Source organism: Atractosteus spatula, chromosome 9 (genome assembly GCF_055471065.1).
Source record: "Atractosteus spatula isolate fAtrSpa1 chromosome 9, fAtrSpa1.hap1, whole genome shotgun sequence".
In the NCBI taxonomy this organism is placed as follows: Eukaryota; Metazoa; Chordata; class Actinopteri; order Semionotiformes; family Lepisosteidae; genus Atractosteus; species Atractosteus spatula.
In genome coordinates, this window is record NC_142714.1 from 47,699,585 (window position 1) to 47,839,598 (window position 140,014).

The 140,014-nt window shown below is 47.1% G+C and overlaps 8 protein-coding genes across 34 annotated transcripts; 3 read left to right on the forward strand and 5 right to left on the reverse strand.

Annotated features, from left to right (window-relative positions):
- Positions 1–4,946: 4,946 nt before the first annotated feature.
- Positions 4,947–14,046, forward strand: plp1a (proteolipid protein 1a). Of its 2 annotated transcripts, none has more exons than XM_088924433.1 (7): positions 4,947–5,227; positions 9,154–9,343; positions 9,813–9,969; positions 10,102–10,270; positions 10,569–10,642; positions 11,015–11,080; positions 12,836–14,046. In XM_088924433.1, exons 1-7 carry the CDS (start codon positions 5,224–5,226, stop codon positions 12,914–12,916), a joined length of 741 nt encoding a protein of 246 aa, XP_088780559.1. In that variant the 5' UTR covers positions 4,947–5,223; the 3' UTR covers positions 12,917–14,046. The 2 variants fall into 2 exon arrangements, with proteins under 2 accessions (XP_088780559.1, XP_088780560.1); XM_088924434.1 differs by having other exon boundaries at positions 5,083–5,227; positions 9,157–9,343.
- Positions 14,047–17,329: 3,283 nt separating this feature from the next.
- Positions 17,330–24,980, reverse strand: rab9b (RAB9B, member RAS oncogene family). The gene is made up of 2 exons (XM_088924435.1): positions 24,878–24,980; positions 17,330–22,319 (listed from the first exon to the last, which is right to left on the reverse strand). The coding sequence occupies exon 2, from the start codon at positions 22,261–22,263 to the stop codon at positions 21,655–21,657; it is 609 nt and encodes a 202-aa protein (XP_088780561.1). The 5' UTR covers positions 22,264–22,319; positions 24,878–24,980; the 3' UTR covers positions 17,330–21,654.
- A 334-nt stretch (positions 24,981–25,314) lies between these two features.
- Positions 25,315–30,966, forward strand: pofut4 (protein O-fucosyltransferase 4). 2 transcript variants are annotated; one of them, XM_088924454.1, is made up of 4 exons: positions 25,315–25,386; positions 27,296–27,986; positions 28,565–29,187; positions 29,995–30,966. In XM_088924454.1, exons 2-4 carry the CDS (start codon positions 27,309–27,311, stop codon positions 30,140–30,142), a joined length of 1,449 nt encoding a protein of 482 aa, XP_088780580.1. In that variant the 5' UTR covers positions 25,315–25,386; positions 27,296–27,308; the 3' UTR covers positions 30,143–30,966. The 2 variants fall into 2 exon arrangements, with proteins under 2 accessions (XP_088780580.1, XP_088780581.1); XM_088924455.1 differs by lacking the exon at positions 25,315–25,386 and adding an exon at positions 26,651–26,661.
- Positions 30,967–30,971: 5 nt separating this feature from the next.
- On the reverse strand, positions 30,972–62,130 carry znf185 (zinc finger protein 185 with LIM domain). 16 transcript variants are annotated; one of them, XM_088924438.1, is made up of 59 exons: positions 61,986–62,130; positions 58,553–58,610; positions 57,264–57,396; positions 57,002–57,076; positions 56,793–56,825; positions 56,115–56,183; positions 55,665–55,739; positions 55,390–55,470; positions 55,035–55,115; positions 54,650–54,709; positions 54,009–54,122; positions 53,033–53,074; positions 52,607–52,681; positions 51,777–51,857; positions 51,484–51,561; positions 50,127–50,222; positions 49,522–49,587; positions 49,284–49,349; positions 48,794–48,841; positions 48,645–48,710; positions 48,242–48,307; positions 47,954–48,019; positions 47,632–47,697; positions 47,344–47,409; positions 47,063–47,128; positions 46,752–46,817; positions 46,602–46,667; positions 46,281–46,346; positions 45,974–46,039; positions 45,826–45,891; positions 45,595–45,660; positions 45,364–45,429; positions 45,057–45,122; positions 44,827–44,892; positions 44,520–44,585; positions 44,372–44,437; positions 44,141–44,206; positions 43,848–43,913; positions 43,563–43,628; positions 43,042–43,101; positions 42,424–42,516; positions 41,981–42,034; positions 41,726–41,797; positions 41,564–41,635; positions 41,123–41,203; positions 40,621–40,695; positions 39,447–39,527; positions 38,963–39,037; positions 38,664–38,735; positions 38,522–38,575; positions 38,071–38,148; positions 37,808–37,852; positions 36,757–36,816; positions 35,380–35,454; positions 35,106–35,183; positions 34,714–34,785; positions 33,782–33,884; positions 32,762–32,860; positions 30,972–32,459 (listed from the first exon to the last, which is right to left on the reverse strand). In XM_088924438.1, exons 2-58 carry the CDS (start codon positions 58,560–58,562, stop codon positions 32,762–32,764), a joined length of 4,002 nt encoding a protein of 1,333 aa, XP_088780564.1. In that variant the 5' UTR covers positions 58,563–58,610; positions 61,986–62,130; the 3' UTR covers positions 30,972–32,459. The 16 variants fall into 16 exon arrangements, with proteins under 16 accessions (XP_088780564.1, XP_088780562.1, XP_088780563.1 ...); XM_088924436.1 differs by having other exon boundaries at positions 57,264–57,399; positions 61,986–62,127; XM_088924437.1 differs by having other exon boundaries at positions 57,264–57,399; positions 62,065–62,092.
- Positions 62,131–64,010: 1,880 nt separating this feature from the next.
- Positions 64,011–71,157, reverse strand: nsdhl (NAD(P) dependent 3-beta-hydroxysteroid dehydrogenase NSDHL). Its single transcript, XM_088925379.1, has 8 exons — positions 71,092–71,157; positions 70,624–70,672; positions 68,988–69,149; positions 68,514–68,660; positions 67,724–67,852; positions 67,141–67,283; positions 65,404–65,506; positions 64,011–64,790 (listed from the first exon to the last, which is right to left on the reverse strand). The coding sequence occupies exons 1-8, from the start codon at positions 71,115–71,117 to the stop codon at positions 64,458–64,460; spliced, it is 1,092 nt and encodes a 363-aa protein (XP_088781505.1). The 5' UTR covers positions 71,118–71,157; the 3' UTR covers positions 64,011–64,457.
- A 1,452-nt stretch (positions 71,158–72,609) lies between these two features.
- On the forward strand, positions 72,610–76,436 carry cetn2 (centrin 2). The gene is made up of 5 exons (XM_088924456.1): positions 72,610–72,731; positions 73,393–73,551; positions 74,640–74,768; positions 75,214–75,351; positions 75,670–76,436. Exons 1-5 carry the CDS (start codon positions 72,729–72,731, stop codon positions 75,757–75,759), a joined length of 519 nt encoding a protein of 172 aa, XP_088780582.1. The 5' UTR covers positions 72,610–72,728; the 3' UTR covers positions 75,760–76,436.
- A 2,526-nt stretch (positions 76,437–78,962) lies between these two features.
- On the reverse strand, positions 78,963–88,839 carry gcna (germ cell nuclear acidic peptidase). The gene is made up of 17 exons (XM_088925749.1): positions 88,750–88,839; positions 87,679–87,895; positions 86,810–86,876; positions 86,396–86,439; positions 85,924–85,990; positions 85,554–85,662; positions 85,033–85,249; positions 84,360–84,426; positions 83,946–83,995; positions 82,923–82,989; positions 82,358–82,437; positions 81,737–82,099; positions 81,373–81,523; positions 80,846–80,990; positions 80,311–80,437; positions 79,630–79,834; positions 78,963–79,396 (listed from the first exon to the last, which is right to left on the reverse strand). Exons 1-17 carry the CDS (start codon positions 88,837–88,839, stop codon positions 79,168–79,170), a joined length of 2,295 nt encoding a protein of 764 aa, XP_088781875.1. The 3' UTR covers positions 78,963–79,167.
- A 4,972-nt stretch (positions 88,840–93,811) lies between these two features.
- On the reverse strand, positions 93,812–114,068 carry LOC148828686 (UDP-N-acetylglucosamine--peptide N-acetylglucosaminyltransferase 110 kDa subunit). Of its 10 annotated transcripts, none has more exons than XM_088924458.1 (23): positions 113,671–114,068; positions 111,065–111,245; positions 109,622–109,865; positions 108,572–108,640; positions 104,746–104,862; positions 104,155–104,234; positions 103,420–103,615; positions 102,892–103,032; positions 102,476–102,576; positions 101,925–102,078; positions 101,708–101,809; positions 101,396–101,575; positions 100,939–101,097; positions 100,744–100,833; positions 100,518–100,643; positions 99,670–99,840; positions 99,309–99,425; positions 98,749–98,913; positions 97,956–98,003; positions 97,469–97,621; positions 96,974–97,226; positions 96,347–96,470; positions 93,812–95,890 (listed from the first exon to the last, which is right to left on the reverse strand). In XM_088924458.1, exons 1-23 carry the CDS (start codon positions 113,705–113,707, stop codon positions 95,710–95,712), a joined length of 3,189 nt encoding a protein of 1,062 aa, XP_088780584.1. In that variant the 5' UTR covers positions 113,708–114,068; the 3' UTR covers positions 93,812–95,709. The 10 variants fall into 10 exon arrangements, with proteins under 10 accessions (XP_088780584.1, XP_088780583.1, XP_088780588.1 ...); XM_088924457.1 differs by having other exon boundaries at positions 103,399–103,615; XM_088924462.1 differs by having other exon boundaries at positions 111,065–111,215; positions 113,671–114,064.
- Between the last annotated feature and the right edge of the window lie 25,946 nt (positions 114,069–140,014).

Sequence of the window (140,014 nt, forward strand, 5' to 3'; positions counted from 1 at the left end):
GGCAAGGATTGGAGTCCTAAAGGTAACACTCATCCTGTCGAGGGTGTTGGGGAACCATGCCAAAATCAGACCATAAACCCCATAATCCCTCAAATCAGTTAGTATCCGCTGCCCGGCACAACCACCTCTGTCAGCACTGAAAGCTTGATTGCAGATTCATGATTCCACGCACAGGTCCTTTGCTGTATTATACCACAGACAGGTCTAGACTGCACTTCAGTGAGTTACTCTGAAGGCATTTGCACAGCGCCAGTACGTTATTATCTTTGTTACAAATGTAATTCCATTATTGTTAGTGTTCATCCTTGCCACCCTCAATATCTTCACCCTACCCTTTCTGTTCTCTTGCACGTATTGCAAACTAGGATAGTCCAGAGTGAGCATGGTTTTTTAGTTTTATATATATTTTTATATTATGAAAACACCAGTTATTGTACAGTATATGTATGAAGCTCTAACACAATTTTTAAACCAAGCTCTTGTGTAGCAGGTTTTAGGAACACTTGCAGATGCGAATTCTGATGGCTCTCTAGAGGACCTGGGAATGCAAAGGCTGCCACCTTGTGGTAAAAAACAGCACTGCAAAGCAAGACTGGCTCTACAGGCAAAATGAACTCTGTACAGAAAGTCGGCAGCAAATTGAGTCCTGGCTTGATCCTACACGTAAAATTCCAACCGCAGCACCACAAGCCGACCTGTGTCAGAGACAGCACTGGAAAAGAAGGCAAACAACTCATTCCTTATTACATAGCGCTTTTCTGGAAACTCCACTCAAAGCACTTTACAGCCCCCACCTGGATGATGCATCTGTATGCTCGCCACACATCAGCTACAAGTGGGGAGGAGAACAGAGTGATGAAGCCAGTTCAGAGATAGGGATAATTAGGAGGCCATGATTGGTAAAGGCCAGAGGGAAATTTGGCCAGGACACTGGAATAACACCCCAAGTCTTTTTGAGAAACTTTCTAGGATTTTTAAAGTCCCCAGAGAGTCAGGACCTCGGTTTTTACGTCTCATCCCAAAGAACGGCACCTTTTTGTTTTACTAAATATTATTATATATGACCTTTTTTACTTATCATCACTATACTGGGACATTAGGACTCACACAGACCACAGGGTGAGCACCCCCCTACTGGTCCCACTAACACCTCTTCCAACAGCAACCTTAGCTTTCCCAGGAGGTCTCCCATCCAGGTACTGGCCAGGCTCCCACCTGCTGAACTTCAGTGGGCTACCACTTGTGAGTTACAGGGTGATACAGCTGCTGGCTATAACAATATACTGTTTACAAGGTTCTAAACATTGCTATGCTGGCAGCCATGTTCAGAACAAACTTGGTCAGGTGTTTTGCATTTGCAAGCAATGTGTACAAGGCCAAAGACCATTTTACCCAATTAGCTTGCTAAGTTTAGAGTAACCAGTCTCATAAAGCCATGCTGTGAAAAAATCCTTAGCCATATTGAATTCAGAACTGCTGGACGTTCCTGTAGCTGGACAGAGCAACCCATTCAAGGAGTTTCTAAACTCTCCAGTCTGGTTAGCCTGCAGCAGGAGAGACAGTGGGGTAACCTACGTTTTTCAAATTTACGAGCTTTATTTGCATGACCAATAAATCACAATGTTGCCACAGCCATAACAATGAGCAGAACATTTACAAACATCTGCAACAACATATTATTATTAGATTCACATTCAAAGAGCTTGTTATTGACATGACAGATGAATTGAAGTGTTGCCAAAGCAAAAACAATTAACCGAACACTTCCAGACTCTTAAAGCAAATGACAATTTACAAATGACATTTACAGACATTCTATTATTATATGAAAGGTAGTGTACACTCTGTGTTCCTGAGGCTGTAACAGGAGATCACATACTGGGCCACAGCTCTGTTAAATTTACAACCCCCTAACAGGGTAAGATTGATAGCTGTTATTATTCTGGCAGATGTGATGATATACTGGAATTTGATCTTATTTTATTCTACTGGATGAGATTATCTGCTTCTCCCTGCTGGCAGTGGGAACACAGCCTGTATGAGTAGCCAATCCTGCCTGTATTGCCCAGTTTCTATGGCCAGGCTGTGGTCACTGAGCCTGCATTTAATTAGGGTCTGCATCTCCGTGTTGTCTCTCACCCTGGTCAGATACTGGACCATTATATACTTTTTAGGACCCAGTAGAATCCCAGCACTGGGTTTGATCTCTCCCAAAACCATTTCTCTTGTTTTGTTTCCCCCACTCAGTTTGAATTATAGTTTAGAGGGGTCAGTTGCTCATGAAGGAATCTTATCTTTGAGTGGCCACTCCATCTCCACACAATAGGTGTATCAAATAAAAAAAGCCACTTGAAAATGCACACAAATTCAGCAGCTCCCCAAATAAAGCCCTGCTGTTTCACAGTCTCTCTGCTGGACAATGAGACATGAGTCTGGTGCTTATCGATGCTTTTGTGCACAAATTACTTTTCCAGCAGCTGTTGCCTTCGGTCCAAACTGCAGCTGAGGTTAGTTCAATTGATTTCACTTATCTGACACTCTAATACCACATTTGTATGTTACACCTGTACTGTTGTAACCCCACTGCGTGAGGGGTTTGGGGATGAGGTGCTTCTCGCTCTTAAGATGTACAATAAAATGCAGAAATGGAACAATCAGATGACCGAGTGATGAATCGGCTGGCATGATTCCTGCAGGATCAGAAGAAATGGCTACAGAGATTAGCCGCCCAGGGCCAGAAGTTACTGTGCCGCTCCTGAAGTACAGTAGGGCATCAGTTGTCAGTGGTCCAGCTTTTGCACATCTCAGTGAAGACAAGGGCTGTTCTTCCTCACACAGAGGGGCCATTGTGGGGCTGGTCCTCAGCACCAGTTCTGTCTGTGGAGAGAGAAAACAGCTCCACACGCAGGGCCCTCACAGTGCGGCCATTGTCCCTCTGTTGTCATAATTCGGCAATGCCAGGAGCATCTGTGTCGCTTCAGAACTCTCTTGTTTGCTCGTTATTTTATCTTTTTATGACGGCCAATTTGTCCAAAACGTTGAATCGCGCTGCCGGTTGCGCTGGTGCGTCGCTGTGACCTGTGGTCAGGTGGGACATGGACACCAGCAGTCTAGGTGATGGACAGCTGCTGTCAGAGTCCAGTGGAGGCCTGACCAAAGCCAAGAGGGGGCTGTTGAGATGGAGGAGCTTTTTTCTCAAGGATGCTTTGAAGGGCTTCTCTTCAAATGCAAGCCGAACAATAAACAAAGATTCCTGGGCTTGGGGGACTCCGGAGACACTGAGAGAGAGCCAGTGTGGGGTGCTTGAGCACTGACAGTATGCTGGTGTCAGACACTGGTGAGCTTTCTCAGCCTTCATCAGGGGCCAGAATATGTCTCTCAATGCAGGAGTTGTCACCTGCAGAGCCCACTCCACACAATACAAGCTAACTACTAACTACCAAATGGTCTCCTCTCAGTTGTAACCCTTGTAATATTCTTAGAGCTGGTTTATGTACAAGGACCCCTCAGCTTGTAAGATCTGTAATGTCTGACAGCTCTTGTGAGATAGGAGTCTAACATTCTTCCCTGTTATAAAATGCATTCTATAAAAATACTTGATTCCAAAAACTGGATTTCAGGAGGCGGTGATTAAGATTGTCTTGCTAAGATTGCTGAGGTTTTACTTGTTTGTTATTTTAGTTACTTGATTTTTGGTGTGTTTTCCCTTATTATCAATATTTTTGTGAATAAGTTGTGTATCTCGTTGACAGATATCAGAAGCCAGTTTGACAGAGCAGTGTCTTTTTTGATTGGTTTTGTCCTGGGGTGCTGATAACTCTTCAGGATGCAGGAACACATAAAATCTTCAGCTTTATTAGCTGCAGCTGTTGCAGAGGCATCTTAACTGCTTTTCACCCCCAGCTTTGCTTGGAGAGAGAACTATCCAGCAAACTGCCTCTGGACAGCTTTACGATGTGTTTGAGTTAAACAGAAATGTGTGTTATTAACTTCATTGACACATTAAAATAGCATATGCGTTTCTTGTTTACCTCAATTCCTGCTAAAGCTGGATTTCCTAAGGTGAGGATGGGGGTTGTTTGGGAATCTTCCATCTCCTCTGACCTGACCTCTGACCTTCCCTGGCCTATGTTTTGACATCCAGACATGCTAGTTTCTGCTGTCTATCTGGGTCTCTCAGTCCTCCTTCATTCTTTCTCTCAGGCAAGGCATGTGTTTGTACCCTGTAATTCAGGTTTAACCCTCTGACTACCATACCTCCTCACAGTTCATTCGGTGAAAAGCCAGACTCAACCACAACTACCCATCCTTTGACCCTGCCAGTCCACAGCAGTTTTTCTCCAACAGCTCTAATTGAATTGATAGTCAGGAGGATAAATATAACAACTAAGATGCTGAATGAAACAAAACTGTGCAATGAAGGGTAGGGTTAGAGTCTGGACATCAGCCTGTGATTTTTTAACCCAGTGTGTGGGGGAAACACAGAGCTCCTTCCACTACAACACCACAGCACAATAATGGGAAACGATTCATTAAACTCTCTGAATGGTGTCTGTGGATTTTTAAACTTCTTTTCCATCTCAGAACAGTGTTTTGGCTCTCCACAAAAAAAAATACAAGGAGAGGTACAGAAAAACAAGCTACCGCACATCTGTGTGATGTGCTATCGGTTTTTCAAACGACATGTTCAGTCAATTAGTTTGTATGATCACGTAAACTGAGACATAAAAGAAACATTAGGCAGGAGACAATCAGAAATTGGTTTTGCAAAACGGTCTATTTTAATTCAGAAACCACCCAGACAAAACACAGAGATGCGTGGGCTGCATTTGAAATTCCGACACAGGAATGTTTTCATCGCGCGTGAGTAGACTACCGTATCAGTTTAAAGCTGTCAGGTGGAAAGGGGATAGACGATGTTCCTCCATACTCCTGAAGAATTGGTCAAACTGGACGGGCCCGGCGGGAGACCTTGACCTCTGCATTGTGCTAGCGTCTCAATTGTCGGACAGCGGCCCGTTAGACCCAGGCAGCCTTGGGGAAAAAGGGACATTGTGTCTTTAAAGTTCGGGCTCACAGTGTGCAGCGGGTTTGTTCATTGTTGGGAAGTCAGAGGAGCGAAGTGAGATTGATAAAGGGGAGCGGGAGGACGGTCTGTGCACATCACAGAGCAACACGCTTACAGAGAGCAGCTGTGCACAAAAACCTCCACATCTCTCAGACATGGGTAAGTGAACGGTAGCGGATCGACTGGCATGCTCTTCAGATGCATTTAGATTTCTTTGACTTTTGGCCTTTCACGCATAGTTCTGTTAAGACAATATTTCGTTGGATCTGTTTTAAAATGCTGCACAGCAGTCATTCCCGGTTTGAGCTCCAGTTCAAGTCTGCGTTGGTGTAACAGGTGGCCGGACATGTTGTGATTGTTACCGGGACTTGATTGTTACCGAGTCTAAAAGTTTGAGACAAACAGAAATGTTTGTCATTAACCCCCGCAGTGTTGGCCACATTAAAATGGACTCTGGGGATCTTAAATCTCGATTTTGATTTTTCGTCCCCTTCCAGGAATATTTTAGAAACACGTTTCATTTGCAAAAAGTTGTGGTGGGACCCGACAGTTTTTTTTTTAAATTGTGCGAAGTTCTCACACTAGCTAGGCGGCGCACCTCGGCGGTCTGTAAGTGCTCAGTGCCAGGTTCAATCCGGCACTTCAAGTATAATTTGTCAAATGAAGCCATTAAAAGCATAAATTGGTAGTTTCTTCCCTCGAAAAAGACAGGACAACCATACGCAGAAAGAATATTCCGCATTTTTCCTGGTGATGTAGGAATTTGAAAAGCAGCGGTATTTAAACAGCACCCAGGAAGTCTGTCTAGGACACAAAATATCTGACCGTGAATACTGTAAATATTCCTAAATGTTAATTAAAGACTATTGCTCTGTGTTATATTTTTCTACAGATTTCAATAGTGTATTTTAGGGTCTTACCTTAGGCAGGGCACTGACCTTACTTTTTTACTTTTCATTTTAATTTAGTTGTGTACACTGTATTGTTTGATTTGGTTTAATACGTCTGTCAACCTAATATTTCAAAGCTCTTCGAGATATTACGTTGCGCTGAAAAAGAAAAATGCCGTGTAAACGGAAAATGTCATCTTTACACTCCATTCAAAAACGACTGAAGCTGCGTTGTATGGACTATGAATTAGCTTAGGATGTTGACACAGGTTGTGCCTCAAACAAATTCAACTCGGTGATACTGAAGTGATAACGGGTTTTCTCCGGCCCTCGTACTGATGTTTTGTTCTGGAAAATTTTGCAAAATACAAAATGTTAACAGATGGTGAAAACGAGCAAAGTAGCTCCCAGAAAATATTAACTTTTAACATGCTAAAGAAAACGATACCGACCCTGCAGTAAGTGACTAAATGGCTGCTCGGATCTAGGCCGTTACTGCTTTCTGGAACCGAAGCTGAGGAACAGTTGCTTATCGATTGCTGTGATGTGTTGTTTTGTAGACCGAAAGAAAAAGGAAATTTAACGTGATGTCTCGTGATTTATGGTTTATACAGGGGTAGCCTGTGTGCAGACAAATCTGTAAAATGTACTTTTGTGTGAGCTGTTGATCATCACCAGCCTGGACAAGCTGATTCGTTGAGACAGTTTGGTGCTGAGGTCTGTGTGCCCTAACTCTAGGAGTCGGGTAAAGTGCCTGTGCAAAAGAGTTTGATCGGTTTCAAGCAGGTTACAGTACAAATGACTGAACAGATTCCAGTATAAGTCAACAGGTGAAAGGTGCTGGCTATTCTAAGGTCAGTATCTCATTTTGAATAAATAAACACAAGCAAATGTTTGATGCTTTTTTGCTCTACTGTATCAGGACAATATGCACAAAAGCTAGTAAACTCTGAACCGGATCAAATGGCTGCACAGGTGGTATCTAATGTGAACGTCCTGTGGCCTGTCCTGTGTCTTGTGTCTCTGGTAGTTGTGAAAAGGGTTTGGGCACAGTGTGTGTTGAACGGGCTCATTTCTAGGCCCAAAATTCTGTGAGAGAGGCTGCTTGCAGGAGCAATAGGTTTCAAACCAGGTTAGGAAATCCAACGACTTCCTAGACCTTCCTATAAATCCTATAGGATTTCCTATAAATCCAATAACCGTCTATTATAATGACATGTAACTTTGGAGTTTGGAAGCCGCTGGGTTGATTTGGGGAAAGTGTCAATATTCTGGTGCTTTTTTTTCTCTCCCACGAAAATAAGGACTGAAACTGTAATGACCTCAGTGAGAACCCCCCCCCCCCCAGCCTCACTGTAGATGCGCTTAGCCTTCAGAATACAATTGACTGTGTCTCCTACTGACATGGCTGGTGCCAACTGTAGTGGTACCAGTCTCAGCCTGTCAGTACCCCCAGGCGGTGCTGCCAATGATGTGGCCAGTCCGGCAGCCCGGGTCGCAGTGCGAGAGGGAGTCGATCCCCCCCCCCCCCCCCTCCTCGAACTCTGAAAGGGCTGTTTGTTGGATTATTTCGGGCAGGGAGGGGTGACAGCTCTTTTCAGCCCCTGCTCTTTGTTTACTTGACATCACCGGCCTTTGTTCACCCACACTGGGTTCAGACAAGGGCCATTGTCTCCCACACCACAAAGGGGGCCTCTTTCGCAGGCCCGAGTAGCCTCCTCCTCCTCCCCCCCTTTTTTTCTCACCCCTTCTTGTCTCAACATGTGTTTACACCGTCAGCTCTGAGATGGATTGGTAGTCTGGCCTCCAGGTCAGTAGGTCTACCTGGCTCCAGGTGCAGAACACCTGGCTTTAGTGATTTAGTCATGAGCCCGGTGAGCAGCAGATTTCTGGTGATCCCAGACCTGAGCATTCAGACACAGACTCAAGTGAACTACGGTCTCCTGGCCAGATCCCAGCACTGCAATATTCATGCTGGAGAACGCTGAAACACTAATTGAATTAATGAGCTCACTGCTCGGTTGTGCCACATGAATAGAATCAATGACAACATTTTTTGAGTTTCTCTGCATGCAATAACTCTGAATGTGAATATGCAAATGTAGCACCCCGTCCTGCTGAGGTTTCCCAGAGCCATTTCCGATCTTGTGAGCAGGGTGCACTGCAGATAAAATCAGCTGTGTGTTAGTTTTCTAAGAGATTTGCACTTTAATTTGATTTAAAGGAGTTTTGGGTTTAAGCATCCCTGCTGTTGACTAGAAGGGTGTTTTGTAGGGCAGGAACACATTGGCTGAAGACTGTAGCTCCAGACATGACCTTAAACAACCACCCAAACAAACCTACCAGATGTTATTTTTGGACAAAAGACGACATAAGTAACTGGTTGCCATTCTTGCATATTTTGTACCTGCCCTAGTATAGTGTATTATAATCACATGATCCATGAGAACCTAGTGAGGTTCGTATGTATGGCACTCTCTCTCGTATTTCATGGGGGTGATCTGTGAAGATTTCAAGATGCACCCCCTGCCTCTCGCGTCTCGTCCTCTGGAGTACGGTGTGTTCTTGTCCGAGCCATCAGCAGCTGCCACCCAGAGCATGCTGGCGCCCTGCGCCAATCGAAAACATTTGGACTGCCTCCAACTGTCCTGACCACATTTTCCAGGTGCGCTATTGAGAGTGTGCGCACATGTGGCATTACAGTGTGGTTTGGCAGCAGCTCACTGTCTGGGCGAAGAGCATTACAGGGGGTGATCAGGTCAGCCCAGACCATCATCTGAGTACAGCTCTGCTCATTTTCAGACATTTTTACAACTCGCTGCCTCAGGAAGGCTGGAAGTATCGTTAAGGACACCAGTCCTCCTCGTTCCTCACTTCTCTCCCCCCTTCCCTCTGGTCAGGATTGTAGGAGTATAAAGGCACGAACAACCAGACTCCGAGACAACTTCTTCCCACAAGCTGTCAGATTACTGAACTCTACCCCTACCACTGGCTCACACTGATGGGGTTTTTTTTCTCTGGTTATTTAACTTGTTGTTGTTGCTGCCGCTGTTCTGTGTTTTTGTGTTTGGTGTTTCCTTGATGTCTTTGCGGAGGAGCACACAGGCAAATAAGCATTGCATTGCACTCGTGCATCTGACCGTAAGCTCTGCTCTGCTGTCGGATTCTCAGTGCCCTGTGCTGTGCTGTTGTTAGCAGGCTGCTACGAGTGCTGCGTGCGCTGCCTGGGCGGAATCCCCTACACCTCGCTCCTGGCCACCCTGCTGTGTTTCTCGGGCATCGCCCTGTTCTGTGGCTGCGGGCACCAGGCGCTGACGGAGACGGAGAGGATCATCGAGACGTACTTCGCGCGGAACATGCAAGACTACGCCACACTGGCCTATATGTGAGCCCCTTCCACACTCGCCTAGCTGCACCAGCCTTGCAAAGCAAAGGCAAATTGTGCATGCTGTACTGGGTGTTGGCATGCAAGACTGTATACTTTATTTTGTAGGCCTAACTCACTAATACAGCTGGTATTTGTATCCAGAGCAACTTAGATTTAGTTATTTATGCAGCTGGGTATTTAGTTGAAAAGGTCTGAGTGATGTATTTGCATCAAGGGTAGTTCCCAGTAGTGCATCTCCTGGGAACTGAATCTATAACCTGTCTCTCCCAGTTACAAGTCCACAGCCCTAACCACTACATTGCACTGCACTGTTGCATTGTTTATGGACATGCAAGAAAGCAGTGTCCAGACATCCCACTAGAACGCTATGACATTACACATCCCATACCAAAGATCTGCTCATGCTGACGCTCATGCTTCTGTTATTGTCTCCTGTTGGGCTTGATCTTGTCACTCTCTCCTTCAGTATCCAGTATTTCCAGTACATCATCTATGGTCTGGCCTCCTTCTTCTTCCTGTACTGCATTGTGCTCCTGGCTGAGGGCTTCTACACCACCAGTGCTGTGAAGCAGACCTTTGGAGAGTTCAGGAGCACTGCCTGCGGCCGCTGTCTCAGCACCACGGTCAGTAGGGGAGAGGAAGGAACTGGGGAGGGGATGGAGGAGGAGGTTAGAGCAGGATTGGTCAGGGGTGGCCAGTGCGTCTGCGGTCAGTTTCGAGCGCTTAACCCTGCGCTGTGCTCCTGTCCTGTGCAGTTCATCGTGGTCACCTACATCCTGGCCGTCATCTGGCTGGTGGTGTTTGCCTTTTCTGCTCTGCCCGTCTACTTCTTCTACAACATGGCCACGACTTGCCACACCATCAACATCCTGACGGAGACCTCCTCCAGCATCAACCAGCTCTGCATGGATGCCAGGCAGTACGGTAAGGCCACACAACCAGCTCTCTGATCTACAGGGGACATCAGCAGCTCCTGGAACGTGGAAGAAGATGCCAGTTGATAAGCTAAGAGACATGCAGGCTCTTAAAATCGGCTGTCAGTTGCTCTTAGTTGTAAAAGGTGGAATGGCTGAAACTGCTGTGCAATGGGGGCTCTATGAGTGCAGTATGTCAGCCAACAGCAGTGCTGGATTCACCGGACACAGGTGGGCACGCTGCCACCCATCCTCTGGTGGTGAACCCGTCAGGTCCGGGACTGATTTAAGGCTTCTGTTTTCTCCAGGACTGCTGCCCTGGAACGCCACGCCAGGGCGGGTGTGTGGCATGACTCTGGTGGCTGTGTGCAAAACCAAGGAGGTGAGAAAGACTTGCATCTTGCACTGACTTTACTGTTTCGGCTACGGCAGGCTCAGCCAAAGATCCGTTAGGAGAATAAAAGGCTGTTTGAGTATCGCGCCACTGGTAAGCAGGAGGTTTTTAGCTAATGGGTCTTTCCACATTTTGACCTGTCCAGGAAATGAACACCTGCTTTTTATGGCTTCTGATGATCCTGGCTTCCATAGTCCGTAAAAAAAAATTGACAAAGGAGTGACCCCAAAGCTATACTGACCAAAGGGGCTGTGGGATGCAGTATCCCAGCTTGTGTTCACAGCAGCCCAGGGCAGAGCATGTTCCTGTGCTGACAGCACTGTGTTTGCAGTGACGGTGCTCTCTTATTGTATTTTTCAGTTCTTCCTGACCTATGACCTGTACGTCGCAGCCTTCACTGGAGCTGGGGCCACCCTCCTGGCGCTGGTGAGTTGGCAGTGTCACCAGGACGGGGCACACAGAACCAGGGTGCACACCTGACTGGACCGCTGATAGGATGATTAAAGAGCTCGCGCTCCAGTGTGAAACCCCTACAGCAGAGAGCTCAGGCTCCCATGGGGTAATGTATTCACTGCCTGCTGCAGGGCTCCAGGTAGGCCTACTGCAGTTTAATATTCCAGGTCAGCTTTAGCTGATTTCTAGGAAGAAAGACCTGGCAGTCTTACTCTCTCAGATCCACACAGCTGCAGCATGGCATGGAGGTGTCCCTTAAAAACCTTGGTGACATGGGAAAAGGGAGTTTCCTTGTCTATGAATGACACATTCTTTTAATGTGATAAAAAAAGCATTAAGCCAAAATAAGAAACAATACTGAACAGAATAAGCTAGGCTCCTGACCCTACAGGGAGAGCTCATCCTGCCAACTGGGGAAATCATCAGGTGACTTTATTGATGAATCGTGTGAGATGGACACTTTTGGCAGCAGGCAGGGTCTTTAACATTTAAAATACTCGTTCAGTAGCTTTAAATTAGTATTGGTCTGCCTTGGTTCTCCAACTGAAATGGGGTTTTCTGGTCCTCCCCAGACAGCCAATTATGTGGTTAGGTATTGCTTTGAATGATGCATTAGGTTTTACATTGATAGAATATGACTGGAATTCAGTCTGTATGAAATATTTATATTCTGAGTAATTCAGAAATCTATTTGGTCTTGAACTAGAGAAATAGGCTTGTGGTTTGTGAATCAGAGGGATGGCGTTGCAAACTAAGCCACCAGAAATCAGCTTGTCCATTTCAGGCCTCATAAAGATGATGTCACTGAGGCTGAGCATGACCTGTACCAGCACTTATTCACAATCTGCATACAGTATTTTTATCGTCAAATGGCTATTCCTTAAAATGCATTTTGTGATGAGCGCTGTGTCAGAACAGGTTGTCTCGGAAAATGTTTTCACATTAGTCCTGTAATAGTAATAAAATAATATTGAAAAGGCAGAAGTTTTAAATCGCTTAATTGATCTTTGGTGAGCCTTCTGGCTGGGCTCAGTGTAGGTAATTTGGTATTCCTATCATAGTGCATCATTGGATTTTTGTCAATTTAATTCAGTCTCCTAATCCTGGTCCTGGTGTCCCCCCCCCCCCCCCACACACACACACACACACACACACACCTGTTGGTTTCTGTTCAAGCCGAGCCCTCGGTGACACAATCAAGCCCTTCATTGACTTAATAATCAGATCCATTTGAACTGCTTGCTCCCTGCTCTTCAGCAGCTGGGTTAGAGCTTTCACCGCTGTGTCTCATAAGGGCAATGCAATCCCAAACCTGTGACTGGAAGCAAAATGCAAATATTTCATTGAAGCCACTACTTAGATCAATGAAGGCTGCGATTATCTAATGAAGGCGGGATGGAATGAAAACCAGCAGGTGTGGGGGGGTCACAGGGGAACCACTGATTATATCTGCTCAGGGGGCGAAACCACCGTCAAGTCAGCACAAGTGCTTAAAGGAGCGCAGGTGCGAATCTCACCCCCTTTTAATTGAACTGAATTGCTCAGTTCCACATGGGAACAATCTAGATCCTGGCTCAAAGGGACTGTGCAGGAGGCTACAGGAGACACAAAGGGACTAGGAACTGTGCACGTCTGCAGCGCTTGAAGATCAGGATTGCCCACCACTGAGCGGCTGTTTCTCTTCTCCCTCTCTCTCTCTCTCTCTCTCTCACTGTCTTTCCTGTCTAGCTGACCTACATGGTCTCCACCACCTATAACTATGCCGTGCTGAAGTTTCTGGGCCGAAAGGGGATAGGCACGCGGTGTTAGCCTGCACCCCCCCCACCCCCGAACCTCTTCCCCGTGCTCAGCTCCGCTTCTTTGTGTCCCCCCCCCCCAGTCAGGGCCTGCCGGAGCACCGCGGCCGGAGCGTGATGAAACTCTTCCGCCGCCCAGTCCTTGTGCCAGAGCAAAAAAAAAAACAAACGAACAAAGGTGAATGGATGCAAGGCTCACGGATTTTCCCGGTGGGGAAAATGAAAAGGGGGTGTGAAAAGCACAGGCGAGCGTGGCCCCCAGTTTTCCATCAGTGTAGAGTTGAATACAGCTCCTCCCCCCCCGACACTCAAGCGCTTCACTCTCTTGAATCCCAGAGAAAGGGGTGTGGTAGTGGGAGATTCAGACAGGCCGCTGGCTTCCTCTTTTGTTTTCAGACGAAGTCCATTCCTTTTTTTTTTTTAAAAAAAAAGAAAGCTGCTTATTTTGGTTTTAATAAAAAAAAAACTTCAAACAGTGTAACCTTGAAGCTTTTTGGTCATTACGTTGGTTTCTAAAACGGTGAGCTGGGGAGGGTAGCGGCAGGCAGCTGGGGTGTGGGGTGTGGGGTGTTGTGTATTTCTGCTCACTCTCTTTCTCCAGCTGGCCGCTGTCTGTCGGGTCACTGCTTTGAGGGGCGTTGCCAGGCACTAGAGACCGGACCGCTGTTGATGCATTGCATGGCTAACCTAGAGACGGTGGTTACTGTAGCATCACGGTTGCTATGGTGCTAGACCGCCCTGTGCATACTTGCATTTAGGTCAGGGACCCCTTCTGCAGAAGAGTTCCCTTCTCTCATAATCCCTGGGAGCTCTTTTAAAATCCAGTGCAAAATCAAACACCACAGGTTTCCAATTTAACCCATGTGGAAGTGAAGGCCTTTCTGACTAGGTGTCAAGACCTGATTCTTAAATCCCACTTCCTGTCATTCTGAATTCTGAATGTACTCATCTTTGAATGTTTGAATGTTCCTGACCGGTCTCATTTCCAGTTCAGCATGTTTCAGATCTGCATCAGCACCTGTCTGTCTCTATAAAACACTGACTCCCCTCTGCTCCTGGCTTCTTCTGTTCTGTCTGCTGTGTTTTCCTTAATGGCTCAGTGTTTTGTGCTGTTTATCACAATGAATTCAATTTGTAAAGCAACTCGGTTCTGTATCTTTTGTAAGGTGCTGTCTAAGGGGGTAACGTTAAGCAATAGTCTTACTTACCCCACGTAAGAAACAAACAATGGATTTCTATACTAAGCAAAAACAATTTAGGTATAAAACGAGAGCATCCTATATATGATCTAATGTGTTGCAATTAAGCTGTGCCTTTTATGCGATTGGAGGGTTTCTTCTCATCAGAGAGGGCTGAGGGTGACTCTTGTCAGCTGGTGGGTCATTTTGTGGTTTTGTCAAGGGGAAATGAGGCAATAAAAGGAGGTCAAAGCTTTTAAACCTCATAAGGAGCTCTCATGCTGCTTCTGTGTCTTAGTTGCAAGTTGCAAGGAGTCCATCAAGAGTGCTCCCATAGTGTCGTTTGAGTGAGCTGTTTGGAATCTGGGCCTTGTTGATGGGCAGCAGGGTGGTGTGGGTGATAGAAGGACTAGCGCACTCTGACCACTGACCAGCACCATCACCCGGCCATCCGATTTGCCTTCCAGCGATGTGCTGGGTGTCCCAGCGACTGTCTCACAGAAAGGGGATGTTTAATGCCGCGGGTGTGCAGAGGGAGAACGGGATAGCTCTTGCTTGCTCTAGCAAGCCCGAGGACACAAGTGGGAACCAGGCAGACGGTCCATTTCAAACCCAGAACAGGAGACCAGAAGTTTGTCGGAGCCTGGCACAAGCCATCAACTGTATGGTTGAAGCCTGTGTCCTAGCTTTTCACGAAACAACTGGATGCGATCCTGGGTTCGATTAACTGCTGAGTACTAAGCAGTCTCAAGGGGCCCAATTTTCTCCTCTCATCTGTAACCGTTATGTTCTTCTGATTGTTTGCACAACACTTCTGTGCCAGGAGTTATATCGCCCCGCAGTTCAGAGCTGGCAGCCCACTGGAGCTCAGCTGGTGTGACCCTGGTCAGTACCTGGATGGGAGACCTCCTGGGAAAGCTAAGGCTGCTGCTGGAAGAGGTGTTAGTGGGACCAGTAGGGGTGCTCACCCTGCAGTCTGTGTGGGTCCTTATGCCCCATTAGTGACGAAACAAAGTGCCGACCTTTGAATGAAACTTAAAGCTGAGGTCCTGCCTCTCAGTGGTCAATAAAAAAGCCAGAGCATTTGTCAAAAAGAGTGTACCCCCGTCATTGGTGGTGGTATTGGGATTCCCAATTGCCTGTAGAGAGCCTTGAATGGAGTGTGAAGAATGATTAGGATTGTACTGTGCTACCCTGCCGTTCTCTCCCCAGATCAACTGTCTCATGAGTCTCTCGGCGAACCAGGCACATGTGAAGGACCAGCACAAGCTGCGACTGAGCACCTTGCTGACCACGGATAAACTGCAGCTAAAGGGTGTCCCAGAGGGCGATGTGGGCAGCCTCCACAGCCCCTACCTCCCACCCGAAGACGCCCTGTAATTCAGAAAGGGGTGCAGAGGTGCCTTTCTGGTACACTGCAGGGGCCTGCCTGCCCCTTGTCTTCTCAGGGGGAGGAGGAACAGTGCCATGATGCACTTGTACATTCTAGAGGAAGACATCTCTATCTCCCTTATAGGGGATTTAAGCAGGAGGTAAAAGCCCACATATGCTGCTTTTCCAAACGTTAACACTAGGTAGCAACAGAGGACACATTCTTTTCATTTCTGTAGTACCTTTTTTTAAAAAAAAAACGTTATATATCGTTTCCTTATTGTTTTGTTCAAGGCCTATGCAGACTGAAGTTTTTTTATTGTCGAGTTTGGCCAATGCAGTTAGACAAAAATTTTCAGTTGAAATGGGAAAAACATTTAATTTTCACCGTGCTGAAAAAAAATACAGAAGAATGTGCCGATTTTTATTTCAAATTTCAGTCTCCTGCGTGTGCCGTTACTGGTGGCATTTACGTCCCAGGTTCACATGTAGTAGACGTCTCATAGGCGTGTTAGCACCTTGTGGTCTCGCCTGCTCAGCTCTCAGAAGCTATGCGAGACTGGGCTTGGCTAATACTGATGTGGGAGACCTCCTGTTCTCGGTTTAAAATGCAAATACTCTCGTGTCCTCTGGCTCATGTTTTGCTGGATCTAATACAATGGAGAAACTATCCAACTTCCCCATGCCCTGTACACCCACAGCATAAACCTCCACATTCTGCACAACACACGCGGTGCGATGCCCCAAACCTCAGGAAAGACAAAGTGGTTCAACAAGTGTAACAATTTCTCATCTCCAGCTATGCTGGGGGGGGACTGCTGGTGCAGACTGGCTCCTGCCCATTACCCTCATCTGGGCTGCACTGCAGTGATGGATGAAACGGATCCCCTTCTATAGCTAAAGGCCTCCCAGTGCCTTTGAGATGAAGGGCACTGGGAACCTCAGTTCTAGTCTGCTTGGGTGAATAGGTTTATTTTTCCAAATGACAAAAACGTCAAGTTAAATGCTCTGATAAATGCCCCATGGCTTGCTCCATATTACTGATTCACAGGCCTTTTCCTGTTCTGTGTCCTGGTCCATTTCAAGATCAAGATGACAAAGTACTTGAATTCTATCTTAATTCGAAGAATTACCTAATTAAGAAAAGTCTGGATGATGTACAGGCACTCGATTATATTGGAAAGTCTAGGAATCACTGACACCCTTGTTCTCGGAGAGCCAATACAGGATCCTGTGCAGTTTAGTTTCAACGTGAAAAATGCATGTATAGTCAGATTCCCAACTCTGATAGTGGTAATCTCAATATTTAATCTACCAGAGTTTAAATCTTTCGTTAATCGATTTCATTACCATCATGGTCTTCAGCTCCGCCTTTCAATGGTAAGGTAACTTAAAATGTGGTGTTTGGTAATCAAAAGAAAATGACTAGGTATTTTTAGTTGAGGAAGGGATTAAACTATGCAACAAGTAGAAGAACTTGCTTGGAATGAATACCAGTAAGCAGGAGAGGGAAGTCCTCTTTTCCACTATCTTAATTATTTCACAGCACGGCGTATGTCCCATCCTGAGCAGTGGAAACATCTGCTGGCTTCCAAACCATCCCTGTTCTTAGCTCTTTAATTAGTGTAATTGCCCATCTTACACCTCCCTCTATGTTCAGAACGTTAAGCATACACACTCGTTTCATCATCTTTTAAGCCTTTAGCTGTAACATTGTACAAATTAAACAAGAAGCCCGAGTGAAGATGCAGGATTTTTGCAAGTGCACAGCTGTGTCCAGCCGCCCTACAGGAAGATGGGACAGTAGCTTCAGTTCACTGCTAACAAGTTGGGGAGGAGAGACGAGAAACAGGGAAGAGAAACGCCAGGTGCGGTTTGGATTCTGTATTTTATTATTTCCATTTTCAACAGCATTCATTCAGTTTGTAAACAGAGTCTCGTCTTCCTTAGTGCAATAAACCGTAAACTTCCTCTGTACCAGGTTCAGCTCTGGGCCCTGGGCCCAGGAAACAGCAATTTCTCTGCAGGAAAGGTGAGGGTTCACAACGCAGCCACAGAAACCCTGTACCCTCAGCCCCGTTCACTAGATTTAGCTAGATGCAGCTTTCTGGGTCAGGTTTGATATAGCGGTGGTTACACACTCATTATAAAAGCATCGTACGTTTGAAATAAAGTCTGATACAACCAAGATACCAGCCACAAAGGAGGGCCGGCTGACGATTTTTCCTGTAATATTAAGTGTATCCTCACACAGCCACTAAGCCATGCCCCCCACCCACGCCACTATGCACAAGGGCCCAAGCACTGTGCCCAATACCGTTTGTGTTTGTGCCTGCTCCTTTTTGTGCTTGTTTTCCCATACTGTACATCCTTGCTGTACCTTAAGGCAGCTCCCGCTACCTCACTGCCCTGCGGCCTCTGAATTAGTTGTACAATTAGAGATCATAGTCTGGCTGTGGAAGGCTGCAGGATGTAAGGACACACTTGGCAGTACTGAATTATACACTGAGTTCAGCAGTGGGCTACAGGATAACCATGTACTGTCATTAACTCTACAATATGCAATTGGTTAATTTTCCTCTATCCTGCAAGAGCCACACATTGTAACATACTTCAGAGAACTCAAAGTTCGCAATACCATCGTAATGACGTACCATTAAATCCCATTGGCTAGGATTACATACATGTAACATACAAAATGTACCGGAAATCGCAATCTAAAAATAAATATATAAAAAGATTTGGAATGTGAGCTCTTCAGTGTTTATTTCAACTAGGTCAATCACTTGATACCCCTTATACAGCAATATAATAAGTAAAACACAACAGGTCATGTCCCTCACTGTACTGAAAGCTTCTTAGCACAGGCCAGTCCACCACGTGGACAGAGCTGGTGTCCTTCCATGATTCAGATGATTTCTGAAAGGAACAGAAGTATCCCTTCCATTTGACAATGGACACCAGCTTCACGCAGTGTTGGTACAATACTGCTATTGTCCATTGTGCACATTAGTGCCACCTTGTGGCAGCTCTTGAAGAGTTCTGCTCCAGGTGGCAAAGAGACATTCAAACTGCTTGTTTTCTCATCACACACTGGGCATCACTTCTGCAAAAATGACCTACTTACACGATTCACAGTCTGTAACAGATTTAGAGAACAAAACAAAGTCTTAGGTTGTAAATCCAGAGTTTTAAACTTAATGCAAACTGTAACAAGTACCTTTTAGTTAGCCATTGTGTGCTTTCAGTGCACAGCAAGTAGATTATTTCACACAATTACCACTGCTCTCTAATTACTGTAGTATTATAACACTGTTACTACACTATTAATACACTGTGCGCTTGCTAGCTTCAGCCATGCTTAGACTGTGAGGTCACATGCTACATTGGCCAAATATCCTCTTTCTTATTATCTAACTTTGTACTTTGACATCAAGCCCAGACAGATGTGAACCCACCAAACATTTGATGGAAATATTGACACAGCAGCTGAGTTAAAAACAGTGCAGTGTGTATGGTTTCAGTACCAATGCTGAGCAGCAGGGGGCAGTCTGCATAGCCGTGACCACAGATTTAAATATAACACATGGTTTATGGCCAGAGAGCCAAGTAACACTGTTTCTGCAGTGACATCCAGGCTTCACAGCCGCACTGACAAGAATGAGTTTCACAGACCCCGATTCATTCTGTTCTTGAGTTACCTACCTATTCTACATACTACACAGAACTTATTCTCACCTAACATTTTTAAGGGGAGTCAGAACTGGCGTTAATCAAGGATGGGGACTGTGAAACTAGTCCAGAGAGTCTTATTCAGATTTAAACTTGACACAGTTTTACAGCTATCCCATTTGGTGAAAGCCCTCACTACTTATGGGTGCCCATTAGTACACTAACAGCACACTGCTGAAACAGCTGGCACCCTAGAGAATATCAGTATCAGGCTGGCATGTGAAGCAAAGACTGCTCTCAGCTCTTCAAAACCAGGGGAGGATAAATCCCTTCTTGCAGGAGGATTGCTGACCAGTACTCGAAATAAGATTGTAACTCTTAAAAAAAAAAAGGTACCGTATTGTAGAATGGAATTCAGGGTTCCCTGCCGAGTTCCATAGGTACAATCCTGCCACGTTCACACCCGTCAAAAAGTTCCACCATTTTTAGCTTTTCTGTAGGCCCCATCTTATAACGGAAATACCAGTCCTCCCCCGTCTCTCCACAAAACTCCTCAGAAAATAATTAATATGAGCCAATTGTGCCAAAAGCAATTCGAGAAACCGAAGAGAACTCGAAACAATGAGTGCAGTTAACACTCGTTCTAGAACTTTTCCTTTTCATGCTCTTGAAACTGGATTCACCCAGGGTGCTTTTTTTTTATTATGGTAATCGTCTCATTTTACCAACCACGCTGTGAAGACTGTGCACTGCCAGGCAAAGGAACGTACACAGGCCAGTGGGCACACAAGGAAGACACTCTCACGGGCCTGTGGGCCACCCATACGCGCTCCAAACCATTAAGGGTCATCGGCGCACAACTGTCTGAAGAGGCCAGATGACTATATACTGTGACCACCCCCACTTTGAAAGCCTCTGTCTTTCCTTACTTAAAGCATTTTAAATCAGGCCCCAGCAAGTTGGTTTCTTTTCAGAAAAGAACAAGGGTATGATACACCTAGTGCAGCAGAAAACGCAAATCCTGAAGCCCTGAAAAGCTGCTCAGACTTTGTGCACAGCCTGCGGCGATGCCAGTGCCAGGCGGCTGTGTTCTGCACCCCTGCAGCTGGTGGCACGGGAGAAAGTCAGAGATGGCATCACCCTAGGTGGTCTTAGAGCAGAATCGGCATACAGGAAGCAGATCCACCGGTTTCACTTTTGGGTCGACAGGGATAATTGTGCACGGGGGGGGGGTATGAACAGCATTTTGCTCCAAAACCACAGTTGCTCACCGTTTTCTAACAGGAAGAGCAAAAGTTTACAAGGATAGGTCTAGACTGGAAACTGACGCAGGTCTGAAGGAGAGGAGAAACTGGTTTGTTTGTTTTCCACTGAATGCCAGTAAGAAAGGAAGAGTAAAGGGACGAAATTGTGCATAGGAACGGCCATGAGTGAGGACAAAGACAGGCAGGGAATATCTGCCAAGTTAATGGCAGTGGTGGAGACTGTCCCCCCACCAGACGAGAGCCCTGTGTGTTTGTGAAGGCCGATGAAAGTTCTGGCTTGTTCTATACAGCACGGCCTGTCCCTGACAGAAGCTCTGACCATCCAGAAGAGCACTTACTCCGGTTTACAAAGTCTAGTTAGCAGAGTATAAAAGCACAGCAGCAAGTTTTAAAAATAATTTGTTCTTAAAATAACAAAAACACAAAACAACTGGGGCTGTTCGTAACCCATCCTCACAATAAATTAAACACAGAAAAGTAACGTACCGTACAAAGGCAAAACTCCGTATCCCTTTTTAAAAATGGAAAAAAAAAACTTCCCTTCTTTTAGAAAGTTTTCACCAGCCCTGAACGTTTTTCAAAACTATCCCAAATCCCAGCGGCATTTTGTAAGCTCCGCACTTTAGTGCATCTGGAAATGAGCTGAAGCAACACGAAACAAAAGAGATATAAAGATCAAGCAGTAGTACAAAAACACAGCTCAATTCTCCCCAGCCCCGTTTGTCTCGATGGCAGGATTCACACACGCACACACAGGCTCGGATCTATCCCCACTCTGGGGTGGGCACGTTACGTCTCGGCTTCAACAGGACACAACACAGAGATAGCAGGGCACTGGTGTTTTGGCAGGGGCCTGCTTTCTAAAGGGAGACCCCTGAACGGCGACTGCGAGCGAAGCTTTCTCAGGACCCCTCCAAAGGGAACGGGGCCTGGGCTGCCTCTCCAACGCCAGCTCCCACTCCCACTCCAACGGAGACAAACAACAAGTGATCCAGAAACTGAAAGCCCCAGGCTTTGTGGAGCTACTGGCCCTGGGTCCAAACAGCACGGACGAGAAGGAGCCCTCTGAGGAAGGGATGAAGGACGGAGCAAATGGAGCAGCTCCCATTTTTTGTGGTTCCCCTCCTATGACAGCTGACATACGGGTGTCTCTCCTTGGCATTTTTCATGTGACTGCTAGGGGCATGAAGGGCTTTTTGAGAGGGAGGGAAATGGGGCCTAAGAACTGGGGCCGGGTGTGGTGGGTGTGGGAGAGGTTGGGGGGCTTAACAGCAGGAGGTGCGGGTGGGCTTGCGGTTGCCATGGAGATCGATGGCGCTGCCCAGCAGAGAGTGGTCCAGCTGCTCCTCGGCGGCCAGCACCTGCCGCACGGCCGCCTCGAAGGCCTCGCCTACGTTGGTGTCGTCCTTGGCGCTGGTCTCGAAGTATGGGCAGCCGCCGTTCTCCTGACACCAGGCCCGCGCCTCCTCCTCGCTCACCTGCCGGTCCTCCTTGTCCACCTTGTTGCCCAGCACCACGAAGGGGAAGCGCTCGGTGTCGCGCACGTCGGAGTAGAAGATGAACTCCTTCTTCCAGCAGCCCAGGTTGCGGAAGCTCTGCGCGTCGTCCAGGGCGAAGGTGAGGAGGCAGCAGTCGGCGCCGCGGTAGAAGGGCGTGCGCAGGCTCTTGAAGCGCTCCTGGCCCGCAGTGTCCCAGATCTGCAGCGTGACGAAGCGCCCGTCCACCTCCAGGTCGCGGTTCAGGAACTCCACGCCAATGGTGTGGAAGGACTGCGAGTCGAAGCGGTCCGTCACGTAGCGGTTCATCAGGGAGCTCTTGCCCACACCGCCGTCGCCCAGCAGGATGACCTTCAGCAGGAGACTCTTCCCACTCATGGCGGCAGAAGAGGGCGTTCTGGGGTTCTGGGGTTCTGGGGCTCGCTCACACCCACCTGCAGAAACACACCCCACACAACCTACCAGTCATCCTGGTTTCTCATTTTTCTCCCCCTTCCCCACTGGTAAGCGTTATAGGAGCATAAAGGCACGCAACTCCAGATTCAGAGATGGTTTCTTCCCACAATGCTGTCAGATTATTGAACTCTACCCCTACCACTGGCTCACACTGATATGCTTTTTTTTCTCTAGCTATTTAACTTGTTGTTGCTGCCACTGTTCTGTGTTTATGTTTTTGGTGTTTCCTTAATGTCCCTGTATTGAAGCATGCATGCAAATAAGCATTCATTTCATTGCACTTGTGCATCTGACAATAAACTGAACCGACTGAGAAGAGCGCTCAGGACGGGCCCCCCGGTGATGCCCACCCAGAACAGCCAGCCGCTACAGTCCGAGCCCCTCCTCCACAGTAAGTCAGTGGCGTCAAACGCAGTGCCTGCAGGGCCTGGTCACTTCCATTTTGTTTTTTTGGTCCTATCCAGATAGTTGAAGTGTTTGACTAATTAGACAAAGATTTTTCTTAAGGGCATTTACATTTCATTACTGAAAGAAGGCACTTCATTAAAAGTACAAATACAGATCAAACACCTTCAAGCCTGGCTAGAAGTATCAATAATTCTGCTGTTAATTAATTACACAAGCTGTTCTCAGTCATACAAGAATCAGAAGACCCCGGGTACTCAGTTTGACACCCCAGCATAAATTCAGCACTGTGATCACTGACATAAGAGTTGGGTTTTTGGAAAATAAAATCACTCTTTTGAAGATATCGTCATTAGGGGGCTGGCCAGTAACCTCCTTGGTGCCAGGAGTGTGAAGGAACTGGGAGCTTGTAGTGAAAACAATGTGCTGTCTTTGTGCACAGCTTTAAACTCTGGCTTTTTCAATAGATTCACAAACCATGTGTTCTAAACAGAAAACATAGCTGGTTTAATACAGCTTTGTACCACAGTCTCATTCAGGGCCACCAAGTGCTGCAGGTCCTGGGACTGACTGCACTTGAACGCTGAAGTCCTGATTATATTCAAGCACTGCGACCCAGGGGCCTCCAATCCTGGTTCTGAAGGCCCCCCACCCCTGCTTGTTCCATGCCAGCTGAGCTCAGTTTCCTAACTGAGGCCTTAATTGAGTCAACAAGCTGTTTGAATCTGAATGCCTTGCAGGTTCTACTCCAAGTCTGAGATCTTACTATATTTATCAAATACAATAGTCAAAAGACAACTTCTAACATATGTAAGACTTGAAAGCAGTCCCGTTATGAATTCAGCTAAGGGTTTAATCTGTATCAGAGAGCAGGGCTGGAACGAAAGCCGACAAGACCAGGATTAGGAACCCCTGCAGCATTCAAGAAAATGAAAAATGGACTCAAAAGTCACTCAGTGCTGGTATCTATATCAGTGGTTCCAAGCCCTGATCCTGGGGGGTTCCTGCAGGTTTTCATTACAGCTGAGCTCTACAGCTCCAGTGCTAATTGATTACTTCATGGACCTGCTTGCTTGTTTAGACTTTTAAGCAACTCATTTCTTTGGTCAGCCCTCAGGGTCAGAATACCCTGCTGTAGGAGGTCTGCTTCCACTGACTAGATGATGAACAGAAAGGCACACTGTATCAGACACACCCAGAATTAGCGTTTTTTTTCTTCTTCAGCAGGGACTCAGTGTGATTGATTAGACCCGAGGCGACACGCCTGAACGAGGGCAGTTCTGAAATTCAGACATCTCGAACGGGATTGTGCCCCATCTCACCTCCCGTTTGACCTTTTAAGAGCTGAAAGCAAAATTACAAATAATCCCCCAAACAGATAAAAACCGATATCGAATCGATGAGCTAGCCTGGGATTAAGAACCGAAAAAAAAGACAACCACCCATGAGACACAGAGCTGCTCCCGGGCTAGGCTCTGTGCGGACAGAACCACGTTGTGTTTAAAGAGGAACCCGCGGGCACAGACGCATGAATGTCAGACGTGCAGAATAGGGATGTGAAACGAGAGACGAGTTCCGAAACCCGCATCGACAACACAAGTAAATAACCGGATGAGTTCCGAGTATTGGGGGCGGCTGAATCAAGCAAGTTTGCAAGCAGTTTTTTTTTTATTATTATCATTAATTCACACTGTCGGACAAGCAGAAGTTCCCACCTCGGCGCCTGCACACACAGCCCCGCTTGCGGAGCACTATTTGGCAGGAAGGAGCCGGCTTCACATTGCGCAAGCTCCTCCTGTCATGAGTTTACTTACGCTCACTATTTTACCGGCACGCTAAACATTAATAATGACAGCAGCGACACAGGCAGCTGCCGCACTTTGGGCGAGCTCACCCCAGCCCCGAAACACAAACGCATTGTGTTCTGCCTGCAGGCAAACGCAACTCTGGTGCATTTCTGCAAATCTCTTGACATTTTCTTTTGCACCAGACTGCATTGTGCATTCGTACAATAGCTTTAAAATCTATCAATCTGGGACGCCACATACACGGGAGAACCGGTCCGATATCCGACAGTAAACGCTCATTTTCGGTCACTATAGCTAGGACCCGTGGCGGTAGGGTGATTTACCTCATTCTGATCAGCCCTGGCGCGACCCACGTATCTCTCTCTGTTGTCTCCGCACTTCTCGCCGAGATTTAAACGTGCACTCGCAGGTGCCGCGCGTCTCCGTCCTCACCTCCGTGACCGTGCGCGCTCCCGAGCCCCACTGGGGGCGGGCACGTCGAGTGAGGGGTTGTTGGGTTTTTCGCCTGGTGGCCGAAAGGAGGCTGGGTTGAGGTGAAACTGGGTCGCGAAATGTATCCGTGCGCGACATAAACATAATTCTCTGGGATTTACGGAACGGCGATGTGGGTTTCTAAACATTTATGGTCGACCGAGAGGTTCATTTTAAATATTCAAATGTTTCCTCCAGCTAAGCGTAAAAACAAATCCTATTTCAGTGGTTAATCCCCCCTCTTCCCAGTCACTTCCTGCACCACGCTAGCGGGTGGGCACACGTACAGTATACACTACACACTACACACAGTCGCCTCCAGAGGCGGTCCAAGCAATTTTTATGCTTCCTTCTGGAAACGGTAGGATGCATATTTTTGGTATCTTTATGAGTTTACTCGTTTCAAATGTATCTGTCACTTTGTGTGTGTGTTTTTTTTATTGAACTCTGTGCTGGTCAGTCTGCGGGAGGGATAGCGTCTCGCCCAGTGATGCGATGTGAGATGTGTACGTGGACATTAAAAACGGAAACGGGGGAAGTTTCCTAGCCCTTTTACATCCACGATTCCCGCAGTTTGGAAAATGTTTTTTCTCTTGTTAGCTAAGTACAATACGGGGACTCGGTTTTCTGTGCGGTAATATGGGTTGTGTTTTAAGTATCTGGGCTTCGTCCTGTCCACACGCTTAGCTAAACGGGATATTCGAGGCATGAGCTTTGTTTTCGTGCAACGAGAAATGTGTATTCGCTTTACCACAACAGAGAAAGTGCAAACATCATCTTAACATTTTTATCACTCAAAGAATTTCCCGGAATAATAATTCATCCAGGCTCCTGTCGTGCAGACGTCTCTTACAAAAGTTTGCCATTCTTTTATTATGCGTTGTTTTCTGTTTAATTTTAGTTTTTGTGAGTCTGATTTTTTAAGTATAAAGAGCTTTGACTTGTTTTGGTATGATACTCGTTTTCTCCCTGTGATTTTGAGATAAGACTTTATTGATCCCGAAAGGAAATTCTCCTGCAGATAAACCAGGACTACTCCACTGGTCGTGCCCAGTGCCTATTCTCTTCCTCGCTTTCCTCATGCTTCCTTACTGCTGTCGCTCCATTCTAGCTCTGTCCCAGCTCCATTTCAGCCCACCTCAGCAGTGTGCTTCTGCCAATCTTCGGTCCCTTATCTCTTCCTTAACCCCCTCCAGCCTTCCGTTTCTCCTCTTCTGACACACTTTCTGTGCCCACAGTTTCTCCGCCCTCTCTGCTTCATGGGGGAACGAACTACCCACAGAAATCAGGCCCTGACCACCCTTCAGTCTGTTTAGACAGCAGCTGAGATCTTCAGACTGGCAGTGTGGTTAGCTTACAACTCTTATTCCCTGTAAACACGGAGGCCATACCATCAGGCTGTGTTTATTGCTGCTTGGTATTGTCAGGGTCATGGTTCCTTTAAAAAAAAAAAACCTCAGCACTCAGGATACAGCAGTACAAAGCAAATTTGTTAGTTTGTTCCACATGAGAAAGGCATATGGCGATTCAAAATTCTTCACACTTGATGCCTTTCTGCACATCATGTCTTGAAGTATTTCCTAAACTGATCAAGATCTACAGTAAGTGAAGTTTTCTTGTGGACAGCAGTTTCAAGGTCAGATAACAAATATTCTTCTTGATTTTTTTAAGTTGCAAAAGGCGAGAGGATTGAACTAACAGGCATATACAGGCAACATGGAAGAGGACTTGTTTAAATCTTGCGATTTAACCTAGTGCAGCATTTGCATCACAGTTCCACTTGAGTTAAGCCTTATTTTTCATTTTTATTACGTTGGGTGTACATGATGGTACACCTTCCCTGATATAAATTTCATATATTTCTTGTAAATCACTCTGAATTAAGTGTGATTAATTCAGACCCAGTCACATATTAATCACATATAATAATCAGAATCGTATATTTCCGACTGCTCATCAGTAATATATAAAGTAATACAGACTAGGACTGTTCTTTGTACTGAGAAAAAGCAGACCTGCTGTTGACTCCAATTTCAGGAGTTTTAGAGGGTAAACGTTTTTTCGACACATGGGTTCACTAGGGCATGCAAGTTCACGTGGGTTCACTGGGACACACATGTTCACGTGGGTTCACTAGGACACGACAGCGATAGACCAAATAGAGTCAGAAGGCCGCCCGTAAGTAGAGTGCTAGTCCATCTCTGTTGACGTCCTGAAATCTAGGAGAGAGTGAGAAGGACATTGGCGGTATCATTGTGTTTGCTTTGCAGAGGGCCAGGAGAGATGAGGAGGGGGTGGGACAGGGCGCCAGGGGTCCTGTGCTTGGCTCTGTCCTGGGCGGCGCTGTGTCGGAGCTGGGAGCCGGCGGATGCAGAGGCGTTCGGGCCGCAGAGCGCGCTGTCGGACGTGGAGTTTGCCGTCGCCGCCTCCTACCGCGGGCCTGGGAACAACGACACCCGGGGCAACAGGGAGCTGCCCATCCTGCTGTGGTGGAGCGCAGGGCTGTTCCCGCACTTCCCCGGCGACACCGAGCGCGTCGACTGCGCCCGCTCCTCCTGCCTCGTGACGCGCCAGCGCAAGGTGCAGCTGCAGCGGCGCACCACCGCCATCATCTTCTACGGCACCGACTTCCGGGCCTACGAGGCGCCCCTGCCTCGGCTGCCCCACCAGACGTGGGCGCTGTTCCACGAGGAGTCGCCCATGAACAACTACGTCCTGTCCCACACGCCCGCCATCCGCCTCTTCAACTACACTGCCACCTTCAGGCGGGAGTCGGATTACCCCCTGACCCTGCAGTGGCTGCCCTCTCTGGAGTACCTGCTCCAGCCGCCCGCCGTCTCCCTGCAGGAGAAGAACCGCTGGCGCCGGGCCGGCTTGGCGCCGGTCCTGTACATGCAGTCCCACTGCGATGTGCCCTCTGACCGGGATCGCTATGTCCGGGAGCTCATGAAGTACATTGAGGTACCGCCCTCCGGGACCCCTCACTCTCACACGCATTCCACGGCACCGCGACAGAGACCGCAGCGTCACACTTACAGGCCCATTCTCTTCGCTCCACGCTCCATAAACACGCGCCTTCTGCAGTCGTGCCGAATTAACGGACCCTTTGCACGAGCGTGCACACACACTCGGATCCAAACTAAATATACGCAGGCCCAAATGTGCCGCTTGCCCTAGAGAGAATACAACTGCAGGAAAGCACAAAACGGAGCAGACAACAGCACATCTGTATCTGGGAGATTGGGCGGGTTGCAGGGTCTGAAGCAGAGGGTCTCGCAGACAGAAATGATATTTGTAAGACGTGGAAGCACCGCAGGAAGGTGCTTTTTCGGGAGTGCTTATTTTGAAGAGTTAGGATTCTTCATAAGATTAATACCCTGTATTACACATGTGCTGTAGAATATATACCTTCTCCCTCCTTGCTTCCCTGGTCCCAGAAACAATCCCTTTTACACTGTGTCCCCACTCAGTTTCGTGTTGCTCCAATGCGAACACAGCCCCGGATGGGTGAGTGTAGCATCTGCCTCATCTGTTCCCAGGTCGATTCCTATGGGAAGTGCTTGAACAACAGGCAGCTGCCGGAGCGCTTGGAGAACACGGAAACAGCGACGGGCGAGGACAGCGAGTTCATGAGCTTCGTGTCGCGGTACAAGTTCCACCTGGCCCTGGAGAACGGGATCTGCCCCGACTACATGACAGAGAAGCTCTGGCGGCCCCTGCACTTGGGTTGCGTGCCGGTGTACCGTGGCTCGCCCTCGGCGTCCGACTGGCTGCCCAGCCCGCGCTCCGCCGTGCTCGTGGACGATTTCCCCTCGCCCCGCGCCCTGGCGGACTTCCTGCGGCAGCTGGACGCCGACGACGCCGCGTACGCCCGCTTCCTGGAGTTCAAGCGTCCCGGTGGGGTCGCCAACGCGCCGCTGCTGGAGGCCCTGCGCGCCCGCGAGTGGGGGGTCAACGACATGACCAAGCCCAACTACCTCAACGGCTTCGAGTGCTTCGTGTGCGACCGGGAGAACGAGCGGCTGGCCGCCCAGCGCGCCCACCGCCGCGCCCCCACCCGTGTGCCGCCCCCCCCACCCCACATCGCCAGAAACTCCCACATGGGCTGCCCCCTGCCCACCCCCGGCTATGGCCAACCGGAGGACATCGCCCAGAATGACAGGTGAGCCAGGCTGGGCTGCCCGCAGATCATTGTGTCCGCGAACTCCCTACAGTCCCAACCCTGGGAGCATCTGGGCCTCCTGATCACGGGTTCAAATCCCAGGTGAGGATGCCACCACTGCCCCTTGGAACAATCTGGCACCCAGGGTGCTCTAGGGCTCCCAGCTATCCAAATTGGTCCCAAAACTGTATGTATAAAAATTACATAGTTGTAACCACTGAAAAGTCATTTTGATAAGAGATTTCATCAATGTAAAACAAAAATCCATTTTTAGAACCTAAGTAGTCCAGTCCAGGATTACAGTGAGCCAGAGCCTAACCCAGCTAACAACAGGCCCAAGGCAGGGTAAAGCCTAGACCGGGACTTCAGGGCATCTCAGGGCACATACGCACATGAATGGTTCAGAGATGACAATTAACGTAGACAGCAAGTCTTCAGCTGTGACAGGAAACCAGGACACCCAGCAAAAACCTATGTAAAAGCAGGGAAAACATTCAAACTCCTCGGAGAAGGCAGAATTAACCTGATTAACCTGTAGTATTAATCAGAATAATATGTTTTGTTACAGGGACAGGTCAGTAACAGGTATGAAAACTGAACAGTTTACTATGTAATAAATTATACGCTCACAGGTGAATTCCAGAAGATCAGTGTGTTTGCTTTGATGATGAGAGCTGGCAGTAAATTCTGTTTGGTGCATTTCTGATATATGTCTTATCCATGGCTCTGTGCCCTGCTTGGGGTTGTAGGTGCAGATTTCCAGAACATGCTTGTGAATAATCAGGGTGGCGTGTGTGTGTTTTGCAGCTGGGCACAGATGTGGCTACAGGACTACTGGCAAAGCCTGGACCAGGCAGAGGGCCTGGAGTCTCTGATCCTCCACAATGAGTCAGACCCCTCGCTCCTGTGGCACCACATCCACCAGCTGGCGGTGAGGAGGGCGGGGCACCACTGAGGGTCCACTCGTCCCTGCAGAACACCCACACTGGATTGCCAACCGGAGCGAGAAGGGAGGACACAATGAGGTCTTTTCAGAACTTGACCAACTTCGTTACCAGCCTGATTATGCTGTACAAACTGTCCTGCTTCCAGCCAGAGATCTGTTTAATCACACAGCACAGTGCTGCTTGGGCCTCTGCCTGAGCCAATCTAGAGCTCTTTCTGTGAGCTTGTTTTATACCAGTGGTGCCCAAGCTTCTGAAGAACGAAGAGGAGCTGCGAGTGTCCCCTCTAGCTGGGAACAGCAGAGCCGATCTGTGTGTCCAGAAACAGCAGGGGTCATTGCACCTAGCTGGGCTCTGCTGCAGAGTGCCTGCCCAGGGATGTCTCAAAGCAGGCGAAGTTAAGTATCAACACCGTACAGCAACAGTGCTGTGATGGAACTGAGACAAACCCTTCCAGCTGCTCCCACTATTTATTTGTTTTTATATGAAATGACTTTTTTTTACTCATTTTTGCAAGAGTGGCAGTAGTGCAGTCGGACCTTCAGTGCAAACAGCCCTTGAGAAACTGTTAGCAAGCCAAAGAAATCCTATGGACCTAATCCAGTAATAAGATGCCACAGAACATTTCAGCTGCACAGTTTTAGCAGCACAGTTTTTTTTAATAACATTATGCTGTAATGTCAATTTTGTAATCCATATTAACTAACTACTTAGTCCAATATGGGGTCACGGAGACATATAGCCCATGTATAGTTGAAAAAGATGTATTGTTTTTACACACATGCAAATAAGCGTATTATTTTTTGTAATGTGAAAATTAAAGGACTCCCTTGTCAGATGGTTTGTTGAACACAGTTTATTAATACACACCCCCAATCCTTATTAATGACACACACAGTGGATACAACTGAATAAGAGGGGGTCGGGCAGCTGCAGAGCTGCTACACTGCAGCACTGCAGTACTAGAACCCTCCTCTCCCTAGAGTGCAGCACTCAGCTCCTGTATAGCTCACCACTAAAGTCCCCTGTTTATTTTCTAACAGCATGCCTCCCTTTAAGATGCAATTAGTACTCATTGTGCCTTCCCTAGACCCCAGTATAACTTATTCATGAATAGAGGATCAGCTCTTGAATATATATGTTTTGTAGCATTATTAAACACAATTACTTAAAATATCACGATTACTACACACGACTTACTTCTCTGTTCTGTTGAAAAGAATACTGTTCAGTAACTTAATAACAAAAACCCTAGGCACTTATATCCATAAACTGCAGGACTGAAATGCAAGTTACTTGGGCTCAGAGGTTAGTGATCACATTCTCCTGGAAACTCTGCCTGAGGAACTGAGCAAGCTGATGTGAGGTGACAAGCAGCTTGCTTCGTTTCAGAATTAGCAGCGTCTTAACAGTTTTAGGCGGGAAAACAAAAGCACGTTTAAAGGGTCGTTCATGAGGTAAACCATCTAAAAAGCAGCACGTTACTCATGTCATGGCAGACTTCTACCCATTAGTATTTCACAGGCTACATTGCACTGATCAGGTATTGCTTGTACAACTCTGCCATGCTCATATGAGTGCTTTTCACAAGTGGATATTAGTGCAGCAAAGATGAAAAAGAGAAGAAAACTAACAAACCTGTATCTGCTAGCTATGCCTTGTGCGTCATGCAAGGTCTGGTGCAGATGGTTTTTGCAGGCAGAAAGATTTATTTTTTTGTAGAAAAGACATGGAAATAATGCAAGAAAAATGTACCAAGTCTGGTGTTCTGGGGGTGCTTATTTCCTGTACTACACATGTGCTGTGGGATATACACCCCAGTCCCCCAAAGTCCTGGGAGCCCCAGTGAGATATCTGTGCTAATGTTAGTTTTAGGTACGAATGAGCTGGTCACAGGGGAACTAAAGCCAAGGTCCATACAGTTAGTGGACATTAACAATTGTTTAGCATAGAAAGGCATCGTGCATAATAAAGACTATATTGACAAGAAATCCAAAACATTGTAAAAAATGACTCTTATCCAAAGAGCTCCTGGTTAGAGCTTTAAGGACAATGGGGCACAGAGCCTAAGATCACCAGTCAGACCCTGAGTTGTTCTTGGGATAAGGCAGCAAGCAGCAGCTCAAGATTCTCGCATCGCTTACACAAGAAGTAAACCGTTTTGAGTGCCTTCTGTTCCTAAATATGTTTTAAAAGTACACACTTGCGATATTCCCATATGAACTAAAACAGTCCTAGTCAAAGTAGAAAGATCATAAAAAACAAAACAAAACAAACAAACAAAAAAGATGCAAATTGTCCGTCCTGATGCAATTCGGGCTTTCACATCTGTAAAAATGCACAGAAAAAGAGACCATCAGTGTGTTTCAGAAATGTGGCATTTTGTACACGTGAGATTCCCAAAACAGGGCTCCTGTCCCGGTGGCAGGAGGGAGGGTGGCAGTCACCAGTCTGGATTGGTTCTGAAGAGCTGGGGCAGAGGACTGAGGGCCCGTGTCTGTGTGAAGCTCAGGTTTGTGTGTACTCTTATTCGTAGTGCTTCCATCTCCTCCAGGAGTTTACGAAACCGTGGCCGGAGCTGGCAAACATCTCACCTCCCACCTTACCCCTCCCACCCTCAAGTCTCATACCTAGATCACATTTTCGTAGCAGCTGCTGCAGTGCACCACCTCCCCGTGCAGAAACATGCTCCCCAGCAGGTCTCCCATCGGCTTGCTGCAGACTCCACACTGCAACGACACAACGCAGGTCAGGGCTAGAGACACCTGTCAATGCAACAAGCATCAGTGGCACAGCCAGGATATATTATAGTTGGGATGGCAGGAACAGCTATGAGGATGGCATTTTTAAATGATATTATTTGCCCTCTAAAATAGGGCAAATAAAATAGGATGTATTACTAAAAGGTGTATTACTATTCACTGCCTCTTCTGCCTCTTCTGCTTTTTGCTCCATTTTAGATTTCTTTTAGGGACATATTTGCAAAATAAATTGTCAGATAAGATTTGGTATTAGTATCAACTCTGCACCAGTTTCTGAATTTCAGAACTGCCATCTTTCGGATGTGTCATCTGAAGTATAACTAACTGGGCCTCTACATAAGGAAGAAATTGTCACTGTGGGCTGGTCCAATGGTGCCCCTCCCACTGTGGGTGTGTCCAGTACATAGCCACTCCCACTGTGGGTGTATCCAGAACAGTGCCACTCCCACTTCAGATGGGTCCAGTAGTGTCACTCCCACTGTGGGTGTAACTGAAAGTGTCATTCTCTTGTCTCTGTTCAGTCAGGAACAGCGAGCTGAATGAGAAGAGGCTGCAAGAGGTTTTGGTGGCTGAAGTTATCAGAAACATTCCCTTTAAAGCAGGGCATTTTTGACACTCAGGACTGACCAAAAAAACAATTAAAATTAAAGTCTAAAAAAGCAAGTAGATCAATTAAGTAATTTAGCACTATGGATGCAGAGCAAAGTTGGGATGTAAGCCAGCAGACACACTGTGTCTCCAGGACCAGAGTCGAGAATCACTGCTCTTGGGGTTCTGCTTAGCCTGAAGGTCAGGCGTAGGTTTAAGGATCAGTTTTGAATGTACTGATAGGCTGGGAGCTGTGTCCAGAGGCAGCCAGCTGGGACCGTGTGGCAGACGGAGTGGTACCTTGAAGCAGCGGGGGTGGCAGGAGATATTGAGGTGCTCAACGGTGATCTTGGCATCGTCTCCCACCAGCTCTCCACAGTACGTGCACGGGGTCATCGTGACGCTGCGGGAGACATGCAGAGGTCACAATAGACGCTAGGTGGCATAGCCTTACAGACAGCGTGCTGCAATCTCATTTTTATTGCCTTGGCAGGGAACCTGCCTTCACACCTGCAATCAGTAGAAATCTGACAAACCTAGACAAGCATTATTAAACCAAAAGAAGCATACTAAAAGATGGTATTTTTGCTTAAACAACGTTTTACCCTTTGCTCAGCATCTTCTGGTACAACAGAACATCTAATTGTAACAATGAAGATGAATTCAAGAGGGTTTTGGGGAGGAAGGGGGTCGTGGCAGGTTTCTGAAGCAGAAATCATTTGAGTCTCAGGCCATCAGCCACACTGACATTAAGCAAAATCCCTCACAGACGGCTCTTATCAGAAACTAACCCTGAACAATTTCCACATTCCTGGTCACCACCATTCCAGCGCCAGCAGATCTTATCACCGGTTAAACGTGTATAACTGAGCTTTTACAAAAGATCCTACTGACTCATTTAAAACATTTGGCAGTTATGTAACTCGTAACCAGAGGTACATCGATTTCTTTTTTTTATTATTTTGCTTTTGATGTGTATTGTTTTAGACGTGAAGAGTGCTGAAGAACTTTTCGGCTCCAAAGCGGACAGTGGGGCTATAGCAGTTACACAGCGGCCAGAATGTATAGACTTTACTCAGAAGAAGATGCTACTGCAGAAATCAAAAGTACAGACAGAATAACATGTGGAGACAACAATTCAAACTCCCTGGAGCCCCAGGCAACCAGTGTTATCGCCAGAGGTCTGGCCTCCTAAGTGAGCAGAGCTACAGGACAGGAGCCAGGAGCCTCACCTGCGGTAGGTGGATGTCGGGCTGCTGTAGGCGTAGCTGACTGAGCTGGGCGTGATATCATCAGTGAAGCTTCTGGAAGAAAAGGAGAGGGCATGAGGGATTTGCTGAAGGAGGGGCACCCCATTCATAACAAGTTGCATTCAGTACTCATGACTTCACAATAGTGTGAAATAGCCAGGGCGGGATTCTCAGTATTCTTGAAAGAACTTTCCAGTCACCATGTTCACAATGCAGATACAGTTACAACCCAGATTGTGGTGACACAGAATCCCAAGGTAATTTAGGTGAACTTGTGTTATGGACAAAGGGGTCAGAATCTAAAGACATCGTCAAACCTACCCACACAGATCAGGCAGGCAGTTCCTTATGGTATAAAAGCACAACACAGGTACCTTCTATAGTCACCGATTCCAGAGTTGAGTTTGGACATCTCTGTGGTGTTGACATACTCCTTCACATACACGTAACCCCTGACCAGGACAGAGAGAGAGGCCGTGAGAGAGGGCTACACACGGACAAGACAAGACCAACCTCGTTTTCTTCTTTATTGACATGGAATTATCCACCACCACCATCACCACGACAAGAGCTATGCTGAGACTGAAAAGCAGGGCTCCTGAGGACAGACAGAAGAGATGCGCACTACGCCTCTCTCCTAACACTCACTTCTTGGATTCTGTACTCTCTGGGGAGTCGGAACGGGTGTAGGCAGTCTCCACTGTCCTGGAATACGGGTCAAAACTGAGAGAGGAGAGGAGCAAAGTTACATTCACATGAAGAGTAGTGCAGGCAGCCATCCTTGCACAGCAGGTGATACTGCTGGGTCTTTTTAAATGACCTCCTGAAGATCAGCTTCAGCCTGCAATCTCAAACTAATCGTCAAGCTGCTCTATTGAGATGTATTTGATATCTGAGTCAAGGCTGTCCAGTGATGGTTCTGGAAGCTTTTAATTTCTCTGCAGCTCTTAATGCGCTACATCAGCTCCCTCCGGTCTTCACTGGACAAATTGAACTATTTCTCCCAGTTCTTCAGGTGCTGCTGTTTTGAAGAGACAAGGACTGGACAGCCCTAAATTAAAGAATCAACATAGCTTATGTCTAACTATTGAGCATCTCCCCAATAATCAGAGACAAATATTGTCAGAATACAATCAATTAATTAAATGACAGCATTTTTCTATAATATATTAACATGGAAGAAGTGGTAGCAATACTTATTTTAAAAGCCTCTCAGAACAGATCAGCACTGAATTTCATAGAGCCCTGCAGACTGGGACTGAGCAGACTGAGCAGCGATCTGGGCCCTTCCACCAACACATACACACACAGGAGCAGCATGGGGTCAGGCTCCTCAGTCAGACTCCACCTGCCTGGCAGGTTGGACCAGTCTGGCTGACCCAGAAGGAAGGAACGCTGTTCCACAGGGAGTGGTTCTCTGTCCCACACCCAGCACAGAGAATAGTTTGGATGTTAGTGTCCTGCGGTGCTGACGGTAATGAGAAAGGTATTCACCAGAGCGCTGTCCCCTTTAATTCATTCGCTAGCGTCAACCATGTTAGCTACCACACACTGTACTGAATACTCTATATGAGCAAGGGTTTAGAATGGTATGCAGCAGGCAGAATGCTTTTTTTAAAGTGCCACACATACTGTTCTTCAGTTTGGACTGGAGCAAAAAATTAAAACAGCCCCAGTTTACAGTGGGGGGTCATGTCTCCTGGCACTGCTAGCCGTAAATTAATCTCTCGCCTGGTGTTGTGCTTCTGGCTGGAAGGAGAGTACGGCTCTGTGCCTGCATGTGCTTCCTCCTGCCATTTTTCAACCATTTTTACCCAAACCGCTCAGTATAAGACAACAAACACATTCCCAACACACAACCAACTGATTCTACTTTAATTCAATTTCCCCACTATGTCTGTGACTCCAACCTGCAAGCTGTATGTCTCTTTAAATCTCGTGCCTGCCCTACACCGGTGCAGGGAGTGTGTGTGTGTGTCCGAGTGGGTCAGTGAGGAGGAGACATGCTTTGAATTCCAGGCTCACCTGCTCTGGGGCACAGTGCTCTCCATGAGGCTCTGCGTGGAGCTGCGAGGGCCTGTCTCTCTGTGCAGAGGGGGAGAGAAGACACAGGCTCAGTTCGGAGGTGGAAACACAGCAGCGCTCGGCGGAGTGTCAGCAGCTGTCCCGGGAGAGGTCTGTCCCAGCTTCACGGGCTGCCCTGGGCTGTCAATGGGCTGGCGTCTTTCAGGCTCTGGCTACCCAAACCGGTTGTCTTCTCCCACTGCTGCTGCTGCTGGAGTTGTGTTAAGGCAATGCTCCGAGTGTCGTGAGAAAGTCCTGTCCAGGTGAAGGTTTTGCTGCTCTCTGATCGTGTAATGCCAGAAAGTTGAAGAATGCTTCCCTAGAGACTCGTTCCAGATTCTAAGTCTCTCCTACTCCGTCAATAAGAGGTGTTGTCTATGCGGTGGCCCCACCTCTCCTCAGTGCTCTGACACACAGATACTGTTAACGCTGATATCTCCTAATGTCACCTGTCTATCTGCCTCTGTGTGACTGACAGTGACAGTGTGACTGTCGGTCTCTGACCTGTCTGTCTGTGAAACTGGGTGATACTGTCCATCTGTCTCTGACCTGTCTGCGAAACTGTGATACTGTCCATCCATCTGTGATCTGTCTGTGAAAACTGGGTGATACTGTCCATCTGTCTCTGACCTGTCTGTGAAACTGTGATACTATCCATCCATCTGTGATCTGTCTGTGAAAACTGGGTGATACTGTCTATCTGCCTCTGGTCTGTCTCTCTGTGAAACTGGGTGAGTATCTGTCTCTGACCTGTCTGTCCGTGAAACTATGTGATACTCTCCATCTGTCTCTGATCTGTCTGTCCGTGAAACTGCGTGATACTGTCCATCTGTCTCTGACCTGTCTGTCTCTATGACGCACTGTGTCTGGGGCTCTGTCCACCTCTGTGTGATACCTGTCTGTGACCTGTCTGAAACTGTGTGACACTGTGTGATACTTTCTGTCTCTGTCCTGTCTGTCTCTATGTCGCTCTGTGTCTGGGGCCCTGTCTGAGCCCCAGTATCTGTCTCACCTGATCTCAGTGACAGTGGTGAGAGTCTTGGTCTCAGTGTCCTGGCTGGGGGGGGCAGACAGAAAGAGAATGAGATGAATTTCAGCAAACCTGTTTAACACATAGCAATACAAGTAAGAAAGTACACCTCAAATATATTTCAGTATTTTAAATATACCCTCCAAGGCATGGCAATATTTCAAAGTCATTTTACAATAGAAGTGTCATGTAAAATACATCCTCAGTAGATCTGCTACAGGCCCCGTCCCCTGGTGTGGTTGTACCTTCTGTTAGTGGTCGTTCTGCTGTCAGAAATGACAGGAGACATCCACCTGTCCCAGGGAGAGTCATCCTCTGAGGAGCTGAGACACAGGGAGAGACAGTGTCATCCACCAGGATTCTCATCTCCACTGCATCGTGTGTTAATGCATCCCCCAGGTGATCTGTACTCTGAATTATGGCATTGTAATGCCCTGTATTACATTACACTGTAACACTGTTGTGCTACATTCTGCTTCCCTGGGTGTTCCCCCATTGTACAGTGTTCAGTGGCTTTCTGCTACATTAGACAGTGGTGTCCTGTAGAACATTGCACTTTGTGCTCTACTCACCCACAGAGACAGACAGATTAGATAGAAAACAGATTAGAAAGAGATTATAATATACTGGACAGACAACTAGACAGATTAGATTAGATTAGTTTGGACAGACGGAGAACCAGACGGAGAGAATTACGTTTTCTTGAAGATGACAATGTCTGGCTGGGATTCCTGAGAGGGGTCCTCAGTTCTGAAAGACAGGAGCCACAAAGTCAGATGGGTATGAGACCCTCACCTCTGAAACGAGCCCCTCCATGTGGTCCTGTGGGTGTCTTTACCTGCTGTGGGTGCTCAGAGGCTCCTTCTTGTGGGTCTCATCTGCAAAGCTGTAGGATCGGTACGTACTGAGGCTAAGACAGACAGTCACAGAGAAAGGGAGAGAGAGGGGGGTCTTAAAGAGATAAATCAGAGTGTCCTCCCTCTGTATATCTCAGGATACAATAGTTTTACATCTTTTAAATCTTAAAATAATATAAAACATTTCAGGGATTTTTTTTAAAGAGATCCGTTGTGCAATGGCCTCCTCTTGTTTGTAACTGTGACTATGCTTTCATGTCCTTCCCAGTATCTCCTGTACCTCCGTGTAGTGGTATCGATGGGAATCACATCATCTGCCAGCTCATCCAGGGCCTCATCCGCCTCGCTGTCTTCACTGTGTGCACAAACACAAGAAACAAGTGTCTATATGGCCAATCTTGTATAAATGCCACTCACAGCATTTTTCTATCTCTGTTCCTTGCACACGGCTCATTGCATGATTCTGCTTTTATTCAGCATTGTGGAGTTTCTGCTGCGTTAAGTGGAACTGAGATCACATGACTCCCAAAATCAATAAGTCACGTGATCCTTTGCACCACCCCCTAAGCAAATTCAACTGCTGCCCACAAGTGATTGAAGTAAATGGGGGACCCCCCTTTATCAGCGAAAGACTGCACAAGATTTTCAGAATCATAAGCTACTAGAAGCCAAACATCTAAACCTGCCTCAGCTTCCCTTGTTTTTAATACCTGTTTGTGAAGCACTGGGCAGGGTGTATGTGTGTGTGCTCATGTGTGTCTCACCTGTTCTCAGTGACAATGGTGACAGTCTGGGTCCCTTCTGGTGTCTCCCACATGTCCCAGGGGGACTGGGTGTCTCCAGAGCTGAGAGAGAGAGAACTCAAGTTGATACAGAAACACCACAGAGGTCACACAGCTGTAATTGAACCTGATAACACAAAACAAGCCAGGATGTTGACTTCAACAGGCATGTCGGGGCAGCTTGTTCCACACTCCCACAACCATTTGTGTAAAGACATGCCTTCTGTTCTTGAGTTTAAATGCCCTTCCACATAGTTTCCAGTTGTGCCCTTTGGCTCCTGGTTGATTGCTGATTCTGAAGACATTAGCTCTGTTGACTTTATCAATACTCATGTGATTTGAATACTTGGATCAGGTCCTCTCGTTGTCTTCTCTATTCATAACTAAAAAGGTTCAGTTTCTTCAGCCTGTCAGTGTAAGACATTCTTTAAGGACTGTGGATTGACTCCAGAACAGTGTTATCTTCTCTTTTTTACTAAAAAATTAAACGTTGTTTTCTCAGGTTGACAGGTTGGGGGTCCACACTGATGAGATGAGACAGTGTTAGAGAGGAAGAGGAACAGGGTCTGGATGGATGGAGGAAGGGGGAACATGGAGAAGAGTTAAAGGGAGAGATGGAGGGAACACCCTCTCAGTTCATGACATTCTGTACAAAACTCTCATGAATAACGGGTGTGCTCCTCTCCCTGCTGGGCTGTGCCCCTCCCCTCTCTTCCAGGAACACGCCCCATTCTAAAACAAGCTACAATTACAGCTGCTGCTGCACCCACAGTACATCTAGTGGCATTTTCCTGAAGCAATTCAGGTGTAGTACTTTGCTCAAGGCAACAGCAGTAGTGCCCCAACTGGGATTTGAACCTGTAACCTCCTAGTTACAAGTCCAGAACCCTGACCACTGCTCCACACTGGTCCACTGGTTTTACTACTGTGTAGAGTATTTGGATTAGAGATTAAAAAATGGGGGTCACAATATGTCTCTCAAAGGTTTTTATCAGAGAGCTGGACACCTCTGCCCTGTGGAGAGCTATTCTCAGGTTCCAGACCTGACAGCGCTAGATCTGGGCTGGGAGTCAGTGAGGAAGCAGACTGGAGAGGCCCCGAGTCTCAGTGTCTAAAGGTGTGCACAGTGAAGTGACGTACAGTATGTGTGACACACCTGGTCTTGGTGTCGGAAGAGGAAAAGAAATCCACATCAAAAGGACGGTCAGCCTCTGTCTTCAGGTCAGTGGATCTGGAGGGGAGAAGAGTCTGGTCAGAGGCTGGCTATCATCCCTGAAAGACGTTAACAATACTACAGCACCAGGAAGGCCATTCAACTCATTCTTCCATGAGTTGAGGATTGTATCCAGCTGCTCCTTCAAAGCTCCCAAGGAAGCAGTCAACTGCATGGCAGGATTGATTGCTCCAGACATCCACATCTCTTTGTGCAAAGAAGTGCCTCCTATATTCTCTTGATCTTTGTTTAATTGCTGAGCAAGGCATGTGAGTTCATTTTATCCACAAATCAGCTCAGGTACAGTGATTAATTTAACAGTGGACTCAGACAATCACCCAAACCCACAAAAGTATAAGGGGCATGTGTAAGTTAACCATCATACATTTGGATAACCAGCTTTGTAATTCTATCACCGCTGTGCGTGTGTGTAAGGAAGTCTCACCTGCTGATGGCGCTCTTGACGACATCCTGTGTCTTTTCTGGGGACTCCCAGTTGTCCCAGAGGGACCGGGGCTCTTCAGAGCTGACAGAATGAGAGAGAGTGAGGGAACAATCCAGAAGCTCCACACATTGGCCAGAGAAGGCAATCAAGTTCAATTCAGTTCCCTGAATGAATTACATTTCCGCCAATTTAATAACAATCAGGAAACAGTGGCTTTTTCAGACACACGGAAGACAACAGGCACAGTATGAGTTTGGGGGCAGAAAATGAAAAGAAAAGAAATACTATGTAAATCAGAATAATATACAGCCGTATAGCATACATGGAAAATACTTAATATACATTCACATATGTATACATACAGTATAAATTGTTCGGTACTGATGTTAACAGTGCACCGCCACCCTGTGGCAGTCTGAAGTACTGCAGAGGTCGCTGTACCTGTTTTTGCCGATGGCGGGGGTCACGGTCTGGGTGCTGAAGGGGTCCAGCTCTGCCAGGGAGTCAGAGGAGCTGAGAGCAACAGTGAGAGAAGCGTGTTAGTGTTTGTGATCCTGTTCCTGTGGCCCGTTCGGATTCCCATGACTTCGCCTGGGGCAGTACCTCTTCCTGGCCGAGGGGCCGGACGCAGGCCGCACTGGGAAGGGATCGAAGGGGTCGAGGGCTTCCGAGGGGCTGAGAGGGAGAGAGCGAGAGAAAGAGAGAGTTCAGAGCTCAGGTGCCAGAGTCCGGGGAGGGAGGCGGTACAGATCAGCCTCCGCTGTCATGGTGTCTGTGAAAGTGAGCGAGCAGGTTTATATTAGTGAGAGATGAATCTGAATGAAGTACAATAGGCATTTTACTCCAGGGCCTCTCTACCTGGTCTTGGCTGTGCTGAAGGAGCTGAAGGGGTCAGTCTTGGTGTCTGAGGAGCTGAGAGACAGAGAGATGAGGAGAGAGGTGAACGAAGATGAGTACATCAGGCAGTTCAGCGCCTATGTCAGCTTCTCTTTTGTAAGGATGAAAAACGTGCTGACATCTGTGTCTAGTACTACTACAACTAAGACAATTCTATTATTGCAAATGTTTGAAAATGTCTTGCTTTATGTTATCACATTGGCAGGACTTTAATTCACCAGTCATGTCAATAAAACTCTCATAAGTTGAGACAGATGCAGGTAAGGAGAGAGAGAAGGACAGTTCGGTGTACTCAAGCTGTGGAGGTACACTGGGGTGAGTTTATATTATACTGGGGTGAGTCCTGACATGCACTCTCTCACTCTCTCACTCCTTCACTCTCCCTCCTTTCCTCTCTGCAATACCTGTCAGATTTGGAGTTTATTGGGATTACGCTATCGGCCAGTTTATCCAGAGGATCCTCTGTCTTGTCCATAACCAGAGTCTGTATCTTTGTGCTAGAGGAGATAAACACAGGACCATGGGTGAGGCGCTCAACATAACCCATCAGACCAAAAATCTCCTGTCTGTGAGGCTGCCCTGCAGAGGTAAAAATCCCATCTAGAATTTTGGCCGAATATGCTATAAGACTAAATGACCAGCAGGGGGCTCTATCACAAGAACAGAAATGTTCACTCGGTCGACTTATCAAGCTCAACACATCAATTGTGTGTCAGCCCTCACGAGCACCTGTCTACCCCTGGGATTCAGGTCACAGAGTAAATGCCAGGCCTCTGCTGTGATAGACTTCTGTATCAGTGCCATTAAGTACAAGTTAAAGTTTATTACTATGGGCAACATCTATTAAATACAGATTACCATATCAGACGTGAACTATCTTTCTGGGACAGAGGTGGATCTGGACTGTTTATATATATATATTCTCTCTAGAGAGAAAGAGGGGGGCCTGCCCTGAAGTGGCTGGGCCCAGCAGCCACAGGAACATCTCTGGTTGTGCCCCCTGGTCTGAGTGCAGGGGTTACCTTTTCTCTGTGGCTTTTGGAGGAGAGACGTCTACCCAGGGTGTGCCAGGGTCTGCGGAGCTACAAGAGAGAGACAGGAGGGGCAGAAGGAGAGGAAGAGTTCAGAATGCAGTCAGTCAACATATGGTAAGAGAGAGACCCACAATGACCAGGCGCCTGGATGTGCTGACCGCAGTGGTGACAGTTAGTAGGTTGAAAGGACTGCCCTTTGGATGAAGTGAGTCAGAAAACAGGAGGTAGTTTTGTTTGGTCGTTTGTATGTTATAGCCTACAGTTTCTGCCATGTTCTAACAGCACCAGAGATATACCCACAGCTGTCTTCAAAAACATGGAAATCCATTTGTAAAAAGAAAAGGTTTCTTTAGATTCTATCCATATTGTGTAAACCCACTGTAAAAAACTTATCACATGATTTAATTATATTAATGCCAGCACAACGTGGCTTTAGCAATAATTAAACATTGGAGATGCCAGTAAACTAAATGAAAAGAAACAGAAACATGCATGTAGTAAGTCTGTACCTGGTCTTAGTGACCGTGCTTGGTGTCGTGGTTGTGCTGAAGGGATTTGTCTTGGTGTCTGAGGAGCTGACAGAGAAAAATAACATAGTTAATATATACAGCTATTGTTATAATTGAAACACCACAGCTGAGACCACAGATACCTGATATTAGTGACAATGGAGTGACTGAGCTTGTCTAGTCCCAAAAGGTTATTTAGTACAGTATTTTGAACCTATGCCGTGATTTTGAGAGTTTCACAGTGTAATCTCAAAGTACTCAGAAGCTTTAGCAGAAAGTCTGTACCTGGTCTTAGTGACAGAGGGGGTAACTGTATTGGTGCTGAAAGGATTTGTCTTGGTGTCTGAGGAGCTGAGAGAGAGATAGTTCATAACACATTTAATAAATACAACTATTGTTATCATTCAAAACAACACAACTGAGACCCCAGTACTTATCAGCAGTAGCGGTGACTGTGTCTGTCTTGTCTTGACAGGTTTTAAACATAGTGACAATACAGTGTTTTGAATTTATTCCTTTGTGAGAGTTTCACAGAGTAATCTCAAAGTCTTAGAGAAGCTTTAACAGAAAGTCTGTACCTGGTCTTGGTGACAGTGGGGGTGACTGTGCTTGTGCTGGAGGAGACAGTCTTGATGTCTGAAGAGCTGTGAGACAGAGTTCATGACACATTTAATACAGGTACTTTTTTGCTTATTTTTAACAAGGTGACAGTACAGTACACTGTTCTGAATGAAAAGCCTTGCCTATGAGAGAGTTTCACAGTGTAAACCCAAAGTGATCAGAGAGAAGCTTTAACAGAAAGTCTGTACCTGGCCGTGGTGACAGTGGGGGTGACAGTGTTTGTGCCAGAGAGGTCTGTCTTGGTGTCTGAGGAGCTGAGAGAGATAGTTCATGCCACAGTTAATATATACTGTTATTGTTAACATTGAAAACATCATAAATGAGAAACCCACACACCTGGTCTTAGTGACAATGGGGGGGACACTGTTTGTGCCAGAGAGGTCAGTCTTGGTGTCTGAGGAGCTGAGAGAGAGAGTTCATGCCACAGTTAATACTGTTTATACAGCTATTGTTAACATTGAAAACAACACAGCTAAGAGAGACCTCAGGTAACTGGTCTTAGTGACAGTAGTGGTGACTGTGTCTGTCTTGTCTTGACAGGTTTTTAGCATAGAGACAATACAGTGTTTTGAATGTATTCCTTTGTGAGAGTTTCACAGAGTAATCTCAAAGTCTTAGAGAAGCTTTAACAGAAAGTCTGTACCTGGTCTTGGTGACAGTGGGGGTGACTGTGCTTGTGCTGGAGGAGACAGTCTTGGTGTCTGAAGAGCTGTGAGACAGAGTTCATGACACATTTAATACAGGTACTTTTTTGCTTATTTTTAACAAGGTGACAGTCCATACACTGTTCTGAATGAAAAGCCTTGCCTGTGAGAGAGTTTCACAGTGTAAACTCAAAGTAATGAGAGAGAAGCTTTAACAGAAAGTCTGTACCTGGCCGTGGTGACAGTGGGGGTGACAGTGTTTGTGCCAGAGAGGTCAGTCTTGGTGTCTGAGGAGCTGAGAGAGAGAGTTCATGCCACAGTTAATACTGTTTATACAGCTATTGTTAACATTGAAAACAACACAGCTAAGAGAGACCTCAGGTAACTGGTCTTAGTGACAGTAGTGGTGACTGTGTCTGTCTTGTCTTGTCAGGTTTTTAGCATAGAGACAATACAGTGTTTTGAATTTATTCCTTTGTGAGAGTTTCACAGAGTAATCTCAAAGTCTTAGAGAAGCTTTAACAGAAAGTCTGTACCTGGTCTTGGTGACAGTGGGGGTGACTGTGCTTGTGCTGGAGGAGACAGTCTTGGTGTCTGAGGAGCTGTGAGACAGAGTTCATGACACATTTAATACAGGTACTTTTTTGCTTATTTTTAACAAGGTGACAGTACAGTACAGTGTTCTGACTGAAAAGCCTTGCCTATGAGAGAGTTTCTCAGAGTAATATCAAAGTAATCAGAGAGAAGCTTTAACAGAAAGTCTGTACCTGGTCTTGGTGACAGTGGGGGTGACTGTGCTTGTGCTGGAGGAGACAGTCTTGGTGTCTGAAGAGCTGTGAGACAGAGTTCATGACACATTTAATACAGGTACTTTTTTGCTTATTTTTAACAAGGTGACAGTACAGTACAGTGTTCTGACTGAAAGGCCTTGCCTATGAGAGAGTTTCACAGTGTAAACTCAAAGTTATCAGAGAGAAGCTTTAACAGAAAGTCTGTACCTGGTCTTGGTGACAGTGGGGGGGACAGTGTTTGTGCCAGAGAGGTCTGTCTTGGTGTCTGAGGAGCTGAGAGAGATAGTTCATGCCACAGTTAATATATACTGTTATTGTTAACATTGAAAACATCATAAATGAGAAACCCACACACCTGGTCTTAGTGACAATGGGGGGGACACTGTTTGTGCCAGAGAGGTCAGTCTTGGTGTCTGAGGAGCTGAGAGAGAGAGTTCATGCCACAGTTAATACTGTTTATACAGCTATTGTTAACATTGAAAACAACACAGCTAAGAGAGACCTCAGGTAACTGGTCTTAGTGACAGTAGTGGTGACTGTGTCTGTCTTGTCTTGACAGGTTTTTAGCATAGAGACAATACAGTGTTTTGAATGTATTCCTTTGTGAGAGTTTCACAGAGTAATCTCAAAGTCTTAGAGAAGCTTTAACAGAAAGTCTGTACCTGGTCTTGGTGACAGTGGGGGTGACTGTGCTTGTGCTGGAGGAGACAGTCTTGGTGTCTGAGGAGCTGTGAGACAGAGTTCATGACACATTTAATACAGGTACTGTTATCATTGAAAACACTATATATGAGAACTCAGGTATCTAGTATTAATGATAGTTAACAAATACACATTTTAGTGAAAACATCACAGTTATTTTGCTTATTTTTAACAAGGTGACAGTACAGTACAGTGTTCTGAATGAAAAGCCTTGCCTGTGAGAGAGTTTCACAGTGTAATCTCAAAGTAATCAGAGAGAAGCTTTAACAGAAAGTCTGTACCTGGTCTTGGTGACAGTGGGGGGGACACTGTTTGTGCCAGAGAGGTCTGTCTTGGTGTCTGAGGAGCTGAGAGAGAGATAGTTCATGCCACAGTTAATATGTACAGTTATTTTTATCATTGAAAACATCATATAGGAGAAACGCACATACCTGGTCTTGGTGACAGTGGGGGGGACTGTCTTTGTGCCAGAAAGGTCAGTCTTGGTGTCTGAGGAACTGAGAGAGAGAGTTCATTCCATAGTTAATATGCACAGCTATTGTTATGATTGAAAACAACACAGCTGAGACCTCAGGTACCTGGTCATAGCGACAGTGGTGATGACTGTGTGTAGTTTCCTGATCTGACAGGTTATTTAGGATAGTGACAGTTTAGTGCTTTGAATATAAAAGCATAACTGTGAGAACACTTCACAGCATAATCTCAAAGTATTCAGAGAGGAACTTTAACAGAAAGTTTGTACCTGGTCTTGGTGACAGCAGGGGTGACTGTGTTTGTGCTGGAGGAGACAGTCTTGGTGTCTGAGGAGCTGAGAGAGACAGTTCATAACAGTTAATAAACACAGCTGCTGTTATCATTGAAGACATTACAATTAGGTACTCAGTCAGTGACAGTGGAGTGACTAAGTTTGTCTTGTTTTGAAAGATTATTTAGTACAGTATTTTGAACCTATGCCATGACTTTGAGAGTTTCACAGTGTAAACTCAAGGTAATCAAAGAGAAGTTTTAACAGAAAGTCTGTACCTGGTCTTGGTGACAGTGGGGGTGACAGTGTTTGTGCCAGAGAGGTCAGTCTTGGTGTCTGAGGATCTGAGAGAGAGTTCATAATATAGTTTATAAATACAGCTTTGTTATCATTGAAAACAACACAGCTGAGACCTCAGTACTTATTAGAAGTAGTGGTGACTGTGTCTGTCTTGTCTTGACAGGTTTTTAGCCTAGTGACAATACAGTGTTTTGAATTTATGCCTTTGTGAGAGTTTCACAGAGTAATCTCAAAGTCTTAGAGAAGCTTTAACAGAAAGTCTGTACCTGGTCTTGGTGACAGTGGGGGTGACTGTGCTTGTGCTGGAGGAGACAGTCTTGGTGTCTGAGGAGCTGTGAGACAGAGTTCATGACACATTTAATACAGGTACTGCTATCATTGAAATCACTATATATGAGAACTCAGGTATCTAGTGTTAGTGATAGTTAATAAAAACATTTTTTCAGTGAAACCATCAGAGATGTTTTGCTTATTTTTAACAAGGTGACAGTACAGTACACTGTTCTGAATGAAAAACATTGCCTGTGAGAGAGTTTCACAGTGTAAACTCAAAGTAATGAGAGAGAAGCTTTAACAGAAAGTCTGTACCTGGCCATGGTGACAGTGGGGGTGACAGTGTTTGTGCCAGAGAGGTCTGTCTTGGTGTCTGAGGAGCTGAGAGAGAGTTCATAATATAGTTTATAAATACAGCTTTGTTATTATTGAAAACAACACAGCTGAGACCTCAGTACTTATTAGAAGTAGTGGTGACTGTGTCTGTCTTGTCTTGACAGGTTTTTAGCCTAGTGACAATACAGTGTTTTGAATTTATGCCTTTGTGAGAGTTTCACAGAGTAATCTCAAAGTCTTAGAGAAGCTTTAACAGAAAGTTTGTACCTGGTCTTGGTGACAGTGGGGGTGACTGTGCTTGTGCTGGAGGAGACAGTCTTGGTGTCTGAAGAGCTGTGAGAGTTCATCACACATTTAATATATACAGTTATTGTTATCATTGAAAACAGTGGGGGTGACAGTGTTTGTGCCAGAGAGGTCTGTCTTGGTGTCTGAGGAGCTGAGAGAGATAGTTCATCCCACAGTTAATATATACAGTTATTGTTATCATTGAAAACATCATATAGGAGAAATCCTCTGGTGACAGTGGGGATCACTGTGTGTTGCTTCCTGATCTGACAGGTTATTTACAGTACAGTACAGTGTTTTGAATAGAAAAGCATAACTTTGAGAACATGTCACAGCATAATCTCCAAGTAATCAGAGAGGAACTTTAACAGAGAGCTTGTACCTGCTCTTAGTGACAGCAGGGGTGACTGTGTTTGTGCTGGAGGAGACAGCCTTGGTGTCCGAGGGGCTGAGAGAGAGAGACAGTTCATAACAGTTAATAAACATAGCTAATGTTATCATTGAAAACATCATATATGTGAACCTACACACCTGGTCTTAGTGACAGTGGGGGTGGAGATAGTCTTGGTGTCTGAAGTGCTAAAAGAGAGATACCGTAGTTCATATCACATTAATAAATACAGCTATTGTTATCATAGAAACCACCATAGCTGAGACGTCAGGTCTTAGTGACAGTGGGATGTCTGTGATTGTCTTGTCTTGTCAGGTTATTTACAAGAGTGACAATACAATGTTTTAAATATTAAAAGCATAACTCTATGAATGTTTCACAGGACATACTGTGAGGAGCTGTGAGAGAGATAGTTCATGCCACAGTTAATAAATGCAGTTACTGCTATCATTGAAAACAACACAGCTGAGATCTCAGGTACTTAAGAGCAGTAGTGGTGACTGTGTCTGTCTTGTCTTGACAGGTTATTTAGCATAGTGGCAGTAGAGTTTTTGGAATTAATGGCTTTGAGAGAGTTTCACAGCGTAATCTGAAAGCATTTAGAGAGGGGCTTTAACAGAAAGTCTGTACCTGGTCTTAGTGACAGCTGGGGTGACTACGTTTGTGCTGAAAGGATTTGTCTTGGTGTCTGAGGAGCTGAGAGAGAAAGTGCCACAGTAAATACAACTGTTGTTATCATTGAAAATAACAAAGCTCAGATCTCAGGTACTTATGTCTTGGTGTCTGAGAAGCTGAGAGAAAGAGTTCATGACACATTTAATTCAGGTATTACTATCACTGAAAGCACCAAATATGAGAATTTAGGTACCTGGTGTTCGTAACAGTGCTGGTGACTGTGCTTGTGCCAGAGGGGTCAGTCTTGGAGTCCAACGAGCTACGATAGAGAGAAGAAATTTAGAAGGACAAATCTCAGCCACTTTCAGTCAATGAAGCATGTGAAAGGCCCCGACTCAACCTGGGCTAGCTTAAACCAGGTCTGGAACAGAGGTTGGACACACTGCCTCAAACACACCACTACAAATCCTTATTACAATTAATTCTCTATTACTGAAGTGACCTGTAACACTTTCAGGTAATGAGCTACCAATTATACAGTATAGTCAATATACTGCCACCCTCTGGTACAACGTGGTAACTGCTACAAAAAGCGAATTTGAGGGTCAAATGTAAAAACAGCTTGATAGCCCTCTTGCTCAACAATGAAGACCAGTAAAACTTAAAAAACAACAGTCACCAGAGAATCAAAAACCTAGGAGAATTAGAAAGGAGATTACAAAATAAAAAATCAAAACACTGTATGTCTTCTACCATCTATTGTACCTCATTGCAAATTCATTCTCAGAGCCTACTGTAGTTGAACAGTGACACTGTACCCCAGTCTGTCACAGTGTCCCTCCCTCTCCTCTCCAGTACCTCTTGGTGCTGGTGTCAATGGGGATCACATCTGCTGCCAGTTGTTCTAGGGTGACTGCAGTCTTGCTGTCCTTGGCCGGCTTCTGTGTCTGCGTGCTGAGGACACAGAAGGAACAAAAGCTCAGGGAGGAAGCTCTTATTCTTGTAGACAGAGTGAATTGTTATCGTAGAGGAAAACTCTCTGATAGCAAGACACGATCTCACTTGCTATAGGGCTTGCTGGCCTGCAGGGATCTCTGTTATATAAGGCACAAACCATTTCCAGTCTGGTCTGTAATGTTCAGTGTCTCCAATCTAACCCTGGACAGCCCCAATCCAGAATGTTTTACAGTTCAAATTTCCTTTTATTTTTTTGAGTTTCTGAACATCTGTAAGTTATTGATCAATTAAGAAAGCAAGTAATTTGCTCAACAACAGAAATGAAGACTATTTCTGAACTACTTAATTCAGCAGATGAAAAACGTTACTGATCACAATTCAGTTTTCTCAAGGCTTGGAACACTGGTAATCATGTAATTACAGGGTTCTGAAATGGATGAACTCAAATAGTGTTCTGTAAACCATGCTACTGTGCCACTGGGCTTTCTCAGCTCTAAAGACACCCACACTGTTATTCCTAGGCAGTGCCTGAAGCAGAATAGAGAAATGCTAGTACCTACTTCCCCTAAAGTCTAACATAACTTAATGTTGAAAGCATGCCTATCTATTATCTATTAGTTTATCTTGAGGTAAAAATAACAGAACTGAGAATCTCTGAGTCTGGCGAGGGACTAAATTAAAAATTGTTTCACTTCATCCTGGATTTATCTTTCAACATAGGGGAAAAACTGAATCCCATACTTAAGTCAGTAAAAACTGGTTTCGGGCAAAATTACTGGATGGGAAACAATCCTGGCTTCTCACTTTTCTCTCCCCTTCCTTCTGGTAAGCGTTATAGGAGCATAAAGACAGGTACCTCCATTTTTATTGAATTCTACTACTGACTCACACTGATGGTACTGTATATTTTTTTGCACCCTACTTGTGCTGACTTGCATTTAAGATGTATGTTACTTAACTTGTTGTTGTTGCCTCTGCTGTTCCGTGTTTGTTTGGTGTTTCCTTATTATCTTTGTATTGGAGCACACATGCAAATAAGCATTAAATTGCACTTGTGCAAATGACAAATAACCTGGACTGAACTGAAGCTCGAGAATTTTTCATTAGCTCAGCTCAAGGTAATAACGTACAGGATTAAAAAGCACAGCCATATCAAAGTGCTGTTACTCTGTCCATATATAATCCTAATATAACACACATATTCACAATGTGTTTTTTGCACACTTCTTAGATGTTCCCTACATTTCCAGTGGCCCACCTGCCAGCCACAGGAGAAGGGTCCTGTTTGCATGTGTCTCTTTTAGGGGTAACAGGCTTCACCAGAGCCCCATCCGTCCTACAGGGGAGAAAGACAGAGATTAAACAGAATTGCAGGAAAGCATAGATGCCAGCCTGTGGCAAAGATCTTCATTAATGTGCAAGCTGTCATTAACCGTCCTAGCTCTAACTATCCACATGGGCAGCAGGCAGGCAGCAGGACTCTGACGCCCCCTGCTGTTCACCACACACCTGCCCCACAAAGCAAGGAGCAAGGAGCACACAAGCACGTACTTGTCTGAGATGAGAGAGGCCAGATCCTCATTGTCAAAGTCGTCCCTGGGAGCTGGGGCCTTGTCACTGACCACCTGAGAGCTGCACAGGGACAGAGGCACAAAGAGGATGAAAATGCCCTCACTAAACGACAAGAAATGACAACTCCTGCCCCTAGCCACACATACTGTGTATATACAGTTATATACAAATGCACAGTACAATCAATCAGCGCTCAGCTTCCTAATAGCTCTGATCCATTTCTCCATTTGTCTTGTCCTGTGTATCTTAAATACAGCACTGGACTAAATTTGCTTTGATATAGGAACTTGACATTAAGCTCAGTAAAGTGAATTTTGCCCTAAAACAGCTTCTATCCTGTGTAAATTGCTATGAGGATTAAAATCCCTTATGATGCTGGTTTCTAGGACAGAATTTAATTTCGCGTTTTTTAATTTCTTCATGCCTTCTTATAGCACTGATCTCTTTTCTCGCTCTAGTTGTGTGAGACTCCAGGGGGGCAGTTATAAAACCACACACACTCTCAAAGTCAGTAGTGAACTCCTCTTGGTATTATTGTCCTTATTCGATTTGCCTGCACTGTTTTAGAATCCATTTCTCAAGAGCCCTGTTTTTTTTAAATATTGTAATATATTGTAATATTTTTGTCCATTTCCAACATATAATGGTCAGAGAGAGCCTGAGCAAGGGCATCCAGGCTATGCACTCCATGTTTGTCTACACTGATTGAGAAGAAATATAACTCTTCATGGGAACCCAGCGTCAGAAGGGTTTTAATCCTCCCAAGACTGTTTAAGGCCCATGACTTCAGGACCCCAGCTAGATTGTACCTCTTCTGGTTTACTGCTGGAGATACCCCCTCTGTCTTCAGTGGACTGTCCAGCCCTGTTTTGGTGGCTGTGGAACTAATAAAGAGAGAAGAAAGGCCAATGTCCAATGTACAAGCACAGAAAGAAGTAGGCAGAGGAGCTAGAAAGTCTTAAAAGCATCTATTCGAATGGTCCGAATAGGTTGGTAAGGAATGAGCACATTTTTTTAAATTCTTCTTATCAGAAAAGGCACTCCTCTTTTATAAAAACACCCTCTGTGACTCTCATCGTAACCCACCCATGTCCTGGAAACAAGGTTTCAATTCTTCAATCTATCCCTACTCCTACTGGATCTGCTGAGCCAGGACCTTTCCCACCCTAACCCACCTAACCCATGTTTCTACCATGTTAATCAACCCCAACCCCAACAAATACATTTCAGCGTACCTGGTCTTGCTAAGCGGGCCGGGAGCAGGCTGCTTCTGCATGCTACAGAGAGATTTACAGAGATTTATATTAATATCTTGATGATCTATGACTGATAGCAACCTGGTAAAGGCAACTTACATTTTACTGGAACAATTTGGATGAGGTACCTTGCTCAAGGCTACAACAGCAGCGTTCACCTGGGATCTGGGCTCATAACCTTCTAGTTACAAGTCCAGAACCCTGACCACTGCTCCACCCTGCTGTCCAGATGTGAGGATGCACAATGAGGATCAGCCTGCCACAGACTCACAGTGGGTGGGTGTTTAAACTAGTGTGATACAGGATATACAGGTCAGGCATATGGAATAATAATAAATAACAATTCCTTACACTTATATAGCATTTTTCTGGACACTCCACTCACTACTACTACAACTACAACAACTACTACTACTACTACTACTACTACTACTACTACTTACAGGTAATGGAGACTCCCCTCCACTACCACCAATGTGTGGCTTCACCTGGATGACGCAACAGCAGCCAGAGTGCACCAGTACACTCCCCATACACCAGCTCTCAGTGGGGAGGAGAACAGAGTGATGAAGCCAGTTCATAGATGGGGGTTATTAGGAGGCCACAATTGGCAGGGGCCAATGGGAAATTCAGCCAGGACACCGGGGTTACACCCCTACTCTTTTCAAGAAACACCTTGGGATTTCTAATGACCACAGCGAGTCAGGACCTCGGTTGTATGTCTCATCTGAAGGACAGTGTCTTCTCTACAATATAGTGTCCCCATCACTGAACTGGGGCAAAGTGAGTGGACTGCCAGCTGTGAGTTGCAGGGTGATATGGCTGCTGGCAATAAACCCGCCAAAGACACACAGGTTAGCTGGACGTGATTCTAGAAGGAGGAAGTGAGGGAGTAAGCAAAGAGAAGGAGGAAGGAGAAAGAGAGCAGAGAGAGGTGTGGTTCTTGGAGACTCACTTTGGCTGGGGAACAGGGGATGTCTTTTGGGGCTCAGGGACAGGGGCGATCGGCGGGGTGCTGCTTTCGGGGCTCTTGGAGGGGGATCGCTCATCCTCATCGTTAAACTCCACCCTGGTTACACACACATGATACATACGTGACATGAATCTGCGCCATTTAACCTAGCAGTTGATCACTCAACATTAACGATGTCCCTGAACCCAATGAGCCAGCAAAAGCATTGTTACCATAATTGGTTTAGTTTAGAGCATGACAATAATTTTCATGCAGTTGTTAAACCTGCCCGTCACATTTTACTTTGCACTGCACTCAAACCTTTCTGTGAATCCTCATTAAGAAAAAATAAACAGGGATCAGGTATCAGACTCTAATAAAACAGGTGCACTAGCCACCTGCAGAACAGGTTCTTTAATGAGAGCAACAATATGTGGAACGTAAAACATAGCAGAAACACGTTTAACACTCCTCCATTTAGCAATATTCTGTTTTGCCAATAAATGACAGGACAAACAGCTACAAAGAGTAGCCAGTGATTAGCTGACCTAGCCTGGTAAAAAGAAAATGTTACACTAAACACCATTGCTACCGAATATTCTGTACATTTTCAGAAGATGACCTTCAGCACAATAAAACCTCACCTTTTAGCCTTGAAAGAAAGAGCTGGCTGTACATCCGAGCTTTGTGTTTTTTCAATACTCCTGAAAGGGAATAAGCACATAAGGACCAGACAGACCAAGATGAGTGAGAGATGAAGTTTATAACAATCTGTCAAGACAACACACTTTTAGGGTTGTTTGTTTTTTTTAAAGCTTACTGAGATTGCATCTGATTGATGAAATACCAATTCTGCTGCCCATTCATACAGCTGGGTACAAATTTGAGGGCTATACAATGCTCAAGGGACAACAGTAGCATCCCCAGCTGGGATGTGAACCCCTGTCCACCCAGCCAAGAGTCCAGAGCTTTAACCACTACACCCCCACTGTGTGCACCCAGTACGGACAGGCAGGCACACGGACTCACTCGTATTTCTTGGCGGCTGACAGGACGTAAGAGCGCTGCTTGGTGCCCGAGCTGCGCAGGACGCTGCTGGCAGCCTCTGTCCTGCGGAGACAGACGGATGGTGGGGGGTGAGAAAGACAGCAGGGAGCAGAAGAAGAAAGGAGGATGGGGTGTGTAGGAAGAGGGTTATTCAGGGGGTAAATAAACTACAATAATAATGCCAGATCATTGTTCATCAGCTGCTAAAGTCATCCCCGACCTTTGACCTTACTATTTCGCAATGACCTCAAGCCAGTAGAGCTCTTTGACCTTTGACCTCTCGACAAGCTGCATCATAGACAAAGACGAGTTGGCTAACCCCACAGGCTTGCCTAACCTTTTGCTGTGCTCCTCAGGGGACACTGTGGGCTCGTCCTGGGCGGCGCCAGACAACTGATGTCGCACACCGTGAGGAGCTCTGAAACAAGGCACACAACTGTCACACCTGTGCCCTCCGCATACACATCCAAAATCACACAGTCACCCCCGACACACAGTGCGCTGCCATGTTGTAAAATACAGCCTGACACCAGTCTTTATAGGAGGAGGCTGTGTGAGTGAGAGGAACGAAAAGAGGAAGGGGGAGGGAGTGAGGTCTGGGACCGCACTCACATTTTCTTGTATTCGTCTGTGGACTTCTTGGTGACAGGCACATATTTGCTGGTTGTGCTCTTGGGGATATCGGCGCTGTTGAGACAGAGAGACATGATGAGTGGGCTCAATCCTTCCACATGCTCCATACCTCTCAGTGGCGGGACTGTTGTCTGTGATGTGATGACCTTTGACCCTGATGACACCAGTTCTCTGGGTGGCTTCAGGAAGGCTTGATGTGGTTCGTAGCCACCAACAGAAGGATACATTAAACCACAAAAGGCTAAAGAGCCTTGGAAATAGTAGAAAAATGGATGATGTGAACAGCATACTCATAGGGTAACTACAGAAATGCCGGGCAAGTGCTCCATGGCCAACTCTCAGGAAGGAAGTAGGATGTCCCTCAGTCTGGCCCTGCCTGACCCTCCCACCCCCAGACCCCAGTACCCTGGCGCAGTGTGGTCAGCTGACCTGGAGCCGTGGTTGTTAGCGCTGGAGGAGGATGGGTCCTTCTGGGAATCCGTTTTTGTGAAAACCCCTCTTAAAAAAACGATACAGGACAGGAACAAAACAATAAGGAAGGTTTTCCACTTGGCCTATCCAGCGTGTTTGGCCTAGGTTTCTCATCCAGGTGTTTCTTGACCGAGGTCATGGCACCAGCTGGGTAGGTCCTCCACCCTTTGTGTAAAGTGCCACCTGTTCTCAGCCTTAAATTCCCTTCCCCTTAGCTTCTACCTGTCCATGCATGTGTACAGCATTGCCACAACAGAATCATTTCACTCTGAAGCTCCTGAATGCTAAACCTTGTGGTACAGCACTGCGGACTGCAGATATGTACAGTCTAGCAGCAATTATATACCCAAAACAAGCGATGTGACTGGTTGAGCAGGTATCTGGTTTTGTGCAGACTGAGCATTAAGGGACAGCTGGAACTTAACTGCTCATGAGAAATAAGTGAGCTGCCTCTCGAGTTTCAATTAGCCTTCTTGTTTCCAGCCTCAGTTAGAGTTCAATGCTCTGATTATGCTTTTCTAGTAGTGTGAGAATATTTTTTAATGACTACTAATTTTTTTTTAAATATGCTGTCGCACAGTGGGTCCGTCAGCCTTATTACAAACAAGACAATGCAAGACCAGGAGAAACACTGACCTGATCAGATATCCAGGAGAGACTGGCCTCGGGCTGTTGGGAGAACAAGGAACAAAAGTCACCTTCCTCTTCCTCTCTGCTTCTAAAAATCTTGTTCAGTTACTATCTAGTTAACAAGTTCCACTAGCCTGGCTTTCATTCATTCATTCAGACCATTGCTGCTCAACTGTATCTACAGTTCTAGGTACAGTAAATGCCAGTCTGGATACCTTTCAGAGGGGGTTGAAGCGACAGTGGGCTCAGCTAAGGCTCCATTATTCCGACGTTCCCTCACTTCTGTTATCCTGCAGAGAGGAGGATGCCATCAGAGCAACACACAGAGGCAAAGTGACTCTTACGACGACTCAAGATAGCAGACCCTCAGCTGAGATGCCAAAAACCACTGTTTCACAGTTCAAATGTGGAGCGTATGCAGATACACTGACTTTCACCCACATGCCTAAATTCACTCTCCCTGTCTTCCCAGGTTACCATGGTTTCTCCTCTTCCTGCTCCTGGGAGGTGCTGCGGTGCTGTATCCAGCTCTGGTCGCCCTTCAGTGTGGCACGGACCTTCGTCGTCCTTAACACCGCCTGTCTGTCTGCCGCTGGCAGTCCACTGCGTTCTGCTAACACACAAACACGCATGGGCCTACTGACAGACAGACTCGAGACACAAAACACAGAGGCACTCTAAACACAGCGACGTGCTCAAGACACAGGCAAACTCAGGAGGTTAAGGCACACCGGCACACCGAAGACACACAAACATAAGACACACAAAAATTCAAAAGACACAGGCACACACAGAGGTTAAGAGAGAGAAACTCAAGAGACTCAGGCAACTGAAGACACAGACGTAAGAGATAGACAAACTCAAGAGACACAGACACACAAGCATCTCAGCAACCTTAATTCTCCAGATCTTCTAATGTGATGGAATGTATTTTTATGATGCCCATGCAAGTAAATGTTTGACATAATGAAAGTTGAAGATGATAATATAATAGCTGAGAATGATCTTAACAGAACGATCAATATATGCAATTGATCAACGATACAAATATGCAAATAATCTGTGCCTGTGTAAAAGCACTCAGAAGCTGGGGTGGCAGTCTGACTTTGTGACAAAATGCAACCTAAATAAAAAACACAAACTCAGTTCTCTTAGTTATAATCCTTTACCAGTTCCACTAAGCTACAATAAATGTATTATTTTACATATCCTATATTGCATAATATATATTCCTTAGTAAAATGTAAGATATGACTAACAGGCTCTATTTTTAAGGGTAGTGTCATCTAATACCTAAGCTAAGCACTTGTATTAGTAAGAAACTATTGTATCACTGTAAACATTCCCAGTTGTAAAGAACTCTTTGAAATATGATAGTGGCCAATGACATTAACCGTCTCATCTCCCAGCAACCAGTTGTTAATCAGGTTTGTGGTATTTTCTTTGAACTACTTGGGGTGACACCTGCTTCATTTATTATCTCTTTGAGTGTTGTGCAGATTGATTAGTTGCAAAATGGAATCTTTCTTGAATCAGTTAACAGGAGCATCCAGCCAATAACCAAACATACACTGGGAGAACATGTGAACTCCACACCAACAGGTGCTGAAAGTCCCAATCAAACCCAGAACCCTGGTTCTGTGAGGAAACAGAGCTAGCTACTGCAGTACCACTCCACCACAAGACTGAGTCTTGGGTCGTAATTTAGGACAGGAGAAAGCTGTGTTTTGTGCTGGCAGGTGGTATGCGATGGACATGAAACTCACCTTTCTGCATTGTACCAGCCAGTCCCTGTGGATCAGCGAAGAGCCTTCAGTTGAACCGCTGCAACACAGAGTGGGAGGGGGCCATGAGGAAGTGTCGCTTGGAAAACTGGGAAAACCCCCATAAACTGATATTGGTACTATTAGTACCAATATGTACTACACATGGGCAGATCAGAATGATCTTGTGGAAACAAGACAGGAGGCAGCGCGATCACAGCAAAGACTGGACTGGCCCAGAAGAGCTCCAGAGCAGTTCCCACATAGAGAAACACCGGAGAGGATATACTGTAGGGAGAACAGGCACCAGGGCATCAGAAAGGCCACACCTCAGCCTATCATGATCATCTGGTTCTGTTATATCAAGAGCAAGTACTGGTTATACTGGCAACAACCCCGAAGCCAGGATCCTGGAGTAAGTCATAGTAATAGCTTTGTATGGTTAAACAGCTGACCATGGTTGTCCCATGCTTGTGCTACACATCTATCAGCCCCTTGTTTTGGCACAATTCCCCACAGGGTCTCTGCGCTTTATCATTCAGCTCTGTGCTGGACTTTCACATCAGGAAAGGGGCAAGAATCCAGGGTGAGATTTTGAAAAGGAGAGCAGTAAGAGGTCCTCTGTACAGAGCAGGAGGGCTGGAAAGCCATCAGGTACACACCCCGATCTTCCGACTGATAGTGTCGCCACTGGAGAAATATGTTCTGCATTCCCCAGAATCACAGTATTCCAGATATGCTGCCCAGCCAGTCTGGCCACATTCTGTGGGAAGGAACTCACAACACCCCTGCACACCCTCACACACATACATCTGTAGCATATTGCAATAAATAAATCCCTCCCTTCCTGTTCCTCTATCCACTTGTACCCGTCCACCTCTTTCCCCTCTCTTCCTCTGTCATCAAGCAGATCCTATCTTCGGCTGCAGCATCTGAATTCACAGAGATGCCCTTGCCAACACCCACAGAAAATGTGGACAGCGCTATGCCCCATGGGAAAAAGATGAGGACAAAGCACCAAGCACAAAGCGGAGCATGCACAAACACAGCGGCATGCATCAACTTTGAGTTTGTGTACTGTGCAGGGCCTGATGTAGATGCTTATACAGCGGGTAAAACATGGAGTGAGCTGGGGAGTATTTTAATCTGGATCTTTAGGATAACCACCCCCTCACCCAAGGCTTGGCCCTACTCTGGGCACTTCCTTACAAGCTACAAGGGTGGACAATCCATTTTAAAGGACTCCATACATTTCAGGTGCAGTGAGCCAGAGGCAGGTGATTTGAATGGAGGATGTACAGGGATCTTGGCATGGGTGACTTATCGGGAGGTTTTGCATAGGCAGAGTCTGCTGTCAGGTTTGCACAGGGACATAGACTGCGCCATGCCACACCTTTAACAGTGAGGAAATACACAGCCTCTGACCTGGTGACATTGCCCTTAGGCACTGAAGGGGTAAGTGGCAACTATGTGGAAGTGCAATTCAAACAGAATACAAGGCACTTCTATACCCAAAGGGTTGTGAGAATATAGAAAGAGCTATGTAGCTCTATACACCCAGAAACTGATACCCTGGTGTCTTTCAAGATGAAGTCCTTGTATCATTGAATTAGCAACTAAAAAGATGGACTAGATGATCCAAATGGCCTCCTCTTGTTTGTACTTTTCTGGTCTTAAAAACCTCAGAGGACCAAATCCCTTAACCAGCCCATAATTTCCTGCAAGGCTTTGCAGACATACACTCCGGTAGATCTTGCTGGTATCACTGTAGAGAGGAATCAAACTTGGTAATAATGAAGAGGTAATAACAATGCAGGATGAGGAATATATTCTGAAAGCCCAGTTCAAGTTTAGTGAAAGACTGAATTGCTGTGAGAACTCACAACAACACACTTCCCCAGGCTTACACTTCCAACAGGCTCGGTTCCCAATAAACAAGTCGGCGCCCGTTGGGAGTGAGAGAAGCCTGATTCGGCTGTGCTGTTTGAGCACTGTCCCTTGCACATTAAACTGTCTGTCAGCAGGCAGTGTCTTTGGTTTCCACGAGGGAGTGTCCAAGTGCTTGTCGCCAGAGTTTGAGACGAAGAGACACCGACAGCGATTTACATGCAATGTCCAGGCAAACTGCCTGGGCCGTGGCGCAAGGCAACCAAATCAGCAGCCACACAACAGCTTCTGTAAAAAGGGAAGCAGCCCAGCTATTGTGCAATGCCAGCCAGACTGGCGCGAACAGGTTACGGTGCCCTGCTTCTACCAGGGAAGACTGAGACTGAGATGTGAAGAGTCAGTTCCTGTCTCCCACACACCCCCTGAACAGCTGTGGGGTATTCCAACAGCCTGCCCCCAGGGGCATTGCCCCAGCCTGCTCTTTTCTGCCAGTATCGCGAAATAAAACTCCAACACGCATTGATGGGATTTTCCTTCTCTTTCAGGTGGGTCTTGTCTTCATCCTTCATCCTCTGGGGATTTATTTAAGTAATACTTAAATAAAAGTACTTTAAGTAATTAAAGTAATGGGAAAGAATGGAATCTGACAGCAGCCCTCCCTCCTGTGCCCTAACCCGTCTCGCTGCCTTCCCAGCAGCGGGTCCCATCTCTCCGCTGCTGCGCCACCTCTCTCCCACAAAGCCGATGAGCAAAACCGCGGCCCCCTGCTGGGGTGCGGACGCTGAGGGACGGGGCCATACCCCCAGTTTCCTGCGGGCGCCGACACGAACAGCCTGCAGAGGGGCGTCACACAGCGCCCCAGCTGGCACAGAGAGGACTCCTCGCAGGACAGCTGCAGTCTGTCCTGGGGGTGAACCAGAGACCCTGACAACTCCTCAGGACCCGATCCCTTAGTCCTACTGAATCATAACGCATTGCCCCCCTCATCAATCCCCAACTAGTGTTTCAATCTTTATCTTTCGCGGAGCCACCATCCACAGACAGCTGGAGCACGAGCACATTCAAACTCGTTCAGGCAGAGAAGAACCATCCATTGACAGGACCCCCAGTGGCCTGTTTCCACCCCGAATCCTGGGGACCCATCCATGGACTCTAAGCACTGGGCTGGCAGACAGACAGCAGGAGCAGCTAGAGAAGACTCTGAAAGGCAGACTCTCCACTCTCCATATTCAAAATCCAAACCCAGAGAACACTCCTGCGACCGCACACAAGGAGCAGGGAGGGGATCGCTGGGAAACTTCTCCAACCCGCCCTTGAACACCCGCGCAGACAGACCTGTTCGGCTGCCTCTCTCTCACTCCTCTGCTCAGTCCTCCAACCTGACTCACCTCAGCCCTGCTGCACCTGTCTCTCAGGGCACGCACCAACAACTACCAAATATCTCGGCTTTGAGGAACGCTGCAGCCCACTCAAGCTCTCCGAACACCAGCTCTTGCCTGCCCCTGAGCAGCTGGCACAGTGGAAGAAAGCAAAGAAGCACAGAGCTAACCTGTCTGAGTGCAGTCCTTGGGAACACGCGCTCCTTTCTTATTTCAGTGTAGCCCAGTGTGTGACTCTCTGAAACGAACCCTCTCAGCTGGGGCAGGTGCCTCCCGCAGTCTGCAGGTGTGTCCGCAGGTACAGGTGTCAACACTGACAGGCTCAGCTTGGCAGGTACTCCAGCACTGCCGTGAGTCTCCTCCCCCTTCTCCCTCCCAGAGCTGGTGGTGGGCGGGGCCGGGTGCCATAAGGGTGGGGTCACGAGCCAAAGGGGTGTGGCCATGTTGACCAGCCTGACCGACTGCTTGTTTGTGATTCCCTTCAACTCTTCAGAAAGGGGTGGGGGACATTCCTGTAATTCCATTGGGAAGCTGACAGGGCCAGGACATACAGAGATTGAGAAAACTAATAAAGGAAGCAGTAGACTGTGGTTTTGGTGCCTTGATCAGGTATTACCGATGTCCTGCACACAGATTCTTTCTGAGGGTGTTACTCCTGGCTTTAGCATTTTGGCTGAAGCAATTGGCATTGTTGTTATGAAAAATAGCAATGCCATGAATTCAAAATATTCCACATGCATACTGTTAATGATTATGATGATAAAACACCAGTCCTTTCCTTCTCCAAGACAGTGACTCTTCATTTCTAGTCTCCTCTGGCTCTGAGAGGAGACATTCAAGGTTTGTGGCTTTCAGATACCAGACCACTATATTCTGTACCTCACTGACTCTATATTCCCCCTGAAAGTCCCTCACTCCCCAGGTGAACAACAGACAGTGATGTGTGAAGTTGGCATTAGTACTGGTCTTCAAAACATGGACCTCAGAACCTTTTAATAAAGAAACAATGCTCCAGAAAAAAAAAGTTTGCAAAAGCGATTTGATATAACAACACAGGAAGTGAAACAAATTCAGTGAATTTTCATTTTAGTGTACTATAAGGTCTTTAACACAAAGGGTGGAGGGAGTATGGAGTAAATTCCCCAGCCATGTTGTTGAAGCTGGAAAAGTGTCTTCGCCGAGTTCGGTCACCTGAAATAAACACGCACACATTGTGGAAATGAAACACAAAAAATACTCATTCCAGTTCTTTGCGTGCAATGAAGGTGACTCGGGCACACCTCAACAGTCTCAGCTGCGTGTCCCTCAAAATAGGGCAGGGCCTTTACTCACATTCTGAGTCTTAGTGGTGAAACCCACATGACGTTTGCCAAAAAAAAAAGAGTATTTCTTTTTTTTTTGCCTTCGTCATTACGAAGTCGAATTCGCTCGCGCAGAGGCACAGACTATGAAGGCAGTTCAGAGCGGCGACGTGAATTAAGTCATACGGCCACCCCTCCACACACTCTCGGCACCGTGGGAGCTGCCTCCAGGGCCAGGAATGTCGGCAAACAGCCCCATCGGCCCTGCGGTCTCCACTCCACAGCAAACCCCTCCTCCCGTGCCCCTCCAGGTGTTGACTCGCAGTTCAGAGTAACGGCGGACTTGGCTCGGAATTTGTTTTTTTTAAATTCGGAATCCTGTTCCTCCACATTGTCACTTTTTTTAAACGAGAGATTTCTTTACACACACACACACAAGTCCAACCACGGCGATGTAAAATCCCTCTCCCCGACTCTAGGAAAACAACTAGGAATCTCTCACTTCCGATTACTCTCAGATCCCCCGCCCCTGTCAGTTCTCCGTTTCTCTCCATCTCTCCCTCTCCCTGCGGCACACAGCGCCAGACCTGTCCGACAAGCTCGCCGGCTGGTCCTGGCCACTGCAGCGAGCCGAAGGGCAGGGGCTGTGCTCCGAATGACGCTTTTCCAGCGTGGAGGCAATTAGCGATGTGAGCCCCATGACGAGCTCATCAACCTCCCACTCCCCCTAACACCTACTGCTCCTCTGCTAAGAGCGACACTAGATCTCCCTCTTTCCGTGCACTCGCGGGGCTGATCAAGAGTTTTCTAATATTTTCATCACAAAACTACTCCCCATGAGGACCAGCCCACTACTCATGCTTAGGGGCACATAATGAATGATGGTGGTCATTATGGTTTTCAGTGTTTATTCGGTAATTAATACAAAGACAGAGCCTTTGTAAATACACAGGCATACGGAGATAATCCTGCAGTCACAATGTGGGTGACGCTGCTTAGAAAAGTTAGAAATTATAATAGAAAAGGGTCATTCTTAATTAAGAGGAAAATAAATTATTTTTTCCACCTCCTGATGTGCTGTCTTATTGTTAGAAATGCTTTAGTGGAGCTGCGAGGAGAGCTGAGTGGCACTGAGCTCTTGTATCTTCTGCGCACAGAGCAAAGTAGCCAAGGACATCGGCCAACTCAGGAATTCTAACTGCTGCTGCTCATCGCCCCGACTGTGTTGTTTTAGGTGTACTCAGGATTGTGCTCACGGTGATCCAATGCTTGCTCACTTCTCGGCCCCCTGATCCCCACTGTCCAGCCTGGGCGGAGAGCGCAGCCCGGTCAGCAGGAGGCTCAGGCCCCCTGCCGCAGGTGAGGGTAGCTCCGTACGGTCTGCGTGATGGCCTCGTCCAGGCTGACCAGCGGCCGGTAGCCCAGCTCCTGCTTGGCGCGGGCGCAGCTGTAGTAGTGGTGCGTGCCGGCCAGCGCCACCCGCATGGGGGTGAAGGTGGGCCGGAAGGTCAGCAGGGGGCGCAAGAGCACGGCGAGCAGCCACAGCAGCAGGGCCAGGCCGTACACCAGGCGGTAAGGCAGGTGGTAGCGCGGAGCCTCGTAGCCCAGCCCCACCAAGACCCGTGACAGGAACTCCCAGAACCGCACCGGCTCGTCATTGGTGATGTGGTAAGCCTGGCGGGGACAGGAAGGGGTTATTTCCCTTGGACGCGCCCATCTGCTCTCCAGCTCAGCAGGACACGAGTAAATATTTAACATCCATCCATGTTCTAATGGCATCGTCCAATTCAAGAGCCTATCCCAGCAAACAATGGGCGCAAGACAGGGTACACCCTGGCCAGGACGCCAAAACATTGCAGGACAGACAGACACACACACACACCAGGGCCAAATTGTTTTTTTTCCCCAGAAGCCAATTAACCCACCAGTATGTCTTTGGACAGTGGGAGGAAACTGGAGCACCAGCAGGAAACTCACATGATCATGGGGAGAACATACAGACTCCACACAGATGGCACCCCAGGACCGGAATGGAACCCAGGGCCCCAGCACTGCCAACCCCTGCACCACCGTGCTGCCCTCGTTTAATATCCATTTCAAGAAAAAATTAACTCGGAAAGTATTGTGTACATTCACGTTTTGTAGGGGGTGTCAAGAAACTTCCATTTCCTTTCCTTCCAATACTCCTGGGATTTGGATTAGTTTCTGTTCTCGGACAGGCCTTCCTGTGAAAGGTGCCTGGCAGAAGTAAGCTGGTCCCACCTGCGCGTGTTCAGTCAGCACTTACCCGACCACACAGCGGGGAGTCTGGACACAGGCGCTCCGCAGCCAGGATGTGGCCATGGACAACGTTCTCCACAAAGGTGAAGTCCACCAGGTTAGTCCCGTCCCTGCAGACATGCAGAGTGGGGTCAAAGGGCAGCCTGCTACACAATAGAGCGAGAACCTCAGTGGTCAGCATGTTTCACCCATTCCAGGACGCACAACTCCAGTTCCTGCTGGAGAGCCACAGGGTTCCTGGTTCCCTGTCCACCAGGCTCTTCATTACCAACGTGACCAGGCTTCCTTGGTTTTTAGAAGCTGCAGATTTAAAGAGAAGCAAGAAACCTGCTGGGCAGGAGGACCCTTGAGAACTGGACTTGGGCAGCCCTGGTCTGTAGTGGCAGCAAGCAAAGACACACGCTGTCCAGCGTTTATAAACAACATGCATCTGCCTGAAACTTAACTCTCAACAGCCTGGAAAACAAATTTGAGGAATGCTTCCTTTGATATAAAAATTACTCAAACCTTGTGCTGAAACAATGTTTCTAGGCAGCATGCCTTAGAAATCCCAACAGGTCTCTCTGCAACTCTGTTGAATGTACCCATGGTGAAGACACCTGAAGAAGGCTTCACAGCCGAAACGTTGCGTTTTCTCTCTACTCTTCTCAGCATGGAATAAACCTATTACTTGTTCCCATGGTGAATACGCTAATGTTATTATTTACAATGTAAAACCATCAATTTTGTACATTTTTCCCCAAGGTTGATGATTGACGTACTGTTCATTCATAGAATAATGATTCAGCTACAAACAATGACTCACGAGTTCAATGAACCAAAATTGTGTGGTGAAACTCACAAATAAAACGGTATTCACACAAAGGACAGTTTTTCGGAGTGTATAACTTGAATGGTAGTCAAGATGAGTTTTTTTAAGTGGCACACAGGTCATACTTGGCCCTCTGTGGAAGACAGACTCTAGGCAGTGGCCTCCTGGATTCTGCAGGCTTGTGTCTTTTGACAGCACTTTGCAGTACAGCCAGGATAGTAGCTCAGACCTTTTCTACTGGCAGAAGCTTTATATCCCAACAGGCCGTGATGAAGCAATTCCACCCTTCCAAACGATCTGCTTCACTCTGCAAAAACATTCCCTATCCCGTCACTTCCTTATAATAATAATGATAATAATAATAATAATAAAAATAATAATAGCTCACACTTATTTAATGCTTTTCTGGACACTCCACTCAAAGCGCTTTACAGGTAATGGGGATCCCCTCCACCACCCCAATGTGCAGCTCCTCCTGGATGATGCAACAGCAGCCAGAGCGCACCAGTACACTCCACACACACCAGCCCTCAGTGGGGAGGAGAGCAGAGTGATGAAGCCAGTCCAGAGATGGGGATTATTAGGAGGCCATGGTTGGTAAAGACCAGGGGGAAATTTGGCCAGGACTCAGGGGTACCCACGCTACTCTTTTAGAGAAACACCCTGGTATTTTTAATGACCACAGAGAGTCAGGACCTCGGTTTTATGTCTCATCTGAAGGTCGACGCCCTTTTTACAGTATAGCGTTCCCCTCATTATAATGGGGCATTAGGACCCATGTGGGCCACAGAGAGAGTGCCCCCTGCTGGCCCCACTAACACCTCTTCCAGCAGCAACCTTAGTTTTTCCCAGGTGAACTTCAATGGGTTGCAGGGTGATAAGGCAGCTGGCTACATACACTGGTCAGTCCACCTGGACCTGCGGGGCACTCACCCAATAATGAACTTCATCTTCCCCCTCCGAGCCGAGTCCACCAGAATCGGGACCAGCTGGGGGTCCCGGGGTCCGAAGATCCCATGAGGGCGGATTGCTACTGTCAGGAACCCCCGCGCCGGGTCACAGGCCTCCAGAACCAGCTGAGAGAGAGAGATACAGAAACGGGTTTGAAGCTCAGCGGGCGATCAGAAGAGAAGGAGGGGTGAGAGGATTAAGCTGCAGGACTGTCCAGTGTTCCCCAACACTCCCATAATGCTTCCCTTGACGTGCCACCTCTCTGGCAATACTCATTCGGCCTGTCACCCCAACAGGCAAGGGGACTTGCAGGGAGAGAGATTTCAAGGATCTAGTTAAGTCAGTGCAGCTCCTTAATCTGAATGGGAGAACTTGTTAGGAAGGACAACATGATGGAGAATTTCTGAACTGCTAAAACGCTTTCCGTTTTTCTCCTTAAAGGTTAGTCCTCTGTGTGCAACTTGTCATGTCACTCCAGTACCTCAGGTTGACCTGGAAAGAGAAAGAGGTCCCTTCAGGCCCCTTGAGCTCTGGGTTTCTGGGTGACCAGACTGCGCCCCAGTACCTTCTCCTGCTGGATCTTGGTCTCAGTGTAGTAGTCGATGGGGCGGCGGGCATAGGGCAGGTCCTCGCTGGCGTTTTTGATATCGGTGCCCTCAAAAACCACGCTGGCGCTGCTGGTCAGAACGAGTCTCTGAAACACAGCCCCGTTCAGTTAGGCAGGAAAACTATGCCACACCGTCACTCGGATCCTTACTACACTGGTAACGACCTCCAGTCTGCGCACCCGACACCCCACGCACACAGACGACATTTGTAAACAGTGCCTTTATAAAATGAAACGATGCAAATTTTTAAACTTTTAAACAATGATGATTCACATATAGGCTTAAATTAAAAGCCACATGATTATTTAACACCTAAACTCTGGACTGCGATGTCAGAAATCAGAAGAACGCCATCCCCACGTAGCAGAATTTGTGTTAGATTAAACAAAAATCATTTCCACAAAAGACTATTTTCTTTTTAGGAATAGTTCCAAACGAGAGGAGGTCTCTAAGCCAATCTACCCTCTCTCTTAAACACCTCACTCAGTCTCCGTGAGGTGGGCTGGGATCTTGCATAGCCCTTATGCGGGGATAAAATATCTGTGCGCCTCCCATCCTCACACAGTCCATTCTGCCCCCACAGAGAACGGTCATGACCCTGGTCCCAAAATTAACCCGAATCCAAAAAGCCAAAATCAGTCCCGGGCTATTCCGGATCCGAAAAGCAACAGGGTTACAGCGACGTTCTGGTGATCTATCGGTTACCCGCTGTGACTGCTGGACATCCAGACAATGCTAAACCTTTACCTGCACCCCGGCCTCCCTGCAGGCCTGCAGCACCGTGCGCGTGCCCTCCACATTAACACGATGGAACAGCGCCCGGTCATCGCTGGCGGGAGACGGGGAGGCGCAGTGGAACACCACACTCGCGCCCTGCAGGGCTGGCAGCAGCGCCTGTGGCGGCAGAGAGACTCACAGTAACACAACACAGGGCAAAAAACACGGCGCCACCACCCAACAACCACAACCGCTCACGCCTTCTCACTGGGACTGTGATCGGCTCACGACTCCCATTGCACCGCAGTAAAATCCTGCTCAGGTTTTACCAGGGGTGAGCTCTGGGACCCGAGCCGGTGCCTGAGTAATTGGTGCTTCTGGACAAAACGGGACCACCTGTCTACCGGCAGGCAGTAAAACCAGAAACGGACTGCACCACTGTACCGCGGGAGTCTCACCCCGCCCACCCCCAGGCAAGTCGGCGCAGGCCGTGCGGAGCCTAACCTGGCGGTCACAGAGGTCGCCCACATGGAAGGTGACCCCAGGGAGCTCGTAGCCCTGCAGGATGTCGAAGACGCTGACGATGTAACCCCGCTCCAGCAGCTTCTCCACTAGGTGGCGCCCCAGAAACCCAGAGCCCCCGATCACTGTGCAGCGCTTACTGCTCTGGAATAAAGCACAGGCACATCAACAAGGGGCAGACTGCAGATTCGTAACCTAAACCCAGTTCCTCAACCTTTTCCACCTGTTACTTTGTCTTAGGAACATGCAAGTAGATGCACATGTAAAATGTACATAGAAAACAACACTTAAGAGGGCATTTTGTTTCTCCAGGACTTAAGGTCCTTACATGGGGATCCTTCTGTATGGAGTTTGCATTTTTCCTTGCATCTTTATTGGCTCTGGTTATCTTCCAAAGACATGCTGGCTAGGTTATTGAGGTCTCTAAATTGTGTCCATCCATGTGTGTGTGTATGAGCTTTGTGATGGACTGACGCCCCATCCAGGGTAAATTCCATCTTCCCAGGCCACTTTTAGAATAGACTACAAGACCAGGAACAAGCATATTTCTAATAACAGCCTTTAAATAGCCAGCAGCTATATCACCCTGCAGCTCACCTCTGGCAGCCCACTGAAGCTCAGCAGGTGGTAGCTGATCAGTACCTGGATGGGAGACTCCTGGGAAAACTAAGGTTGCTGCTGGAAGAGGTACTAGTGGACCAGTATGGGGAGCTCACCCTGCAGTCTGTGTGGGTCTTAATGCCCCAGTACAATGATGTAGACAGTATACTGTAAAAAAAGGCATCATCCTTCGGGTGAGACATACAACTGAGGTCCTAACTCTCTGTGGTCTTTAAAACTCTCAGGGTGTTTCTCAAAAAGATTAGGGGTGTTAACCTGGCATCCTGGCCAAATCACCCCTCTGATCTTTCTCAATCATGGCCTCCTAATAATCCCCATCTCTGGACTGGCTTCATTACTCTGCTCTCCTCCCCACTGATAGCTGATGTGTGGTGAGTGTTCTGGCGCACTATGGCTGCCGTTGCATCATCCAGGTGGGGCTGCACATTGGTGGTGGTGGAGGGGAGTCCCCTTTACCTGTAAAGCACTTTGACTGTAGTGCCCAGAAAAGTATTATGTAAAGTTGTTAATAATTATACTTTTCCATTCATAGCGACACCCGTTTTCTAGTCATGTGGTCGACTGCAGACTGTACTGCGACTTGGTGTTCAGGGAGAAATTTGCAGCCATTAAGCACTGTAAATTGGAAATTGAGCTGTTTTTCAGACTATTTGTATTGACTATTCAAGTGCACTGACATATTAAAATGTACACAGGCGAGACGCCTGGACTGTGAACAGATAAAGACACGCTGATTTCAATATGGGACGTGTACAGTCCGGCTGATAGTTACAATATGGCCATGGAAGAGATGTATTTATAAGTGGACAACTGATGTTCAGTTTCTTACTGCGATCGAGGGAAGTTTGATTTAGTGTGAGGGTGATGATTAGAGATGGTATTGAGTGTTAGGTCTATCGTACAGTGAGGCCTGGAGACAGGACTTAGTGTTGCTACTCCAGCTAGACGTTTTGAGTAGACAAACCGTATCAGGTGTGAAGCGAATTCGGACACTCACCGGTCTGCTTCGGGTCGCCATATCAGTGTCAGGTGTCACGAAACCTCGGCTGTGATCAAACAGCAAAATGTAAAAAACACCATCCGCAAGACATTTGTTTCTGTCGGACAAAACTGAGATCATGTACAATCTTTATCAAGACTGTTGGCAACTCAAACAATTCAATTAAAAAGATCTTATTTACTAAAACTAAAAATATTGTGTTTAATTTTTTAAAACGCCGAACTCCTTCGCCGCCGTCACACGAATAAAGATCTCCTTTTAAAAAAAACATTAACGTGGACGAAGCTGATCAGAAACCGAGCAGGTACAAATAACCAGTTTCTGAACATCAGACGGGACTGCATACGAATATAATATATACTGCATATTACGAATAACGTAACATAACAATATTATAACCTGCTTGAAGTGAGAATCCTGTTTCCGCTTGTTAACAAAAGTCATAACAAAATCAATATTCCTTACTGTAATAGTATCAGCTTCAATAGCATGCAGCATACAAACCAAACAACTCACCGCGAGTCAATGAATGAACAGCGATCATAGAACCACCATCAGCTGAGCCGCAGTAGCGCTTCTATTGGACAAAACCCTTATTCCAGAGCCCCTGTAGAACAGTGACTAACCAATAGGGAAGAAGTTGCTCCGGAAACATCACACTGGGAACCAATTGGAATAGGTCTCTGCTATGCGGTCAACCAATGGGGAAACGAGGACTAAACTGTTCACGATACTTTTTTTCGCGGCTAGATTGCACGCCTGTGCGGCCCCAATCAATCAATCAATCAATCAATCAATCAATCAATCAATCAATCAAAGTTTATTTATCAAATGCACAACAATACAGCGTGCAGCAGTAGTTGCTGTCACTGAAATGTCTTTTCTGCGAGCTCACCGGGGGGTAAAAATCACAAAATTAAAGGTTACATAATAATACATCATAGTGCAATAGAAATTGAATCAAATAAACTCAGACAGAGCTCAATATAAATAGAGCTGCGATGTGTCCAGGGTATATGCAATACTTTATGTCCAAGTACTGCAGTATGCCGAATACAATGAAAACTGTATGTCCATGTAGCCATTACGGGTGATTTGCTGAAGGATCTGCAGCTTGGCTATTTAGCAGTCTTATTGCCTGGAGGTAGAAGCTGTTCCGTAATCTGTTAGTCTTTGACCGAATGCTTTGGTACCGTTTACCGGACGGTAGGAGAGAAAACAGTTTGTGACTGGGATGACTGGGGTCCTTGAGAATGGACCTGGACTGCGTAAGACATCTAGCTGAGTGGATATCCTGGATGTTTGGTAGCTCAAGCTCATGTTTGTGTTTCTCAAATTCAAGTCCTCCTATATCTGTATCTGACTGGATTGCGCTAGCAGGTGCGGAGAGGGCTATATCCAATAACATACCTCGCATACACCACTATTCATGCTTTCACGATTCATGCTTTAATGCTTTATTTATAACTATTAACAAATAACATATAACAATAAGTAACATCAAACGAAATAATTTAACATTCATTCTAAGAATAGTCAGGGATACTCAGTTATTTTCTAGAAACATTATAATATAAATTAAGATTTCAACGGTTCGTTTAGCTATCTTATTTGTAATGTTTTGAATGGTTTTAATGTAAAATTCCATTTCTATTTTATGGATATGGTGTCTTCCTATAATTAGCTGTGCAGCCTTTTTTTTACTTTTTTGTGCAGACTTTTTAGCTCTTGGACACGCGACCTGGTGACGTCTTTTTTTTACGGCTAAATTCGCGCAGACAGGAATAGATTTACTGCGAAATCGGTGCAGTGTTGTCCCCTGTATTTTTTTTCTGACAGAATGACAGAAAGGCCTTAGCCAATGACAATCCAATAGAATTACCCCCTTTAGCAATGTATTGGACGTTATGTCCAATCAGAGGCGGAAAGCGTAGGGAGGCGGGGCTTCAGCCGCCAATCAGAGAGCCCAGTCTGACGTTCACTGCCTGGCTGGATCACCGCCTATAAACAGTAGTTAACCATGAGCAGGGAATTCATCGCGGCGCAGAAATATTGAAACTGGGCCTTGTTGATAGGTATCCCCTCCTCGCTGTGCAGCTCTCATGGTAAGCTTTGTGACTGCATTCATGAGACGTTTGTTTTTGGCGTTTCGCATATAGGAGGCCTTACACTGCTTGCTGCTTGAAGTTCAGTACAGGTTTTCCACGGGCCTGCAGCTTCTGTTCATCTTATTCATCTTTTTCCATGATGTGTTTGTATGTAATTTTCCCACCTTCACGACCGCAGTGTGGCCTACAGTCGAGCTAATTCTCAAAACCGCAGATACATGGCAATCTAGTTCTAACTGAAAGAAATTTAGTAGCGGTTACGTTTATACAGAGCGTGGGACTGTTCTTATTTTTTTTTAGCGCTAGACGAAACGTTACGAATTCACGACGAAGTGCATAAACACGGTTTGAGGATTTGCAACCTTTTTTCATTTCTGTCCCCGGAAAACTACACGATTCACCCCCCTCAGCTCCCTCTTCAGCAGGTGTGATCATTAAGAGAAGGACCGTACGCTTAAAGTGCGGTTACTCCGGGTAACAAAAGCATGGGATTATGGGATTGTTTCAACATGGTATTCAGACAATATGTCAACAGCAAGGTGCCAGGATGTACCTGACTGCTGACCCTGGTACCTCTTTACCAGCCTCAGGCCTCAAACTAGCCCTGTTTCCCTGCTGCTCACACCTGCTCCTCTTCGCCCTCCCCATCCCTCCTCAGGCCTCCAGCTACAAGAAGCCGTCCCTGGGGGCTGTGGCCCCCCGGAAGAAAACGGGCCCCAAGCCGGAGCTGACGGAGGAGCTGCGGCAGGAGATCCGCGAGGCGTTCGAGCTGTTCGACACCGACGGCTCCGGGCACATCGACGTCAAGGAGCTGAAGGTACCTGCCGAGGGCCAGCCGAATCCACCCTGTCCGCCGGGGCGGTCCGGGAGAGACCCAGGCCGGGTGTCCGCCGGGGCCGGTCCGGGAGAGGCCCAGGCCCGGTGTCCGCCGGGGCCGGTCCGGGAGAGACCCAGGCTGGTGTCCGCCGGGCCGGTCCGGGATAGGCCCAGGCTGGTGTCCGCCGGGCCGGTCCGGGAGAGGCCCAGGCTGGTGTCCGCCGGGCCGGTCCGGGAGAGGCCCAGGCTGGGTGTCCGCCGGGCCGGTCCGGGAGAGGCCCAGGCTGGGTGTCCGCCGGGCCGGTCCGGGAGAGGCCCAGGCTGGGTGTCCGCCGGGGGCGGTCCGGGAGAGACCCAGGCTGGTGTCCGCCGGGGGCGGTCCGGGAGAGACCCAGGCTGGTGTCCGCCGGGCCGGTCCGGGAGAGGCCCAGGCTGGGTGTCCGCCGGGCCGGTCCGGGAGAGGCCCAGGCTGGTGTCCGCCGGGCCGGTCCGGGAGAGGCCCAGGCTGGGTGTCCGCCGGGGGCGGTCCGGGAGAGACCCAGGCTGGTGTCCGCCGGGCCGGTCCGGGAGAGGCCCAGGCTCAGTGTCTGTTGGGGCGGTCCGGGAGAGACCCAGGCTGGGTGTCCGCCGGGCCGGGAGAGACCCAGGCTCGGTGTCTGCCGGGCCGGGAGAGACCCAGGCTGGGTGTCCGCTGGGGGCGGTCCGGGAGAGACCCAGGCTGGGTGTCCGCTGGGGGCGGTCCGGTAGAGACCCAGGCTGGGTGTCCGCCAGGGTGGTCCGGGAGAGACCCAGGCTCGGTGTCCGCTGGGGCGGTCCGGTAGAGACTGGGTCAAGACTGGATACTTGTTGTTGGGTTGTTAGTGTAACGGGTGGCAGTGGGCTCTGGAGAGAGAGAGCTGTGTCACTTGCCAGTAGGTTTTCGTAAACCTCAGACAGACTGTTCTTAATGGAGTTTGTAACTCCATTTATTCCAGGTGGAATAAAGGCAACCAAATGTCCCTTTATCTCTTGTAAACCAGAGCCTTAAGGACCCATGCGAGTTTTGCAGTATAATTTGCGCTCATGTGAACGTGCCTTTTTGTGGTTCAGGTGGCGATGAGGGCACTGGGATTTGAGCCAAAGAAGGAGGAGATAAAGAGGATGATCACCGAGATCGACAAGGAAGGAACTGGCAAGATCGACTTCAATGAGTTCTTGGCAGTCATGACACAGAAGATGGTAATTTTCCCCAAACCCTCTGCATGCAAACCCCAGGGCCAGTTGTTCACAGGCTACAACATTTGGGTGAGCTAAACTAGCACTAGTATTGCCTTAGCATGTTTGAAACTGCCCTAAGCCACTATTTATTAACGGACACATTTAACATGTGAGCTTTCAGCCAAGCTTTAAAAACAGCGTGGCATGCCCTGAGTCAGCTGAGAGTTCTCTTATCCCTCTGGGTACACAGTGAGCTCTAAGGGTAACACCAAGATCCAGCATTTCAAAACCAGGGGAATACCCCAAACTCTGGTGATGTAAATAAGATGGAGTAGGGCTCTTTGTACAACCCAGGATGTTCCAGCAAAGGTGCCCTTGCTGTCCTACTTCAGTTGTGGTGTGTAGGTCAGCATGAGGAGTTTTGGGGACTGCTGGTCTGAGGCGGCTGTCCTGTGCACTCTCCCAGGCGGAAAAGGATTCCAAGGAGGAGATCCTGAAGGCTTTCCGGCTGTTCGACGATGACGAGACTGGAAAGATCTCCTTCCGCAACCTGAAGAGAGTAGCGAAGGAGCTGGGAGAGAACCTGACTGATGAGGAGCTGCAGGTCAGAGACGCACTTTTCTTGGTTGTGTGCGCAGGCAGTCGGGGGATGAAAATAAGAGCGCTTTGTCTTTTTCTTGTTTCAAGTAAAATCTGTAAACCTTAAGATGAACTCCAATATGAAACAGCACATTAACATACCAGTATGTTTTTGGATTGGGGGAAAAAAAACAACAGAGCACCCAGAGGAAATCTACATGAACATGCAAACTCCACACAGACAGTACCCAAAGGTCCAGAGCTGAATGCGGGGGCCCAGCGCTGCAAGGCTGTGTAGTGTATGCACGCCGCCAGGGTCTCGCTGATGCCTGTCTCTCTGCAGGAGATGATTGACGAGGCGGACCGAGACGGAGATGGGGAGGTGAACGAGCAGGAGTTCCTGCGCATCATGAAGAAGACCAGCTTGTACTGAGAGTACGGTGGCCTGGAGAGCATCACTAATAACCCCTTGACAGGGTTATTTCTCATTCTCCAGTAGGATGTATTGCTCTCCTGACATAAGATGGCACAGCATATGTGAGCCTGCTTAAGAGCACATCTTGAAATTCTCAGTGTTTTGTTTTCATCCCCCAGTTTGGTTAACTGACTAAATCCCTCAGAATTTAATTATGAAACAAGGTTAATTGCTGATAAGGTGATGCTTTAATTTGCTGATCACCTTACTTAGAATTAGATCACCGCAGATAGGCAAGTTCCTGTATATCAGTCTCTGGTCTTAAGGGTTAAAGATTCATGTTTTTTTTGGAAAAACCCAAATCAATTATTGATCATTTGTACTTAAATCAGATTCTGTATTATTCATAGAGACCAAAAATCTAATCAGGTTTCTTCCAGCTAAATTATGAGAATGGCAATATGGATTGGCAAAAAAGCAGAAACCCTTGCCTTTGGATCATCCAACACTTATCTGCAGTTCCCACCTCCCCAGCTGAGAGAGTGGTGTCTGATTTGTCATGTGCCATTGTGTTCTGTTTCTCTTGTTTGTGTACCTTGTTCCTCACTGTATATAATGTGTTTCCTACAACTGTGCGTTCTGTCATGTATTTAAATATAAAACAAATAAACAAGTGTTTTAATTTCAAGCAAACAGCACGATCAGCAAGATGTTAAAGGGCTCCACCAGGTCGCAGTGCAAGGAGGAGTGCTCCAGCAACTGAGACAGCCCAATACTCGTTTTGCCTTAAGCTAAACAAACGGAAAAGATGTAAATGAAAAGATTAATGGCTCTGTAAGACGAGCACAGTGGAAAATGTCTACAGTTCCTTATTCTCCCCACTGCACTGTGTGCAAAAAATAAAAACCTGGCAATTGTGAAAGGCTGCATATAACAAACTGTTGATTCCAGATCAGATCAAAACAAATGCAGGAAGATTTAGCAACCTCTTAAAACAACTCGTCCTTTTGATTGTATGCTTTCCCCAAAGGTGACTCTTAAAGCACCTTGTATTGTAAAAACCCTGTACGATACCAAGTACAGATCAGGATATTTTAACATGAGACAGTGTGTGATACACCTTGACAGACAAGTAATCAAATCCAAGTGCAGAATACAGATCGGAAAGCCTGCCAAAGACTGGAATCCAAGGAGCACAAACGCAACAGGCAGGTGTACAGGGAGTGAACACATCACTGACAAAGTCATTCAAGCCCTTAAAGATGAGCAGCATTATTTTGAATTTTATTCTAAAACGCAGTGAGTGCAGCCAGTCTAAAACCAGCAACACATGCTTATTAACTGTGGTTAAAATATGAGCAGCTGGGGTCCGAACATGTTGCAACCTCAGAACTTGTTTGGATATACCAGCAAATACTACATTATAAAAATTGAGCTTAGAAAAAACTAAAAGGTATAGGCTTTTCTGGATCAGAGTGGGGGAGAGGTGTGGCTACGATAGTGATACAAAGATGAAAAAAATCCCTCATAACTGCAAACATGAGTTAAAAGCTGAAATAAAATGCATACTTGTGAAAGTGGGTTCACTGTTAAGTATATGATATCCTCCCTACACAAACCCAACATCTACATCTTTCCTCAAATCATTAATGAGACATCATCAGTTAGCATCTCAAAGCAGCTCAAGATGAAAAAAAATTTAAGTAAGAGAAAATGGAGATTTAAGAAATTACAGTCAAAGCTTTGAACAGCCCCTCCCCATCCCAAACAAATAATCAGTAACACAGCTCTGAATTTCTAAATTTAAAAAATTGAGATCTTTATTGGAGTTCAACACTACTAAAATGTACAGAGACACATCTAAGAGTTATCTGTTCCCAATAGGAACAGGCCAACAATAAGAACACTCATAAGAACAGACATCACATGTGATAGAACCTATAGTTTACATTCAAAACAATATTATTGACCTACATGAAATCAAAACCTCTTTCCCTTTGAGTGCTTCAGGACAATGGTTCAGTTTCGCTCCTGGATCAGTTGTTACAGACAGCAAGAATGCATCATGGTGGCTTTGCACTTTTTGAAAGCAGTGTTTCACTGGAAAACTCAAACTGTTTGCAACTACTGCTGTAGTTTAACTCCCAGTTTTGACCGGATGTTCATTGAAGCTGCTGAAGTATTATCTGGGATTTCTTGGCGGTCACTAGAGGCAGAATATCAAAAAAAAGTAACCTGCACTTAATTCTTGATGCAAGTCACAGACTTGTTAGCAATAATGACCAAAGTGCAAACTAACTCATAGGTTTCAGAATTCATGCGGGGGTGGACATATTGTTATATGGAGCAGAATTGCTGCATTGCTACAAGACAGGATACTAAACATTTTCAACCCACTCCATGCTGCACTCTGTACAGAGCTGAATTTGTAAACTGTGTTCTCCTTAGGAGCTACTGAAGTGCATTAGGACCAGCTGACTGGCAGAGGTATGGTGTGTGTGTATCCAGCTACCGTGAACACTGGGCTCTAGAGCAGGGGAAGGCATCTACAAGACCTTGAGTGCTGGGTTTTCTGCAGGGTCTAGAACAAGGATGTCACAAACTTCCTGGACAGCTAAGGGTCTTCTGGTTTTTCGTCAAACCTGAGCAGTCAGTCAATTAAACACTTATTTTCTTAATTGGACATAAAAAGGATTTTTCTTCAAGTCTTTTACAGGTGATTACTGAAAATAATGCACTCCAATAAATGTACAGTTACCTATAAGACTTCTGTTCAGGGTGGAAGGTTTAACAGTTATGTGTCTGATAGATTGAATAGACCAGACTAGGATGGAATAAAATCCAGAAGACACTGGCTCCTCCAGGAACTGAGTTTGATGCCCCTTTCTAGACGTACATTTCAATTAGCACCACATTAAAACCTGTAAACCAGTTCATCTGACTTTTTAATTAGCTCAATCAAACCATTACGCTCCGAGATGGACTGTAAACCAGAGGTAAATGGAGCACTGAAGGACTGAAACTGATTACCCCTGCCCTGGAGCAAAGATGTGCTGCCCCCTGTACTGTGTGATGAGTCACTTTCAGCACAGAATGGGAGCAGTTGGGTTAGTTAAGACATGAATTCCCCAGTTTGCCAATTCTTCTTTGGACTAACAGAATTAAAAAGGCAGGACTGTTAACCCGCTAGTGGCACCTCCTGTCCTGCAGTCCTGAGAACGTTAACTTCCGTCCAAGCAGCATAATCGGTCTACTGCAGACTCCTAGAGTTAACTCTATATTTCACAGTTTAAAAACGAGGCTGGATTTCAAAAGCACTGACTAATGCCGACATTGTTTGCGGCCGGTATATGTTAGTGCTTGCGCGTCTTTGCACATTACTGCGCTGGTCTGTATGTGCGCGTGTTGTCTCACGTGATAGGGGCCTCAGGGGTCAGCAAGCCGCGTCTTGGCAAAGTCGGCGCTGAGTTTTCGCATGACCTCCGCGTGACCCTGCCCCTGCAGCTCCTGCCGCACTGTCCCATAATGCTCCTTCACGAAGGTGGCAAACGGGGTGGCGCCTCTGGACTTGGCGGGAGTCAGCAGCACCAGCTGACCGGTACAGAGCGCGCACACAAACTTCTGCGTGTCCAGCGACTTGGAGTGCCGGCCAACCCTTTGGAAAGGGGGGGCAAAAAAAGATGGCAGATGGAGACAGAGGAAGAGAGAAGACAAGGAAAGAGAGAGAGAAAGGACAAGGAACAAGAGAGAAAGGTAAAAAATGTTAGGAATCCTAACCGTGTCCATGTGAAATACTGCTCAAAGTTGGACACACAGTGAGCATAGAGATAAATGTTCCGCTAGTGGAGTCGTGGAAACACAGACGTCACGACGGGCAGACGGACTCACGTGTTCTTGCACCGGCTGCACTGGTACTGGTACTTGTAGTTTATGTCGTAACTGTGGCAGCGGGTGACCATGGGCAGCTCAGGGTGTACCACAGTGGCCTTGCGGGCATACATCTTCCAGAACTGGCCGTGACCGTCGCGCACGCCGTTGATCATCCAGGTGGCCGCGTGGCACATCTCGTGGACCAGGGTGTCCCTCAGGCGCTCTGGGGGGACAAGCAGGCAGTCAGAGGGGCTTCCCTTCCCTACTGCCCAGGAGCATCCATGAACCTTGGACATCTCGCACCTCTGCGCGCAAACCTGGCCTTAATTAGCTGAGTTTATTTGTCATCTGCACAGGTCCAATGACATGCTGACATGAGGACTGGAACCCGGACCCTTACCGACCATGACCAGCGCACTACACGACGAGCCCCAGTGCTGTGCTCAGACCAGCCGCCCCCACCCCCAGCCCTCAGTCCTAACTTCACCCCATCCCCACACCTCCAGCCTTACAAACCGCAGGGGTCACGGGAGCGCTGGGAATTATCCCGAAGAGCTCTGGACTGGACTGACAGGAAGCCTGCTTTCTCTCGGCACGCTGCAGGCACCAGCATGCGGGGAGACCCGAATGTTACAGGGCTCGGGAAACCCGGAGCAGATAAGAGCATGTTGACAGAAGCCCTCCGGCAGCCTGCAGTACCCGCAGAGTCGCAGACTTTCTCGGAGAGCTCGATGCGGGCGTAGCGCTGGCCCTGCTGCTGTCCCGTTACGCAGTAGCCCGCCGTCTTCCGCATCTTCTTATTCCAGATGACCGACATGGCGGGGAGCTGGGGGAACAGAGAGGATTCACGGTACTGACTGGAGCCGCAGTCCCTAACCGACAGGAGTCGTGCATGTGTTGATTCCCCCATTTAAATTGACCGGGACCAACAAAACCTTTCGCTATTTTTAAAGAAAGCATTTCCTTCCCCCACCATGGAGAACAGAACAATTTAAGAATTATTAAGCAGCTGTTCTGTGAAGTTCTAAGAACAGCAAAACTATAACTCCCCACTGCTACAAGACTCTGGTAAAGAAAGGAAATGGGTCCATTTTAATTTTTTTTAGAAAGTTAAGTAAAGTAACATATTGCATTTTAAATGTTATTAAAATTTCTGTGTATTGAAGTAGTATTACAGGTAACTGCCCCCAGCACTGGCGGGAGTGTACAGTATGCTCCGTCTCTGCAGGGTCACCTTGCTGTCGAACACAGTGCTGTTGTAGAGCTGATACAGTTTTTGGCTCAGCTCCTGCCGGGTCTGCTTGAAGCCCCTGGCATAGGAGGAACGGGGGTCGGACAGGGACTCCAGGAAACAGCCAGGGGTCTTGCACAGCACTATTCTGAAACACACAAATACAGCCCTGCCACCTGATTCCAGAAACACACACATACACCACGCTTCCACTGAGCTCCAAGACAGCAGGACCTCACAGCTGGAGAGAGTAAACAGGGCCCCTCCCAAAAAATAACCCAATTTCCAAGAATCCCACAGGACTTTTGCACAAGTGATAAATGTCTGTCTACTGCAGGATCATGTTTCAGATGCTGCACAAGGCCAAGCACACTCCGATTTATGAATTTGTCAATCTTGCCCCAGTTTTGAGCTAAGTGTCCTGCTGCATTAGTCACCTCTACGTTAAGGTTGCCCTACGGCACCACAATCCGTTTTGGGAGTTTTGTGGCTTAAATAAGAGACGCGATGCCTGCCCCTTCATTCGGTACCTTTTGCTGTTAGCTGCCCGGGGCTCGGTCTGGCTCACTACAGGGCGCTTGACCGTCGGGTGCACTGGGGTCACCTCAAGCTGTGCCGCCCTCTCCGCTGGCCGACTCCCCTGGCCTCCTGCGGGTGGCAAGGAGAGACAGGGCTTGGGCTCTGAAGAGAGAAGGTGGGGGGAGGGGAGAGATGATCAGGAGACATACAGCAAAATGCCTCGTCATCATGCTAAAAGATAAGCGTGGTTACAGAAAGGTAAAGACAGAGGAAGCAAGACAGACCCATTGGACACTTGTGGACACTAGCACTGCTGCAAGCGCCACAGGCAGTGATGGAGACGTGGGGACGCAGAGCAGTGGTGCAGGAACCCACCTTTGCTGGCTGCAGGTGGGGTGTGTGTGCTGCTGACTCCTACGCTGCGGTTCTTCCTGATCCTCTCCAGCAGAGATTCAAACTCCTCGTTGGAGCTGTCCGAGCTGTCGAGGCGGGGCGGCTGGGCCTTCTCGCTCTGCGCCCTCCTGGAGGGCATGGACTTGGGCTTCACCGCCTGCTGCTGCTGCTGCTCCTCCTCTAGCCCCGCGGAGTTGAGGCGCTGGGGCACCCCGCCTTTCTGAGAGCCCCAGGTGATCCGGCTTGCCACCCCCTCGTCGTCGCTGTCGCTGAGGAAGATGGGACGCTCCCTCCGGGAAGGGGGGCGTCTCGTGGCTGGCTGGCTGGCCGGGGTACGCCGGTGGCCTGCATCAGACAAACAATTATCGACTAAATCAGAGACAGGGCCAGTTGTCCCAAACTAGTGGCAATTTCTAAAACTTATTGCAGAAACAAAAATCAGCCAAACCACAACCCACCTCCCTTTCCATAGAAACAAAAGCACCAAATTTGAAGAAATATGTCAGAATGAACCCTGTGAAGCCCAATGCAGTGATGCTAACTAGCCATCCTCCCTTCTGAACCTCCCCAGACGGCTTGTGGCAAGTTTTCTGCGTGGCTCACCTCTGATGTGGGGCAGCTTCTTCTTCTCCGTGACGAAGTCATCCCCCGAGGAGCCGTCGCTGACGATGAAGTGTTGCAGACTGCCCGCAGTTGTTTTTTTTTAAATGAAACACAAAAATCGGAAAGGGAAACGTCACACAATGACTTGACAAGCACAGACAAAAAGCCATCCAGACTCTTGGAAACTAAGTGCAAGAAAGGAACATGATCTTTGAACTCCCTATAGTTCATGCTGGAGGTCTCTGGAGCTCACTGGATTCCAGGTCCTATGGGCTGCCTTCTACAACACTAAACGCCATGTCAAGTTCCCTCATGCTTTTCATCTAAATATGGACATGCTGAAGTTCTATAGCATCATGACCATTTTTTTCAGGAGGTTAATTCAGGATTTCCTGCACCAGGTTCAATGTTTTTGTTCTCTTCTGTAAAACTGGGAATTTTGTTGTTCTTGATGGAAAAGGCCCAGCTCGGCATGGCAGAAAGTGCTTCTTGAACCGGGCCCGGACACAAGAGAACCACACCTTACCACAGCGTAGCCACTGACCCGGAAGAGCAGCTGCCTCACCTATTGTCACTGCTGCCCCCCAGTGAAGCCGAGGACTTTGGCTTGGGTGTCTGCAGACGGCTCAGGACTGCAGGAAAACACAGACAGACCAAGACTGGAGATGCAGGCTGACTGGTGTTGCTCTTCACAGTGGCAGACAACAATCTACTTAGCTCAGTGAGCTCCACCCGAATGATAATCAGACTACATTGTTTTATAGTTGAATCTCTTTCAGGTCTTCCTGCCAACAGGTGCTTTTACGAATTGCATTCAAGTAGTAGAAAAGCAAAAAACAGCAGATTTAACTAATTAAATAAGGCATATATAAGTGTGTCAGTGCATGTGCCCTCTTATACAAGTCATGGCACTTCCTCTGAAATCTAGAGGATGTAAAACACTGACACCACAGAGAACCAGTCTTTTTGCATGGCGGAGTTATCCTCTGTCCAGGGAATGTTGCTTTGCAAGCTTGTAGCCCTTGAGCAACAGGGATCAAATCCCAGCAGGAGGAGAGAGAACAGTACTCTTGACACATGGATTACCCAACATCTGGTTTGCATACTGTACAGAAGTCTGTAAGCACACGAAAGTTCAAGTGGACAAAACAGGAGTTATCTCTCTGCTTTTTGGGTGAAAAATGTTTGCGTTCTGCATTTTCTCATGCCAGCTGGATTTTCCAATCGTTTATGTTTCGGCTTATAGCAATGGCTCCCGAACTGCACGGGGAGAACAGGAACTAGCAGAGCTCTTCATCTTTTGTAACACTCTGCATGTTTAATAATGCCAACAGGAGAAAAGTCAGGTGTCCTACTGGCATCGCGTCCAGGAAACCCGAAGAAGCACCATTTTGCCGAGAGCCAGGAAGACTCCAGGTGAATCCTGAGCACCACTAACTGGAGAATCCCAGTTTCGGCCAGAGAACATCTGGGCATTAGACCTCAATGTGCACTTGACAGATCTACTTGGGAGCTCGGTGCGCTTGAATTCTAAAGTGCAATTATTCCACCTTGGAAGGACCACAGACAGCACCACCATCATACTCACAGTCCTCAAAGCTGCCATCGCTGCCAGAGCTCAGCACCTGCTCTCTGGGGCTACAAGGAGACAGAGAGAGAACAGTGAGAGAGCAGGTTCATCTCTCCATCACAGGACTAACAGATTCCCACTCATGGGCTCTCCTGTAGTCTGAGCCAGGCCCCAACACGAGGTGTTCAGTTTACTGTGGCAGATGGGGCACCAGCTAGACAGAATCTCTGCACCCCCATGCCACAGCATTCTTTCTCCTTCATCAGTGTACTTCATATTAACTTATTTGAGCAGTAACTGCACAGAACAGAAGTATGACTGGATATAGCAGTAATATGAAGTTCTGGACTAACATCCAGGGCTGAATAGTCATGCGATGGGTGAAGAGCAAGAGAGCAGACAGATCAGCTCCCCTCCCTGGACAGCACCCACCTGTGCACAGTCAGCGGGCGACCCTGGCGTTGGGCTGCAGGCTTGAGTGGAACCTTCTCTGTCAGGACTGCGGGGAGGACAGCAGTGTGAGAATAGACCTGATACACACACACTCCAAGCAGCCACAGACTTTTTAAACACAAAATCTATGACTTTGTCAGAGCCCTGATAGTGCTGTATGGATGTAATTGCTCTTTTATTGGAAATAATCCAATAAAATAATTATGCTATTCTGACAAAATATTCAGAATTTTAAAGTAATTAATAGCAGACAAAAATGTGCACAGGAGTTTGAATTTGTGGCACAGAATTCCTTCAGATTGTTTCGAACAAAGCTGAAATCCTGATCACTTCACGAATGGGAATCTAGTGACTGGGAAGTATTTTTTTAGCCTCATGTTATACACCTACAGGGAGAAGGACTCCCTAAGACAACCTCTATGGTCTCAGGAGGCATTGATTAAAACAGCCAGTGCATTTAGGGATAAAAACAAGACGTGCTTCTTTACAATTATCAGTGTCCTGTTTCTGTCATGAGAGCTGACTCTGGAATCTTTCAACAAACAGCGGGATGAGATCTTGGATCAATGAGTTCCAAAGAAACACACCGTGAGGATGGGCTGAATGGCCTCCCTTCGCCGCCCCCGTCTGCTCCCCAGCCTCTCACACTCACCGAACACCTCATCGCTGGAGTCCCGCCGGGCCCGATTCTGCCCCCTTCGCTGCTCGTTCTCCTTCTCCGAGGTGCTGCCCCTCTCACTCTCACTGTCAGACAGCTGCCGCCTAGTGGTGGGGGGCCGCGCTGCAGGAGGACTGGCGTCACCCCACTGGCCCCCGGAGCCTGCCCGTCCCGGCACCACCTGCTCACTCTTCCCCACACTCCTCAGCAGCTGCACGAGGGAGGAAAGGTGAGACAGAGGAGGGGCACTCAGGCCTGGACTGGCGTCAGCTCTGCTGCTGGCAGATCCCAGTGAATCAGCACACAGAACTCGCCCATTGTGATGGGGGAGGGCTCTGCATATATTTGAGTAGATCTGATGCCCTAAAGTCACTCTAGGTACTGAATTAAATTAGTCATTTTATATACAGAATATTTTTTGCAAAACGCATGACATTTAGCACTTTGTGGCTGTGCAACAAACATCATAACACAGACCAGCGCCCACGATTACCCTCACACCCCTGGCATCTTACCTCCTGCTCCGCAGACTCCAGTCCTCCAGGATTGGACCAGCCCAGCTTCCCTGCCACCCTCTGAAACAGATCCCGGGTGCTGCTGTCCAGGGCTGCTGCCCGGGGTGCCCTGAGAGAGCAGAGAGACTGACCACTCACTGGCCGACTGGACAAACAGCAGCTGTTCTTAAAAAGACACAGGCACAACCCCCCCCCCCCCCCGGCATTCAAACGTTTCTTGTTTCTTTACGATTTCATGAAGTCAGGAGCTTGACTTTACTTTGCTGGAAACGCAGTTAACGCAGAATGGAGGAAACTGTGCAAGGATGAGGTCCAGCCAGAAGGACCACACATACTACCACAGCGCGAGCCAGTGGCCCATTCGCCTCACCTGTCCTCACTGCCATCGCCCAGGGACGCCAACGGCTTCAGCTTGGGTGTGTGCAGACGGCTCAGATCTGCAGGAAATAAATACAGGTACTCGCGGACAGAAAGAGACTGAACTCCAAGACAGGATTTCCACGGCCAAGAGTTAATAGAACTCTCTCCAACAAGCAAATTCTCTGTCCCCATTCACAGATCAAAATAATATTTACACAGAAATTTGCTCCCTTTTAGTTTCTTCTTCATGTAGCAGGTGCTCTGGGTGATGGAAAAACAGACAAAATAATAGGAAACTTTACTTAAGATAAGGAGGAATGTGTTACCCAGCACCTGCTATTGGCTCAAATCAAGAAGCCTGGAGCTTACAGAAGGTCAAGTAGCTCATTCTGCCATTGAGGTGTCTGTATCACTTTCTAATGAACTTGGAGATCAATTACCACTCCTCTTAAAGCCCCAGACAGCACCACCATCATACTCACAGTCATCAAAGCTGCCATCGCTGTCAGAGCTCAGCACCTGCTCTCTGGGACTACAAGGAGATGGAGAGAGAACAGTGAGAGAGCAGGTTCATTTCTCTATCACAGCACTAACAGATTCCCACTCATGGGCTCTCCGGTAGTCTGAGCCAGGCCTCAACACGAGGTGTTCAGTTTACTGTGGAAGATGGGGCACCAGCTAGACAGAATCTCTGCACCCCCATGCTACAGCATTCTTTCTCCTTCATCAGTGTACTTCATATTAACTTATTTGAGCAGTAACTGCACAGAACAGAAGTATGACTGGATATAGCAGTAATATGAAGTTCTGGACTAACATCCAGGGCTGAATAGTCATGCGATGGGTGAAGAGCAAGAGAGCAGAGAGATCAGGTCCCCTCCATGGACAGCACCCACCTGTGCACAGTCAGCGGGCGACCCTGGCGTTGGGCTGCAGGCTTGAGCGGAACCTTCTCTGTCAGGACTGCAGGGAGGACAGCAGTGTGAGAATAGACCTGATACACACACACACTCCAAGCAGCCACAGACTTCACTCCCTGTGCATCTCAGAATGGATCATCACTATTGCAACATTTGCATGCAAGAAGAGAATCACCATAGAATAAGAACCCTTCCATTTTTCCCCCAACAAAGAACACTGGAAGTGCTGATCATCACTTAACAACAGAGAAACCAATACCCTAAAAAACATAAAAAATTGACCAGAATAATTTTGGGAAACAAATCATTTTTGCCAACAAAAGAGCATCAGACAAAGTGAGCCAGTACGCTCACCGCACATCAGCTATAGGTGGGGAGGGAACAGAGTGATGAAGGCAGGTCATAGGTGGGAAGCAATATTTATTTTGACCAGAGAAGGGAATTTAATAAAGGTTACAGGTGAAAGGAGGCACATTCATTTGTCAGAATTTAATTGATTGGTTAATCTCACCCAGCTGTTCCTTGAAAACATCCATTGTATTGGCTTTGACAACATTACCGGTTAGATTGCTTAAAAAAAACTCCCAAAAAATCCTCAGTGCCCTGATGAACTCATCCCAAAGGTCTTTTTAGGTCTTAAACAAGATCATGAATGGAAGCAAAGAGCACCTGCACTAAGAACTGAATATAACATGCACTTGTTATCACAGCATCAATAATGTTGTTAGAGCTGACTAGAGTTTATGAGATCTTGGATCAATGAGTTCCATAGAAACACACCGTGAGGATGGGCTGAATGGCCTCCCTTCGCCGCCCCCGTCTGCTCCCCAGCCTCTCACACTCACCGAACACCTCATCGCTGGAGTCCCGCCGGGCCCGATTCTGCCCCCTTCGCTGCTCGTTCTCCTTCTCCGAGGTGCTGCCCCCCTCACTCTCACTGTCAGACAGCTGCCGCCTAGTGGTGGGGGGCCGCGCTGCAGGAGGACTGGCGTCACCCCACTGGCCCCCGGAGCCTGCCCGTCCCGGCACCACCTGCTCACTCTTCCCCACACTCCTCAGCAGCTGCACGAGGGAGGAAAGGTGAGACAGAGGAGGGGCACTCAGGCCTGGACTGGCGTCAGCTCTGCTGCTAATAACCATAATAATAATTATTCCTCACACTTATACAGCGCTTTTCTGGACACTCCACTCAAAGCGCTTTACAGGTAATGGGGATTCTCCTCCACCACCACCAGCAATATGCAGGCCCACTGGATGATGAGACAGCAGCCATAGTGCGCCAGTACGCTCAACTCTCAGTGGGGAGGAGAGCAGAGTGATGAAGCCAGTTCAGAGATGGGGATTATTAGGAGGCCATGGTTTAGAAAGCCCAGGGAGGGGAATCTGGCCAGGACACCGGGGTAACATCCTTACTCTTTTCGAGAAATGACCTGGGATTTTTAATGACCACAGAGAGTTAGGACGTCAGTTTTATGTCTCACCTGAAGGACATCTTTTTATAATACTAACTAATATCCCCATCACTATACTAGACATAAGACCACCCACACAGACTGCAGGGTGAGCACTCCCTGCTGGTCCCACTAATACCTCTTCCAGCAGCAACCTTAGCTTTCACAGGAGTCTCCCATCCAGGTACTGACCAGGTTCACACCTGCTGAGCTTCAGTGGGCTGCCAGTGATGGCAGGATGAGATGCTGGCAGATGCCTCTGAATCAGCACCCAGGATTCACCACCCATGATACAGTAGTGCTCTGGATATATTTTACTAGACCTGACAGTTCTAAGTCATCCAACATACTGAACATCTTTTTTATCAAATACAGGACATTTGGAATTGTGTGGTGAAACACTACTACCTAATCACAGAGTGAATACCCGCTACTACCCCACGCCCCACACCCCACACCTCCTACCTCCCTCGCTGTGGCGTCCAGTCCTCCAGGCTTGGTCCAGCCCAGTTTCCCAGCTACCCTCTGGAACAGCCTCTGCGTGTCCTCGTCCATCACCACTTCCTGAGCCGTCCCAAGAAAGCAGGCAGTCCCACGGCTCGCGAAGTGCACAAAGCAGCTGGTGGCAAAAAGCTGTGGGCTTGATTAATTGGGAGACGGTGTGACAAAAACACGCGTGAAAAAGAGCCGCGGTCCTTGAGTCACAGCTGTTACTCTCTCCCTGGTTCATGCACCTTGATCGATGTACAGATAAACACAAATATTTTTTCATAAAGAACTAACCTGGGGGATAAGCTCTTTTATAGTGTAACAGGGTGACGAGGTCGGATCTAATTAGAGGGCAGACGTTTTCTTTAGTAACAGATCAGACACTTTCTAAAATAGTCCATTTTCTACACCACGCATATGTTAAAGATGAACGCGTACTTTAAGATCACCCGTGAGGAAGTCTCCAAGGCCGAAACGTTTAGTTTTCTCTCTTCTCTTTTCATCAGGGAATAAACCTATTACTTGTTCCTTTGCAGCCTACGCATGCTGACGCAGCTACTTTATTACTACTTTAACTATTTTAAAGATATACAGTTCTCGCACAAACGTCAAAATAACAACTGAAATCCTAGAAAGTAGATTAGAAGACAGGCACTTTTAAACACTCATTTTAAATTCTAATTACTTACGATCAACGTCATGTCACTGCAATCGATCGTCTGTACACAAAACAGTCCCATTCAATATGAACAAGATTCAATATTTATCCATTACCTTGAAACTGTCCTTCAGTGAATTCGTCCGAGCACAAAAAGCTTCATTTCCATTTGAAGTAATGCAAATCTTGGCATTACTGTCTTGAGAGCCCCTTATTTACAACTTGAGACGCTCAGAAGAGCATTTAAAAACTGGCGCAACCTCGAGAGCTGGTCACGTCACTTCCTTTTCCTCTCTTCCGAACAGACAGTGGAGTACCGACAGTGGTACTACCGCCCCCGGCTGGCCTGGAGGGCGCATTGTTCTCGCATGGTGAGTCGAGTATATACAGCACGGCTGAAATAAACTGCGTTAATAATCCATTACCTCCTGGATATTCCGAAATGAGAACACGTTGCAGCCGCACGGGCAGGGGCGTAGCCACGGGTGACCCTGATTGATCCTAGGCCTACCCAATCAGTCCAAAGTAATTTAAAGATTTTTTTTTCCCTTGTATGCGTTACATGATTTGCTTTTTAATGTTACGTATTTGAGTTTTTTCATCATCTGTGATTTGCTATTGGCTCGTTGTATCTTTTGTGACCAATAAGAAAATTATGTAAATGTGGTGGGGCGGTGCATGCGTAGCCATCGCCTAATTGGCTATCGTTGTCGTCAGACGCTCTTAGAGCTATCTAGCGCTGGGTTTTTGGTTTGTTAGCCAACATGGCAAAACAAATGCATGTACTGTACTGTATCTACGTTTTTTAGAAAGCCGCCTGTAGATGACAAGACCAGTCCCGAAACAAATAAGACACATGAGATGCTACAGGCACCTTGGGTTTTAAGGAGTACAGCCTGGCTTCCCGAAGAGGTTCTAAAATTTCTCCTGTTAACAAATTATAAGTTTTGGAATGCATGAATAACATTAAGATAATATTGACGGATAGATGCAAGTGTTCATTCTACGGATCACCTCTAAATGCCCTGCAGTATTTGTAAGTGGACGACGTTTACAGAGCTAAAATACATCTAAAATATGTATTTGACGCTTTTATTAGCAGACCATGCTTGCAATTAAAGGTACAATGAATTGGTTAGCACTGTACAAGTTTAAAAGCATCATGAAGGATGAAACAAGATCTTCAGAACTTAATATTGTAATACCTTCGCCGTTTTTAATCTCATGGCGCCTCACTCGATATTACCCTTGGGGCGATGAATTTACTCCAGCCTCTGAAACCCATACGTGCGTGCACCTTCTTCTGGTATGTTATGCTCAAGTCCGCTGAATATTTAAAGACAAGTTAAAAGCTCCGTGAAGTTGGCCCCCCTACAGACAGCACAAACGATGAAACCAACCTCATTCGTTAGTACTGCGTTTGTGTCGTTTGTTTTGCTTTCGTGCCTGAGATATAGCGCCTTGTTTTTCCGGTGATCACGTGACCATGCACGGTGACTTTGACCTCCAGTGACCCCGTCTGCCGAGTTCAAGCGCTCTGTTATAGTTTAGCTCGTACCCTTAACATTTTAAAGACAATCAGTATCCATAAACATATGAGCCCCCATAGATGTGAAGAATACTAAGACATGATGCATGCCAACAAGTTAGCCATCTATGACAAAAACCTGTGGTTGTAATGTATGTAAAATCACCGTGATTGTAAGATCTATGGCTTTTATTTTCTAAGGCACGTTTTCCTTTTTTCCCCTACCGTGACACGCTGTTGCCAAACGCGTAACTGTGGCATATCATTGCGACAAGACCTCTGCAGCATGTCATGATAGGGACCCCATGTATATCGCATGTATATCGCGGCAGTGTATATCACGGCTGACCTTTGCTTCCATGCCACCCTGGCACCACTGTCGCAACAAAGGTCTCATTTCAGAACTTGATATACCCAGATAGGACGTGTCACAATATATGGACTTTGTGTCGCGACATGGGGTCAGCATATCCTGTCAGGGTATGTCCTATCGCGATATACGGGCCTTTCATGTCGCGACATGGGGGCGGGGCATTTTGTCGGGGTATGTCATATCGCGATATACGGGCTTTATGTCGCGACATGGGCATGACAGATTTGGTCATATCGCGATATAGGGTCTTTCATGTCGCGACATGGGGGCGGGGCATTTTGTCGGGGGTATGTCATATCGCGATATACGGGCTTTATGTCGCGACATGGGCGTGACAGATTTGGTCATATCGCGATAAAGGATCTTTCATGTCGCGACATTGGGGCGGGGCATTTTGTCGGGGTATGTCATATCGCGATATAGGGCCTTTCATGTCGCGACATGTAGGCGGGGCATTTTTGCCGGGGTATGTCATATCGCGATATGCGGGCTTCATGTCGCGCCATGGGCGAGGGGGCGTTTGTCATATCGCGATATATGGACTCTGTGTCGCAACATGGGGGGTGGGCGTTTTGTCGGGGGCACGCCATATCGCGATATATGGACTTAATGTCGTCACAGTGGCGCCATGCCCGTGATGCGCCAGTCGCAATGGGTATTGCGATGTGATTGTGATGCGTGCACTCCTATCGTGACACGCTATCAGAGTCGTGAACGCGCTGTGAATGCCATGACATTCTTTGTCTGCTGTTCTGTTTTGACCTCAGTGCGACTTCCCTTAGATTGATTAGTAATAAGAAATTAATGTATATCCAGCGTGCTCATACAGCACACACGGTTACCCGGGGCTACAGTATTTGGACCAAGAAGAACATCCATCACCTGTGTATCTACATGTTCTCGGAACTTCCGCTGTGACGTTTTGCCCAATCAGAGTGTCGATTCTCACTCTCCACCCAATCGCGGCCCGACCTGTTCGGGGCTTTAGCCAATCACGGGTCTGAGAGCTGTTCAAGCTAGCAGCGCCGGGTGGATCGGCTTGTTTACTGTCAATGAGAATCTATTTTTAAATGCTTTATTTATTTGTAAAATAACTACATCAGCTTATTTTTTTAAGTCTATATTGATTCACAATGTCCCGTACTCTTCTAAATAAAAACATTTTTATTTGCAATATAACTGTCTCCGCTGCTTTCCGTAATGAATACATGGTATTTGAACAAATTTAATCGTGTATTTAAGGTAGGTGAAACACCTTCTGCTTTGTACTTCAAAAATGAATAGAAATGTAAAGTCTATGATCATTATATTATTATGCCCGTGCTTTCAATTTTGTTTTTATTGTTAAAGTATATCGATCCTGAAACTAATACCTAAAAATGTGAATGGGCTCTCGTGTTGTACCAGCGATAATTTGGAAACTGTTGTCGCTTCAACAGTGAAAGGAGTACACAAATACATTTTCGAGAACATGGTTAAAGGTAACCTGGATAATTGCACCCGACTCAGGTTCTATCAGGGAATTACGTTTCTGCTGCTAGGTCATATCCATTTACTGTATTTCTTAACGAATACATTTTATATTGTATCTAAACACTTCTATAGGCCGCTCGGAATTTCTAAATCTTGGAACAATCTAATTTTGACTAATGAAGCTGGGCTCAGCTCAGTTTATATGCAACACCAGTTATGAGGAACTGTACTTTTACATTCATCACATCTAACCATTCTGAGGTATCCAGTTAAGTTCCAACTCTTTTAAATTTGAGGATTTTAGGATAGAGTCTACAGTCTGTCAAATTGCTGGTGTCTAGGAGGGTTTTTTGTCAACTCTGGCCTTAAGCAATGAGCTGAATTAGTTCCTTTGCCTCAAGAATTCTCTCCACAACACCCACAATTCACACAAAATTGGACAGAAATACATCCTTAAAACTGATACTATTATTTATAATATAGTAGAAGTTCATACTATTCTGCACTCTACTATAATATTGGGGGCAAGGTGTCCTCTGGTTGTGAGCCGCCCAGGTATGGCCCGATTCAGAAGAGCTCAAGTGAAAGGGGTTTGTCTTCATGAGTAGCTGTGACAGTGCAAGATGTGTTCAGCGCTGGCAACACTAACAGTGGAGAGCACTTCACATCAGAGCCAGTCTTCACAGGCATCAGGATCAAAGACAAAATCTGTGTACCACTCCACAGTCACACTGTATTTACCACATTAGCTTCATACGATCTGTCTAGGAGTCTCTTCGAAATGTTCTTCTCTTGTGCTTTCAACAATATATGCTGTTGTACAGAAAGGGTAGAATACACGACAACACGTACAGCAATGAAGATGAGGACACCATCGGTTCGGAACCAATAGTTTATTTATAGTTGCACTCTAGATGGTGATGTACCAACAGCCCAGCTGGCACGTAAGATTGAAGACCACACTGCAAGAGACCTAACAGATTGAAGGAAGCACAGCAGCAGTAAATTGGTTTTTAAAAGACATTTTATAGGCCTCACACAGATCTCAGAAGGATATACAATTGTACAGCTCCGTCCTGGCGTGGTATTTAAAGTCTTACCATTTGTTTCGGCTCACATTTGTCAAAAAAGAAAAATAACGATGAAAGATTTAAAAGATTCACAACACTGTGGAAGGGGGTAGAAGAAATCATCAAATGAACCAAAATAACCCTAAAGCATGGCCTGCTTTCAGTCTCTACCCATGGTGATGTTTTTGCTTGATCTAATGTGAGCCCCAGTTAAACGGCACACAAGAGTGAGCTACAATTACCTTTTCTCAGTCTAGGAATCTAACGTTTTGACACTGACCAAAACATACAAGTAAACATCTGTTGTAATTTAGAGGACACTGCTTCTGCAATACAAAGGCCTGTTTTCAATGTGCCCCTAAAGGCAGGCAAACTTTCTTTGGAACTTTTTTGAAAAACTAGATTGTGACTGAACAGAAATCAATGTACCAAAGACAAATGGACCACTTTCTTCCCCCCCCCCATGTCACAAGAGCCGGTTATACAATGTATGAAATCCATAAAATGACTCCTGTAACAAATATCTTTACATTGATTTAACAATAAAAGATAACAAAACAAAATGTTGTAATCCGTGGAATATACCCTTTAGGATGTAGAGCCGTTTGTAGACCCTACCCCTACAGTCACATGGTGAAGCGAAGCAGAAGTAAGCATGACAACAGCACAGATCTTCAATAAAAATTGTAAAAAAATAAGAGCTTAAAAATACTTACCTGGGCCTTTCCTGATAAGAAAAAGAAAAGAGAACAGTAGCCATGCTTCTAGTAAGATGAAGGCTGCCCTTTCCGAAATGAGAAACTGATTTTTGTCCACAATTATACTTGGCTGGAACGGATTGGTTGTTTTTTGCACAAATCTTAGTATATAGGGAAGAAAGAATGATTAATTTGGGGAAATCTTTAATACACATACACACACTCACAAAAAGTTGGCATGTGGTTAAAAAAAGAGCTTTTTTTTCCCAATATTTCCAAATCTGAACCACAACCCATCCCCTCCCCCCAGTTTCACATTAAGACTGAGACATTTCGAGTACAGTGTGTGTACTGGGACTGTGCAGAACAAAATCAAGATCGCGCCTTGCTCGCCAGTTCAGACCAAAGACAGCAAGAGGGCAGGCAGCAGGCCAGATGCTGACCTATAAGGGGTTCCTATGCCCGGAGTGTCAAAAACAGTGACAAAACGTCATCCAGCCAGAGCTGCACAGAAAACAACCACCAAAGGCGACTCATCTACATACTGACTGTACTTCAAAGGGTGTGTGAAACACCTGATGAAAAAAAAGAAAATTAAAAAATGACTTTGTATCCACATTAAAGATGATTTTTTTTTTTACAAATTATTCGTCTTCAACAAAAGCTTTATCATCTTTGCGAGTACATCCTGGTAATTCCCTCCTTCTATTCTTATAAATCCAGAATGTCTGGTTCAAAAAAAAAAAAGAGACAAAACAGAAAAAAAGACTGAAGTCACAATTTGGCGGACAAGGATTCACATATGAATCACTCGATCAGTATAGTTGTACACCCGCTGTTAAAACTGGTGCTTTCTGGTAACACCAAGAAAAAAAACCTCCCTTGTCCAGCAGCCCCCAGGATATGGCAGGATATGAAAAGTCTCAGTTAAGGTGCTGTACAAGACAGACCCCCCCCCAACTCTCAGGAGATCAAGTTCTTTTCTACCAGGAAAGGGGTCACGCAGCAGATGGAAGGCTCCAGCAGAGGGTGAGTCTCTTCCACAAGGAGAGGAGGGTGGTCTGGGAGGGCTGCATTACAAGGCAGAGCAGAGACTGCAGCAGCAGCAGGGTGTACAGGCTGGGCCGGTGCTCGGCTCAGGCGCTCTCGCTGCTCTCCATGGGCTTCAGTTTAAAGAGGTGGTCAGGCTTGCCGCCCGCGGCGTGGTGCTCCCACATCTGCAGGTACAGCTTCTCCAGGTCCATGGTGTACTGCTTGGTGTTGAAGAGTGGGCTACAAATGCGCTGTTTCCACACCTTGGCACGGATCTTCTTCAGGCTGTGGGGTGACAAAGAGTTGAAATCCAAAGAGAAAAGACAGCGCCCAGACAGACATACCCAATGATCTGACTAAACACAACTGACAACTATAAAGATAATGGGGAACATCCTACACTCAGATCTCCAGTATCTGAGTAATAAGAGACAACATAAGTAAAGACCTGGCTTGTAAAGCAAAATTAAATTCTATTGCTTACTGATGCCAAATTTAACTCCCCATCGACATGGAATGTCAAATGAAGTTTTTGCAATTAAGAAATCAAACACTAGCAAAGCTGTATGAAGCGGGTCAAATGCTTGTCACTCCGTTTATGAATGACAATATTGGTGATGTTTCTTACAGGGACTGAAAACCATCAGAAGATCGATTCACTAAAGCATCTGACAGCTAATATTTTGAATGGTGGAAGGCATGTGTGGTAAGCATTTCAGGTGAATGAGAATTAAGACTCACAATTCCATGTCGGTGCCCAGCTTGACAGCTACATCCTCATAGTCCTGGCGGTTTGGGGCAATGAGCTCGGTGCAGCCGAGGCACGTCAGCTGAGAAGCGGCCACACGCGACGCCAGGGTCTCTCCTGCGGGGTGAAGAAAACATCGATTACACAGACTCAAACCAGTCAAAAGCTGGGGAGAGGTAAGGACACCTATAATGCACAACAGAATATGGAACTCTTAACGTCTCTGAGTATCGCCCAAGCAGACTGGCGGCAGAAGTTTTCTCAAAGCTTTGAAACGCCCATGTAACATGCTGTCAGTGTTCATCGAAATACTGCTCACTCTAGAAAGCTCATGGATTTAGCTTCATGTAGCCTTGAAAACTTCTAGTCCTAGTCCTCAAAGACCCCCTCAGCAGCTCCTGACTTCTGCTCAGTATCAGTTTCCTCTGCTCAGGTAGTCTGGTACCCACCCCACCTGGCTCAGGGAAAACTGACAATTTAAGTCATTTTATGGGTAAAGTCTGAAGTGTATCGGTACAAGCTACCTTATAAGGACTAAACAATTGGAAAACCTCCTCTCTGTCTCCTGGATAGTAAGGATAAGCCAAGTCTGTGCTTCTCTTCGTAACCTGCAGCCCTACCTGGCATTGTGACCATGGGAGTGCCCGCCCAGAGAACATCCATGCCAGTTGTGTGCCCATTGCAGAGTGGCGTGTCCAGACACACGTCTGCCAGCTGCCCGCGCCGCACGTGCTCCTCCTTGGGGGCCACGGGTGAGAAGATGATGCGGTTAGCAGGCAGACCCATGTTCTGGGCGTACTGCTGGATGTTGGGTTCGCCCACTGCTGGGAAGCGCAGCAGCCACAGCACACTATTTGGCACTCTCTTCAGGATCTGCGACAGACAGATATATGCAGCTGAGATGCAAGTAACAAAGCACACAAAGCTACCACAGTGTCATCAGCTAACAGAAACATCCACACAAGTTATCAGCACCTGGCATGATGTCCCCATCCTTCTAAACCAGTTTGGGCCATGCATATACAAAGCTTACTCGGTACTAAGCAGAAAACTTTCTTGTAATATTTCTTCTGAATCACAGAGAGATTGCCGATTTCAGCAATACTAAAACTCACATTGGCCCACATCTGTAGGGTGGGAGGGTCGATCTTGTAGAGCTGGTTGAAGTTGCAGTAAACGATGGCATCCTCCGGCAGGCCGTACTGCGAGCGCGTGGTGACGATGATGGTGCGGGGCACCTCCTCACCCGTTGCTGCCTTGTTGTTGATCTGCAGGATAAGCCGGCGAGGAGGTCAGAGAAAGTGGCCAGTAGTGTCACTAATACCAGAGAGAGCGGGTGCTTGAAGAACAGCACCTGTGCAATGCTACTACATGACTACATGATATTGTTATACCTTACTACCAAACGTCTGATTGTCTGGCAACCGCACAGCCAGAAGCCTTTCTACAGACACCAGGGTGACGTGAGAGCCCAACACTTCAGGAGGCTACAGTGGCAGGGTGATAGTAATACACAAGCTTCCAGTCGGTCATTCAGAAAGGAGAACCTCTTTAAATTTGTATGCAGAGTCAGATCACCGCTTCAGTGAAAGATTAGCGTACCTGCAGAGCTAAAGTTCCCGATACATTGACCTTCTCGATTGTAAATATCTGAAAGACAATAATATGTGGTCATACAGCATCAAGGCTGAACCTGAGCCAGTGAGCAGGCTGGTAGAGCACAGGGGACAGGAGGGATGGTCAGACGGTGTTCCTACTGCTGCAGAAATGTTTCTTTTTAAAACAACAGCAACAACTGATTTCAAAGCTGAACTGTACAGTGTGTATGTATGACAGTAGAAGGGGCACAGCACAGTCCATGTGTAGCTCTGCAAGGTGAGGAATGAAGTGAGTAATTCATATTCCATGGTCACATCTTCAAAAGGACAAGGTTGGAGTGCATTTGCACATTAAGTTCTTCTCTTCATTAAACACACTCCATGCTACATGATGTTCAGCGTAGCACTACAAAACTGAACATGCCTGGAGTCCACGTAGATGCAAACCGAGACTACACCAGTAACCAGCAATTTCCGGTAGTAACGGTCAGGCTGCTTTGAAACGAACCTAGGATCAAGTCAACAAAAAAAAAGAGGAATGAAATCTATCAAGTAAAGACCACAGTGTACCCCTTGCTTTGAACAGGGCAAGTTTTTTTAGCACACTCAAGTCATGAACTGCTCCAGGAGGTCATTTGGAAGAAAAAAGGTGACTTCTTAATAATGTCAAATGTTTTCAAAAAGTTCTTCCCATACGTTTTGTTGCAAATGAATGTAAACCCAGTTTTCCCAGCTAGTGCGGGAACAGTAGGACACTGACCCCCCCCCAATAGGGGGTGCTACATCCAGTGTCATACCTGAGTGGTGGCTAGCCCATTGCTGACTGTGAAGCCATTGATGGTGACTTGGATCTGGCCCTGGTTGATCATGTTGATGATGGCCTCGGCTGCAGTATTCATTGGAATGACAGGCATGGAGAGGGCAGAGTTGCTGTCTGTGCTCTCTTGTGCTTCACACTTCAGCTGTAGGGTGGAAGTGAAAGTGAGGGTGAAGGGCCAGAAGTACATCATGGTCATACCAGACTACATTTTATTACTGAAGCTTCCACTCCAGAGGACAAGCTGGATTCTCCAAGAAATACACTATAAAACTTACGTTTAGTAATTGGGAAAATGAGGAAATGAAAATCAAACAGATTTTCCGACAGAACTGAGAGAGCTCAAGTCATTTATGCAAATATGACTTTTATTTAGTTATAGGACTCAAATCAGCAGTAAATTAAAAAAAATCAGTCATGCATTCTGAAATGGGAGCTATTCTTCTCATTTTCAGTGTACTATCCAGTCACGCACTAAATCCTAATTCTACTAAAGTACCACACCACAGAGCACCACACTGGCCAAATCTGAGTTCTCACCTTTACCACCTTCACATCAGGCAGGCTGTCCAGGAAGGCCTTCAGATCAATCCCGTTCAGCACTATGCGGTTGTCAAAGATGTGCCCATTGGACTTGAAGTCAATTACTGCCTTTTTCTGTGAAAATGTGCAACGCAAATAAATCACCCAACGCCAAAGCAATGGAGCCGCAGTATAGACCAGTATCTCACAATTGGGAACTGTTCTAACAATAATCTTCACTCAGAAATTGGTGCATCTTTTTGCATCAAATAATGCTCCATAAGAACAGCACTGAAGAAAACACTAACTCAGTTTTTAAACTAATGTGGATCTGGAACCAGATGCACACAGTTGGTCGGCAGGCAGGACCCATTCTCACCTTGAGATGTGGGAACATGTTGGCGTGGTCTCCAATGAAGAAGGTGTTTGGCATGTAGGCCAGCTTCTCCGAGTACTGCTCTCCCACCTCCAGGGGAGAGGTTTCCTTGTCAGTAATGATGTAATCCATGAAGGGGGCCCCACTGGTTCCAGGGTAGCCCAGCCACATGGACTGTAAAGGAGAAGGAAGAGCAGACAGTCAGGCAGCTGGTTCACAGCAGTGAGAGACGTGCATTGTTTCCGAGAGACAGATACAAACTGTCCTTTACACGTATGCCAATAATAAGGCTCAAGCTCTGCTTCTGTGCTTAAGAACAGTGGATATTTTAGTGTATATTTTAACTCATCCACTTAAAGTCCGAGACCTATGCTCAATACTCTTCTTTCACCTAGCAGATTTGGTTAGGTGATCTTCTACAGAGATACACGCAGAGATATGCTACAACATAACTAAATGAAGAGGTGCGTTGTAGTGGCTGAGGAATGACCGGAGAAGGGAATTTCAGAGCAGACGCATACAACTTTGCGTCTAACCAGGCCAGGGACGGTTAAGGGATTTCTGTTTTTTTCTTAAATTTATGCTAATAACTACTTAACAACTCTTATGCCTGGTGAATGAGTTGCTTGGAATTTTAACCTTACATTTTTAAATTTTAACACCCAGCTCTTTTAATTCTATGCATTTCAAACTAAACCATTTCCAAAATAGCAAAGACAGTGGTGTGGGGGGGCAGAGTGGCCACAACTCCATTATATTTATGCAGTTACTACTTTTCCAGGATAAGTAGCCACTATGACATCCTATAGAGCACAAATGCAACCTGAGCAGCAGTGTGCCGGTTCCCATACCTGGATGGGTGCAGGGCGAAGGGCGAACAGCTCGTTCCGTGCTCCTTTGGTGTAGCCATTCATGTTGACCAGGATGTGAATGCCATCCTGATGGATCCTGTCAGCAGCCTTCCCATTGCAGGGGATCTAGAGGAGAAACAAGAATGAGGGTAACCCAAGAGGCCCCCAGGTACTCTTAAATGTAGAAAACTAAGACACAAACGGACAAAAGAGCCAAAGAACGTACCTGGGACAGGTCTGTGAAGTGGTGAGCTTCAGCCATAACCTTCACCCGGAAGTTTGTGCCATCGTCGGGGCTAAGTGCATAACAGAACACCTGGGAAGAGAGGCAGATGTGGGTTTAGACATGCTGACATGCCAATGCCCCTGACAAGTCTGAAAATATTTACATCTAAATAAACATCCTCAGCTAATCTCTCACCTCAAACTTCTCAGAGTTGTGCATACCAGGGATGGACTGCATAAGGTGAGAGGTAGGATGGTTGCCAAAGTCTGAGCTGACATATCCAACACGCAGGCGCCCCCCACTGGCCTTCAGGTCCTTCGGGTGCTCATAAGCGGGCTTGTGAAGCACATTGATCTGAAGAAGGGAAACGGATTAATAGTTAATACTCAAGATTGAAGAATGAGGATTAAGATTGTTTGATTTCCTCAAATCAATGAATGGGTGTGCAGTACTGGTAGGAATTCATACAGGTCCTTTAAAAGTATGACCTTTAACCTTTTGAGTGCCAATAACCAGGCTGTTCAGCTCATTGAGGCCAAAACTATAGCAAGCAAACTGAAAATTGGGCATCCAGGTACAGGCTAGGGAATAACTGCCTATTGCAGAGGTCGAGATGATGCTTGCTTCACTAATGTCTTCTCAAGGGCAATACCTTGTCGAGACAGAGGTTGCCGTGACGCTCCGCGATGGCCTTGCGGAAGCCGTGGGACAGAGGATACAGCATGCTGTGGTGGGGGTGTACTGACGGCAGACGGTTCTTGTCCAGCTGATCAGCCACAATGCTCACCAGCTTCTTCATCCGCTCATCGTAGTCTGTCCAGTCACACACAATCTGAGAGGGAGGATACAGAGCCATCAGGGAGGCCATTACTAGTCAAGCATATCTGTCAGTCACATCACTACCACGATGTGTGAAGAAATTCGGAGAGGGAAGGTTAGTGTGCCTGTCTAGCAGGGACGTTACCTGCAAGCAGTGAGCCAAGTTGCAGTAAGCATCGGGGAAGTCCGGCTTCAGCTTTAGAGCAGTGCGGTAGGATGCAATTGCTTCTGGAATATTTCCAGAGTCCTAGAGAGAGAGAGAGAGAGAGAGAGAGAAAAATTAACACAAAAGCAAAAAAATCTACAAGACCAACACACCAAACCCCGTTGAGAGAACCCTCACAAGCTGTGATGAGCAGTACCTTGTGGATGGAGGCCAGGTTGCTGTGTGCGTCCGCGAAAGCAGGGTTGATCTGGATAGCTCGTGTGTAGCACTGCAGAGCCCCCTGTACATCCTGCATCTCTTTCAGTGTGTTCCCCATGTTGGAGTATGCGTCAGCAAAGGTAGGGCTGATCCTGAGGGCATAACAGATTCATTTTCAATAACGAGCAGTAATTTATCAATTCCAGCTGAGAGTCAAACAAGGAACCAACCTGCTGAATCAGAACTGAATATCCTGTTTGGATAGGAAAAACATTTTGGATTCTCATTTTCTACTTTTCAAATTAACTTGTTCTATTTGTTCTTTTGCAGCATGCACACTGTTGCGGGTCTCCACTCCAACATTTATTGCATTACAGAAATACACTCGCACTCACAATATGGAACAAGCTTCACATCTCGGATAATCACTGAATGGAATTTATTCAACATTGTGAGAGAAGCTTTTCTGGTGGAGAAAATCTGAAAAGACCAGCAATCTGGGAAGGCTCTGCATCAGCAAGTCAAAGCAATACATGTCTGTCCTCTTACCTGATGGCCTCCTTGTAGTGCATGAGGGCCTCCTGCAGTTTTCCCTGCTGCTGCAGGACACTGGCCAGGTTGGAATGAGCCGCTGCAAATTCTGGGAACACCTGTGAACCACAGAGTTCACAGAGTCAAAACACAATCTCTTCTTTCACACTGCAAATAGAAAGCTAATCAACACAGACTTTACATTGAATACTTCCAAAACAATTTCTCTTTTAAATACCAGTTTCCAATGGATTTTATGGACAGACTGGATTGTCTTCAGTGCACTGTAACTGTGGCGTTTGCTTATGATTTTCAGTTACTTGAAAAGATGCAGTTCTAGTCTCCAAGCGCTATGTTTTACAATTCCCAGCAAGTGCTAATACACAGTCACCAAGTATTTCAGTTTCGTACAAAGAGTCAATGCGCAGACTCACCTCCAGGGCCTTCCTGTAGAGCTGGACAGCCTCCTCGATGCTGCCTTGTTCCCTCTTGATGTTGGCCAGATTGTTGAGGGAGTCTGCATGCGTGGGGCACAGCCTGAGAGCTGTGTTGTAGCACTCCTCTGCCTCCGACACCTGGCTCGCAGAAAGAAAAAAAGACACTGAGGGCACAGAAGTAGTTTTCACCTAGCTGGTGTAAAACAGAGGATCCACTAAAAAATACTAGCAGGGCAGGTCTTAAAACAAAAACAATTCTGCCAGCCATCATTTACTTACAACACTTGACCAGACACCTCAAGAAAATAATGAGGCTTTCTAAAACGCAAGACTGACATCTATGGTTTTCAGGCAACATTCAAAGTTATCAGGCCAAGCTTTGGCAATGGTTTAATTTTAAAGTTGGAACATAATGTCCTTTGGGAACTTCACACTATGATACAAAAACAAATGGAATACAGGTTTCATGTACAGAAAAAAAGGCATGGAGCAGTGTGCACGTACGCTCTCTGTGGATTTCCTTACATTGCCCTTCTCCTTCAGCGCATTAGCAAGGTTGCAGTAGGCATCTGGGAAGTGTGGCTGCAGCTCAATGGCGCGACGGTAGGTGTCGATGGCCAGGTCAATCAGGCCCTGCTCGTAGTACACGCACGCCAGGTTCCCATGCACCACGGCATGGTTGGGGCTCAGGCTCAGCGCGCGCAGGTAGGCCGCCACAGCCCTGCAAGGACAGAGAAACAGCAGCACCATAGCATCAGGGACAGGAACTAAGTTCTCACACCCTAACCACACATAAGCCAAAGCAAGGATGAGCATAAACCACACCGTTCTCCTTTAAAGTACAATAAAAAAATAATGTCAACCCTGCAACGGTACAGAATGCATTTCAACTACCCTTGATTAGCCTGCTCAATGTGACATTAAGCTTGTGGAGAAAAAGATACAGATATCACTGAAAGACGAAGCTAAAAATGCGGTACAGCATATCAAAGGAAGATGATTTTAACTAAAACTAGTAACTAAAGATGATTTGTAGTCAGGAAGAAGAGAATCCTAAAGAAATTAAGAACAACCCCTCTGTCATACTAACATAAAGCAAACTGTCATCACAATTATTAAATGCAGACTGTCAGCTTACTCTCTTCTATCTCTCCAAAGGACCACAGTGACAGAATTCATTTAATCCAGCTACCAAAATCTAGGACCAGGCAGGGGAGATGCATCCAACTTACAACTTCTGAGAAGGTCAACGAGCATTACCTGTCAAAGATACGAGCCTCTTTCAGCACGTTGCCCAAGTTAATATAAGCATCCAGGAAATTGGGATCCAGAGTGACAGCCTGAAACAGAACACAGACATGACGACCTGACCGGGACCAGGCAGGACTCCACACACAGAGCACATGGCCACTAATACACTGTTCAGATAAAAGAATAAAGGGAACTATAAAAAAAGAAAAAGTACATTGAGAGTAAGAACTTTATATGTCCAGTTATAAATGCAAATATTTAAAAGTCAGCATGTCAACATGTTCACTTGTCAGGCATGACAATAAAAACAAACGTGTAGTTAATCACTCATCTACCCAACCACCTAACCAGTTTTATCTTTATAGCAACATTGCTGCCCTCTTCAGGTTAAGTCATGAACTCGCTGGAGGCTGGAGGCCCGATTTAAAATGTAAACGAAAAAACGACAAAGGAAATATTTGTCGACAAATTTTTGACTGACGGCTGTATTGAATAATCGTTTCAGCCCTACTTCACAGTCACACATATAAGTAGTAGACTTCAGATCGATACTTTAGTGAAAACAAAACACTGTCCAGTTCCAACACAAGTACTGCTCACCTTCTCAAAGTGGTGAATGGCCAGCCAGATCTCCCCCTGGGCATTGAACACGCAGCCCAGATTACTCCAAGCCACCGCAAAGTTGGGCTGAGTTTCTATGGCTTTCAGGTAACAGGCCTTGAAAGGGTTAACAATGAAATCAGGAGAGGAAGAGGAAGAGGGGAGCAGGGAATTGGGGACGTGGGGGGTTGGAGGAGGAGGAGGAGGAGGGGGTAAGGAAGATTTATAAAAATAAATGAAAAACAAACGCAAAAAAAAAAACAAAGATTGAATAAAAAAAGGAAGAAAGAAAAAAAAGGGCAGAGAAAATAACCGTTAGTGTTCATTCTCGACAAAGCCAAAAAGTGAGTCTGCAGTATAGGCTAGCATGCGCAAGTGTCACTGCCGCGCTAAGCCGCTTGCTTTTTCCCTGCGCTGCGCGGATCCAACCCACACCCACACACAGACTGCCATTCTTCAGTTATGGAGCGAGCTCAGTCAAGCGCTCGCCGAGTCCCGTGCAAGAAGGCCAGTCCCTGTTCCGACACAGAAGAGCTCTCCTTCACCCCTGCACACCGCGATGTACACATGGACGTCAGGATACCGGGAAGCAGATGTCAATTTAAAACCTTAATTACAACAACACATTTTGGATTCGTGCTGGCGACTACATTTTAAGCCTCATTTTAACTTCCTTTACGGTGTCTTCAGGCCAGTCCTTCCTTAACATGGCAGATCGGCTTCACGATTCCTAAGCAGAGAAAGGGGGTTGCCTGGATGGGCCTAGATAGTCCCACAACCTCAAATGCCACGTGCTGTGTGCGGATGAAGGTCCCTGTAATGCATGCGCAAAAAACCCACGCTGGCGCTGCTCTCTGCTGCTGTCGCTCGCTGCGCCGACCACACCAAGAGTCGTCCCGCTGGCGCCAACTCTGGCTCTGCGCGCAGACCGCAGACCGGGACCGGGCACCCCAAACCAGCTAGGCACACGCTCTGCGCCCCTCCAGCTCGGACGGGATGGGAATGGACAGAGCCAGTCAAAGAGCTCTAGTGTGGGACAATCTTATAAAACGAAGCAGTACGCTCAGGGGCTCCCTGACGGTGTCTAAAGGCAAGAGAGGCCAATTGCTTTCCCGTGCTTGCGTGGAGAGGCCACTCGGTGACACGCTGGTGGGGGCCGGCACGGGCAGTCTGCAGCTGCCGGGCCGAGAGTCTCGCGGAGGCGCGCGTTGCCACAAGGGGGGGTCGCTGCGCAGCCTATGCGCTACTGCAGACTCACGGCGCATCACCTGGCCAGCAGAACGCTGCAAGTCCAAATCAAGAAGAATAAATCCAAAAATAAAAAGGAAAAAAATAATTAACGAGCAGGAGAGTTAGAAGGTTCTTACTTTTTCTTCAATACTACTTAGAACTAAAGCCAATTCATCTTTTATTTCACATGAGAGAAATGTGGCTAAAGCTATGTATTGAAATAAAAGCACATTACTGTTTTTTTGCTCTGTTTTTGCTCTTGGCTTGTAAGTTACTTGGTTTCAAATGGAAGCCACAAGACAGAAGAACTCAGGCATGGAGTGTTGTGCGTTTCTTTTGGTGGCAGTTACAAACCCGTTACCATATTTTTCGACTTTGTCGGGGGCGGCCGCGGCTGGAAGAGGAGGTGAGGACTGATGCTGCCCTAGCGTTCCTTTCCGCGAGGCACCTACGCAGGAATAGTCACCCACCTGAAACCTTCTAAATAACAATATCAGTGGTAAAAACCAAAAGAGACAAAATAAGAAAACAAGAGCGTTAGTAAAAGTCTGCAAACAGTACATTCTCTTTTTATGGAAACAAACAACAAAAAAAAAACACTGAAGCCACTAGCCTAATTCCACAAGAACAAAAAAAAAATCAGCCTGTTTTTAGTTTCCAATCATGCAGGTTAAGTTTGGTTTTCAATTTTTGGGGGGAATGGGGGCGATGCTCAGAAAGGACCATGAGAGAAGAAAGGCTTTTGTTTGTTCTGAATTTAAATTCTACATAACAAAAAAACCTGAATGTGCTGACTTGGTTGGTCTGAAAATAGAAGGGGGGCTAACTGGCTTGATCTTCACCAAATGAACTGATCACAGGTAATTAGAAATAATAATCATCATGGACTGGGAAAGAAAAAGAAAAAAATTAAAAATCATTCTTTTTTGTTTTGTTTTTTAGCTTTTGTGCTTTATACCTCGCTCTTTTTCCTGTCCTGCTTTCCTGAATCCTGGCCAATGGATAGAAAAAAAATCTTGCATTTAATTTCTGTATCTAGAAGCCTCCACAGCTCTGAAATAAAGAGGTCAACGCTTGTGCTGCGCGCGCGTTCTCTCTTACTATCCCAGCGACTGCAGCGTGCAGTGGAGTGCCAAGTGCGAGCTGTGTGCCTGGCACAGCAGGAGGCCACAGCCTGGAAACCTAGATGAAAGGGATGGGTCTGACTGAGATCTCCAGTTCAGACTGGCAGCCTTACTCTTTCCACACCAACATACAGGCCAGCAGCTCTATAAACTGTGGCCGTGTTCCCAACAGAGGGAGGTGAAGAGGCAGTGCTGGTGTGGAGGGCTGGGGAAACGGGGCTGGAAGGGGGGAATCTCTGGGCAGTTCAGGCCTGGCTGAGCCAGAGGGCTAGCCCTGACCAGCGCATGGCTGGTGCTGCCAGGCAGACAGCTCTTCGCGCGCAGGCACTCCACGGGTCCTAAGCGAGCGCGCGGGGTTTAGAGCGACAGAGCAGGGGGGGCCGGCAGCACCCTCGCACTCTTCCCCCGCTCTTCCCCCCTCAGGCACGGAATAAGATGGCTTGTAACCAGCAAGAGGAGCAACACAGCAGCCGACTCCAGCGGCTCAGTCCTACAGCCAATCCAACAGCCGCTGCAGAGTCACGCAGCTGTTCCCACACCATTTCATAAAGAAAGGGGCAAAGGGGGAAACAAAAGAGTGGTACAGTTTTTTTTACGTGAAAGGGTGGGTTAGAAGCCATCTTATTTCTTTTATGGCAAATATCACTAACTTCATCAGTCCATTTATATTCTCAAGACCGAGCCAGCATTATCCCTCCGGAAGAAATGAACACAGTCAAGCCTGATGCTAAATTTTGGGTTTGGAAATATTTAGTTTTCAGATTCAGCCTTTCTTCCTGCTTGGAAAGGCACTGACGAGAGTAGTCAAGCCAGGGTGAAGCAACAGATACTAGTCTGAAAGAGGGAAGGGGAGTTTGAGGAACAGGAGGGAAGCACCTATTCTGTACTTCTTCGAATAATAAAAAAATCTGGTGGTTGATTTTCTTTAGGGGAAGGGAAAACTAGAGAAGGAAAAAAAAGTGAAAAGGCACCACACACCAGCCTTATTATAAAGCCCACTTACAAAAAAAGGGAACGAGCAAACTAACCCATTTAAGGAAGTTCCACTTGTTTGTTAAAGAAAAGGCAGAGGGCGAAGGGGGGTGGCTTCTCTCAACTTCTCCCTAAGCACTGGCCAGGATTATGAGAGAGACCGAGAGGTGACCTGCCCTGCTGGGCCTGGGTCTCAGCTCATGGCTGCCCAGCCACGGCTAACCCAGCCTAAGTGGAGCTGTAAAGGGTGGAGGCCGCTGGGAAGACCGAGTGTAGCAAAGGACTACAACAGAGCACCCCCTGCAAAACTGCACTCCTGAGAGACAGACAGAGACAAAGTGGGGAGAGAGCGAAGGAGGTGCTGCCTACACACCCTCCACAGAGGTGAGGACGGAAAACAAAATGGCAGGGACCAGGCTGAGAATGTTTGACTACAACCGAAAAATAAAATTAAAACAAAAAAAAAAGAAAGTGACCACGCCTTGACCAGAAAAACCTACCTTAGCCTCTTCAAGACGCCCTAGGGCTTTAAGCAGATTCCCCAGGTCGCTACGTACACAATAGAGATCCTGAAATACAAAATGCACAGTGGGTCACACAAGGCAATTCGATACCTCAAAACCGTAACAGATAAAGCCGTCACTTCATTTCCCAGATGAATGCACTTTCCATTTCATACTCGATCTCAGACACAACGCCATGCACCTATCAACATAACAGACTGCAGTCAACTGTGTTAACCGTCAGTGTTTCTGAGGGTTATGAATACTTGTATCGCATCCTCTTGTAGTCTTCTGTACTCAAGACTAAAAAGATTCAGTTCTTGCAGCCTGTCCCAATTCCTCAAGATCAGCTGTATCTTTTTTAGAACATGGCGACCAAAATAGTACACAATTTTAAAACACACTAGTAATGCCTCATTTAACATAACAAGCGTCCCAATTCTACTATAAAGCTTTATATTCTTTGCTTCCCCACACACCTGTCTAGGAGATGTAAATGGATTGATGTCCGCACTAACCCAAGTCATTTTCTTAAACAGCCTCATCTAGTGAACTTTCCCCTTTTAGCATGTGAACGATATACAAAACCCTGTACTTGCACACATTAAATTCCAACTGCCAAGTGTTTATACAAGTACAACTATACCAGAATAGAGATCATTGATATGAAAGAGCAATGGTCCCTGTGGTACTCCACTAACCGCCCCAATCTGAGCAAATGCACCCTTTACCTCTACGGTTTTATTGCCCAATTCTAAATCCAGGCAGATGCATTTCTATGAAAAAGTACCTTAGAAAACTAACCAGTACTCATTTTTTGTTAATGTAAATATTTTTTTTCACCCATCGATACGGCTTGGTTTCTTGGAGCATTCAAGGTGACATGCACCACAGCAGCAGGGTCCACCTGGGAACTGAACCCACAACCCTCCACGCAAGAAGCCCAGACTTGTAACCACAGCTCTACACCGTTACCCCTCTACCAGCGAGAACGCCACTTCAAGAGTGCAGAAAAAGAGCCCGTGCTTGAAGTGCTAGCCCACTCACCGGGTTGTACTGCAGGGCGGACACATAAGCCTGCACAGCTCCCTCCATGTCCCCTGCAGCCACCAGGGCAGCGGCCAGGTTGATGTATCCATCGATGAAGTCCGGCTTCAGCCTCAGCGCGTGGCGGTAGTGTTCAATGGCCTCCTGCAGCTGCCCGCGCTCCTTGTACACGTTGCCCAGGTTGGAGTAGGCCTCTGCCAGCATGGGGTTCTGCTTGATGGCCAGTGTGCTGAAATGAGCCGACCTGGGGACAAGAGAGAACGGAGGGGAGGAAAGGGAGAGTACTCAAGACTTCAGCTCAAACAGAGTGAGACCCTAACAACACAGCTTTTCATAGTAACAGTCTAAACACCAATACAAAAATGCCATGAAAGGACAACATATCTGTAGTATTCTACCCCTCAATTTCTTAAATGTGCTCTCCAACTTTGGACAGATTACTTGCTTCACATTTATGAAACTTTCCCATTCTACATGTGTGCTAATGATAAACCATTCACTTCCAGCATCACTGTTCAAAGAGTCGACAATGTTCAACATGACCCCGACCTCCTATACCACAAAAGGCTCAGTATTAAGAGACCAAGCAAGACTGCCCCAGAAACACTGCTCCCGCCAGACTAAGGGATTTTAAAATGATATTAGTAGGAAGCCAAGGAATGGAGAGGTTAAAGGTTAAGCAAGAAAAAAAAATTAACAGATCACATTGAAAATAAGCACGAAAAGCCCTGAAAAGGAGATAAAAAACACCTTAACCAGCTGTACAGACAAAGAAAGCAAAGGCCAGTGAGAAAGCTGAAAGACTTTTTAAAAAAAGGACAAAGAGGGAGCAACCGCTATCAGATGCTGTAAACAAAGGTACATAAAAATGGAAGCATGACAGCATAAAGAATTCAGTGGACTAAGGGACCATGTGTAGCAGTAGAGCTGTGAAATCCAGAGCACAGTCAGCAGCAGAGTTCAGCTCCCAGTGTACAGAGAGAAGCCAATCTAACCCCCCCATTTCATGATGATGCTGAGGCTCAAACTCTTTCCAAAGCTTGCTGACGAATCGGCAATATATAGAGTCCATAACTCTGCTATAAACCAGCATGTCAGTCAATACAATGTTCAATTTATAACAAAAATGAAACATCTAGAGCCCGATTCTGGCTTAATACCAGCCTGCAGGTTGTGAAACTTGGATGACCCCACTGGAAAGCACCAGGGGTCTGTTTTGATTCCATACGGAGCAGCGCAGCTCCAGTACAGCAGTGCACTTGAGTGTAGGGTTGTCAAATCCTGGTCCTGGAGGGCCAGTGCATCTGCACACGTTTTTATTCTAACTCGGCCCGTTAACGAGATAAAACCATGGTTAAGGTGTCCCACCAGCCCCCCAGGACCAGAACTGGACAGGTGCCGTCCCGTGCTCCTCCCAGCCCGCGCTGGGGCCCCTGCCCTTACCTATCCAGCCGGCGGCACTGGAAGTGGATTGAGGAGAGCAGCAGGAGCACGCCGGTGTTGTCCGGCTCCTGCCGCCACAGCTGCATGCAGTGGCGCTCGGCCGCCTCGAAGTCACCGGACTGGTACTCCCGGTGCGCCAGCTCTGCCAACCCTTGGAAGGAAAGCATACGTTTTGTCGGTTCTGGAGCAGAGTCACCAACACAACCCAGGGAGGGGGGGGGGGGAGGGGAAAACAACACGTTAGAACAAATGGAAAAAAAAAATCAAACATGAAAACAAAGAATCTAAAAAAAAACCCAAAAGGTTAAATGTAGAACATGTACACATTCAGTAAAACAGGGTGTTAAAACTTAAAATGAGGATGAAATGTTCTGAAACATAGAACAGCACTGATCTGGACAACTTTAATGTTATCCAATGTCTTACCTGCACAGCTCTATCATGCTCAAACACATTTTGCCAAGTTGGAACAATTCATGAAACTACCCAACTTTTTTTTTTTTTTACATCAAGGCTGTTTTATGGCACAATTTTATGTTGTTGCCTTGAAAAAGTACTAATGGAGCTGAAAATCAAATTTGGTTTCCATTAAACCTCATTCTTCTTCACAAACTGTACACAGCACTTCAATCAGTAGTAAATGTTAATATGAGAAGCAAAACACACTCCCCAGAAAATGTTTAACGGTTGCCAATTTAACAGGTTTTGTCAAATTACCTTAAATGCTGTTAGCACTATACCACCTTGTCATCTTACAGCCTGGATCAACTTTAATACATTACATCAGAGATTTGCACATATTAACAAAATAAGGTTGAGAATAAAATGACCCAAAAATGAGAATGGAAATATATTATGTATACCGATAATGAAATGATGGCAATACAGTGAACAAATGATATTGACAACAGAGGATAAGCACACAGAAAAAGCCCTTTGCTACTGTGGTATATGGAGTTTACACAGATGGCGAGCGAATCCTTGTTTGCTCTATTCAGTACAAGCCAGATGGACTGCAGTCCGCACCCTTGCAGAACCTAAACAGCTCAGGAATACATGGTATTACTCAGTCATACAGAGTGCATACTTTGTAATTCACTAGAACAGCTGCTGCACTGAACTCAACACGGGTAATTACGTAATTAATTCATTATCTGGGACAATAGATGCACACCAACAGGTACCAGAGGGATATGAACATGAACAGGTCATTTTAAGTAAATTCTGAAAACTGAATGAGAAACCACCTAACTTGTGCAGTCTACATGAATATAAAAGAATTCTTCATCTTTCCAATATAGTAGTGTGATTTAATTTACTCGTTAGCTATTAAACATTACTTCAGTAGCTGTACAAAAGACGTACACCTCCACTAACGTTATACAGTACAGGACTCCCAGAATCACACTATGCTATAGCGCTCAGTGCATAGCGCCTACTCTGAGCGTGATACACTTTCAAATGCCCTCTGATGTGACCTAATACTATAAAAAACGAAATCTGGGTGTTTCATTCCACCTCTTAATTACCTAAATCAACTATTTAGACCCAATTAAGTGCTGGAGATTTAAAGAGATCTAGAGAAGATGAGCCACACCAGCACTTCAGGGAAGATCCAACCTGGATGATTTAACGTGCGTATAATACCCGAGACAAAGGACGATTTGGAGGGACGTCTCGCTACTTTAAGCACCTTTTAATTAAAAAAAAACAACAAGACGCTCGGAACCAGGGAAAAAGTCACACGCTTCTGCGCTATGCAAGCTCGGCAAGTTACTAGAAGGTTCCTGGTTTGTCTAACCCGCCAAAACGTTATGTTAAGCGAACTCGTGGGTGAAAAGGGCCGGGTCAACTGGGCTGCCGGACGCGAGGTGCACGGTGCCCACAGCAGATTAACGACAAGCTGGCCCTCTCCAAGCTTGCCCTGGCGTGTCTCCACGCTTCTTCGTATCGTGTGGTTCTGCAACAGCGCAGAGGCCGCAGTCCAGCGAGCTGACCGGCAGAGATGACGTCAGCGCTCCGTTTGCAGGTACTCGCATACACAAGCGAGGTAGCCAGCTAGTTAAACAAGCAGGCCTCTCCGGGTTTTTTTTTTACTGATGGTTCTGGCCATACTGTTTTAGTAAGGTTAAAAGCCGCTGTACTGCAATGCTTTTTAGAAATACAAATACCACAGTTTCAAGTGGACTTTATTATGACTGCATTCATTTTTTTCCCCCTAAACTCCTATACGACCTATATAAGAGGGCTGTGCGGGTCAGAATCATTTTCACTGTTTTGTGCATCTCGCAATGAAGCTGAAATGTCCAATTACAAAATGTGGCCCCTGTTCTGGTTTCATTGACATCCATTCTCGTATCAATACCCCCCGGTTACGGGAGTGGTATATTACTAGTTTGTAAATTTAATCCCTATACAAGTCGTATTTAAAATGGATTCGAAAACAAAGCAACTGCTTCATGTCCAAAAAATTATTCCATCTCGTCTTTTACCTACTCTCTAGTCGTGTGGGGCTAGTTTAGGAGAAGACTAAACTAAACTTTACTGTTAATTCGATCTCAAGTTAATATTTAATTGAGCAAGCAAACAACAGAAGCCGTATTTACCTGTGCTGTCAGCCACGTTTCCAACTGAAGTCGCCATCTTCACAAGTCTTTTGGAATCGGAACAAAAATCGCTGTTAAAAATGCTTTGGATTTTAGTTTCTTCTCAAAAAAAATATTTTAAAATGTACGACCCGTGCCGCGAATTCGCCGTGCGTATCGATCAGTAATGCCGGTGAGCTCGTCAACTACAAACCTAAAATAACACACGTTGACTCAGTCAAATGTTTGATATCTCTTCCTGGTTTAAAAAAATAAATATCGAGCTTTCGATTTTTTTAATCTGACTGATCGCAATTTTTAAAAGGTGCTCTTTTATATTTGTAAACTTCTTTGCATAGACCAACAACCGCGTCGACAACAAAGCGGCTGTTCTAAATCCCGAAATGGCGGCTGCGACCGGGACTACTTCAACTGGTACAAATAGACCCCCTACGGAGGACCCACAGAAAAAACGAGACAGCGGGACAACGGGAGGCAACGTCGAGCCTTAAATGACTAACGCTGCGTAATAAAAGATGTTTGTGGGAGGGGAACGAGAAGTTTCTCTCGGAATGAAGCGGATGGAAAAATTCCCCCTTCGCGGATGTGTCAATACCAGAGACCGCTGTGTCTAGGAACTAGGCAGGGCTGTGTACCGATGCGCGGCAGCAATGCGGCAATGGGTGGGCCAGCCGGCACGTGGGGAGCCACAAAGCCGTATCTCGTGCTGAACAGGATATGCTAATTGGGTTTTATGGAACTGTTCTCAAGTCTAAATAAATATACATACTGGGCGGAGATCTCAAATGATGTCTTCTTCCAGAAAATCACGCAATAAATTCTCAAGTGTTTTTTTTTTTGGCAGCAATGTCAATTCATAATAAAAAGGCCCAGGGCAACGCTTTCGAGATGTCGAAAAATATGCCAGTATATGTCTATTTTTTTCGATTGAATCCTGTATTTAGTTCTGTACATAAACTTCACAAATACAGCGAGGACCAACCGAAGGGGCTTTCAGCGTTCAAAGCAAAGAATTCCTCACACCCGAAGAAGGCTCCACAGCCGAAACGTTGTTTTCTTTCGTCTCTTTTCAGCACAGGAATAAACCTTTACCTGTTCCTTTGCAGAACGGGTGCCATACTGGGAGAGAGGAAGGAGTAAATGTTGGGTTGTAGCGAAACGAATTACAACAGAATTGTGTCCTAATGTACATCCAGCAACCACTATCTCGGTTGTGTCTTGTTAGGACAAGTAGTGTTCGAGTTCGTCTTCGGACGATTTCACTTTTAACACGTTCACAACCCGCTACACCGGGACAGAGCCGCAGTAGATGCTGTTGTGGTGTTACAGACAAGCCCGTCTAGTGAAATCTTCCTTTTAAATATCAAGGCTTTGATTCCCAATGCATTATTGATCAAATAACTGTCTTTATTTAATAAGGATGGTCTTCTCTTGCTCCGGGGCTTAAAATCACAAAACCAGCTTCCAGGTTCCTCTTTCAATCTGCACTTGCGTCTCTGAGCCGCAAAGCGTGCCTATGGCGCCCCCTGGCGGGTGAGACTGTCTACACACCCTACTCGTGATGTGTGGGATACCTTTTATTTTTATTGCCGACTTCATTTCAAAGCTTAACAGCAGTTACAATTTGGACAAGGCGATGTGCCGGAAAAATGTAAGTATCTACGCAAACACATGGAGATGAGACAAGTTCTACCTCCCAACATCCTAACTATTAAGGATCTACACACGTTCAGGTCACGTCTGCCCAATCCTGTTCCCGGAGGACCAGTGTCTACAGTTCTGTTTCATTAAAACTCTGCTTTTAACAACGCAAAGCAGCTCGTCAACTGGACACATTTAGCTTCTCAAGTGCTGCCGTTCTAAAGACACTCAGAAAACAAGAGACCACGACCGACTTTCAGGTTTGCTCATCGGATGTGGGAATTGTAATCTGAACAGTATCCGTCTGCAGCTCTAATCGGTAGTGTCGCGTGTTCGCCACACGAGGGCGATCGTTGGTCACTAGTCGAATTGGTGAAAAACCTTCACATTATGACAGTTTAATCTTTTTTTTTTTGCTCCATTTCATATCAAAATGTTTACAACCAAGAGAAGGCTTCTCAGGCTGTCTTGCCTGTTCTGTTCGGATTCATTAATTTCATTACTCTCAACCCTCCTTTTTTTTTATAGGAGTCCTCAGGATCACTCTTCTTTGAGTAAAGATGTCTCCTCATAAACACAGGGCTAAGAAGTCTGAGAGTTAGGGCATCCCCCTCCCCCGCCGCCGTCTCAGTGTTTATTTTTCCCAGAAAAGAGTTGGGGTACTTAGCTCCAGCAGGAGAGAACACACTCCCTCTCCCACCTCCCCGTTCTCCTTCATTAGCCTCAACTCTCTATCTTTCTGTGTCTTCTTCCTCTTGTCTTTCTCTGTCCCTGCTCCCTCACCTCTCTCGTCATCCTCCTCCAGTGCAGCTCCTGTTCCCCTGCTGTTCTGCGTTCGGACTGTCCCCCCCCCCCTGCTCTCAGCGTGATGAGCTTGCCCCCACATTCCTCCCTATCCCGCTGGGAGACGGGCCGTTGCCCCCGGCGACCGTGAAGGGCGGCCCAGGCGAGAGGAGAGTCGCCACGGTCACCGTTAACCCCCAGCCACCCAGATGCCCCCCCGGTCAGCTGAGCACAGTGTATTTTAATTTGGGGAGAGGTTAGGCCTGCTGTGGTACCCTGAAATGCCCTGTCCTCTCTCCATGCCCTCTGTCCCCCCCCCCCCCCCATCCTCCCTAAATATTCCCAGTGCCTCTACCCCACAGACCTTGTCCTTGCTGGCCCAATTCGGAATAGAGTGGAACCAAGAGACGGCATCAGCAATCCCATTGCATAGCTGTTGGAGCTGTTCCGGGTTTTACCAGCGACCACAGCAAGTAAGCACGAGCTCAGCAGGTAAGGGGGGCGGGGATCTCGGCGTGCCGTTGGGCTCGGCCGGGGTCTTGGGAACGGCGGCGCTGGTGCCTGTGCGATGACGTCGCCCATCTCCCGGCTGCTGGAGCCCCTGCTGGCCTTTCCCTGTGAGCAACAGCGGGGCAGGCCTGCGAGGGGAGAGCAGCCCCCGGCTCTGTGTTGTGCCTGCGGGTTGTTCCCAGCTCCCGCACGCAGGGGCTGGGGCGGGAGACGAGAAGAGCCCCACGGATTGGGAGAATGAGGGGGGCCAGCCTGGCCTTCGGCCTCTGTGAATGTCTGTCAACACCACTGCTTTCGGGGGGCACTGGCTCCCCGGAGAGCGATCGCTGCCCCTCCGCATTTCAGCAGCCTGGCCCGGTCCGGACCGGACAGACCGGAGACGCAGGGTCTTTCTGCCACAGGTTTATACGTTCCAGTTAAGCAACAATTACTCCTCTTCAAAAGTTCGAGCTCATCGTCGTTATCTTCGTACGCAGGTATATGGTAGGACGAACCGCTATTTCGCTGCCTCTCGGACGGTGAGTGGTGCAAACCACAATACAAAGGTGCAAGAAAAGAGACCGAGACAACGGGCAACGTGCAAAACGGCAACAGTTGTGCAAAATTGTACGGCAACAGAATGAAATAAAGGATACAAAATTATGGAGAGTAAACATCTTCACGTGGGCGGTAGATTTCAATGTGCGTTTGAGTTTTGATCTAGAGAGAAGGCCCCGTAAGGGTTCAGATGGTAGGTGAGAGGCTGGGAGTTTGATAGTGTGGGGGTAAAAACTGTCTCCAAGTCTGGTAGTCGGGGCCTGAATGCTCCGGTACCATTTTCCAGGTGGGCAGCAGCAGGACTGAAAATATATTAGATCTAGAGATACTTGTTTTTACTTGCAGGTATAGTTTTACTCCCCAGGGTTTTGTCAAATTTAACACCATTTTTCAGAGTTTTGAGGGGTGGTTCCCGAGCTCAGGGTCTCCTATGGTGGTTTCTCTCTCTCTCTCTCCACCCCCCCTGGGGCTTTTTTGGGGCACAGTGGACTGAATGAGCCCCCCTCTCTTCATCGCAGTACAATGCCACAGGCTCTGTGCTCAGCTGGGCAGTAGTCCAGGCGAGAGTCTGCTGGTGTTGTGTTTTGTGGGACATGCCCTGGTTTCTCTCTCTCTCTCTCTCTCTCTCTCTCTCTCTCTCCTGGGGGTCAGAGGTCACCTGGCCAGTTTATCCACAAGGAATATTCCTACCCTTCTGTTAGTACAATCCACTGTATCTTACTACAGCCTGTTTTCCATGGTCCCGTACAGTGCATCTGCGTGCGCTGTACGTCTGTGTTGTAGATGGACCACAAATCTGTTTAATTGATCTGTCTGTTTCATGGGGGGAAAAAGTCCCCTTTCAACCACGTCGAAGGGTGGAGGTAATTCTGGTTGGGTGTAGTGCCATCCTACCCCTTTGACACCTGCTCTGTTGTGGATAGGCTGAAACCCTTAGTGGTGTACATCACATGGCAGCCACTAGGGGGCATGCTGGAGTCATTGTCGACAAGCCCTCCTGTCCAAAATGACAGCTTCCTTATAAGAGAGATTGAACAGCATTTTGATTCCACTTTACTTGCCCTGCACAGGTATTCACCTGATGTTGTCCAATTGACAGAATGAGTGGGGCAAGAGGGGCACTGTGGGATAGTGCGTTTGTGTTCAGACTCCCAGTCTAGGCCAAGGATATTCTCTGGACGTTGGTCCTCCCTTCAGGCCTGAGCTCAAGGAGGAATCTGAAGGAAGTGGGTCTTTTCAAACTCAAACATGCTGCTGTTGTAGGAGAACCCTCAGTCTGACACAGGAGTTGAGGAATTCCTTGAGGAATAGGAATTCAAAGTCCCCGCTTAAACCCTTTAAAACATCTTGTTTTTCCTGTAAACAGCCCTGTGGTTTTTATGCTACTCATGACAACATTGGCTATTTAGGGCAGGAAGTGCCATTGTGTCCTGTCTGGTCAGGGTGAAGGATTGGTTTCACACGGGCCAGTGCCAAAGGGGGGGATATTATTAACCTTCATCGTGTGAACAGGAAAATTAAATCATTTCCAGAAAACCTCTATAAGCTACCAGTATGAATGATGCATTTTTAAAGGCCTCTACCTGTACATTTCGGCTTGCATCTGTGCAATGTTATTCTGTCACTCTGTGCTAGTTATCTTGTGACTCCTAAGCAAGATGTGCTTCACCTTTGCCGGTTCCTGATTAAAACAAATCGCATTTCCCATTTTTCTGTCTAGCGGTTGAACGCAAAGAGACAGCTTTAGCTTTTTGTTTGTTTTGACAATAATGTTTCAGGTGACAGGCTGGGTGTTGGTTACAGCGCTGAGAGTAAAGCAGCTTTTGTTCGGGCAGAGAGATTGGGGGAGCCGATAGCTGAGCATCAGTTTTCTTTCAGTGTTTAACCTGAGCATCAGCACGGCTGCCAAGGACAGACCTTTCAGCATGTTCATCTGTTCATCTCCATTGTCCCCAGAGGCTGTACTGGCTGTACTGGGAACAAACCCCTTACGTATGGAACCAGCTTGAACGACCTGTGTCTGCAGAGGGGAAGGGGGGGGGCCCCCAGTGAAAAGCTCTCAAGAGCAGGGTGAGACTGCAGACTCGTATGTCCTATGTGGGATTCGAACCCAGGACATCCATCCCTCCTCTGTGCCACAGCAACTGAGCGCAACAGATCAGAGCTTGGTCTCTTAAAAGAGTGTATGTAAAAACGAATCTGCAATCTCATCTTCAAGGTTCAAGATTTCTTTATTTGCCTTCTACAATCAGTGTATTGGAATGCTTACTTGTTCAGCTGTACCCAGTAACATTAGAGAGGGGAAAAAAAAGATGACAAACAGACATGGACAATAAATTCAGACAATAGACATGATAATACAAGACAGGACATAGTGCAAACAGTGCAGTACCTTAAACTGCAGGTGCTAACTTGTGCAGGTGCTAATTTGAGCTGTTTAAGCTGCTTTGCTGCAATTGGCAGGTGCTAACGCATCTGTCCCCCCCACCCCAACCTGCCTGTCATCACAGGCTGTCACCTACCGGACTCGAATTCGCTTGGAGGGGGAGCGATGACTGAGGGTGACAGTGCGGTAGGGCACCATCATCCAGGTGGAGCTACACCGTGGGACTGCAGGGGAGTCCCCATTACCTGTAAAGCGTTTTGAGGGGGGTTTCCAGAAAAGCACTACATAAGCGTAAAGAATTATTATTATTTTATTTTTCATCAGCACCCTCTCTCTCTCCCTGATCTGCGTGAAGCTGCAGCCCCCGTTTGGCGGTGTTTGAAGTTCTGCGCACCCACCCTCTGTGACTGAGCCTGCCCGCCAGCTTTTGTGTTGTTTTCCTTCCTGGTTTGTTTCCTCACAGCTCGGGTTCCTGGCACCGACGCGGTCACTTGCGCCAGAGGGGCGGTGTGGAGCTCTAGCCGGAGAGACAAGGGGCCGAGAGTTTTGGAACCAGCCGACACTGTTGCGTTCGCTCGGGAACCTCGGTTCTGTACACGACAGCGATTTCAGAGTGTTCACTGCCCGGCTTAAACTGGGGCCGGAGTGCTGCGTTAGACCTGTTCTACCTTGTATGTCTCGGGCCAGGAAGCAATAGTGCTGTGCCCAAAGACTTAGTGTTTCCCTTAGGACAGACAGTTTCAAGGCTTTGGCGCAATAAAGGAAAGTGTGCTCTGTGTGGATTCCTAATGAGAAAGTCCACTTCCTCCCAGAAGCCCCTCTGAAGCTAGACAATCCCCAGTGTGCACAGCACACGTACAAAACGTGTGCCTTGTCACCCCTAGAGCACGGCCTTCCCTGAGGTGATGGAGCTGCTCTCGCCACAGGCTCCTAAATTACACGCAGAGGTGTGCTTGTCAGACAATCAAGCCCTAAACCTGTTATGCCCTTATAAATTAAGATTAATCCCATGCTGGACTATAAAAGGAAATGCACAAAATTTGCTGCAAAAGAACTATTTTTTCGTCTGCAAAGCCTTATATCACATGTGAGAAAGGCTGCACCACAGAAAGTTGTAATATACACGTTGACACCCTGCCTCCTTAAGCAATTATGCTTAACGCATTGGGCTTCAGACCTCTGAGCTACTGTGTTGCTGACACCCTGCCTGCTGTAATTGCACCATATGAGTGATTATTTTTCTGCGGGGCTACAGGGCAGCAGGGGGTGTGAGAGATTAGCTGACTTCACTGAGGTACATCACCTGAGCCTGGATTCTCGGATTAAGGCTTTACGTACCTTTTCTGCTGTTTTCATCACCCCCTGCGCCACACCTGGCTCAGATTGTGGAGGGTGGCTCCATACAGCTACAGAACAGGCCCCCTCTACATCAGCTCTCTCTGTGCCTGCAGTGGGAGGACATTGTGGGCTGCCTTATGAATGTGCACGAGTCTGTTGGCTCTTTCTCTTCTCTGTGAGGAAAATACACCCACCCACCCGAACGTGCAAAACACGATTCTGTCCACCCTGGCAGCTCCTTCCCGAAAATAAAGCCCCTTGTTTTGCAGCCCAGTAAACACATGCACACAAAGACCGAGAACACAGAGACGGATTATTAGAAGGAGTGTGGTATGTGCTGTTCAGCAGCAGAGCAGTGTGCAAGAGGTCGCTGGTTACTCTAAGAAGGGAACAATGGAAAAAAAAATCTCCTGATGTTCAGACTTCGACCTCTGTCTCTGAAGGAAAAACACAGGGCCTGTCCTTGTCCCTGGGACACCTCCTGGTGACAAGAATAAGGACCAACAGGGTGTCCTGCAAAACATGATGTGTGCACCCAGGCTGTCCTTCTGTGAGGATGATTAACAGAAAAACTTTGATTATTTATTATATTGTACTGTAGGGTGACTAGATGTCCTCTTTTTCCCAGACATGTCTTCTTTTTGAGACCTAAAATATCGGTCCGACCGGGATTTATAAAATTCCAAAACTTCTCTGGGATGCTCGTTAGTTACTCAGACTGTGTAAACAAACATAGGCCTACATATTTTCCATGCATTACCGGTAGATGTTTTGAACTTACACGCGTAGCGTAGCTTGAAAAGGGTTTTTGTGTGTGTGGCTGTTTTCATGGCCGTGACAAACAACAATGTTTAACTTGTTTCATTATATTTCAAAATGTTTCATTAAAATTGGATCATTTTTGCAACCGATGAGGACTTCTCCTAAGTTAAGATGTCTTCAATTTTTCCTCAGATGTTAAGACTTTTGTTGTGTTAAAATGAAAAAAACAACAACTTAAAGTTTAAAATAGGGCTATATTTTTTGTTTTTTCCTTGTTTGCCATCATGGAAGAGAAATAGCAGCCTTGCAACTGCTTAAAGGTTTCCTAAGAAGTTTAATAAAAACAAGAGAGTTTAAATTGATTTTTTGATTAGAAAAAGTAATGAAGATTCATTACTTTGGAGGGATTTGTCGAGTGTCGATTATCCCCGCCCCCGTCCAGTTTTTTGAAAACCAAAATATGCACAGAAGATATGGGGTGTTCTTTAACGGTGCCAGGACCCTCCATACGTTTAGATTATCTTGTAAAGCTTGGAATATATATCACCAATATTCTGCCCACCTATCTCTGCAGCCAAAGCTGTGACTGTCTTTCCAATCTGGCCTAGGTGAGGTGACACATACACAGAAATGGTGCATTTCATTTTCTCCAGCTGTAGTTACTTGCACAAAAATTCATTGCACTTGGTCGGCTATTTATTTGACGTCAGTATTTCAGCGTTGCGAATATTTTGACATCAATCATTATTGTGCAGCCCTGATTTTCTCCCCTTTTCTGGGTGGCTGTCATCGTTGCCGTTCCTGCAAAATAAGGAAAGAAACTGGAGCAAGCCTGAGAGCTCTTGCATAACCCTAGTGACAAGGCTCCGGTCCTGACGCAGCAGGGACTGCCGAACACTGTCTGCGAAAGCAGGTCAGACAGTACTGGGCCCTGCTATCAGCCAGCTAAAGCTCTCTCACAGAGCTCTGCGAATCGACAGCTCGTTCCAACACAATAACGCTCTGTTTCGCAGCAGCCTTGTCTCTCTCGCCTCCTAAGGAGCTTTGATGGAGCCACTTTGAAGTCAGCCCCTGTAATCACCTGCTCCTGTTTCAGAATCACATCCCCCACCCCCCCCCCAAGATATGAGCACGGGGAGGGAGAGAGCAGAATTTCTGATTCTTGATGAATAGCCGAACAAGGACTTCACAGGTTCTGCGTGTGTTCGATTTGGTGACCTCTGACCTTTCACCTCTTTGGCTTATATTCCTGTGGTGAGAATGTTGGCCCAGACAAACACTGTTCTGGGGCGAGTGAGCTGTGCTGCTCCTATTCTGCCAGGGGGATTGACTGATTTGTTCCTAAACGCCCTTATCTGTCGATTTTCTGCATTATCTGAGCCACTGTTGAGATTTTACTGATAGAGGCTGTTGTTTCTTCTCTGGCTAACTCACTCTCTCTTTCTCTCACTCTCTCTTCTCCTCTTTCCTCTCCCAGGACCTACAGAGAACAGGGGCAGCCTCACCAGTGCAGAAATGTTAGGAAATAGGAAGGCATAAAAAAAAAGACAGAGCTGCACTTAAGGAGTGCCTCTCCCATTAACTAGGTATCAGTGTCATTGTGTTCACCTCTTTTCTACAACATTCTCAGAATAAAGAAACACTAAAAGTAAGGGAAACTTAACTTTGAGGTTTTTGGCAATAGGTCACAGGAGACTACTAAACCTGAAGCTCTATACCTCTCAGAGTCCAAGCTGCGTTGATTCTCGCAAGCGAGCAAGTAGCTGTCTTTCCTCTCCTGATCAAGCCAGCTTGGACTGAGGGACCACAGCTCCTCCCAGAGCGTCGTTAAGTGCGCGTGTGGTCATCACAGCTGGGGTCTAATGTTAACGCTGGACTGGAAACGTCAGGAAAAGGGCGTTCCACTCTTTACTGTGTCCAACTTCAGCAGCTAGATTTTCGCAGATACCCAATACAAATAACTATAAGGGAGCAGAGGTTAACCCTGTCCTGTCTACAGAAACAGTAAGATGTAGATCTTATGGAGATGCAGATGGCTTTTCTCAAGAATCAGGAGACACCCTGGGTCTCTTTTAAAAGTGCGAGGCCAGTCTGAACTGTCCAGTTCATGCACGTTTTGCGTGGGCTCGGGGTGTAATCAGGGGAGAGTGCAGGGTCGTCCAGCAGATGCATTGACGGTGGGGTGTCCGCGCCCTGGGTGTAGCCCAGCTTGCATGACCCGAGTCCTTGTGTTAGAGCCTCTTTTAGTCTGCCGATGCCTTTTAAGGGCCCTGTTGTTTAAGAGAAACCTAGGTGTTGATTATCCCCTCCAGATCACCCATGCACGGGGCAATGGCTCGTTCGCACAGCACAGGAGTTGCAAGAGGCCCTCGCCTCCTCACATGCACTTTCCAGCTCTCTCCTCTCACTGCTAGCGACTCTCCAGCACTACAGTCACTGGTGGGGTAGGCCCACTCTTCTCTGAGCCTTTTATTGATAGGCCCCAAGCTGCCGAACAGGAACAAAAACACAATACGTGGTCTGGTTTAAAGTTGGTTCACGCATAACCACAGAGCCACCTGCTCCCCCAATTTTTCCAGCTTGTAGCGTCTCCCCAAACATTTCACAGTGCACCAAATGATTTTAAAAACATTCAGCACTAATACTGCATTTGATCTAGACTATAGGCTGAATGAGAAATGCTTGACTTCACTTCTGTGACCAGCTGAGCTTGTTTCGGTGAACTGCTAGATATTTGTTTTAGTGCCAAAAAGAGCCTGATCCACACTTTTTGAACACAATCTCTTGGTACGGAGACCTTTGGGCACTGGCACACACTTAGGGAAGTACTGATGTCACTTACCGTTTAATCTAATCAAGCTCACGTTAAGATAATACATGCAAACTGCTTTGTCACTCTGCAGTTATTGCCTGCTGAGTGCTGGGGCATAGCAGTGTATATTGGGGACAGGGTCAGCAGGGCCAGAGGCTGGCCTAGCTGGACAGTGGGAGCCATTGTCCCTAGCAGCTGGTCAGAGAGGCGGGTGACCTCTGACCTGAGAGGACAGACAGACTCAACTGGAGCGTCAAGGATCAGGGAGCAAGGACTATAGCCTGGCAATGCCTGGGAGCCTCTGAGGAGTGTCTGGCCAGTCATGTCACTGTAGGCACAGGAGACAGCTCTGTGGGGTGATCTCAGGAAATTTCCACACAAAAACACTTACTCCCTAGAAAGAGTGAATAAGGGGGGTGTCCACACTTTGTCAATGCCATTCTTCTTCAATATAAAAGTTCAAACATGTTTGCATCATGTCTTTTTCTCCTTGTGCAGGCTTGAGTGGATTGTGGAATAGAGTCACCGGTCATGACGTGGGCGTACGTGGGCATATGGCAGTGTGTGCCCCCAGGGGGAGCCCCTCTGTGCGCAGGGTCCCAAGGCTCTCCCGACCTCCTGCAGGAGAAGGCTGGCAGGCCAGGATGTTGACTTAAGCTCCTCGGCTCGTCCCCACGTTCCTCTGTCAGCCGCCTCGAAAACAAAGGCAGGAACAAGAGGTCCCTCTCCGCGCCGGGCTCGCCGCTGCCAGAAACAGCGCAGAGAGACGCTGCAGCCGAGAGCCGTGTTTGTCCCAAACACCCGGCCGATTGAAACCCCTTCCGATAGCAAACACGAGTGGAGGGAACTGCCTGACCAGTGTGCTCACAGGAGCATTGTGAAGCTTTGCAATTAAACTGTCTGGGACAGGAAAGCTGCAGCCCTTCAGCTGAACTGGGTGCTGTATTACCTGATGCAATTCTTAAATCATTAATCTTCTAGACACTAAGCAAGCAAGCAGATGAAAAGACCCTGCTTTCATTTGTAGGCTGTTTATGTATTCAGGATTTAAAGTAATAGTTCATACAGCACTCAGATGCTGCTCAGTCAGAGATGTGTGAAGGCACTGCTGTTGTCTTTAAGGAGATGGAGTAGCCAGGAGTTAGCAACAGCCGGTTTGTGCTGATGGAGCCGTTTCTGCACTGACAGGGAATGGGGCTCAAACTCCCGGTCACAGGGGGAGCAGACAGCTGGGGGGAATTCTGGGAAGGGTGAGGAGGTCATGGAGGAGTAAAGAGAGGTCATGACCCTTTTCCTTGGTGCTTGAGCTCCACAGACAGATAGTCTGTGCAGGAGAGAGTCCAGGTGATAGATTACTGGGACTTCTGTCTTTCTAAGTAAGTCTGTCATGCACACATCCCATTTCAGTAATATAAGAGGAATCCTGTCAGAGAGGGCACACAGATGCTGGCCTCACAGGACTGACTGACCCACAGGCCTGGTGTCATCGGCTGGAGTTGGAGCCCTGAAGTCTGTGGAGGTCTTTTGTCCAGAGCTCTGCTTTCTGTCCATGTGCTGGACTTCTATAGCTTTATCATGGTCGTCTGCATGACCGCTCCACGCTAACCTTCTCTCTTTAAACACTTCACACTAACTTTGCGTTCAACATGTGTTTCTATGAAATAGCTACAGTATACTTTTGTTGCGTGCTACAACACCGGACTTGTATTTTTACAGAAACCATTTAAAGGGTCGTACTTTTACTTACATCTCAGTTTTCTTATTCAAGAACATAATTCCAGTTACAAAAGAGAGTAAGCCATGAGAGTAATCGTGAGTGTCACGATTGCTGCTCCTCCTCTTAAGGGCGCTCCAGCCCTTCCTCGTTCTGTCCCATTCCCCACACCTGTTCCTTATTCCAGCCCCTCTTCAGTTCCACCTTAAAAGCCAGACGCAGACGTCACTCGAGGCCTTTCACTGAATCCTGTTTCGTGAGAGCCCGGGTCCTGCTGCGTCTGGCTCTGTTTTGATTTTAACTTTCTGTTCCTGATCCCCCCCCCTGCAGGTTCCGACCCGGTTCCCTTTCTTTAACCCCCGGATGGATCGCCTGGCTATGGACTTTCACTTCTGTCTTGGATTACCCGTTTGGACTTCTACATGGATTGTTCGCCCCAGAATCACTCCCCCTGGACACCTGCACCCCTTGGACACGCCCCCTGTCTCCATACCCTCTCCTGCATGGCTTTTACCCCAGTGTTTCCTCACGAATCCGGATCGTGTCGTCTGCATAGGGCCCGGAAGGAACTGTTGCGTGACCGTGAGAAGTTAATTAGGATCTTATCCAGCTGTTTAAAGGAAGAAACTAGGGTTTCAGCTTCAACAACTGGGCTGGGTGGCTTGTTCCACTCTCCCACAAATCTCTGGGTAAAGAAGTGCCTCCTGTCTGTAACGAACAGTTCTTTCCGGACCCTATGCGGACGACACAGTCCGACGGAGTGGGGGAAACACTAGGGAAACGTCATGCAGGAATACGGGGCTGAAGACAGGGGGGCGTGTCCAAGGTGCGCTGGTGCACGGGGGAGGTGTGGCCGAGGCGAACAATCCGAGAGAGTAGTCCTTAGGGAATATCCAAAACACAAGGGTAAGTCCAGAACCAGAAGATCCATCAGAAGAAAGATTAAAAACCACGAAGGCCGGGTCGGAACCGGCGGACGGGGAACAGGAACGGGAACCGAGGTTAAAACCTTAACGGGACCAGGCGCCTCCTGGTCCCGGACTCGCACGATATGGAAATCAGATGCAGAGCCCGGATGAGCGTCAGCGCCTGGCTTTTAAGGTGGGCTGGGAATAGGGAACAGGTGCAGAGAATAAAGTCTTAGTGAAAGGGCTGGAGCACCCTTAAGGAGGGGGGACTATAGTCGTGACACTGTCCTGGGTTTTAAACGCACTTCCACAAATTTGCTCTCCTGTGTTGCCTACACCCGTCTTCAAATTCCGGATCTCAGTCTGGAACAGTTCCTGGAAAAGTGGCGAAGACTGTGTCTCGTCAGGTTCTCTTTAGCGTAACGTGGGCTGTCCAGCTGTCGGTCAGGGAGAACGAGGAAAGGGAGGGCGGGGGGGCCACCCTCGAGGTCTCCCAAGCTGGTCTTTCATTCCCCCTGTGCTCCATCTCGCCCTGAGGGATTTGTTTAATTTGGCTGCTTCCAGAGTATTTCATTAAACTGTTTGCTTGTTTGATTTGGCCGGAGACGCTGAGCTGTGGGGCTTTGATGTGGAAGGAACAAGAGGGGAATTAGAGAAGGAGTCTACTGCGTGCCCGCTGTGGCGGCTCTGCTGCACTGGGAATGCTGGGTCACAAGACAGTGGGTGAGGAGGGTGGTGGGCAGGGGGGGGTGGGTCTACCCTGTGCCATAAGCCTGCTTGACTTCATGGTGGGAGTTGTGCTCTCAAGGAGATCAGAGCTGTGGGTTTGGGGGTGGGGGGGGCAGTCAGAGTCTGGGGGTACTGTGATGTGCAAAGTCTATAGACGAAGGAAGAGCCAGGACACCCCAAAAATGGAAGCAGTGTAGAGGGAACATTTTAACTCTGCTCTCTGGCCAGAAGAGGCTAACTGGTCAGTCCCAGATGTGCTGGCTGCCCTGTGCAACACATTATATCCCCCTGGCAGTATTCTCACAAGAGGGCTGAGAATGAGAGTAGAGCTCTGCCTGCAGAAAACATCCGAGTTGAAATTATCACCAAACGCCATCGAGACAGTCTGAATCCCCTTCTTGGGAAGGTAATGTCGATGACTAGTTAGGGTGTCTCCAGTGCTCTGCGCTTGAAGGGATGTTTCCCTGGTTTTAAAAACTCTGGTTTCACTGCAGCAAAAAACATACCTTTCTGCTGAACAGATTATAGCGTTGATGCTCAGTTATCCTGGGTTGTAAAATCAATGAAGTATCACAAAATCACTATTGTGAGATGATGTTCATGGCATGTGGGCTGTATTTAAGGGTGCTTCACATTGAAATCCTCTTCTCTGTGTTGTCTTCCTTAATTACCACTGCTCTTGTGCTGCTAAGACAGACTCCCAGAAGACTGCAGCCTTCACACAAACTGCTGATTAACTCTGGAAAAATAATAATTGCCTCCCCAGATCAGTAATGAGTTACGAAACAATGCAAGGAAGGGAATTACAGTATATACTTCCCAGCTCCAGGAGCAGGCAAAAGATTGTCTGTCAACGATGTTGTGATAAAGAGCACCTTCCTTGTTTAAGAAGTGTGCTGTGTCATTAAAATCAAGGGCTTATCTGAGCACATCGCTGAGGCTTTGTCAGGAGCGTTTGTCGTGTTTTACAAGCCGAGAGGCCGTGAGCCTTCCAAATCCCTTCACAGGGGGGAATCGAGGGGAAGTGCAGAAGATGTCCCAGCCAGCAGGGGTGCCCTGTCATGAGCACAATGGAGCAGCACGTGTCCCTCACCTGGAGGCTCATGAGATCAGAGCAAGAGGCCCTGCCACTTCCTCTGCCTGGGGGCTAACACACTGCATGACAATGGAGGGCCTAAATGACACACTGCTAACCTAAGCTAAAAGGAAAGTCTACCCTGAGCCCTTACCTGACACCGGCCCTGACCCTAGCTTTAAACCAAAACCCTACCTTAGGCCTAGCTGTCACCTGAATCCTAACCCTATCCTGACCCTTCTCCCTCATCGTAGCACTATCACTAGCCCTGAGCCTTATCACAAGCCTAAGTCAAATGTTGTCATTACATTTACAACTAGTCCTAGTCCTCACTCTAATCCCTTCCTAGTCCCCAAACCCTAAATTTAACCGATAAAACTATGAACCAAAAAAATGTTGGTTGCGTTTCAGCTGAATGAAGACAATTTGGAAATTCAGAATTTGGTGCAGGGCTGATACCAGCTCCAGGTCTGTTTTCACTTTTTGACAGGTTTACAAATACGCCACAGATAGAAAACAGAAATCAACCGGAATGAAAACCAGAAGAGACAGAGTTCCTCCAGTAGAGTGCTCAGGGATGCCAGGATTGAAAAGCATGAAATGAGAGTGAACTGTAGTGTTATATATAGCATCTCACCACACCTGGCAGAGAAAGGCTGTAGACTTTATATTCTCATTGCTGTAAATTCAGAATAGGAAATCCAGGTATCACCATGTTCGGTGGAAACAATCGAGAGAGAGTGGAAGACAGGCGTCAGAGGAGGAGTGTCTCCTGGCCTCTCATGGGACGCAGCTGGCTGGCTTGTTTGGAGTGCGGGGTTTCAAGGAGATACGTGCAACCAGGATTACATAAAACCTCAATCTGTCCGGATCCTTCCCCAGTCTCCACCCACACTGCAGTCAGACCTCCCCTTAGGCTCGCCACGCCTGTGCATGGAGCCGCATGAGACCTGTGCCCATTCACAAGCTTTTCTCTCTGTGCAAATTCGTTTTCTCACTAGAGAGATGCATGTGGCTCCGCAATCCCAGACACACCGCCCGTTGCTTTAATAGAAAACAGCTATTGTGCAAACTGAGCATTGCCCCCTTGCTCATAATTACTGAGCAACTCTTTGCTCTGCCTGTTTCCTGTAAGTGTGGCTGGATTGATCTGGAGAGTCCATGCAAGTTAGGGTCAAGTGACTCATCGGCAGGTAACTGTCAAGAAATGGAAAGGGAAATAACATTGAGAAAGACTTGAGTCATTATGCTACTTTCCTGGGGCTTTTGCATTTCTTTGGAAGGCTGTTGTATTGTCATGCATGCATTGCTAATTGGGTGACTGTGGTCAATTAGCAGAGCTGTTTCCTTTAATTGACATGTTGATGTCTTGAAGTTCAAGAGCTGCTTTAGTCAACTTCATTTTCAGAGTGTCCTAGGACTAATAGACCGCAAACAGTCCCCCCATTTTCTGAACCGCAGTTATCATTTAACTCAAAAAACAAACTACTCCATTCCATACCTATGCCATCACTTTTGAAGACCTCGCCCGGGCTGTGTGATTGTAGTACTAACAGGAGTAATTATTTCAGCTCCAGGTGCCAACGGGTCAGAATAAAAGATTCTGCAGAAGAACAAAAAGCTTTTGGCATCTGCCTTGATCCAGAGCGACTCAATGAGATTTCGTCACATGACCAGCAAGCATATACGTAGGTGTTCTTACTGTATTTTCTATCAAAACATTTAGGTGCATATTTTATTTTTCTTCCTGGGAGCATTAGCGATCAACTTGGGGCAGCTAAAAATCTAACAGTTTTGGGGCAGGGTGGGTTAGGGTTGCAGGTTCAACTCCCAGGGGAGACACTGCTGCTGTATCCTTTAGCAAGATGGTTCACCCGAATTGCTCCAGTAGGATACCCTGTATAAACAGGTGCAATGTAAGTTGCTTTGGGTACTAATGTCTGCCAAATAAAGGCTGCATTTTTAGAAGCTTGTTTCTAGATTAATGACAGATAAGGCTGAACCCATCCAGGTGCTGCCTGATACTGCTCAGCTTGTTAATTGTTTAAGAATGGCCCCCTCTGGACACCTGGAGGCAGTTAGCCTTAGAAACCTCTGGGGCTCTATTCCTAAAGCAAGTCTGGTTCTGTGGGGATGAACTGTTATAATAAAAATAATAATTGCTTACACTTATATAGTGCTTTTCTGGACACTCCACTCAAAGCACTTTACAGCAATGTGTAGCCCCCACCTGGATGATGCAACGGCAGCCATAGCGCACCAGAACGCTCACCACACATCAGCTATTAGTGGGGAGGAGATAAGAGTGATGCCACTTCATAGATGGGGATTATTAGGAGGCCATGATTGGTAAGGGCCAGTGGGAAATTTGGCCAGGATGCCGGGGTTACACCCCTACTCTTTTGAAGAAAAGATTTTTTAATGACCACAGAGAGTCAGGACCTCGGTTTTACGTCTCATCCGAAGGACAGCGCCAACTGCTGCTGTAAAGGAGACAGCCTCCCCTAAGCCCAGCCTTGTTGGGGGCCCAGTGCTGGAGAAAAAAGGGGCATGGTAGAATCTAAAGCCCCCCCCCCCCCCTCCAAAAAAAGCACAAAATAACCAGAGGGATGCCCAGAATGACAACTCTGTGACTCTGTGAGTTCAGTTTTCTCACACTGTCTCTGCTCGTTTCCTGCTTCAGGCAGGGACCCGCTCGGGGGCTGGGTGTCTCCTCCCAAGGCTGCGCCCTGGGGTGTCGGTGAGGTGTGAACGGTGCTCTTCGGGGAGTCGCCCCATCCTTCCTCCCCGGCTGAAAGGACAGCTCCTGTCCTGCTGGTTCCCTCCTGCCCCGTGTGCCCCATGACAAAGCCGCTCGTTAGCGCCGATTCTTGAAACCTCCACCCCAGATGGCACATAGGTGTGGCGTGCAAACACAGGGGAGAAGCTTGGAGCGACTTCCCCCCAAACTCCCTTCAGCTTCCTGTCTGTCACTTCTCTCTTTTCTAAAGGCAGTGGTTCAGTCGAAACGTTCCTACTCTAAAATGGAGCACAGAACAGGGCAAAGACCAATGAGAAAAACAGAGCCCCGGCCATGTGTCTGTGTGATGGGAACAGTGCTCCCTGATAGGCGGCACCAGGCCAGCGGCGCTGTTAGTGATCCAGATTCCCCCAGGCAGGAAGTGTGTACGAGGCCTGTCAGGGAGGAGCTGTTTATCAGCATCTCTCCTCCCGGTTTCCGCAGGCAGGGCAGCCTGCAGCGGCAGGTGCTTTGTTCTGTGAAGGAGTAAAAAAACATGCCTGAAAGCCAGCTCTGTTTCAGCTGAAAACAACCGACTGACAAGACATCCTGCCGAGGAGGGCGTGTGGGCATCTCTCCCTGGAGCAGGCTGCACTCAGCACTCTTGAAGCTTTCTACCTGCGTGCTTACTAACTCACCCTCCCTCCTGCCTCTGACTTACCCCTCACCTTCTCTCCTGCCTCTCTCACCCCTAACCTTCTCTCCTGCCTCTTACTCACTCCTCACCTTCTCTCCTGCCTCTGACTCACCCCTCACCTTCTCTCCTGCCTCTGTCTCACTCCTCACCTTCTCTCCTGCCTCTCTCACCCCTCACCTTCTCTCCTGCCTCTTACTCACTCCTCACCTTCTCTCCTGCCTCTTACTCACTCCTCACCTTCTCTCCTGCCTCTGTCTCACCCCTCACCTTCTCTCCTGCCTCTGTCTCACCCCTCACCTTCTCTCTTGCCTCTGTCTCACCCCTCACCTTCTCTCCTGCCTCTGTCTCACTCCTCACCTTCTCTCCTGCCTGTCTCACTCCTCACCTTCTCTCCTGCCTCTGTCTCACCCCTCACCTTCTCTCCTGCCTGTCTCACTCCTCACCCTCCCTCCTGCGTCTGTCTCACCCCTCACCTTCTCTCCTGCCTCTAACTCACTCCTCACCTTCTCTCCTGCCTCTGTCTCACCCCTCACCCTCCCTCCTGCCTCTGTCTCACCCCTCACCTTCTCTCCTGCCTCTAACTCACTCCTCACCTTCTCTCCTGCCTCTGTCTCACCCCTCACCTTCTCTCCTGCCTGTCTCACTCCTCACCTTCTCTCCTGCCTCTAACTCACCCCTCACCTTCTCTCCTGCCTCGATTTCACTCCTCACCTTCTCCCCTGCCTCTCACCCCTCACCTTCTCTCCTGCCTCTGTCTCACCCCTCACCTTCTCTCCTGCCTCTAACTCACTCCTCACCTTCTCTCCTGCCTCTAACTCACTCCTCACCTTCTCTCCTGCCTTAGGCCTCTAACCACCTTAAGGGCTACCCATCATCATTCTCATCTTATAACATCTGTTTTGTTTTTGTTGTTTGCATTTCATTCATTTTATCAACAATGCAACTCTCTCCCTTTTATAGATTTTATGACAGCAGGCCAGAAGATACCAGTGTGAGGCATAAAGTATTATTAAAGTCCCTCCATAGGAACAAACTGGTCCAAGCAGCCAAAAGGCCTGCTCCTCTTTTGATGCTCAGTTTGTATGTTATTATTTTAATAATTCTGGCCTTGATCCAAAGACTCAGGAGATGTCTAGGTCACATTTCACAATTAGGACACCCATGCAGACTGATGTCCTCATTAATCAGGACAGATGACAGTAAATATACTCAGTATGCATAACATTCTATTTATAGCTAATGAGGCCACAGATTTGTTGATGAGACTGAGCATCACAGACAGACACACTGACAGGATGTTGACCCCTCGAACAGTAGACTAATCTCTCAGGCCAGCCCATCACAGCCACCTGCTCCCTTTCTGTTGATCCAAATACAGGTCCAGGACACATTTCTCACCCTGTCGTTGAGCCAGCTCATTACGTCAGCTGCTCGTTAAGGTGAAAGTGTTTAATTGAGAGAGACAGAGAGCTGCGTTTCTCTGTTTAGTTTCTGTGTGTCTCGTGTGGGACTCAGTGTGAAAAGGCTCTATATAGAATAACTTCAGATGGCTTAATTCTCTCCCCCAGCTGCAGGATATAGTGCCTCCATCATCATGGCATCCCATGGCCTACAAGCTGTTTTTTCCCTCTCCTGCTTGGCACTGCCAGGCTGATTACAATCACATATTTTTCATAACTGTAACCGAATAGGAAATACACCCCAAACACCGCCACAGGGCAGCTGCCGGGAGACCTTTGAAATAATTAATTTGCAAACACATCAGCTCATTCAGAGGACAAATTGTACGTGCACGCACACCTGTCAGAAATAAATGTCTTCCAGTCAAAGTCATAGTGTTGGTGGTGTCTTTAAGGGAAGTCCAGGGCTCAGACGGGACAAATCTCTGCCACAGAGCAGAGGTATGACGAGTCCTGAGTCAGTACTCTCTGTCCTGAGTGTCAGCAGACCAATCTGGACAGAACAGGAGCAGCCTGTGGAGAGATAGCGTGTGAGAGACTGAGCATGACAGCGTGTTTGTGTACAGGTGAAGCTCAGGCATCCATAGAAGAGAGGTAGTGCGGGTGTTGTGCTTGACGTCTTTTTGTCATATTCACATACAAAGGGCAGAGTGTGGAGCTGTGATTAGGGTGTTAGACTGGTAACTGGGAGGTTGCAGGTTCAAATCCCAGGTGAGGCACAGCTGTTGTCCCCTTGATAAAGGTGCTTCCTGAACTGCTCCAGTAAAACACCCAGCTGCATAAATGGAAGCCACTTTGGATCAAAGCATCAACCAAATAGATGGGATTTGCAATGCCCAAGACAGACGCAGAAGCCCAGAACTGTCAGCGGAGGGTCACGGAGGGCAGGGCTGGAAGCCTGCGGAGGCTGGGAGGTGGGCGAGCTCTTGGTGTTCGCTGGCAGGGCCTGAATGAGCTCGAGGAGCCCATTGATCTCAAGAGCCCGGCTGCTGTTCTTCTGCCAGCCTCCTGGCTCTCCCCTGGGCTCTTTGTGCCGGTGATGGGCAGCCTAGCAACAGCGCCGCGGTTTGTTTGGCGTTGCTGAACAATCCGCCTGTCCATCACATCCTGCGATTCAGCTCTTCTCCGCTCTCTCTTCCTGTGTCCGCCCCTTACCCCTTACCCTCCCCCCGTCCCCCGTCCTCGAGCCCCCCCAATGTAGAGCAGCTCCCCCAAGGGGAACCCCTCCCTGGATAAAGGCAGATACACAACCGCATCCTGGGTTCTTTTTACAACAGTATCGGTGAAAAAATAATAATCCCAAGAAAAATAGCAAAGATCAGCTTGATTTCGCACAATATACTGTATGACAAGAAAAATAACAAAGACTGGCTTTATTTCACAAAGTGCGAATATCATATAATATATAGCAATATATTTGGCTATTATACTGTAAATGTTAAATTGAATACAGTGGCACAAGAAAAAAGCAACAGAAGTCGAATATAGACATTTTATGTCTAACAACAGGTGCTGTCTGTACAGTACATAAACCTGGGGCCCGAGCAGTATTTATGAAGGACTAGAAAACCAGCAGTGAAAAGACGGGGAGAAGTATATCAGTTTCCACTTGGAAGATCAATGAATATTAACCCACAAGGCTTTCAGAGTGCAGGCCCTCTGAGTTCCTGACTGCAACCCGAAAAACAATCGCCACACCATCACAGCCAAGGCAGAGGTAAGGGGACCAGTGAGCCCACTGCCTAGCCTGGCAGCTTCTCTAGGGATGTGTGCTTTATCAAAAGCCCTGTGCTGTAATCCCCTCTGTACCAGGGGGGACGTGAAAGAGGGGGGGGGTCTCCCCGGTGCCCCTGGATCCCTCTGGCAGATGATCCCTCCTGATTCGGACCATGACATCACCGCCTGGCGCAGCGCTGGAGTAACAGATGAGGTCATTCGTGGCCCGCAGAGAGAGGCATGAGAGTGCGAGTGTGTGTGTGGGAATCGCTGTGTTTGCTGGAGCGCTTTACGCCTTATTGGAGGGGCCTTCTTCCTTTGGTGTAGCTTGTCAAGATCAAGTGCTCTGGCTGGGAAGACTATAAATGGTCTCCTCCCTGCCTCCTTTGCTCTTCCTGTGGAGAGAGAGAGAGAGAGAGTGAATAAGGGCTGATAATAGACCCCAACTCCCTCTCCTCTCCCTCTCTCTCCCCCTCTGCAGCCAGAACAGTGACAACATCTCTCTCATCTGCTGCTTTATTGCAGGGTAGTGGGGAAGCTTTTGGTGGCCGGTGGTAGTGTGATGGGGGGGTTGGGGTGGGGGCTGCACAATGAGCCCCATTATCCTGCTCAAGCTCTGACAGCCCTGTGCCCACACAGCACATCCCCTCTCATCCTGTTCACAAGACACTGCGCCTCCCAGCAGCACAGCGCTGTGCAGGATCTCTCCTCCACGCCTGCCAGAACCAGAACGGCTCAACTCCATAGAGCCGGCAGCCCAGTACTTGACCCTTCTGTCACTGGCCGACACAGATAATATAATGCTCGGACACCGGGTTCGAGATTCTGTACTGTACAGGTAGCGCCTGTCGTTGTAAAATGTCTGAACTCTTGGCTGTTAACTTCTGTTGCTTTTTTCTCATGCAACTGTATTCAATTTGAAATGTCTAACACAATCGCAGCGTGTGAAATAAAGCCAATCCTTGTTATTTTTCTTGTGATATTTTTTACCGATAGTGTTGCCAAAAAAAAACAACCCAGCACAGAGTGAGCCACTCAAATACTACCACTACTTCTCCTCTACTACTAATAATAATAATATGTGATTGTCCTAAATGTTTGTAAATGTTACTAATTGTTGCTGCCTTGGCAACACTGTAATGCACCATCCCAATAAAGCTCTTTGGAATTCAGCAAGGTACTAATAAAGAGAAGGAAATTTGGAGGGTGGGGCACAGTCCACACAGAGGGAGATGGAAACATGTCATGTGCCAATTAGGCACTTTTCGGAGTGGGGAAAGAGAGAGAACAGGGAGTGCTGAGAGAGACAGACCAGTACTGACAGATGGAAAGACAAGGGATGACACTGAGACTGAGACAGCACAGAGGACTGCAGAGGTTACTAAAAGATGCTGGGGTGCTTGCAGGGGGAACTGCAGATCACACCCTGCCTGCAAGACTGCCCCTTCCAAGACAGTTTCCCCCCTGTAGCATGCAACTCCTCCAGGACTATTAACACAGTCCATTTGCTGCATAGCCATTGTGCGCTGCCTGTGCTTTGTCAGTTCTCTTTCAGAGAGCGCAGCCCCTCTCCCGCCCCTTCTGTGCCAAGACACAGGCCTGGGGTCCCTGACCATCAACTCTGCCAAGCCACACAAGTAGGCTCCTCAGCACCCTCTGCGCTAACGATGGCGCTGCTGGTACAGTAGGTCACAAGCACCTCCACGTTCCTGCACCCCGATATTTTAAAACAGTCTGACATTGTGAATCTGTGCCGGTTTTCTTTTTCAGCTCCATTGCTTTTTTAAAGTAACTGTCTTTGTCTGAGAACACCGCTCCTCTCAAAGCCTCAGGCAAGCTGAAAAATGGCACAATGCATACACAATACGCAACGTCCAAATTTCTCTAAATACGGACAGTAAATATTGCTACTATCCTCTTCACTGGGATCTATTTTTAACACCAGACGGACCGCCCAGGCAAACTAAAAATACTGCTTTGCTTACAAAATAAATATTTCTTTTTCATGCAGAATTTCAACACTGTCGTCTCATTCATGTGGAAACCTCTACAGTATGAGCCAGCGATTGGCTCTTTCTTTCAAGCCCCAACATGTCCTCCACGCTGAAAATTGTTTCTCTGTATAAACTCTGTACAAACTTTCTGTTCTCTGAGTCCTCTTAAATTGGAGAATGGCAGCCTTGCCTTCAGACAGCCATTAAACCGAGCCTGCAGTGTGAGCTAGAACCCACTGGGGATCCCTCACTGTGCTCTGGGCTGGGCCTCTGCCTCTGACAGCTGCTGCTGGGGGTACTGGGGTGCCTGGCCATGTGAGGGTGTCTGGTGTCTCAGGGTGCCTGGTCACATGACCAGACTGGCGCAGCGGGCCGCTGGATCCGTTGTCACGGCAACGGAGGCAGGAAGTGGCAGGCAATGGGGGACTGAGTGGTGGTGGGGGGGGGGTCAGCGGCGGGGGGGTGGGTGCTGCAAAAGTGTTTGTCCGGTGGGAGATAATCCCTTTTATTGCTCCTCAGGAAATCCTAATTGGAGTCGGAAGCCCTTGTACAAGTCAGACAAGGCCAGCCCTGTTAGAGCCAGGATCTGTGGGGCTCCCTCCTCCCCCCTCGCCCCCTAACACCCCCTGGCCAGACTGGCGTTACTGGGCACGCACTGCCCATCTCCTTTAAACCCTCAGCTCTGTGTGACTGAAACCATACCATTCCCACCAGAAGTAATCTGTCACCTGTCTTTCCATCAGTGCAGGTTAGGGACTGGGGAGACACTGCAACAACAAATAGTAGAGGAATCTGTTTGCCTCTGTCTATCTGTCTCTCAATGTTTCTCTGTCTCTTTGTCTGTTTCTCTGTCTCTCTATCTGTCTGTCAATCTACCTGTCTCTGTCTCTCTTTCTGTCTGTCTCTTTGTCTTTCTCTGTCTCTCTATCTGTCTGTCAGTCTACCTGTCTCTGTCTCTCTTTCTGTCTGTCTTTTTGTCTGTTTCTCTGTCTCTCTATCTATCTGTCAGTCTACCTGTATCTGTGTCTTTCTTTCTGTCTTCCTATCTGACTACCTCTCTGTCTCTTTATCATATGTCTCTCTGTCTCCGTCTGTCTCTCTCTGTCTGTCTATATCTCTCTTTCTGTCTTCCTATCTGTCTCTCTTTCTGTCTGCCTATCTGTCTCTATCTCCCTCCGTCTCTCTGTCTCATTCTTTGTCTCTCTGTCTGTCTCTCTATCTCATTCTTTGTCCCTCTGTCTATGAATTCCGGCTCCTCTCATCCCCATCATGTGTGGTGCAGAAGTAGCCGGAGTCTGGACAGGTGCACTTTGAGTCTGTCTGTCTTGTACTAGGGGCTCAGCACAGAACCTGAGCTGTGCCTCTTCCCCTGTGGGACACAGCAGACTGTGTGCATTCCTCCACCCTGGCCTGTCAGTGTGGGCTTCCTTCCTTACGCAAGACAGCAGGGCGATGGGTTTCAGCGATGGCAGGTTGTTAATGAAAGCTGACTGGACTCTCTCCTGAGTGATGCTGTTATGTAACTCCTCCCAGCACTTCAAAGCCAGGAGATTATGTTTTCCAGAAGCTGTGATTATGTAATTCACATCCTGGACATGATTAGGCATCACATGGTCTGATCATTCACCACTGTATGTCCTCTCTTGTCCAGGGGAATTGGAAGAAGAGGTTTCTAGAACAAGTTTCCCAAACAAGCCTCACACAAACACTCAGTTCCACAGTCAGTAAGCGATGTTCCCTCTAAGCCGTGCACGTGTGCGCACACACACACAGGTTATGAAATCAGCGCACACAGGAAATTGAACTGCGCACAAAAAAAAAATGATAATAAAACAAACACAGTCATCAATTGAAAAATGCTAAATTGACCCACACAACTTGGCACAACTTGGCTGTGTGCATTATTATTGCTATTCGATCATCGATATCTCTGCTCTCGAAGTCTCGTACCTCCCTGCTCCTGCTCGCTCCACACTCAGTCTCCATGACTGGGCTCGTTGAATCGCTGTCCCGGTCTTTTGGATTTTATGCTTCTACGAGAATGACTATAATAACAAAAAATAATTTCAGGTTTACAATTTTACATACACTCAATTTAGTGCGCGCAGGTTTTTTTCACTGAGAAAAAATTGCACAACTTTTGCGCCCACAGGCCATTAAACATTAGGGGGAATATTGTCAGTAACACAGTACGGTTTCTGTCTCCAGCAGTCAGATGTGATACCTCATCTCTCCATCTCTGCCAGCTAAACCACTGTTAGAAGGGTCAAGGCTTTTTACATAACATAGGAAACTGCTGGCACCCTGAGGGCACACTGGCTGTGTGTTTATATCACCTGATCAGTAGAGAGCACTATACCTGACACATCCTATACTCTGTCACCTCTGTGCTACACACACTTCACAGCACAGGAACTACGTCCTGGAATCTGCATAAAGAAAGAGTTTAAAGGAGCTGTCAGGTCCTCTCACTTACAGGGAACTGGATAGCAGACTTTTTCAATTAGATGCACCAAGTTTTTGGAAGAGAGAGAAAATAGTGTCCATAAAGGAGACGAGTGTC

Coding starts and splice junctions, on each gene's coding strand:
- pofut4 (XM_088924454.1), top strand. CDS start 27,309: ATGAGGAGGGGGTGGGACAGGGCGCCAGGGGTCCTGTGCTTGGCTCTG. Junction 27,987..28,564: donor AGCTCATGAAGTACATTGAG/GTACCGCCCTCC, acceptor ATCTGTTCCCAG/GTCGATTCCTATGGGAAGTG. Junction 29,188..29,994: donor GACATCGCCCAGAATGACAG/GTGAGCCAGGCT, acceptor TGTGTTTTGCAG/CTGGGCACAGATGTGGCTAC.
- cetn2 (XM_088924456.1), top strand. Junction 73,552..74,639: donor TCGACGTCAAGGAGCTGAAG/GTACCTGCCGAG, acceptor TTTGTGGTTCAG/GTGGCGATGAGGGCACTGGG. Junction 74,769..75,213: donor CAGTCATGACACAGAAGATG/GTAATTTTCCCC, acceptor GCACTCTCCCAG/GCGGAAAAGGATTCCAAGGA.
- nsdhl (XM_088925379.1), bottom strand. CDS start 71,117: ATGCTATTGAAGCTGATACTATTACA. Junction 70,673..71,091: donor TTGAAGCTGATACTATTACA/GTAAGGAATATT, acceptor GTTTGATCACAG/CCGAGGTTTCGTGACACCTG. Junction 67,853..68,513: donor GCAGGGAGGCCGGGGTGCAG/GTAAAGGTTTAG, acceptor GCTGTGTTTCAG/AGACTCGTTCTGACCAGCAG.
- LOC148828686 (XM_088924457.1), bottom strand. CDS start 113,707: ATGGCGACTTCAGTTGGAAACGTGGCTGACAGCACAG. Junction 97,622..97,955: donor CGGGAACTTTAGCTCTGCAG/GTACGCTAATCT, acceptor CTTATCCTGCAG/ATCAACAACAAGGCAGCAAC. Junction 96,471..96,973: donor TCCCATGGTCACAATGCCAG/GTAGGGCTGCAG, acceptor TTCACCCCGCAG/GAGAGACCCTGGCGTCGCGT.
- znf185 (XM_088924436.1), bottom strand. Junction 51,562..51,776: donor GCCTCTCTCATCTCAGACAA/GTACGTGCTTGT, acceptor TCTCCCCTGTAG/GACGGATGGGGCTCTGGTGA. Junction 34,786..35,105: donor GGAATCGGTGACTATAGAAG/GTACCTGTGTTG, acceptor CTTTTCTTCCAG/AAGCTTCACTGATGATATCA.
- rab9b (XM_088924435.1), bottom strand. CDS start 22,263: ATGAGTGGGAAGAGTCTCCTGCTGAAGGTCATCCTGCTGGGCGACGGC.
- gcna (XM_088925749.1), bottom strand. CDS start 88,839: ATGGACGAGGACACGCAGAGGCTGTTCCAGAGGGTAGCTGGGAAACTG. Junction 83,996..84,359: donor CGCCCGCTGACTGTGCACAG/GTGGGTGCTGTC, acceptor GTCTCCTTGTAG/CCCCAGAGAGCAGGTGCTGA. Junction 79,397..79,629: donor TGCAGCCGGTGCAAGAACAC/GTGAGTCCGTCT, acceptor CCCTTTCCAAAG/GGTTGGCCGGCACTCCAAGT.
- plp1a (XM_088924433.1), top strand. Junction 10,271..10,568: donor CATGGATGCCAGGCAGTACG/GTAAGGCCACAC, acceptor TGTTTTCTCCAG/GACTGCTGCCCTGGAACGCC. Junction 11,081..12,835: donor GGGCCACCCTCCTGGCGCTG/GTGAGTTGGCAG, acceptor TTTCCTGTCTAG/CTGACCTACATGGTCTCCAC.